Below are 144,179 nucleotides of genomic sequence, written 5' to 3' on the forward strand. Positions count from 1 at the left end.
GTCAGTAGAGAAACACTGCAGCAGTGTTCCCTGAGGGTACTCCGTTCATCATTTCAAACTAATGCTGCCATCTAGTGGATGCATTTAGATATTGAAATTACTATTGTAGCTGCAACACAATGCTTGGGATTATATTGCATTATATTTTCACATTTAGCATTGTCACCTGCTGCCTGATTTCTGTGTTTTCCTTTGCACAAATAAAGACATATCCAATATAAATTGGTGCATGATAATTTACCAGAATAAAAGAAAGTAAATGTCTGAGGTGGCTTTCTAATGGGCTGCTGTTTGTGATCAAAATGATATTGCTCAAAAAGTATATTCAAGGCAGACAATTAGCCTACATTTTAATGAATGGTGGACGGTAAGGGACCTGGATGATGTATAGGGCGGTGCCAGAGGGGAAATATAAGAATTAAAGAGATGCATAAAGAGTAAAGTAAAACATATGATGGGAATGATTGAGTAAAACAGACAGAACAGGAGAACACAGACATTAGTGCAGTACTGTAGTGCTGGGACGGTATTTACCATTCCCCCCAGTGTCAGTGAATGCAGCATGAGCCACCTTTTGACCAGCAGGTGGAGCAAGCTGCTAAACGTCCGTCTCCTGTCAATCATTTCACTTCAGAGCGGAACGTGAGCAGGGACAAGTTAACACTAACACTTTGTTCAGGAGCCAGAGAAGTGCACGCAATGGGGCTTGTCTGTCGAAAGTGACAGTTGGTACTTTCATGAAACTTTTGAAGTCTGTTGAGCCCCATTTTTTGCTTTTTTCCTCCCCACCGGTTATCTTATTCATATCAATATATCCTGAGAGGCGCGGCATAGCCTACCGCTGACTGGTTGCTGTCACGTTAGCGCGTAGGTTTATTTCCAGTTCAGACGAGTCCACAAGTGGAGGAAACGACGCAAGATGTACCATGAAGAAACCGCAACTCTACAAAAGCCACGCTATGGAAGTAAGATAAACGTTTGTTCTAACGGGGTTCTTCTCTCATAAGCACAGCGTTACATTTCTTGTTCTTTGCTTGGTTATGATACGTAAGATGTCTGATGAGCAACAGGTGGGTCAGTAGGATACCTGCAGGAGTGTCTCTGACAACATGGAGAGAAAGAAATGAAACGTGGTCTGAGGAGAACGAGAGTGATTAAATGTTCAATGGAAGGCGAGGGACTCACATCCTGGATGTCAGATGAACGTTAAAGCGACACTATTGATACATTCAGTGTCCAGGCGGTATGTTGGGGCTGAAAGGCTAAAAAGAAAAGAAAAGTGACCCAGGAACTTATTGAAATGTACTTTTTTTTTGTTCTTGCAAAGTGCACCACAGTGATTGTTGTGTATTTATTTAAGGTTAACCGCGGCAGCTAGCATATCAGCCTGTCTACACATGAGGCATTTTCTCATAGGTTAACCATTAACCTGGGATTTGGCTGCTGTTGAGACATTTATAACTGAGTCCATGAGCATGTGAAGAATGTAACTGAGCTTACTGAAATATAAAACAAACAACTTTAGTCTGCAAAGTGCTTAACCAAGTCAGAATACGTTGTGTCTTGTCTCTGACCAACATCTGTGGGCAAAGTGCAACTTTGAGAGAGATAACACCAATCAATTATGTCATCAGCACAATCTTTTTGCCTGTGACTTGTACCATTGAATTTCAATGACAGGACACCCTATCTAATGCAGTATATAGATGTTTAGCTACTGTGCATCCAGAAGAGGTGTGTGTCTCTAGAAATAGAGCACAAATAGTGAGTAGTTTGTTGTAAAAGGCTGTGTGATCTTAAATGTGTTGTCCTTGTCACTGTGTGAAACAAGGCAAATAACGGATCCCCTGCATGTGTATTACTAGCAAGTGGTGTTATGGGACCTATGCAAACCCAAAAGCTAAGTCGGTCTTGATTTGTAGTTCCCCCATGACACACAATCATGTAGCCCACAACTTAGGTCCGGTGATCCTGTGACACACAAAGGCAACAAACCCATCCTGAGGGTTAAATATAACGCTGAGTACTTCCAGGAAGTGTATGAGTGAGTGAGTCAGTCGAGGTAGTGTGTGTGTGTGTGTGTGTGTGTGTGTGTGTGTGTGTGTGTGTGTGTGTGTGTGTGTGTGTGTGTGTGTGTGTGTGTGTGTGTGTGTGTGTGTGTGTGTGTGTGTGTAATGGCTGCACTGGGGCTGCATCCACCTCTGACATGAGTGTTCATGCACATCCATGTCACACAGCTGCACAGCTGGGCCACTTGTCTATGGTTGGATGAACAGACACTGTGCTCATGACACTGCCGTTAGGGCATGAGACTGGACATCCCATTTATTTTGTGTGTGTGTGTGTGTGTGTGTGTGTGTGTGTGTATGCAAGTGTTTGTCTTGTTTGCCTTCCACATGCGAGTATGATGTGTCAAGCCTCTATTGAGACAGATTCAAGCTAGATTCAGTAGAATGTACTTTAATGTCCCTTAGGAAATTGTCTTTGATTCCACATTGCAGGTCCAAACTCAATAAATAAGATGTTTATTTATAGGCATAAAATGCTACAAAAGACATTCCAGCACTAAGTAAGAATTACAGATATCTGACTTAAATGTGGTTCAATATCATTAACGGCTGAATTCATTGACAGAGGACTGTGACTCATCTAGCGTGTGTGTTTTTCAGTCTCACTTGATGTCTTACACCCTAATACGCTCGCCTGTATCCAAAACCAGGACACAGTGCTTAGTCCGGTGGGAGAAGGCTCTGTTCTTAAACTGAGCCCCCGGGTGTGAGATTGTAGCTTCACTCAGCCAGAAATAAAGAGATTTGATTGGATTAGAGCGTTCGGGGGAGGAGATCTCATTAATTAAGCTGCAGGTAAAGGTCAACTCTCAGTGGAAGTCACTTGTCAGCCGGGCACCCCACTAAGGCCACTTTGATGTCTCATTTCACTTAATCAGGGGTTCATTGGGGCGTGGGATGTAGTACAGTTTCCAACAGGAACCCAAGATCCCAACAGTTAAAATAAACACACTTTAACTAAATTAAACCTCTCGGTCTTAGAAGCTATCACACTTTAAAATGCGCTTGCTGTGCAGTTTCTGCATCTGGTCACTACAGTTCCCTTGAAATGGGAACCAAGCATCAACAAAATAAATAACTTATTATTTGAGGTACCTCTGTACTGTACTCTTAATGTCAGTTTAATGAAATATTTCTATGGTGAGGACATTCTTCACTTACATGGTTGCTGATGAGGGAATGTTGGGTCTCTGTACATCTCTTGTATGACACTTCTCTGGAGATAACTTGTTATGCTTTTGATATAAAACAATTTAATTTACAATCAACAATGAAGAACTGTAGGCTATATCCATGTGGTTGTTTCTGCGGTGTAGTGTTTGAAATAGCCCATGGTGTAAATAAGCTGTCATGCATTTATGAATATGAAATCTACCCAAATAAATCTGAATGACTAAAGTTTTAGATACTGAGCTATAATTCAATCTAATCGACATTCTGTTTATGTTGTCCAGATAGATTAAGCAGGCTTTAATTAAAAACCACCAAAATATATTATTTTTTTTTCTTTTACACGTATAAAAGATTTGTTCTTACATGATAAATGACGGCGGTACATAGGTCATGTGATTTTTTTTTTACATTTGCCATAGTGTGACATAATCAATATCATGAAATCAACTTAATTAATATCATGATTATCATTTTGCCCAGCCCACTTTTACAGTAATCATGTGTATTTAAGGCCAAAAAGAAAGCACAACACACTAGTATGTTGAACAATGAAAAAGAAAACACACTGACATAATTTTGAATTTGCATATCCAGCCATTCAGGACGATGAGAGACTGTCTGCGGAGGAGATGGACGAGAGGAGACGACAGAACATCGCCTACGAGTACCTGTGTCACCTGGAGGAGGCCAAACGGTAAGGCGGGAAGGATGGAAGGGAGGAAGGGAGGAAGGGAAAAAACCTTGAAGATAAGAGGAGCTTAATGCTGACTACAAGCAACCACTTTTCTCTATAGTGTTTACTTTAACACTCAGAGGAATGACCTTGGGTGGAGCAGTAGGTCTGTTTAATGTTTGATCGGGTAGAACAGTTCTGTATTATAAGTCTGTGTGTTTAATGAACATCGTTACATATTAACAGCAGGGAGTGGTCGAGAAATGAACTGGTGGAGTGAAAGAGAGAGGAGTATGATAGATAAGGGAACAAAGCAGTGTGTAATTGAATCATTTTGGTAGTAGCATAGCGCGGAGTGTTGATGAGAGATACATCAACAGAATCAACAAGCAGCAGTCACGTGAGCTGATGACACGGAGCTGTACGCATTGAGAGCAACGTGTGTGATTCAGACATGGGGAGGTGCTGACTTAATGTGTCCTAAACCTCACTGATCGCTGAAATAATCAAATACAACACAGAATTCTTTTGAAGGTTTCTTGATCATTTCCTCAGTAGGTTTAGTAAATACTTTTGCAATGATTTCCACAAGAGTCTTTGAATAGCAGTATTTCTAAAGACGACATAAACCTGATGAAGACTATCTCTTGTGTCGTGCCTGAGCAAAACTAAACCACTTCCTGTCTTCTTCACAAGGGCATCCATCCAAGCAGAAATGAACAGGAAGTGTAATCATGCCTCTTTTTACACCCTGATTTTGTGACAACCCTACCAAGACTGAGAGAGATTGATTTTCAGGATTGATACTTGGTGTTTTAACCTACTGTAGCATTCTGTGGCCTAGGGCTGATTCAGCAATCAGCCTTTAACGAACTAACTAACTAACTTCCTGACAGATTATCGTTTGACAACTGAACTTGCACTTCATCTCAGTAAAGACTATTTGAATAGCCTACATTATCTGCTTATGTCACAGGATAATAAGGGTCTTTAAGATCCGGTTGGCTCGACTGAGCACAGAATCAGTCGTCATCAAAATGGGGCCACGCCTAGACACACACACATTTTTATTTTTAGTGAGCTGGAAAGTAGTGGAAGGCTAGCTCAGCCCCACTGCAGCAGTTTAAGGAACAGGTGTTTTAGTATCACTCCACAGCTAACTTCAAAAGGATCACTATTCACCTCTTACACACGCACACACACACGCACTTTCACTTTCTAGCTTCCTGTTATTGCGTCCCAGTGCTACTGACTTTTACACTCCCGTCAATTGTGCAACGAAATCTCTATTCTGGGAAAGCTGTCAAATTAGATTAGGATTAAGACGGCTGCTAATGAAGCCGTCGACCACAGAGAGCATGGGATTAGGTTCTCCTCTCTGGAGTCAGGAGTCAGCAGTGACTGAAACAAGCCAACCATAGTACTCCTGGTTTATGATCTTACAAGAGACATAGTTTCATTATACACCTATATTTTTCTCGACACTCGTAAAAATGTGTTTGTTTAATTAACTCCAGAACTCCAGAACTGGCCGATAAATGCTCTTTAGTGTTTTAAGAAGTGGGGAAAAAAAACACATCCTCTTCCTGCAACATGAATGAAGTGCAGCTACTTTTACATCCCTTGTTAACTGTAAGTCCCCGTCAAAGAGGTTGTATTGCTACGTTTATCCAATGCACTGTGGTGGAGCGGCATGAACAAATAAATAGCAACAAGCGTTTTCACTGAAAATATCCTCCCCAACGTCTTTGATTTAAAAAGACAGTTAGTTTGCTTCCAGTGCCTTACATGAGCTGCAGGATAGCAGTAATAGCACATTCAACGCTTTTATTGGTTAATTTGCGGATGGTTTATGTCACATATTTGCCCAGACCACAGTAGATTGCCCACATGCTTTGCTGTTCAAAGTCCCCTTAAGTGCACTAGGTAGAGTGCTGAGTTAGTCTTAAATTTTGTTGTTGTCAGTTGATAGACCCAGACACACACACAGACACAGCATACAGAGTAGTGTCTATAATGAGACTTTGTACCTTCAGCGGAGAGTAACCCGTCGATGGTTTAATCTCTAGTTCTTTTGGATGGGAAGCCTTTTGGTTTGCTTTGATACAGGTCCACTGCAGGATATCTAGATCATGTGTTTTTACAGTCAAGGATGTTATCCTAATTTTCAGACACACCCTGCCCTACCACATATGCTAAATTTCTCTCATTACACACACACACACACACACACACACACACACACACACACACACACACACACACACACACACACACACACACACACACACACACACACACACAGGCACCCACACAAGCACAAACTCATGACCAGCGTGACGCAAGCCTTCAGGAGACACTCTGGGGCGACTTCACAAAGAACGGATTGCGGACACTGATGGCACCATGAATTGTGCATCACTTGTAGCGGCTATTCATGTAGCATAGTATAAATGTTGTTACAGAGAAAAAGAAAAAATGTAACCTTCAGGCTGTACCTACAGGTCAAGTACAGCGACTTGGTGCAGAAACATTCCTCAAAAGAAGATTATAAATTAAAGTGGAGGACAACAGAAAAGATATCATCCAATGCTGCCGTCATCTCTGGAAAGTCTGGCCATGGCATACCTCCTATAGTGCTGTTCTTTGTGAATTGGACTGTTTTTGCAATGAGGCCCATTTGTGTAGAAATATGATATGTTACCCAATTTGAATACGTGCAAATAGCACAGAATCACTGAGAGGCTATTTTCACCCTTTGCGACTACTTTGAGCATTACACAGATATTATTTTTGGCTTACTTGTGCAGGTTTAGTGGCGGCAGAAGCCACACACTCGTTTTGGAGTCCAGATTTAAGTCCAAGAGTCCAGAAAGCGGTGTTTTGTTTTGCCCGGTGAGTTTCAGATTGGACAATGACAGGAAGGCCTGCTTTGGAGGGTTGTAAACAAGAGCCTGTCCAGCTTCAGGGGACGAGTCCTGCCGGCATTGTTTTAAGCACAGGAAGTGGAGTTTCACAGGAGAGCTCTGTTACCCACGCAGGATGTTCCTTTGACTATGTTTTTCATCCTCTGTTATCTTGAATGTTGTCGGCATTTGATCTCCTCCATTCATTTGTCTCTTTTATGGAGATATGAAAGTTAAAATATTCAACAATGTGTCTCTATTTTGCCCTGGTTGGTGTCAGTCTCTAAGCTATGTTGTGTCCACATGTCTGTGTGCCTGCATCAGTTTCATTGTCATGCAGTGTGACGTGTAGCGCCATGTGCCTGTTGAGGGTTAACCGTTATTGATGTAACAATAGCGTCTCCTTATTACACGGTTTTACAGGGAAGATGCATTGATTGTACTACTGTACTGTACTTTCCATTCTAAAAAACACTGAAGTATGGCAGACGTTTCTCTTTTTTGCATAATCTACAGCATCAGGAGACACCGTTGGTTACGAGGATGCTTTATTCCTCAAGGTGCCCGACCTACACTCTCCACTGGGTTTGTGCGTTGACGGTGCACGATGTGTTGTGGTTTTCCTCTAATGTGCTGACCAGGTGCTGACACATATTATGGCAGACTAGATCCTGTGAGCGCCCACACAGCCTTAATTAACCTAAACAAGGTGTCTGTGCGCATGCATGTGGGAGGAAGCACTTTCTTGCTTGTAGACGGAAAGGTAGAAGCTGCTGGTATGAATGAAGCATTGAACACTGCATAAAGGATACATTTAGTTGTATGATGATGAGCAAAAAGGTAAAACCCTAACATATAAACAGTTAGTTTTTTTTGGGGGGGTTGGGTTATGTATCACTTCCAGGCAGTAAGATGATGTGTAACAGATTTTCAGACCATGATGATTCACCATGCTCACAAATCATTCACTAGCTCTTTGGAATGGATTTTTTCCTAATATCTCTGGGAATAGTCTGGCAGAGACTGCTCTGAAGCCGCTCTTGAACCGTTTAAAGGAAAATCAGTTTGAAAGAAGGTCAACATTATTTTAAAACAAGCGGAGTATTGTCTATTCAAGTTTTAGCTTCTACCACATCTCTCACAAAAACACATGTTTGTCCTGCGGAAGTGAAACTCATAAACTCTTCACCAGTGATCAATTTAGGCTGAAATAGTATTTAGTGTTTACGTCTGTAACCTGACATTGTCCGTCTGACAAGTAAACTTAACCTTTACTGTAAGTCTGTCCACAGCCCCCTTCCTAAAGCATGCTGGGCTCAGTGTGGGTGCTGCTGTAACGATGCCCAGTTCTCACTGGACTACAGACTGCTTTGTTGATCCGTTTCACTGAAAACATTTCAGTTAATTATAGCAGCACTGACTTGATAAACTATCGTACACCTGGAGTTTGTGTTTAAATGAAGACATTAAAATGAACGCAAAGTGTTCATTTATTTATTATTGTGTTCAGGTTAAAACTGAAATGCTCTTGTTGTTGTTTACACAAACGTTTGCTCTTTATCTCATTCATACATTTTTTTTAGCCAGTGGACAAAATGTATCTAGATTTGAGTTGATCCGGTAGAAATTAATTTAAAGGTGTTATATTTACTAACTTTGAAATAAAATCATATTCCTACTGTCCCACCTCAGTATTATAGATCAAAGACAGCTTTGCATTATTGTCATTATGATCTAAATTGGTATGTTCTCGTTGGTTCATGCTCAGGGCAGCAGGTGTAGGAAAAGTTAATATTGACTTGCTCACTACATGCTGGCATTCAGCCACCTCATGAATTGCACTGCACTCCGTAGTACATCTCAGATGGCTGGGTAAATAGAGTGGATGATATTTGTTTAAGCGATTGTTTAAGATTATTCACTTCTCAACTTTATACCATTAACTTCTCAGCTTTGACTGTAATTATTCATGTTTTTAGATATTTGATAGTAAGTTGGTTGTTCGTAATTACCATCTCAAAAAGGGGTTTTCCACTGAGGTCAGTTTGGTTGCAAGAGAGAAAATTCCCTGCCTGCTCTGAGATCAGTATTTGTGTACTCAGGTGGATGGAGGCCTGCCTAGAGGAGGACTTGCCCCCGACCACAGAACTGGAGGAGGGACTGAGGAATGGTGTCTACCTTGGCAAGCTAGCCAACTTTTTTGCCCCCAAAATGGTGTCTGAGAAAAGGATCTACGACAGAGATCAGGCCCGCTATAAGGTACACCTTCCATTCTTTTATTTATATCCAGCAGTCTTCAGGTAAGGTCATAGTTGCACTACATTGTAATGTTTCACCAGTTTACATCATAGCAGACATGAAGAACTTCCTGACAGTTTTAAAAAGTTCCAAACAGGAAAGGGATAAAAGTAGCAGGTTGTTTAGACCTACTACAAAAGTGTCTGAGTGAGATCTTTAGCCTGACTTTGAGCTCGTTTCTTTTCTCTTTGACGAATGGCAAACACACTTTATCAGACTGTGAGATGCTAGATAAGTTAAGGAGTCAGCATGAGGTTTTTAGTTATCTGACCCGCTCGGCTGTTGTGCGTGTTTGAAGGCCATCGATGACGAGCTTGCTTTTCTATAGTGCAGCATTATTTGTGCATGCCATAACAACCTTTTTATCACCGTTTTTCAGATTGCAGCGGTAACGTTTTGAACAATTTCTCCGCACTTCCTCACATGGTTCCATTAATATGTCTGTGCTCCTGTTTTCATCTTCAGAGCAAAGGGCTGCACTTCAGACACACCGACAACACGGTGCAGTGGCTCAGAGCCATGGAGTCAGTAGGTCTCCCCAAGGTAAGCCATCGGTAACGCAGACACACGTGTTCAGTGTACAGACCCATTTCAGTCATTAGTTATCATCACACTGATAACTAATGACTCTGATTTGTAGATTAATTCAAGCATATATAAAACTGTTGATATTCTATAAGAGTCTTTGCTGACTCACTGATCACTTGAGCGTCTCTGTGAGATTCCATTCACGAATAACGAACCCGGTAAACAAGCTACTGAGAAAATGACATGACTCATGTTAATGCAAAAGTCCTCATCAGCACAACAGCAGGTGCTGTTTGAATGCTAATCAATTATATGTGTTCATGAAAGACATGAGTTGTGTTTAATGAAGGGAGACGCGACTTGTTTGTGTTTAGTTGTTGAGTGATTTATTTGCAGCAGATTGCATTTTTCAAACTTGGGGGACATTTGTTTTTGTACTAACTAGGAAGTTGTGTTTTTATCTGACAACATAGTGTCATTTAACCACGGTAACTGTATATTAAATGTCCTACAAACCCACCCTATAAACAAACAAACAAACGAAAAGCTAATAGGGAGATTTTGTGATGCTTTGCAACACAAACTTTTTGAATTGGCATTCCTTGACTTTTCTTTATGTGTTCATTGGCTCAGGCTTAATCGCTCATATTTGAGGTCAGAATCCTACAACTAGGGAGAGAATTTGCTACTGGAACTAACACAGAGTAGAATCTATCCGTCCATTCATCCAGTAGAATCCAAAACTAGGACAGGATATAATCTATTGGTTGCTAAATGAATTTCAGCCCGAAGAATCCATCCTAGGACGACGGTAAGACTGAGTCAAATACGGCTTTTAGTCATTTAAGGTAAAAAGCTGCAGAGAGTAAAGGGTGACACACAAATATTTCATCGGTTAACACAACCTGTTTTTACATGATTCTTCAGTTACAAAAGTTATAGTAAGCTCAGATTTTACTGGAAAATAGAAATAGTTTCATCTCTGTGACCTGATTCTATACACACTGCACTCACACATTTTGTTCATCATTGACAATGTAAACACTGACAGATGAAGTTGTATTGAGGGTGTGGCAGAGAGAACAGTAGTAACCACATTGCATCTTTTATGAGAAGACACAAAAGACTTCACTGAGGCAGATCTTTTCTCTGCGCTGCCCTTTGGATCCTTTTTAAAGTCATTTAATTAGCAGTTTTCATGAAGTCACTCTAATAACGTCGTCTTATTATCTGTAGCTTTTTTATTTCACTATTCATGTTTTTGAGCAAAATCATTATGTTGAGAGCATTACTCGGTTATGACTTAATGAAAGAAAGAATTGTATATGTGACATATTTGTTAGTAAAGGCTAGCCATGTTTTAGGCATTAAGTAAATATCTGTAAGATGCCTGTTTGTTTAATATGTACCATGAACCTAGAAAATACAATGCAGTCCAATGCAATAGCACTGCAACGAACCACGCCACCTCTGTGACGCTCATAACCATCAGTATTATAAATGATGCTGGTGGTGACGTTGAGCTCTGTGGTATTGAGAAGGATGTGCTTCACAAAGATAGCATTCATTGCAGTGAGATTGGATTATATTTTACAGGTGTTGCTATTATTATGTTCACCCCTTTTATCTTTTGATGCATCTACAGGTTAAAATGTGAAGACAGCATTGTTGTGGATATTGTGTCACTGATAGAAGAAGAGTGACTAATGTACATGGTGTCTGCTTTCAGATATTCTATCCTGAAACAACAGATGTGTACGATCGCAAAAACATGCCCAAAGTGGTATACTGCATTCACGCACTGAGGTGAGAATAAAAGAGTGATTTTTAACTTTACTGTCTTCATGCATTTCTCACTTCTGACACCAACATTGCTCACTCACTTCTACAGATTGTTTATGCAATTGCAAGTTCCCCAGTTGCTTTATTCCTGAAGATGCCACACTTGACTGTCATGTGTGATTTCACGTCTAAGAAAGAAATGTAAACCAGTGGACTAAACTATTTGTCGTAGCTGATCTAAAGGCCCACTGCTGGTGTCTGATAGTTGGAATTAAACTATGAGCCAACGGGCAGATTAGATTTAGCAAGAATGGCATTTGTCTGTATATATCATCCTCTTTGTCACTGACAGGTGGCTCACTGTCTAATTTGGGTTTATTCACTTTAAGTCGGTGGTTGTGGCCGACATTGTCATACGCTTTGGTTTGACTTTGACATGTTTGAGTAGTTATTTAGCTTTCTACACTGCAGTGTATCACAGCTACAGAAGTTAAGGACAGCTCATATGTAGGAGGACAAATGTCTTACACTGAACTATTTATATTACTCTGTGGGGTTCAGGCGTGACCTCTTTTTGGTTAAGTTCAACCTTTTAATTTGTATGTGAAGAACAGAAACGGTACTTAGTGAGTGAAATGAAACAGGAACTGGAACGTTGTTTCTACTCAGGTTAGGCAGAGACGGTTCTTGTCAAACACATACCTTTTTTTAGGATTTGTTTTAAGTAGGTCAAGGCTATATTATACACTACCATTCATTTGGCTGTAGGCAGCTGGTGCTGCATTGTTGCACATTCACATACATTCAGTCCCTAAATTGTCCAATTAAGTATTCAATTACTCTGAATAGTTTGTGTTTTAAACCCCTTTGATGAGCATAACCACACTCTGAACACTGTTTCTAATACATATATACAGCATTTACATCAAGAGCTTTCTGGTAATTTGAATGTTTCAGTGCTCAACTCTTTACTTGAAGTCTCACCACAAAGGGTCAATTATTTGTCATAGCTTCGGGTTTGTGAAACTACAAAAAAAAAGTTAATGACCTTACTGTAACTTGGGTGGCTGGAGAATTGCTTTTTCTATTGAGATGACTTTCAATGAACTGAAGGGTCAATGTTATCCATCTGACCCATCCAGTCAGCCACACACAGATTTAGGGAGTAGTTATGTCAGCTGCTTGGATTGTTTTTTCTGTTGTAGTGTTTCGCTCGGGTCCTGAGAGAATTGGTTTCCTTCCCTCTTTATGCACACACGTGCTCTTCCTTCCTGCGGGTCCAGCTTACGTCCCACAAGGACCCACTGAATACTCTGCTTCCCTGGGTACAAACGCATGGAGGCAAAGCAGCGGATGCTCCCGCTCATTCAGTGTGGTGGAAACTTGAAAGGGAACACAATGTAATGGGGAAAGAGCATAGTTTACAAGTAGATTTTAAAACGTAACGACAAAGTGGTAGAGTAGTTTGTTGTCTAAACGGAAGAGGAACACATGGAAATAAACAAGGAGGATCCACAGTCTGGAGATAGCTAGTCAGCTGATTGTCAGTAACCCCTGTGACTTGTAATCGGCCACGTTCATTAATCCTGGTCAGCTGTTACTGTTGTTGTATCTCAGACTGAATCAGCTTGTTAAAACATTACCCTTTGTTTAAGCAGAGTTTAGATAGTTGTCTGCAGCTCCCTGTGTCCCAAGGACAGAGTACATGTCCATGTTTACACACTCACTGTGACTTAAGGGCAGAATAACCAGCTACTACAACTGTTCCACTCAGAGCTGTGCTGATGCCAGACCTGCCTTAATTATCTATAATTCATTACCGCTTATCGGGTACCCGCGGGAAGATGAAAGTTTTATGAAGTTTCCAGCCACCTGCCTGTTGATTTCAATGCTCATTGGTGGACTGAGCCGGCTGGTTGCTGTCAGATGGTGCTTTTTGTAACGTGAGCCAACACCCCCCCCCTGTGGTGTACGTGTGACTGGCTGCAATTAAAGGCCATGAGGAGCAACAACCATGAAGGAAAAGGGTCCAAAACTAGTTTCAGTTTAATGGTGTCAGACTGTAGGAAATGGCAAATGTTCCAAACTTCTCTGTGCTTCCTTGTGTGTGTGTGTGTGTGTGTGTGTGTGTGTGTGTGTATGTAAATCTTATGGTCTAAATCTCATGGTTTATTTCAGCTTGTACCTTTACAAACTGGGCATTGCACCACAGATCCAGGACCTGCTGGGGAAAGTGGCCTTCACAGGTAACACCAGTGGAAATTTGCTTCTCCCAAAACTGAGCGAAATACAATAACATGCACCTCTTTAAACAATAGAAGAAACAATCATTGCATTATTAATTGCTTTTAGGATAAATGGATAAATGTTTCCTTAGGGCTTATAAAATACTGTTGTGTACACACCTAGTTGTGCATTCATATAACGAGAGTCCTCTTTGTGTGAGAGGTCATTTTATTAACTCGTCCTGTTGGAAAATAATTGAAAAACACAAAATAATGTTATCATGTTCTCTCAAGCATGAACCATTTTTTTATAAACATCTTGTCTGTAATTTAGATTTTTTAATTATCCAACATTTCAGTTTATCAAAATATCCCCTGCAGCCATTCAATAGGACACACACACTACCAAGCTTCAAAGCTCTTGACATTGGATTGTTTTTTCTTTGCAAACTAACTTTAATTAAACCTAGTGAAAAACGTGTTTGTGAGGATTTACATAGTGAGCACAGTTATGAACATGTTTGTCAGAAAAACTACATTTAGAATGAAAGTGTTTTGAGAATCATGATTTTCATTTGATGATTATTCCAAAGCAAAGAGAATATAAATTAAATTATATAATCAATGTATATTTTAGTTTTTACTATGCTTTGCTCTATAACACCACAATAACCCCTGGAATCGGTGTATATCTGTCTTCTAGAGGAAGAGATCAGTAACATGAGGAGTGAGCTGGACAAGTATGGCATTCAGATGCCAGCTTTCAGTAAGATTGGAGGAATCTTGGCCAATGAGCTCTCAGTGGATGAAGCTGCCTGTAAGTCCTCTGACGTAACTAATCTCTGAATCGTTTTGTTTGTGTTGTTTCCTAATATCTTTGTGGCCAGCACTGAACTGTTCACACACACTGTTGTTGTTAGTGCATGCTGCTGTGATTGCCATCAATGAAGCGGTTGACAGAGGTCAGACGTCTGTGACAATGGGAGCCCTGAATAATCCTAACGCAATGCTGAGGAATAACCAGGAAGCTCTGGCTCAAGACTACCAAGACACACTGAGCCAGGCCAAGGCTCGCAAGCGGGATCAGTCCTCAGGAAGGGTGAGAAGCCAGGGACCTCTTGTGTTTCACTGTCATCATTTATATAACCAATGTTTGGTTAATTATCTGCTTTCTTTGTATAGAAGGGTTGATTAGACTTTCACCGTCTTTGTAACAAAGTTTCTCTCTTGCTCAACAATTCCTCTCTCTTTCTATTCACTTGTTTTTTGGACTGGTCAGATATTCAGTTACATAAATGCCATTTAAACGACAGTAACATTAAATTAAATTGACATCACTATTAATAATGATGCACCTAAAAAAAGCTCCTCTCCACTAAAGCTCCTGTATGCATTGTCACGTCTGTATTCACCCCAGGGGGGGTAACAGGGTTTCAAAGCCTGGTCTAACTGTGGAGGATGATGCATTCAGGTTGACCACAAACTGTTTGTGTTTAGCCTTCCGTGTCAGTCGGAAAATGTTGTCACTGAACAGAAATTACAAAATCGAAGACTATTAAACATTGAGACCAAGTTTGAGTAATGCAAATAATTTAAACTGTTGCGCTGAGCCAATATTTCTGACCGCAGTGTCTACTACTGACAACTATAACAACCACACTGAGCTTTGAAAGGGGTTGCCTGCACTGACTCACTCTATAGGCCTTGCCAGCACATTCCAGTGGCTGCAGTGTCAGCTGTACTTCACCAAACACAAACCCTCCAGATCACCCGGCTTCTCGTCTTCCATTGTCTTTACAAATACTGTACGAACAGGAGCTTAATAGCTGAAATGTGAAGGCAGCAATTCAACTTCATCAGTATGAATGGGGAAACAATTCATGTGATCAGAGAAAAAATAAGTGCTATGTATATCCTAAATACATATTTATACATTTGTCCCCCTCAATTAGCGCTCATCGATTGCTACTGAAGAAAGAGATGTTTATGAGGAGCTGGTGACTCACCAGGAGATCCAGGGCTGCATTGACTTTGTCAACAGTAAGAACTTCCTTCCTGCATGACACTTGCATTCTTCTTTTAAAAAATTCTGTCAAGTAACATGAATGCATTTCTTTTTGCATGAAAGAAACTCTTTATACCGTGTGGGTGCATATGAACACAGGGCATCTGTGAACTCTGAACTGAATACACAGAAGCGAATCTGCAGTTAAAATCTATAAATTCCATAAGATTGGTTTGTTTCAGTTAAAGAAACAAATCACTAAATTACATCTGTCTTGTTTTTTCCTGTCTCTAGTCCAGGCAGCAGTAAGGCAGGTGAATCAAGCGGTGTCGACCCAGGACGAGACTGCTCTGTTGGCTGCACTTAGGCTTGAAGCTCTGGGCCTGCTGGGTGTTCAGGAGTCAAACAGTCGCTGGTACCTGGATCATTTTACCACCTACTGCCAACATAAATCCAAGGTATACTCTGGCTTCCAGTTGTTAAGTCCTGCTGTGAGCACATGGCACCTCATTGGCTGAAGAGATGTAGTGTAGACACTGATGAAGGACTGTAGCTGTTGCTGATATGCTGCTGTAACTACTCAGCGAGTGAAGACATTGTGCTTTTAAGAACAGTCCATCCACAACTTACAAAAGAGCTAATCAGCCACCATAACTTCATTTGGAATGGACACCACCAGACACTTATAACCACGGGATCTTGGTGGTATCTCTTTGTGTTGCAGGATGGAGGGAAGACTGTGATGGTGGACAAAGAGGAGATTCAGAGAGTTGTCAGCTCTTGTAATGACTTTGCTGAGGCAGAGAAACGAAGTAAGCTACTTTTGTTGCTGACCGTAGATGTCTCTTAACTCATATTTGCTGGTCAGTTGATAATCACATATGTACGCATTAGCAAGCTTCTCAAAGCACACGTGTGAAGACTATGTTCTATTGCACAGCACAGCTCATGATTCATCTTTAAAATTAGTAATTGTAAAGCCAGGAAGGAATGTAATTGTATTACTGACATGGGTTATCTGCAAGACATGACTACCTGTGATCATTTTCTTGAGCAGAACTCGAGGCAGTTGCAGTGATCAATACAGCCATTCGTCTTGGCAATGCAGTGGAGACGGTGGAGGAGCTGATGAACCCTGAGGCACAGCTGCCGATCGTCTACCAAAGTGCGGCCAACCTCTATCAGGCTGAGCTTTTTAGTTTACAGCTACAAGGGGGACGGGTGAGACATCATGTTTGCAATTTTGACTCTTTCATATGTGGACTCGCATGCTGAAACGGGTCAGTGCAATATGTATACTGTAGTTAAATGTCACTTCAGGCTTGTGATTCAGACCTTTTATGTTTGTTAGTCTGGCTTGAGCCACGAGGAGCTGAGTGTAGCGGTGGAGATGCTGTCAGCTGTAGCAGTGCTGAATGAGGTGCTGGACACCAAAGACCCCCAGGCTGTGATTGAGCAACTGACAGACTCTCCTCTGGGCTTCACCAACATGGATCAAGACAACCTGAACCGGTAAGATGGCCGAGTTGTTCTGTAACGTCAGACCTGTAACCGCCCTGCCTTCAGGTTTAATGATGCTGGTAGCGATCAAGTTCTCTTTCATGATTACCGTTTTGTTGTTCCTGCAACTGTGGCACTCACTGAAGTTCAATAATGGTGGTACAGGATGGTTTTAGGAGAATGAAATGAATTAGATTATAAAGTTACAGGCGTAATGTCTTCAGGTTGCTCATCACTTCACTCCAGTGTAGGTCTCTCTGTGCTGTAACTTTGCCAACATAAGGATGGGCTGATGTGTTGAACTTCTTCATGGACCTCTCCCTCAGGTATGCTGACACTCTGATCGAACTGCGAGGCGAGGCTCTTGCCAAGGGCCAGGAGTTTCTCACCTGGAATGATGTTCAGAAATGCATCGACACAGTCAACGTTCAAGTCCACGAGGAGCATGAACGTAAGAAAGTATTGCTGTTCAATGCTTATGTTTTAGGTGGTGTAGCTTGTGGACATTCAAGGACTTTTAAGGCAGCAGTTTCAAACCTTGGAAATTGTTTTATTTTATCTGTGATCCTACAATGATATTTATTTAAATACACACAATAAATGTAACCCATTGAATGATCAAATATCAAATGTATTGTTGTCTTGTACTTCCAGGCATCATAGCTTTAGCCGAGATCAATGAGGCACTTAACTCAGGTGATCATCATCAGACGCTTGCGGCGCTGCTCCTCCCTACAGCCAAGTTGACAGGGGTGAACCCAGTCACAGCCAAACACTACCACGATGTCCTTCAATATACCAAGCAGCTCCTCTGCCAGGTATTGTGACTCTATTTTTATAGCATTCATGCAAAAAGAAGGTGTTGTTCTTCCTCTTATATCCTCAAAGAGCAAAATATTTTTAAAAAAAGCCTTTATGGCTGGATAAACCAGTCTTGTCATTACATTTCATAACCTAATCTCATTCTAATCTTTAGTTTTGTTGGATGAAAAGATTATTGTTTACAATTGTGCGTCATCAAGCCAACAGTTTGACATTTTGCTGGGTTGACATGACAGGCTTGTATTGGATTCACAGTGAAAATCTTCCCTTCCTGATCCTAATATTCCTAAAACTTCACAAAGCTCGGTGTTGTTGTAGACCCAGCAGAGATCGCAGTATCGCCCTGTTGAATTCCCAGCGTCCAGTTTTAACTTCACCATCTTTGTTCCTGGGCTTGCGCTTCCCTGCTGGTTCCCAACAATGCTCCAGCAAGGAGAAGCTTTTTCTGTGCTCACACAGCCAGTCTCACGTCGTAACAGTCGGCCTCTGGGATATCCTGCGGAGGGAGATGAATTGTAGTTCTGAGGCTGCCATCTTGGAAATGAGCGTACACAGGAAGGGATCCAGACAACTGTGGAAGCAGCAGAGACACACCGCTACTCTGTAGTATCCGTACAGTCTGTCGTCCCCACTGGAAAACAGGCGGATGTAGTGGGTGATATGCAGGATGCCGCTAGGCAAGAAACACACCACAAAGATGATGAAAACTAGAGTGCTGACCCTGATGAACGGTTTCCAGTCACAGCGAGATTGCCCGAGGTGGTATACCACTGCCACATGGGCATAGATACAAATCAGAAAGGGCACTATAAAACCCAGACACACCAGCATCAGCCGGTATGGTACCAGCAAGGAGTGTGACGTTTCTTCTAGGGGAAGTACATCATGGCAGGTGGTTACCCCCAGCTGGATAACCTGGTAGCTCTGCCTGACCATGAGCTCGGGCACAATGGCAACCCCGAACAGGAACCATACAACCAAGCACGTCCACACTGCCAGGGTAGTCTTAGCCAGCCTTCTGTACAAAAACGGTCTGACCACAGCCAGGTAGCGCTTCAGACTGATGCATGCTATAGTTTGTGCTGAACTGTAAACATTGCCATAAAACAAGGCTGTGATAAGCCGGCAGGAGATTTCCCCAAATATCCAGTTGTTCCCGTTGAAGTGGTAGTGAACACGCAGCGCCAGGGACAGCAGCAGCAGCAGGTCCGACAGGGCCAGGTTCAGGTAGAGAAGTAATGTGGACAAGGACTTCGCTCTGAGTCTGAGGAAGGCCAGAATGTAGGCGTTGGAGGGGATACCCACCAGCATGGCCAGGATGTATGATGAAGGAATGACCCTGGTGCTGAGGACCCCTGTGGTATAGGCCGTCACTGGGTCCTCCGGGTTCACATGCAGTCGAGGGTTTGTGCTGGGATACAGCAGGGCTGGCAGGCGGTTGGTGTGGTTGCGTTTGTACAGCGTCCCCTTGAAGGTCTTCGGTATCGCACCAGGTGGAATACTGGTTTGGGTCCAGTTTCTATTTCCTATAAACGGATAGAAAAACAATGTGCATGGCTCCAAAGCAACTTAAATCTTAAAACTACAGTAAAACATAAATTCCAGTTAATCACGCTGTCTGTTGTTAATTTGAAGATTTTCTATTTATATCTATCATTTTTTGCAAAGAAAATAAACCTTTCCATTATAAAATATTGGAATGATTTAAATTTTGTATTGTATTGACTGTACTAAAATAGTTAAACAATATTTATTTTTTTTGTACCAAAAATATAATCTTTCAAGTATAAATATCAAATATTGGACCCAAGCTTAAAAATATATACACACATTCTTTTGTTAAACTCTTGAAGTGTTTTAATAAACTTACCATCATGCTGAATGGTTGGCACTGCCATTAAACAAATGAGTAGTCCTGGCACAAGGTCGGCCATCTCGCTCTCCCGTCTATATCCCAGAGACTTTAAGGTTTCTTGTCTTCACCACTCGTTGTTGCTTCTTTTCAGTAAATGTAGGAGTTCTCCACCGGTGAAATTTGCTGTTTTGCATCTCTGCAGCGCAACAGTAGAACTGATAACGGTGTGTACTCGAGTCTGGCTTCCTGCGAGTGCGCTGTATGTGGGGCGCTCGTCTGTTTTGCACGGTGCAGTGAGCACGTTTCCTGTCCAGGCTTGAAAACTGAATTCCCTTCTGCCTGCGTCAGTAACTGGCCACTGACTCACTGTGGGGGGAGGACAGTGCCTGATAGTTTCAACAGCTGTGATCCCAAAACAAATCCCACTGATTACAGTTACAATAAGTATTTTATTGTGGTTTAGGTTATTATGGGGTTTTGGTATTAAAGTTGATTTCGGCTTTTGCAGTCATTGAGATTGACTGTAGTGTTGGTCATCCTGGTTGTGTATTTGAGGAGTCACTACTGTAATAGTTTGTATATTGTAAGCTTCGGCATGAAAACATATGCTATTTATCCAACACTATTATGTTATAGCAACTATACCATGGATGTATTCTCTACTTTTTTTCCCCTGGGAACAATTTTGTTAGATGCAGATATAAACAAAAAAAGCTGCTTTTAGTCAGCTGTGTGTTTTAATGGTGACTTCCTTCCTGCTAGCCCTGTGGTCAGGGATACACCCCGGGCCCCACCAGAGCTCTCTAAAATTAGCCTGAGAACAAACACAAAAGTCACACTGAATAAACATTCTTTGTGGTTGTTGTGATGTTAGATTGTCACGGTCTGGGGAGGATATGTTTGTGGTGTAACTATTGTCAACAATCAACATTTTTTCCTTTTCCTTAGATCTTACCTCTGGACACAGAGGAAATGGTACTGTCTATTATTTGCCGATGCTTTAATAGCACCAGCTTGTGTTGTCAGTGTTGCTATGAAGTGCTACTGTCGTAGAGCAAAATCTCCACAATCCTAACTTGATGAAGTTGCATTATAGCTCCAATAATTTCTTACCCTGGACATCAAATGTTTTGACCAAAATTGTTTCAAAACAATTGTGATTTCATATCAAGTTAGTATTGTGCGCCTATGCCTTGTGAGTCTGAGCTGTAGTTGTGTCTCTTCCATCTGAAAAGAAGAGAAATGACCTTGTGTATTCTCCTGATTGTAGACTTCTGGAGATGAGTCTGCAGTGCTGTGGTTGGACCAAATCCAAGAGGCCATACACACAGCCAACCAGGGTGAAGAGGAGGCTGTCGCATGTATGTACCCAGAGTTTAAAGTCACTCATCCAAACAGTATCTGGTCCGGGTTCACATTGTGATTGTCCAGAGGACGTGCATTATTGTCAGATCACCACACAACTCTATGGTAGCGGGCTCATTATTGTTCTAAATGAATACTCATAGATTGTATCAGCTATTGGCTACAGTTGATAGTGCGCCAGCACGACATTCATTTAAAGACATTTCGATCACATGTAGGCATCCAACAGATTTGATCAGTATTGCCATGAATCACGGCTTCATCTTTTGTGATACATTGTTGATACGTTGATACCGGTATCGGGATGGTTTTGGTCTTTCTTTCCTTTCCTGCAGATGTTTTCTCTCCGTACTGCTCTGCCACATGTCGTGTCTCATTTATGGATGTTTGACATTAAAATGATGACTCACAATTTTATGTTGCTATGGCTCAAAGACTGTTCTTTGGTACACATTGTTTCATATTAATTCTTTCTAAATGATATAGATGACCTGTGTGTTGATACTGTCATTATTGTGGGCACAATACTGTGATTGTGATGTGTTTTTGCTTGTTTTAGACTATCCCTTACTCACTCACAACTTTTTACTTTGCAGTTGCTGTATTTTCATATTTGACTCAACAAGTTTTTTCGGATCAATCTTGTTTACGTTGTTAGTGGCTGGAGCAGTCGCTGATATTAACAGGACAGTGGCCGAGGGCGACTCTCAGAACACACTGCAGGCGTTGCAAGTTCCCAGTGCAGGACTGAGAGCGGTGCTCCCTGAATGTGCCGACGCATACCAGGCTGAACTGGCACAGAGACAAACGAGCAGTGCCACTGAAGGTAACTTGACTTACTGCACAAGAACCACAAGAAAGGAAGCTCAGTGTTTCAGAAATTGATGCCTACACAGTAAGAAGTCACCTGATTTTCAGATTTGGGTGTCAGTATGACATTCACTGGGTCTCAAGGTGCGCTCTCTGCTTCCCTTCAGGCAGCACGGATGGTGTGTGGGTGAAACATTGCATGAAGGACAGATATGACTACTACTATAACCTGGAGACGGGACAGGGCACCTGGGAGGAGCCTGAAGGATTTGAACCCAATAGTGGCCAGCTCAGTAAAGAGGAAATCCAGGTACCCCCTGCTGCACTGCATCGTTTCACTACTTAACACGCTTACATCCCAATGATGGGATATATTTCCTTCTTGGTTTAACAATGGATTCAGTCAATGGTTTAAAATTTACACTAATAATTTGATTAAACATTCACACTGTAGTTTTTAGAGTCAGTTCTTTTTCTGAAAATCTTCAAAACACGCCTTTTTTCCTTTTTAGAGTGTCGTCAGCTGTTTGACTGCAGAATACAACAGGGAGCAGTTATGGATGGCCAATGAAGCCTTGGTGACCCAGCTGCAGGCGAGGATCAGAGGTTACCTGGTCAGGAAAAAGCATGCCCAGAGAATGGAGTATCTACGCCAGCAGGAACCACACGTCGTCAAATTGCAGGTAGTGTGTGGCTCCACTATGATTGTTGTCAGAAAACCGATCAACTTCAGTGATTTCTGATGCAGCCGTGAGCTACTGGAGCAGTAATAAATCAATAGAGATGTCCATAAAAATAGATACAAATTTTGTCTAATTTGCAAACATTATACCGACGGTATATGTTTCTATGTTTGCATCATTGTGTATTGAAAATCCAAAACCAGATAAAGCACATAACATGTTTGTTGAGAGCAGTGACTCCTCAAAGACAACACCTGGAGGATTATCAACCACCCAGCTTTAATAATCCATGCTGTGATGTCACTGATGTAAAACTTACATTTTTAATAATGCCTTTTTCCTTTTCTTTTTTGCAGGCCTGCTGGAAAGGTTACAAACAAAGGAAAATGTACAAAGACAGGATGAATTTGCTTCAGAAAAATGTTTCTTCGATTGTCAAGGTGATACATTTTGTTCATTTTTTATAGAAGAATCTATTAAAAAGTATACTGATTGAATGACTAGACAACTCTAAAGCTGTGCACCCATTTCTTGTAAGTGAGAGCTTTATCACCAATCTCTGGAAATCCTCAGCCACAAACTGAAATAACCATCATAGCTGGATTAAATGAATTTGTACCATTTAATAACATGGCTGCCATATCAAATACCTGACATAAAACACTGATGCTTTTAGATCCAGGCTGTGGCAAAAATGTGGAAAGCCAAGCGTAACTACAATCAGAGGTTGCAGTATTTCAGAGATCATGTGAGTAACACCATGAATCAACATCATGACGAGCATTCTTTGGATTTGGGTTGTTTGTTCCATGTTGTGTAAGACTCATTGATCTGTGTGTTTAGGAAAAAGAAATTGTGAAAATCCAGGCTTTTCTGAAGGCCAACAAAGCAAGAGATGACTACAGAACCCTAAGTGAGTCCAAAAGGCCTTTTACACTCCTGCAGCTGAGCTTTACTGATATAATGTCAATATGTTGATGTGAGACTAGACATTGTCTGGCATTCTCATGAAGTGAATATTTCAATATTGGTTTTAATTAATGTTTTAAAATAGAAATCTACACTTGATAGGAAAATAAATGTCACGACATGTGTGTGAATGTAGCTTGCTTTCACTGACTTTCTGAAATGCTAAATCATAGCCGGGGCCAAGGACCCTCCTCTGTCAGTGGTGCGCAAGTTTGTCCACTTGTTGGAGCAGAGCGCCCTGGACCTGCAGGAAGAGCAGGAAGTGACACGGCTTAGGGAAGAAGTGGTCACCAATATTCGCTCCAACCAGCAGATGGAGAAAGACTTGAACCTGATGGACATAAAGATTGGACTTCTGGTGAAGAACAGGATCACTTTGCAGGTTGGCAACCATTGTTTTTATGTGCACAAGTAAAGGAAAGGTTTATTGTGATTTTTATGTTGAATGAAATGGTGTCCTGTCCAGATTTGCTGCTTAACTCATTTTGTGTTTATGTCTTTGAAAAAGGATGTTGTGTCCCATAATAAGAAAATGAAGAACAAAAAAAATAAAGAGAGTAAAGAGGACTTGACTACAGGAGACAGGCTGGGTATCAAGGGTCTAAGTAAAGGCAAAAGAAAGAAACTGGAGGCCTACCAACATCTCTTTTACCTGCTGCAGGTGATACACAAATATATCTTAACTCCAACTTTCATCTATTTACTCTGCTTTAAAGGTTTTATAAGATATTCATACTTGTACATACACATTTCCTTTCCTTCCCCTTTAGACCAATCCACACTACCTGGCCAAACTGATCTTCCAGATGCCCCAAAACAAATCCACTAAGTTTATGGACACGGTGGTCTTCACCTTGTACAATTACGCGTCTAACCAGAGAGAGGAATACTTGCTGCTCAAACTCTTCAAGACGGCTCTGGAAGAGGAAATCAAGTGAGAACTGCAGCTAATCTTAAGTCACTATTTTCCGATTGTATTACTGTAAAGGTTACAACATATTACGAATACATGAGGGACTATACGATCCTAAGAATTGTTTAGAATTCACAAAACGCATGTGCACCAAGTTTTGTTTGTTGTTTGGCGGACAGTACTGTACCATCCTCCATGTGTCTCAGTTCTAAGGTGGACCAGATCCAGGACATTGTGACTGGGAACCCAACGATCATCAAGATGGTAGTGAGCTTCAACAGAGGTGCCCGTGGCCACAACACGCTCAGGCAACTGCTGGCTCCAGTGGTCAAAGACATTATTGAGGACAAGAGTTTAGGCATCAACACCAACCCAGTGGATGTGTATAAAGCCTGGGTCAACCAGCTGGAGACGGCTACTGGAGAGGCCAGGTGGGTGGAAATACAGTGGGAGAACATATTGCTGACAGGGCGGTTTCCATCGGTATGTCCCAAGGTTTGCTATATATGGTCGTTTGGTGTGTATGATGTGCCCAGTAGTCAGTTTTGATGACCTTTGTCATGTTAATTGTTTGGGGTCATTTGTATTGTTTTTATTACAAAAAAATGATTCTCTGTTGAGGGCTTATGGGTAATTGTTCATGTTGTATCCCATTATCTACAACTATTGTATACATGGAGTCACTACTCATGTTCTCCAAAGCATTTATGTGTAAAGTTTAGTTCTCTTTTTTTACACAGTTGGTACATGACTGATACCAAAGATGCCTGGCATTAAACATACAGTAGCAAATCTATCTGTAAACAGTTTATGGTACGCTTTAGATATTACTTTGCAGTAATGTAAAAAAAAAAAAAGAAGCAGGATTTGTACCCAGTGCGTGAATATACACAAACGCCCATAATGAGCGTTACACGTGCCTAACTGTTGTGTTATTCCTTCAGCAAGCTGCCTTATGAAGTGACTCCCGAGCAGGCCGTGTCCCATGAGGAGGTGCGCAACAGGCTGGAAGCCTCCAGTCTGGCGCTGCGGTCTGCCACAGATAAGGTCCTGAACTCCATTGTGTCCTCACTGGATAATATCCCGTAAGTTTTAAGAGATGTTAAGTGTCAATGTCCGCCTCGCCTCTGTATTATCTGTGACAGTACTGCTCGAGCATATTGGTCAGCATGAGTTTGTTGAATCTTTAGGGGCTTTTTTTTTAGAGAGACGTTTGTCATTGAACGTGTTCTAACAAAGTTATCCAAGACTTGATGGAATTCAGTTTCTTTCTGTTAACAAGGTTGCATAACATGAAGGAGTTACAGTGTGATGCATTGTAACACAACACAAAGCAATTAAATAAATAATACCTTTTGTATAAATTACAAACTGTAATATGTTTTGAGACTGTGTAAGAGGTGTTTATTCCACTCTTGATGCTGTCATTTGTTATGGTGTTGTACTGGATGGTATTACATTTTAAGCTGCCGCTGTTATTTTGCCACAGTGTTGTTTCAACAGAAAATACCGTAAGTCAAGGTGCTTTCAAAGGGCAGTTGGATTCTTAAATCATATGTCAAGCTTAGGTGGTGGAAAGGATACAAAAACTAGTTATTTGTCTTCACATGATTTAAAATCTATTTTCATGCTGCTGTTGAGTCTTTTTCTCTTCAACAATACAATGAGAGCAATGTAACTAAAATAGGGCGAGACAGGATATGATAATATGCTTTGGTGTGTCATTTGCCACTCATTCTGGTTGTTAAGGTTTCAGCTGCATTTTGGGACATGGTCATTACTAGATAACCATTGCTTTGGAGCAAGCAGTCATCGGGTCAGTTGCTCAAACACAAAAATACAACTCTGCTTTGTGCTTCATTAGCCACACCAATTCTCATCTTTTCATTAGCTCTTTAATTTAAAAGAAATTAAAAAACAACTGAAGACCCTATATACCACTAGATGGTGCTATACATATATGTATACAAATATAGAACAACTGAAAGCCATCAATACTTGCCGTCATTAATGCAAATATCCCTGTCATGAGCTTTCTATACCATGTGTCCTATAGTATGTGAATGCATGTCGCTTTGTGTTTGATGTCCCATCAATGCTTTTTGTTTTGCATGTAGTTATGGCATGAGATACGTAGCAAAGGTTCTGAAGAACAGCCTCCATGAAAAGTTTCCAGATGCCTCAGAGGATGAGCTGATGAAGGTAGAAGCCCTCGGATGTATACGTATATATTTGTTTTTATATTTACAGCAGTTTGTTAGATTTCTGTCCACACAGTCCTCTCTGAATTCTTGATTATTGTGAGCATGCTGAGGTGAGTGCAATTTAATTTAGCAAAAGGTGTTAATGATGCCTTCTCTTCTTTCTATGACAGATTGTAGGAAACCTGCTTTACTACCGCTACATGAACCCAGCCATCGTGGCCCCGGATGGCTTCGACATCATCGACATGTCGGCGGGAGGGCAGCTCCACGTAGACCAGCGGCGTAACCTGGGATCTGTGGCAAAGATGCTGCAGCACGCTGCCGCCAACAAGCTGTTTGAGGGCGAGAATGCACATATGACTTCAATGAACAACTACATATCTCAGACATATGAGAAGTTTAGGTAAGAAAGGAGAGATTATGTCAGAAATAATTGTTCTTTAGGTGGCATGTTCTGAAGAAACTGATTTATCTGTCCTAATCTCTCACTGAACTTCAGTCAGACCTGTACAAACTCACGCATAAGAAGAGGGCAGTTATCTGCCTCAGATTGTGCTTTACTGGAAATCCTCATAAAGCGTAGTCACATTTTTGAGAAGTCAGTAATGCTGGCCTTTATCTCGGTCAGGGTTTGAGACTTATAACCACTAACTGCTGCTATTCCTCTCCTTTCAGGGTATTCTTCCAGTCAGCATGTGATGTCCCTGAACCTGAGGAGAAGTTTAATATTGATGAATACTCCGACATGGTGACTTTAAGCAAGCCTATCATCTACATCTCAATAGATGAGGTCATCAACACCCACTCGGTAAACCCAAGCAAAATGACTCTAACGACCAGATATGAACTTACCAAACATGCAGTGTTATAAAGTGCATACGTGCACTGGCTTATGATTCATCATCATTTTAAAAGATTCATTCTTTGTCAGTCAGTGTCACGTTTGTACAGTCGCTGTACAGAATCATTTTGTTTTTATCTCTCAACTTTCATTTACTTTTGTAATGTTGCAGTCAAATGCACAACGGGCTGTTTTAGTGATTATATTCCTTGTGCTAGTGCCGAGTACTGGTATTACATACGTTAGTATTGCTACCACTACCGTTACTAGCGTTACTACTAGGAATTCACTCTTTTCTCTCATCATACCACATTTTAAGAAAATTAAGAATTTGAATCAAATAGTTGAGTGTTTAAATATTCACGACATGTTTCTAAGTCTTAGTACGGTTCTTATTGTTAAACCAACAGCTCATACCAATCAGTAAAGTCAAAATACAACAAGACTTGAAATATTATTTCAGCACCCAGTTGATCGACATTTCCCACACTGCTAAAATCCCAACGATTGTGGCTCCATGTTGCCTCCTAGTATTAGCATGTATTGTTCTTCGACATCACTTCTCGCACAGCCACTTCATTTCTTATATTAATTTTTATATATATCTAAAAATTATATATATATATATATAAAAATATATAAAATAATATAGGTAAGGTATTGAATTTTTCAACATTTAGTCGGAGAAGGTAGAGGATTAACTTGTTTACATTTGCAACTCTCTCATACATGTGTTCTATTGTTTCTTTATGGATACATTTAAACAAGGTTCATTCATTAAGGAATACTATTTGTCTGTTATACAGTAAAAATTATTTATTTAGATATACAGGACTAATCACATCTGTATTTGTTCAGCTGCTTTTGGAACATCTGGAGGCCATCTCCCCTGACCACAATGACTTGCTGCATGAGCTGCTGCAGGACCTTGGAGATGTCCCTGATGTAGAGACATTGCTCGGTACTGTCATACATACATACATACATATATCATTTTGTACTTTTAATCACAAGTTGTCTTTAGTGTATTTACCAGTTTTACACGTTCTATTTCAGGTGAAGGAGCGGTAGACCCAAATGACCTGAACAGAGAGAGTGCTCTGAGCCAGTTGGCAAAGACCGAGATCTCCCTCACCCTAACCAGCAAGAACGAGCTGCTGGAAGGAGACGACAAAGACTTGAAGACTCTCATGACAAAGTATGTTTATTGTGAGAGGATGCCGAGACAAATTGCTTCATTCAAAGCCTGTGGTTAAGCTTGTCCAAAAGTGCAATTTGATGTTGCAATCATCTGAATTCTTATGTTATGCTAATCTATAAGAATCAGGTGCCATGATCCAGATTTTGATGTATATTTAAAACCATTACCCTGAATCACACACAGTACCTCAATGCAGAGTTGGGGATTACTAAGACTGTCTTGTGATGCACTGTACTCGACCCTTCTTGAGACCGTGTGTGTTTCTTTGTGGCTATCACTCAGTAGCGTGTCTTTGTTGTCTTTCCTGCTTTTCTATCCTTTCCTGTCAAAAAGGAAGAGGTTTGGTGGTCAGGGTTATCTTGCCTATAAACATGTATCCGTTTAGAAACAGAGAGTTGGTCTCTTTCTTCCTCTTTGGTATGACAGTTCACGGGGAATGACGGTTCAATTCTGCTGTGAAAACTGCTGCACTTTGTGGCATCAGGCATGTTGCATGTCTGGATACGAACAATCCTTTCCTCAACAGGTTTTCTCAAATCAAGTCAGTGAAATATAGTTTTTCCTGCCATCAGATGACAACAGCTTCATATATTGTTTGGTTTAGGTGACATTACGTACAACTGAAATGAAATAAACCCGTCCAGCTCTTCATGATTTTCTTATTCTCTCTGTGTGTGTGTGTGTGTGTGTGTGTGTGTGTGTGTGTGTGTGTGTGTGTGTGTGTGTGTGTGTGTGTGTGTGTGTGTGTGTGTCAGGACAAAAAAGCTTATCGTGGATGTGGTACGGATTCAACATGGAGAGACCTTGCCTCAAATTCTTGAGACCCCGGCTACTGTCTCACAGGTGATATTTTCTTCCATCTTGTTTTTCGTACCGTTTACCCAACAGCCATTTCTTGTGCAATGAATACATGCACTGATGTTTGTGTTAAGTTCTAACAGCTTGATGCACTTCTTTGCTCTTGAAGGAGTCGGAGCATACTAAGATTGTCGAGCGACGGGCAGTCCAGGACGCTCTGACACCAGAAGGTCTGAAGAGCAGCCCAGCAGTACTGGAGGACAGCCAGCTGCCTCTTGAGCAGAAGAAGAGGAAGATCCTGAGGAACCTCCGTAACCTGGAGCAGGCTGGCGTTCTCACCGTCCGTAACAAATACCAGGACCTCGTCAACGACATATCGAAGGTACATAAGCAGCTCTTCATTCACATAGGACGATGCCTGCCTCCAATGCTACATGTGTTGTTGGGCCCGTTCAGCTTCTGAGATTGTTAAGTGCATTGACAGGACATCCGCTACCAAAGACGCTACAGACAGAGAAGGAAGGCCGAGCTTGTGAAGCTCCAGCAGACACTGACGGCACTCAACTCAAAAATGGCCTTCTACCAGGACCAGATGAACTATTACGATACGTACATCAAGACCTGCCTGGACAACCTGAATCGGAAGTGAGTTGTACCTTTTAACTTTGCTTAAACCTTTTGTGGATGAAGAGGTTTATAATAAATAATAATCCTGCTTCCTTTGTGTCATGTGGATGGTTTGATATATGCGACGAGAGTTCTTGTGATTTTTACTGATGTGTCTTTTTGTTCGTCCAGGAATTCACGCAGATCTATAAAACTGGACGGCAAAGGAGAGAATAAGGGCAGTAAGAAGTGGAAGCCACAGTCTCTGAAGTACACTGCAGCAAGGCTGCATGAGAAAGGAGTGATCCTGGAAATAGAAGGACTTCAGACAAACCAGTGAGTTGAGCTGTGCACCACTTTTTGACGGCCGTCAAACGTTTACTCCACCTATAGTGACGTTTCTGTTGTTAGGCTGTGACGTAGAGAGACTCTTTGATTACAGTGTAGATGATCAAATCTATCACTGACCCAACCAACCTACCCGCCCGCCTCCATCAGTTTTAAATTAGCGTGTATAACCTTTCAGCTTTGCTCAAAAGGCTAAAGATTTTTCATATATTTTGTGTTTATACAAGAATCTGTTGTTTCCATTAGTTCAGTTGTATCCATCCTTAGAATATATTATTTTTTTCCAAGAAGAGAAAATGTCTGTTTAAAGTAAAAACAGGATGTCTGTTGTCACATTTGTTATTGGAGGTATTTGTTCAGTGAGATAACATCTTCGTCTTCAGGCTTCATCAGTTATTCTCAAAACCATTACCATGCTCTTTATTGTTCTTCTGAGATTAAATGTTGAACTGAATTCTAGAATATATGGATACAATGATAACATATGTAAAAAGAAAGGGACTAAAATGTAAATTGTTTTAAAAAAATGATTTACTACAAATGGACGTTTGAAGTCCATCCAAGCAAATTTAAGCTCCTATATTCCTTCTCTTACTACTATAATTTTGTATTACTGCAATAATAGGACACAAATAATGTTAAATGATTATTATGGTTTTGTGCTGTGTGTCACTCTTTGTCATTATTCTCATGTCATTGCCTCTTTCTCTTCTTTCAGGTTCAAAAATGTCATGTTTGACATTTCACCCACTGAGGAAGTTGGGGATTTTGAGGTGAAGGCAAAGTTTATGGGAGTTGAGATGGAAAAAGTCCAGCTTCATTTCCAGGTAAACATTTCCCAAGTGCGTCAGTAATTCATGATATAAAGCCGCTCGCTAGTCAACACTAAACCTTGATGACAGATGGTTAAATGTCCATTTCCACTCATCGGACTCCTAGCAGGAAATATCTCAGAAACAAAGCAAACATTTCCCGTTATAGACTACAGTAGTGGACACATTAGTTGTAATTAATTCTCTGTGTGTATTTTTGTATCGAGTATGAACAAATATTAGATATAGTTCATGAATAAAGGTGTGTATGGAGTAGACCAGGCTGTAAAGTAAGGGCCACGTGTTTGTAAAACAGTTACTGAAAATGTCTTTTAAAGCAGTTAATTATTTAATCTACCACCATGTAGAAATCTGCCAAATTAGCGCCTCATCTCTATGAATGAAACGTTTTTTGTGTGTTTGTTTCTAATTGCATCTATTTGTGTTTTGTGTCCAGGACCTCCTTCAGCTGCAGTATGAAGGCGTGTCTGTCATGAAGATGTTTGACAAAGCCAAAGTCAACGTCAATTTACTCATCTTCCTCCTAAACAAAAAATTCTATGGAAAGTGAAGAACAAGTGGGAGAAAGCAACAGGAGAGGGAGTGGAAAGAGATCGTGCCTTCTGACAGTACTGAGTTTGTTAAACAAAATTGCATTTAGTCAGCAAACATCAGATGGTGCAGGACGGGGTTGTTTCCTTTTATTATAATTTCATGGATCACACATAAATTAAATGTTGTTCATCTAAATTTTTCCGCCTTGTATTTTTCCATGTAGTAATTGTAAATGTTGTGTATTTTTAAGAATGAAATTAAAATAATTGTGTTTTGTATGTAAAAGCTAGGAAACCCACTATAAGTGTTACGTTGAACCAACTGTCTATTAGTTCAGAAATGGAGCTCGGGAGCAACCTTCCAGCCTGCATGGCTATATGAAATACTGTAGTTTACCAGTGCCTTTTAATTAGGAAACATGCTCTCATTAACAAAACATCTCAACATTTTAAAAGCTACAACTGATGTATTTTCAGTATACAAGTGATTAATAATGTGCATAATAAATTCCACATGTCTACAGTAATTTGTTGTTTCTTGTGTTGTTTCTTGTGTATTATCAGTATTATAATTTGTTTTCTCTTTCTCAGTTGTAATATCTGCCAGCCTTCCACTTCTTTGAAGACAAATGTTTTCATCTGAAGAACTGGTACACATTGTTTCACTGTAGTGGGGAGGAGATGTGCAGTGAGGGGAGGCGGAGTATCATCCACTCTGCAATAACATGTTGGATGCTGGCAGGAAAACACTTCAGTATCTCTTCAGACAAACGGATCATTTCAACCCACTTGTAGGTGTTAGATTTCTGGAGGATACACAGTGAAGCCATGGTTCACCTGTCGATAGCGTTGTTGGTATTGTTTTCCCTCCAGACATCAGCACTCTCCTCCCAAAATGGTAAGTAGCTTTCTAAACCATAAACTATTTAAAACTCTATGATAGTTCATAACTGATTATTGTACCATTGTGCATGACTGCAGGCTTGTACTCTGCCGGGTTTTACAAATGACGGTTAACATTTAGGCTAGTATATTTGTACCACTCTAATTGAAAGTAAATGTGGCAACTTGTTTAAACAGTTGCTTCATCTGAATGACACTGTCGCCCATAATTTCATAAGTCATATCTGCAGTAATTGCAGTGGCCACGAGTATCGGAAATTCTGTTTACGCAGGAATGACATTGCTCATGGACAGATTAGTGACGGAGACTGTAAGAACCCTAAAACATGATTTTAATTTTTAAGAACTATCGTCAAATTATTCGTAATTTGGTGAGTCTGGTAGTCGACACAGCAGGCCATGGACAGTGGTGGAAAATAACTCAAAAGGCCTATATTTTTAGTACTCCATTACATTTTTTTTTTATGTTGAAGTTACTGTTGCTGATGATACTTTATATAGTTTCACAAGTAGGCCAAATATTTTTGGGCAGGGCTTTTACTTGTAACGGAGTATTTTTACAATGCGGTTTTACATTTTTCACTGAAGGACATTATCTAAATAGTTCATCCAATACCACTGGTCGTGGAAAATTATGAACGGGTCACTAAAGAATCTTCTGGGCATCTCTCTTAAAATGAGATGATTAATACTGAACTCATTTCGACTCTGCTAATACTATCATGTTGAAGATGCGTAGTGCTGCATCATGTATTTGTGAAAGAGGTTATGAAAATATTCTTTCAAGAAACATGTTATCCAAATTATAAAAACAACAGTTTCTCTCTTATTTCTGGATTTATCAACAAACAAACGAAAAAAAAAAACTGTCTGTACTATAGATTATCGAGAGTAATGGAGACCTTTCACATTCAAAGACATACAAAAACACAAATCTGCATGCTAGATACCACTAGAGATAAGTGCAAGTAACCCTCTAAAAAGTGTGGGTAACGGTGCTGTATATTATTATATTCCATTTACACTTAAGTCAGAATGGACTATTGTGCAAAGAATGTGTCACAGAAGAAAGTTTGAACACTTCTGTTTCCTCGTGTCTCTTCTAAGGCTCAGCGCTCTTCCCGCGGACGTTCTCTGGTCACTTTGAAACGGTCACAGACGAGCCTGTGGACTACATCGACCTGTCCGTGTTGGACAGTTTGAGGGATGACGAGGGGTCCGGCTCCGGGTCGGAGCAGGAGCCGGTGAAAAGACACAGTCCCCACCGCCACCCCCAGAAGCACTATGTTGTCTCGGAGGAAACTAAAGGTTTCCTCCAGGGTCGCCTGACAACGAGCTTTGTTCCCACCATTTACACCCTCGTCTTCATCGTCAGTGTGCCCCTCAACCTTGTAGCCCTGGTGATGTTTATGCATCACGTCCGTCCCAGGAAACCGGCGGTGATTTACATGCTGAACCTGGCATGTGCTGACCTGCTGTTCGGCCTGCTCCTTCCCTTCAAGATCGCCTACCATTATAATGGCAACAACTGGATCTACGGCTCCTTCATGTGCAGAGTTGTCACAGCAGCTTTCTACTGCAACATGTATTGCTCAGTGCTGCTCATGACGTGTATCAGCATTGACCGTTTCCTGGCGGTGGTTTACCCCATGAACTCGCTGACGTGGCGCAGCCCTCAGACAGCTTCAGCTGTGTGCGCTGCCATGTGGCTGTTGGCCCTCGGGGGAGTATCCCCTCTCCTCATCTCTGGGCAAACCATGTATTTGTCAGACTTGGGCATCACCACTTGCCATGATGTGCAGGATGTGGAAAAACTACAAGCTTACTATCTTTACTTCTTCCCCGTCTACTCCTCCGTCTTCTTCTTCATCCCTCTTGTCTTCACTGCCGTTTGTTATGTCCGTATTATTCAGGCTCTGGCAGCAGCCAATGTGGTGAACCGCTTCAGGAAGACTCGAGCCGTGGTGATGGCTGCGGTCGTGCTGGTGGTGTTTGTGGTCTGCTTCACCCCCACCAACATCATCCTGATGGTTCACTACGTTCAGCTGTCCCACAAGTCCAGTGACAGCTCCTACCAAGCCTACCTGCTCTCCATGTGTGTAGGAAGCCTCAGCTGCTGCTTGGATCCAGTCCTGTATTACTTTGCCTCCTCTCAGTGCCAGAAGCAGGTGGCAGCACTGCTCAGATGTCGGCGACTGGCACAAGCGAAGAGCATCTCAGGAACACAGAGTACACGAACCAGCGAGCGGAGAGACAGCAGCAGGTCATGCAAGATGGAGAGCATTCAAACTGGCCAGGGGAGCCATTACAGCAGGCTGGAGGCTTAACTACATGGACATGGGATGCTTGCTTCTAAGACACTTTTCAAACCTGTACTTACAGTATAATATTTCAGAGTCCATGTATGTAAACAATGTAAATGCTTGGGTTGGATGACAAGAGTGTGTCCAGTGCCTGGTAGTGCTGGACATCTGTCCACTTAAATTAGCTTATTGGATAACCAATTAGCTTTTTGTTATTTTGCTATCACAAAATGTATCCACCGGTATGACAGTGTTTGATATGTTTGTTTCATTTCACAGAGAGAATATCACAACATGCAATTCTTTTCATATTTTTGTTTCATATTCTTGTTTTCAGTGAATCATAGGATATACACAGTTAATAATAATAGAGTTTTAATCTGAAACACATTACAAGTTATGCAGTAGCTGCATTAATGTTGGACAAAAATCTGCTATAGGTTTTGATAAGTATATATGTCAAATAAGTAATTAATTGAACTGCACTGGCATTCATTATATATATATATCAATCAAAACAAAACTACTACATTATACATATTTTGCTTAATACTTATGTTGCTGTATCTGCATCTTGTTTTATTGCTGCTCACTCTGTACTCTTGTCATCGGGGCAGAGCTCTGAAACAAAACATAAAAACAAAAACTTTAAGAGAAGAGAAGTGGGCAAACATTTCCTCAGCATCATGGAAAATGTTGGCAGCATTTCCATTTCTTCACCATGTGCATTGTACTTCATGCACTTCAAGTTTGCTGAACAAAAATAACTGTGTGTAATCATATCTACATTTTGTATTTTACAGTACAACATCTCCATCTTGTGGCAAGTTGTGTGTGAGTTGCATGTCCAGTTAAGCACAGTTTTGTTTTTAGCGACAGTCATTAAAGTTTACTGAAGACTCACTGACCTGTTTTACCATCGTAGCTGTAGAAGTTCTCTGGGAAGTTCAGACACCCGACTTGTTTCCTGAAAATTTCAACATCTTTGGGATCTTTTTTTCCAGTTCTCGCTGATAGAAAGGAGAGATTTTAAAAGGAGTTGCCACATTGGACACTCTGACCAACTGTATTTAAACCAATGAGGAACTTACTGAACTGCAGGATGTATCTACCGGTGGTTTCCCCATTTCGAAAGGTGTCTGTCCACAGCAGGCAGTCAGAGCACGTCTGTAGAATATGTCCTTTGTGGTCTGAAAGATTCTCTTTAAAAGGGGAAAACAGAGCGACTTATTATTCTGTAATATTTATATGGAGATAGTTGTGGTGGATATACTATGCTCGTATACATCCTGATAATATCATGCTATAGAAATAAGCTGCTTCATCTCATATGTTACTTACTACGAAATGTGGTGGCAATGCCTGCGACTGTTGCATTTACCTCCCCAGAGATACACCGATTGCTGAGAAACAAGAACATGCAGTGACAGAATTTAGCTTTTACAAGCTACTAATGTAACATGCCGTTTGAAAAGGTTACCCATTAGAATATTGTGCTAGAAACAATGTTAAAGGATGATTCTGCCCAACATGTTTAATGAACTAAATCACCAAACTTACAAGCAGTTGTCTCCCCAACGTAATGTCACAACTTGACTGTCTGAAGTGGGAGACAAGTCTATCCAGGAGCTTTTCAGAGACTCCAGTGCCTTGTGGTAGGGCTTGGGGTCACCAGCTCCCATCACATACACCCATTTTCCAAAAACCTTTACATAAAACGTCAAGATGCATGCAACTATATTAAACATAGGAGTGTACTTATTGGAGATATGCTTTTTAAAATAAAATCACATGTCTTTGGGATAAATAAGATGGAGAAAACCTACCAGTTTGGGGTCGTCTGGTATAAAAGGTTTGACCAGGTCCTTACAGTCAGGTGCAGATGCAGCACTGAGGGAAGTGAGAGCCAACAGAAACACAGCAGCAGGCAGAGCCATGATCAGACAGAGAGGAGGGTGAGATGCAAAGAGATGGGGGAGAGTCGGCAGCACTGCAGAGGATGTCGCTGAAGCTGCAACAGAAAACCTCTAACGCTGATTCATTTTCCCTCTGGGTTTTCAAACCAAAAAAAAAGTAATTGTGCAAGTGCTAATAATGGGGAGGAGGGGGTTTCCAGTAAAGGTAACGACCATGCAGATTTCTTTAGTTCAGCGTTGAATGGCCAGCTCAACAGTCCTCCGTTGCCCGTAGCGTTGCCCCTGAATGAACTCAGGCAGAGTGCCAAGACTTGTCTCTGACTGCTGAGACATTTAAAAAGGACCCGAGGCGGCTTTTCTTCAGTTGAATGAAGGTTATTTCTCTGTGGGTCTGAGTGGACTCCTTGTGGCGACAGTTTAAAAGTTTGACGTCGTATTTTTTCCCCCTCACAAAGACGTTACCCAGCAACAGTCTTTGTTGAAGTTTCTGGGAACGGTGGTGCATTTGGGAAGAGGTGTAGTAGTTTTGCTGGAGCGTTTATTCTTGATTCTATGGATTAATAGAGTCAATCTTCTATTTGGAAACGACCAAAGAAATGTTGGCGCTCAGAAGCCAAAGACTTTTCCTGAATAACGGTAGAAACAAATGACTAGAACGCAACACGGAGGGAGACGGGAAGCTGTTTTATTTTCTTCACACAAACAGTTGGAAATAGTTACTCAACTATTCACAGATTGTTAAATTCATTTGAAGGAGGCATTTAAGTGGATTTTTCAGCCATTACTGTGCCCGCCAGAATCTGCTTAACTATTCATATATCGCATTTCTTAAACTAAATGATGACCGGTTAAACAGCTTAGCAGGCAGAGACACAGTCATTAGACTACACATAGCACAGATCTAACATGACATGACACCACCAGGCCTTGAACTCATTGCTGCTGCTGCTGAAACCACCTGTAACAGGACTAATGAAAAAGTATTCCACAGCGCATGCAGATCACATTGCAACACTATAAAGTAATGTTAAACTGGATGCGTTTGGGTGGGTGCATGCTGTTCGATCTCTTTGCTCTGCTTTACTTTTCAGTAGGCTGAACATCGGTTTGATTATTCTCTGTATTCTCGGCAGCAGGTAAAGCAGGGGCCCTGTCATCTGGACACAGATCTGAAATAGGAGAACATCATTGATTGGGGGCATGAAGATAATGTGCTTTGAGGATTTTATTTGGTATGAAATACAGAGCACAATTGACAGCTGACCTGTTCCTCCAAAGTGGTACTCTGGGAGGAATTTAAGACACTCGGCCTGCTTCTTGAAGGTTTCTAACTCAGATGGCTCCAAAGTGCCGGTACGTGCTTTAAAAGAGAAGCCAGAGGAATAAAACAGGGAGGGTGAGGTGGTAGGAATAAAGAGAAGCCAGGGGAAAGAGGACAGAAATAAGAAACAAATGACCAAAATATAAAAATATTTTCATGTAAATATTTTTTCTAACATTCTTTTTAGGGGGAAAGATTGCCTTACTAAAGAGGAAAAGGTATCGTCCCTTTGCCTTGCCGTCGGGGAGGTGGGTGGTGTCTTCGGACAGGAGGCAGTCGGAGCAGGTCTCATAGTACTTCCCATCGTGATACGAAGTGTGACCATTGATATTAACTGTGACACATTAGAAAAACAAGGCTTTTCAAATCAATATACCCAAAATGCAAGATATTTAATATGAGGCTGTCTTTAATTTACATACATCTGTTTGAAATGTAGTCATCGTATACAAAGAATGTATGTGGAACCGTTTGTGACTATTTTCTTATGAATTCCACCTTTACCTCGGTAATGTTATATTTGGCTGCATGCTGCATCACCCGCATAAAATTGCACGGCATAGAAAGAGCAGTGATGAGTCAGGGTGTAGCAGAAAGATATTGATAGAGATAGTTACAAGTGGTGTGACTGGTCATCCCTGAGATGGTGGCATTGGCTATCCCCTGCAGGCATTTATCTTCATTTCTGTAATAATAAAAACAAAACAAGATAAAGTAACAATCCACATCTACCTTTTGAATATACACTCCGAGCCATTGCCATTTGTATGCGAGCACAAATGGAACATAATATGTGTGCAGTGTCCTTACAGGCGGTCGGACCAGTAGATGGACATGACTCCGATGTCTGAGGAAGCCGCCAGTTCCACCCAGGAGCTGTTCACCGTCTCCAGGTCGTTCTTCAGGCCAGGCTGGTCCCACGACCCCACATGGAGCACCCACTTCCCATAGATCTGACACAAACACAGAGGCAAGACATCCACACAACTCACATGAGTGAAAAGAAGAAAACAAGTTTTTGAAGAGAGAGAGAGAGAGATATCATTCCTTTATTTTGCCAGTTTATTTCTAGAGGGCGTCATATTGTTGAGATTGAAAGTTTACTCCCATGACAACTGGATTTGTTTGTCTGCAATATGAACAGAATCTCAAAACAACTTAATGGATCTTGTGGGGAGATTGTTTTATAAATTACTTCATATTGGTTTATTTCCTTGGATAAAAGACTTTCATTTCTCTGCTAAGAATTGCAATTGAATTAAAAATGGACATTTCTACTAAACATCTAAAGTTCTGTGCTTAAGACACATATCACAGTTCTTTTCCTGTTAAGAGTTACATAGCCTTGATAAACAAGACATATCAATATGCATGAGATATTGGATATACTTGAGCTTTACTAATGTAAAACGATAAACAAAGATAATATATAAAACAGATTGGCTTGTGCACAAGTACTTCTATGCTTAAGAGTGATACAATGAATGACCAATTGTGTTAAGAGCCTTAGTTCATTTTAAATACCATGTAGCACATTTTAATCTTTACACCAAAAGAAAAGCTATTCAAGTTATATGAACACACAGCGCTGTGCTACAAAGCCTCCTCACATATGACCTCAGCTCATAACAAATGATTGCAGATACTCACAGGGCTGTGGCTGTCCAGTACCAGAGGCTTAACCAGCTCATTGCAGTCCGGTTCAGATGCAGCAGCACCCAGGGAGGTGAGAGCCAGCAGCGCTATAACCAGCTGTGCATCCATGGCTCGAGACAGCAGGCAGCCAGAGAGCAACACTAATGTCAGGGATCCTGCCAGCTAGAGCCTCCTCAAAACAACCAGGGGAAGTGTTCTGAAACAGTGGGCTGGGCCCACACACACACTCACACACACACACACGCACACACATACACATACACATAAACGCACACACACACACCATCATTTTTCACATCCAGTCAGCAAGGGCTTGTCCTAGTTATCCCATTGCATAACAGCCAGCTGGCAGAGTCTGAATAGCAAGACCCCTGCATCTTTCAATATGTGAACACCCCCCAGCACAGAGTCACACACAGGCACAAAGGCAGAAACAACAAAACGAAAGACACACACACAGACACACATGTTGTAGAATGTTGAAATGTTGAAAACAAATACCTTCTAGAACTATACCTTTGTTTAATAAGTCTTTGATATCTAATAGCTTTTTGTTTCTTCTGGGAATGTGAGAGCTTACATAACATGTTGTTTTTTTTTGTAGATTAAAGAAATCATTACTAATAGTGATAAAAATAAGTCACAGTTTAACAAAATACTTAATGTGCTTCCTGTGAAACACCAGAGCCATTCAGGAACTTTTCACTTGTATAATATTTTGCTTGGCAAGCACAGTCTTTGCCAGATGTTGATCAGCTGGACAGCTCCATCTAAAAAAACATCCTTATCTAAGGTCGACACACAAAAAAACCTTTGAACTGTTTCGTGTTTGTTTGCAAAATGCCGTCGTGAATGTTGGGTAATAAATCACCAATTACAATTCATGGCCACATATTTAGAAGGTTTGATCTGTAAAACAGGGACAGTTCTGTCAAACTATGTGGAATGTGTTCTATGAGTTGGGTATGTGGGTATATTTGGGCTCTTTGGTAAAGATCGGCATTAAATCTTCAAAGATACAGTGAGATATTGTATTACAGGTTATGTAACACACACACATACAGTACTGTATATTCCATTATGTTATTACCATCTATCTCTTCCTCTTGGGAAAAAGCGCTGCAAAGGTTTCTCACAGCCATTAATCGTGTTGCTTTCCATCCTTCAAGGGGCTCTCCAACAAGTAGACAACAAGAAAAGACTAGTGTTGGGGTAGAACAAGAGTTGCATTAATGAGACAGTCAGCCTGTCCACAGCCCTGCTTAGTACTGCCATCTTTGACTCTTATAACAAGCATTTTATTTACAGTCTAACTGCTTTGAGTCATAAAAGCTCTCACTGGAGGCTAGCAGTGTTGGCCAGCCAAGAGCCAGAAAGTACAAACAGAGAGAAGCATACTGAGAGGTGTTCAGGGGATCATATAATCATATTTCATATGCTTTTGTATTTTTACAATTACATGTAGACTTTAGCTTTTATATACCTTTCATACGTTTGTGTAACTTTGGTACTATGTCTACATGTCTCACCTATGGAAGTATGCATATATGGGCAAGGAGGCTCCTTCTCTAACTGGAGCTGTCTTGTACCCTCGTCACTCTAAGCCTGAGACCAGCCCCCCCTACGGAGGAAGCTTATTTCGGCCGCTTGTATCCCCCATCGCTCTTAGTCTGGCCTGTCCCCTGAGACCACTTTGCCTTGGGAGACCTTACCAGGAGCTATTGCTCCCGACAACACAGCTCTCAGAATCACTGGGGCACACAGACCCCTCCACCACGTTAAGGTGGTTCATTGTTTTTCCGTGCAGCCATATTACATCATATGTGTTCGCAATGTTGCGGGGCAGACTGAGTTGTACCTTTGTCCTTCTTTAGAATTGACCAACGCGTTGGTCAACTATAAATGGACTTGTGCCCTTATTGATTTCTTTTTCAAAGATAATAGAATCTCTCTTTCACATGCAAACATGTTTTTTTTTATTGAGCTTTATATGCATGAAAGAAAATGGCATTCCAGTGGTATCCATCATGATTTATGATTCTGACATTCAGTGTGAATGGAAAACATGTGTTCACTTCACGTCTATCAAGACATCTATGATGCACACAAGTGTTTACACACATCTAGCATACTTGAGTTAAATTTGGCTCATGGAATAACTTCAGGTCTCTATTGTTCTTCCTCCTTTACATCCGTGGCAGCCGCATTCTCATAAGGACACATGTCTGAAACAAAGGGAGGGAATCAATTTCCTGAGTGCCTCAATAAATTATACATACAGTACTCCTTAGTGTTGTCTGTTTAGTTGTGAATCAGCATCTCACCTGTGGTTTCTCCATAGTGGAACTCTGATGGGAAGTTGAGGCACGCAGCCTGTTTCTTGAAAACCTCCAGATGAGGGTCATCCAATTTCCCAGTCCTTGCTGCAGGGCGGGGGGGAGGGGGGAATGTTAACACATTTGAAAATCTGAGATGAAAATTAGTTTTTACAGAAAAGCTGACAGTTACAGACAGCTGTGAACTCACTGAAGAGGTAGAGGTTTCTGCCATTGGTGGCTCCCGATTTAACCACGGTGTCTGTCCAGAGCATGCAGTCAGGGCAGGCCACCAGGTGCTTCCCAACATGCTCATGATCAGAGGCGTTAAAGTGAACTGTTAGACATAAACACAAGATTCAAATAGTGTTACGCATTTCTAGTAACTGTGGATTAAAGCATATATGTTAATACGTTTCAGCATTTACTTACATGTCACCTTGCTGGAGTTTCCAGTGAAGGTGACGTTAACGTGTCCGGTATGACATTTTCCATCCCTTGTAAGGAGAGGTAAACATAATAAAGATTTAAAACTGGAGTAAGTCTCACCAGCTATACCTTCTGCATTGATTGCCTTAAAAATATTAACATTCATTTTCAAAAGGTGATCAACAGTTACATTCTGTCTCCCCAGCGAAGGGTCATATCATCACAATCAGGTATGGGTGAGATTTCGACCCAGGAGCTGTTTATAGTTCTCAAATCCTTCAGGAGCTCTTCACTGTCTGATGTTCCTAAATGGAATATCCATTTTCCAGTAACCTAGACACAGATGTGCAGAAACAAATTAGCAAATTTGTACTCAAAGAAGAACTCTTAATTAAGATATTTTGGAGCTTTCAAACCCCAGATGTTCATGAACACATCACCAAAAAAAGGAAACAACAGTAATAATTTATAATTAGGTGAGGTTAAATCATGCAAAACCACCAGTGTAAACAAAGAAAACCCGAGTCTGCTGGATGTAAATGCTGAGGGCAGCGTACCTGGTTTTGATCCCTCAAAGGTTTAAGCAGCTCTTCACAGTCTGGATCAGATGCTGCAGTCAGATAGGAGAGAGCCAGCAAAGCTAAACCAAACTTAACAGACATGATTAGACGTCAAAATCACAGCCAACTGGACACCACAGCAGAAAAAGAACAACTGTTATCCTGCAGGAAGGCCACCCCGAAGACTAGCAAAGGGGAAGTTAAATATACATTGGGCTGCGGGGGTGTGCGTGGGATGAGACAATTTCCAACAGTAAACAGTGAGATTGTGTAATAAATAGTTCAAATGGATCTTTGAAGAGACCAAAGAGTAAATGCAATGTGCACTCCCTGGGTGCACACCTTACAATACTATTCAAGTACATAAAGGATAATAATAATAATAATAATAATAATAATAATAATAATAATAATAATAATAATAATAATAATAATAACTTTATTTTGTGCCATCCAACAGTTGATATCTCAAAATGATGCCAAACTGCTGTATTAGATAGATTGAACACGATTAGTGATAAAATAAGTGAAATATATAGTTATATAGTATATAAAAGTACAAACAAACGTCTGAAAGTACTGCTTCCAAAATCAGAATTGACCTCGGCTGACCTGTACAAAAACAGCGACATCTCTGGCCTGCTTCACTTTATCAAAGCCAATTTCTTTTTTAAAAGGACTGCTGACATGTTGTGATATGATTTGGGAGAGTTTAGGCCTTCGTCTGCATCATTTCAAATCAATAAAAGTGCTTTTTTTTCAGGCAAACCTGAAAATGTTCAATTTGAGCTGTGTGTTATATTCATTCAGCATTTACCAGTAACATATACACTGATATGTACACATATTGACAAACTATCACAAGTGTTAGTGTTATAATTCCATTGAAATTATTCAAATGTAGGTAAGAATAAAACCAGCTTATTGCAGCGTCCTTGATGCCAACCCATGTTTTAAAATGTCATGGTCTACTGTGTCAAAGGCTGCACTTGGGTCTAAAATAATTCAAAACGAGCTCTCCCCCCTGTCGGCTGCTAAAAGGAGATGATTGGATACCTTGAGGAGGGCGGTTTCTGTGCTATGTAAAGCTCTAAAACCTGACTTCCTTGTTTATAAAGTATATCATTGAAGGTTTTGTCGTATAGTATACTATATTAATGTTATTAAAGAGGCAAAGACTAGTATGCATTTAAAGTGTCAATAAAATGTTATAATATAGTGTTGCCAAAAAATAGCGTATGCTATAAAAATGGCATAATAAATTCTGATATAGTGTGCAAACAAAAATTAATAGTAGTACGTCGTAAAAAATGACGTAATCTATTTTGCCATAGAAATGTTAGAACAAAATCATAGTATGGTATCCCATTAACAGACCATAACACTGTCATAGTATAGTATGCCATAAATGTTACAAAAGGTCATAGTATAGTATGCTGTAAAAAATATAGTATAGTGCATCATAGAAAGGTTATAGTATAGTATGGCATATACAATCTCATTGCTAATGTCATAGTATAGTATGAAAAAATCAAACAGTATGCCATAAAATGTTGTATAAACTTTTAGTATATGATATGATAAAATGCCATTCAAAATCTCTTAGCATATAATGCAAAATATAATATAGTACCTCATAGAAAAATATAATTGTATAGTATTTTGTAAAAAATGTCATTGTATCATATGCAATATACAAATCACTGACTTTTTTACTTTTATCAACATACTATACGATTACTTTTTTAAATACTATAAGATGACTATTGTGATTTTTTTTTAAATACTAAACTGAGTTTTTTTCAGCATTTTGTAAGATTACTTTTTCATGATTTTTTTCATTATACTAGACTGAGATTTTTTGACTCACTTTATATAACTTTTTTCACTTTTATATAACTTTTTTTAGAAAAACTATACCGTCATATTTTTCTACACACTATATTTATATATTTATAATTGATCGATAATATACATATATATTTTATATATATATATATATATATATATATATATATATATATATATATATATATATATATATATATTATGGCATGCTTTATTGTTTTTTCCTTGGCAGACTGTACGATGACATTTTTATGGCATACTATATGATGACATTTTTTCATGTATTCCTATGACATTCTGGCTATGACTATGAATTTCCATGCTTTTTACGGTATGCTATATTATTATTGCCTATGGCATACTATACTGTGACATTTGACTTTGACTCTGTGGTAGAGCAGGCTCGTACTTCAATCACAGGATCGGTGGTTCGATCCCCGGCTCCGCTAGTCCTTTTTGAAATGTCCTCGTGCAACACACTCCCAAGTTGCTCCTGTAGCTGTGCCTATCTTGTGTGAATGTTGTATGAATGTTAGTTAGTCAGGTGACACCCTGCCATCAGTATATGAATGGGTGAATGATGACATCTAGTGTTAAAGCGCTTTGAGTGGTCGGAAGACTAGAAAAGCGCTAAACAAGTACAGTCCATTTGCCATTTACTACTACATTTTCAAAAGACTATTTAAGATAAACTTTACCATGACATTTATCAGGAAAAAGATATGACAAACTATACTGTGACATTCTGATGACATACTTTGTTTAACGACAAACTATACTACTTCATTTGGTATATTTACTTTGCATACTGTATACTACCTTACTATGACTATTTTATGCCAAACTATTATTATTTTACTATTATAACATACTATACTATGATATTTGTATGAAATACTAAACATTACTTTAACTTTAAAAAAACGTCATGGCATACGATACTATTCCATTTTGTATAACATTTTTGGGCTTACTATCTACGACTATACTATGACTTTCTATACTTTTCTATGGCATACTATACTAGGACATTTTCATGGCACACAATATGATGGAATTTAATGACTTTTTCATGACAAATTATTCTTACGACATTTTTCATGACTTTTCTAATGACATATTATACTATGACATTTTTTATGACATAGAGTAAAATATTTTTTTATGGCATTCAATGATATTTTGTGTTTCATTGTTATGGCATACTATAAACTACTGTACGGTGACTTTTATGTTTTCTTATGTCAGACTGTTTATTTTTTAAGGCATACTTTACTATGACATTTTTATGGCATTCTATATGATGACATTGTTTTTATGACATACTAGACTATTATTTTGTATGTCATATTTAACAATTACATTTTTAAAATCATTTTTTTAATGATATACTATACTATGACATTTTATAAAATGTTCACAACATTCTGTACTATGGCATTGTGTATGATTTTTTAATGATATACTATACCATGACATTCTGCTTCCTAATTCTAATGTCTATACTATACATACTATGACTTTTCTATGAAGTACTGTCCATTTACATTTTTTTTTGACATACTATACTACATCATTTTGTATGATGTTTTCTTGGCATTCTATATACTACTTTACTATGACTATTTTATAACAAAGTATATTCATACTTTTGTAACATTCTGTACAATGATCTTTTTACGACATACGTGTGGAATGCAATACTCTGCAGTTTTCGATGTCGTAAGACATATTATCCTATGACAAGACTTTTTTTATGTGATTTTTTCGGCACACTATACTAAGACATTTTTACTATACAATGACTTTTTCACTACGATTTTTTATTACATAGTATACTATTACATTTTAAGGCATTTTTATTGCATACTAAAGTATGATTTTGTCATGACTTCTATGACTAAAAAACTAAGGTTACTACAATAGCCACTACAACAACTAATACTGCTATAGTAACAATTACTTCTACTACTAGTACAACTAATACAACAACTACTTCTACTAGTTGATTTGATAGTTAATAAATGTGAGTTCCATGCGCTCCAATGCTATGATGAGTTTAATAAAAGACCAAACGGGGGGGGTTAATTAGCCACTGTAAAAACTATCAATATACATTCACAAATCTTCAAAAATCACTGCATAACCTGATATGCATTTATTAGCATATTCCCACCGCCTGAAATGAGATAACTGTTTACAAGAGCAACATTACAATACTGTATTTATCAAGTTGGTAATGTGAAGCAATGACAGAAATAGTAGACTGAGTTGATCAGTTGATCCACATCCATTTCTACATTTTACATTTTCAACAACTTCTTATTAATGTTAATATTCACTGATCTTAAGATTCTGTAGAAAATATTCTATTCAATAAATGTTTTTTATACCTCACTCTGTTCCGTATAGGTCCACGGCTTCTTGGACTAACTGATGTAGCAAACTGTTATAATGGAGGGATGGTTAAAGTGGCAGCACTGTGGTGTCAGGTGCAACTGTGTGGCATCGGCAAATGGTTTACATGGCTCGCAGGTCAGGTGGGAAGGCCCCTTGGCAGAATTTAGCTTAGGGCCCCAGGGAGGTCAGGGCGTGCCCTGGATGTTTACAAATAGTTACCAACGTAAAGTTACGTTAGCTATCTTAATATAGACATGTAAAACATCACTCACATTATTATTATTTCTTTTTAAATGTCTTTTGTCATTCTTCCGGTAGTTTGTGGGGGAGTTGGAAGGGCACTGGGAGCTGTTTCCGCGTCGTATAGTGTGTGCAGTCCCCACAATACAGACAGCAGCTTGAACTGTTCTCACAAATGAAAAGAGCGGACACTTTGACTAAGGGAAGAGAAGCTTTATACTAGCATATTCAAAACCCATGAAATACTTCTCTGTGTATTTACAAAAACATAATACAAGAATAAAAAAGAGAAAATTAACATCACAAATGGAGTCCCACATACTGCCACAAAACAGAAAACATGTTCCAATTTACAAATGCATTTTCTTGTACTCCCAATTATGGCTTCAATCTAACACAAGAACTAAATAAAATATCTCTGTTCAGCTGTGATGGTGCATCATCAGTCCATCTCACTCTTTGCAATAATTCTCTCCAGATTTTCTTTAAATAATAATAATATCAAATACACGTACAAGACAGGGGAGCTACATTTGTGAGCTGTACACTTTGCAGTAAGGAATAGGAGAGGAGAATGTTCACAGGCATATCAACCTTTTCTACATGATGATAAAACATCTTGGGCAGTGAAGAAAAATGTCAAACATTAATTAAAAAGAAGCATCTTTTTGCTTTCTGTACCAACCGACCTTTCACATCACAATGAGATCACAGTTTATCCGGATGGCAATTAAGTATGAGTGAGCAAAGTGACTTCATAAGTTTGTGTCTTATAGTTACCACTCTTACTGTTCATCGGTCTTTGTTCTCTCTCTCTCTCTCTCTCTCTCTCTCTCTCTCTCTCTCTCTCTCTCTCTCTCTCTCGGACATGTTATGTCCAGAGAATGTGGGCCGTTGTATCAATTTTGCAACTGTGACTCCAATATGTAAAATGATAAATCACTTTGACAAATGTTTAAATAACTAGAGATGAGAGAGGCCTCAGCAACAAAAACACAACATGCGCAGGTTCAGTGTCCCCTCTTGTTTGATAACATAAATCACATAAATACAAATCTTGTACAGTCAAAAGAATGTAAAATCCTCCATAATTAAGAGTAATTATGAAAAACTTTTGAAAGTCTGTTCTATGGGACCTTTGTGCAGATCCTCTTTCCCAGTGTTATCCTTACTGCTCTCCCAGCAGCCAGCAAAGGGACTGATTTAAAGTGAGACTATACAACTTTTGAAAGTTAAAACACATTCTTCCTCTCCAAAACAGTAAGTTAAATTCATAAGTGCTAAAACTCCCTATTGGTCAATTCAGCACACTGTACACTTTTTGTTTCTACGGCCTTAATACGACCAACAAAAGTTGCATAGTTTCGCTTTAAGCATTAAACAAACCTCTTTTTTTTTCTACCATTCAATGTGACTTTATTCAAACTGCAGATCAATATTTCAGGTTGTGTGGAGGCCTTTCTGCAAATCACCATTAAAGAGCTGCATTTGAAGACATATCATTTTCCGCATTTGTGGCTGAGTTTGGGAATTTAAAATAAAAAACAACCCATTGTATAAAACATAAAACACAATGTTAGCGGTTGGAAAGATTTAGAGGACACAAACGTTGAAAAGAACCTCCTGGTATGATTGTGATGTCCCTCCAAGTCTCTTTTCATAATTTCAAGAAAAGACAAAAGATGTAAAGATATTACATGTGACAACCAGTTAGATTAATATATATATATATATATATATATATGCAAAAGGCAGACACACTGTCTGTGACTGGAGCGGGTGCACAGTCCCATACACACTGTTTGCAAATATACAAAGAGTTCTCCTCCAGGTTGTTTCAATTTGGTTGCTTTGTACAGTCTCATAGTTGCAGAGGAAGAACTGATGAATGTAGCAGAGTCACCACTTTGAACGGGAGAACAAATAGGAGAGAAGAGACGTGGGCAGAAACAATGGAGGGGTGGGGTTGGGGGATAGTAAGAGGACAGGGCCTAGGGCAAATGTCCTAACTAGGCAGGTGGTGTTGGTGGTGGAGTCCCTGGCCTAGAAGACATCCCGTCCCGTCTCTCTGCTCTTTACTGATCCAGGTTACTGGACGACTGAACCAAACCTGCTTCCAGAGCCTTCACACGCTCATCGTCATGTTTGGAGAATACTGCAACGATAAGATGGGGAGAAATAACAATGTTTGAGTTTGTGTGTATGAGCCTTTTTCACCGTTTTACAGTATCCTTGATTAGAAATCTAATTAGAAAAAGGAAAAGAACATTATGTTAATAATGCTTTATTGATTTCTTTAACAGAGTTAGACTGGAAGATTCATACCACTCACCTGTCTGTACGGTAAATGAAGCAACAAGTAGCAGCCAATTAGCTTAGCTTCCGATCTTTATGCCAAGCGTATAATAAGTGTATTGGCTTAAATATAAAACTGCTCATTTAAAAGCATTAACATTTTGTGAACCCCTTTTTAACTTTACTTTAGGGTTAACTTAAAAGTCATGGTATTGAGTTTTGAGATCGGTCTAATCTTCACATATGATAGATGACAATTGACTTACACTTTCATTCTGAAAAGGGTTAAGGAAGTTTCCTCCCATCTCTCCATCCTCCCTGGGGGTCCCGGGCTGGTTACTCATACTTAGGTTACCAGGAGAGTTCTTTTAAAAAGTACGTAAAACAAAGCTTATTAGTGATTGTATGTTATTAAAGCTACACAAATCAGACATGCAGTGCGATTGCATACATTTTCAGGTAGATAAATATCTTCTTTTACCTTGGGGAGACTGTCCATATCACCTGACCCTGAGAGAGGTAACACAAGTATGAAAACAAGTAACCATTATCAAAAGAATGCTTGTTTTGATTAAAATGACTTGACAAATTAGGGGAAAATATAACCAGTGTCAATGTAGCACATACTGTACAAGCTACTTGTTCCTGTACCTAATGATCCATTCATGTGATGGGGCTCCATTCCAGCCATTCCCCCTAATGGACCGTCACCACCTGAACCCATAGGGAACTGAGGAGAACATACACAGCAGACAATGATATATCTAACATAACTAAAACAATGTTTTGATATCAAAGAACTATTACATCCACACATACTGTAAAGTCTACAACCGTGTGCACTTAAGTACACTCAGACACAATGATATACACACAGAGAGAGAAATGTCTCACATTTGGTCGGCTTCCACCTGGTGGGACTGTGTTTATCATTGTGTACATGTTGTCGCCAGAGTTGGTTGAATCTGACATAATAAACAGAGAAACAATTAGAGGACAAAAGAGCAAAAACATATGTACAAACAGACAGACACACATGGAGGACATAGCGCCAAGTACCTGCTGGACTTGGCATTATTGGGGTCCCAGGTGGCCCCCCTCCTCCTGGAGGTCCCTAAAATCACAGTTTGGGTTTCCATAAGATTCATTCATGAACTTATGAATTTCAGCCTGAACAGACAGTGAGCAGAAACAGCTTGAAACCAAAGATACATACCACATAACTTCCTGGAGATGCAGAAGAGTAGGGGGTCTGCAAAAATACAGAAGGAAATCATGAAAGTAATTTCTAATTCATTTAAGTTTCTGTTGGGTGTCTTTGTTAGAGCACTTACCGAATTGGAGTTTGGAGGATTCGGCCAGGGTCTACCCCCACCAGGTCCCCTGCAACACACACACAGTCATACACTTTAGTTTTCTGCTTTTGGCAGGCTTCTTTGTTTCTAATTTATTTGGGCAGAGTTGGCAACAACAAGCTCTTCTGTTGCCAGAGAGAGGTAAGGGGAACAACAAGTAATAAAGAAAAGGATAAAAAAAAAGACAAAATAGTGGAAAGCTGGCTCCTCGCTCCACTTACAGACCCAAGAACATACAGTAAAGTTGTAATTAAAGCCACAGAAAGGAAACAGCTGACTGCCTCTATTGTAGTGAGAAATTAAGGTTGTTTGCATTTAATGTTGTCCCTCTGAGTGAGAGAAATGTGGGGAAGTCATTCACACTGTGTGTGTGTGTGTGTAGATTGTATTATGTGGATATCACTCACATGTTCATACCCGGCATCCCGGGACCAACCAGGGCATTTAGTGGTGGTCTCATCCCACCTCCATAACCCTAAAAGAGAAGACACCAAATGTCCTCAGCTACGTCTACAAGAGAGTAAATATCAGAGCCAATGCTTTGTAAGTATTTCCACAAATCCTCTGGTCCCATACCTGGGGCCCTAGCGGTACCATGCCTCTGGGTGGAATCATCCGCTGCATTGGTCCCCCCATATTTGGATGTCCTGAAACAAAGAAGAACAGTCAAACTGCAACCAGCCATCAGTTTTTTCCAGAAATTCAGGTCAGACTGGGGTCAGTTTTGTTCATGTCTCCACCTATCATCTTACTTAAACTGGAAGATATGGAACGGTTATTTGATTACATTACCTTACATACTGTGAACTCTTGTCATTGTCTTCTGAACTCTCGTACAACAAGCATGTTCCCTTGGTGTACTTTATACTTTTGTCTGGACACTGTAGTGATGCAAAAACCTCAAGATGGACATCAATTTGATGTGTGTCTGGAGCAAACCATCATATAACATTTACAGTTTCAATTACTGTATCTTCTCATTATAATGTTGAGTTTAACAGTAAGAGCATTGTGACTCTTTTTACCTATAAGCAGAAGTTATGTCTGAAGGAGTGTGAATGGATACTAAAAGGATAAGAATAGAGGATTTTATTACTATCAACAATTCCCATGAAAAGGCTTAAGGGATGAGATACACTCGCCTTGTTCATCAGAATGAAGGAATATGTCACTCAATGCAACAGTTAAAAGTTTTTCGACAACAATTAAGATCTACGGCATGGAGGAATACGCTGTGTCAGTCTGTGGCTACAATGACAATTGCTAGAAGGATGAGTTCATTGGTAGTTAATTAAATCGAATCAAACAGGAACAGCAAACATACTATATAAAATATTCTCCAAGACCATAGTGCTCAATCTCCACTGTCGCTCTCCAGAGATAAAAAATCCAGTTTTTCCAAAAAGAATTAACTACAGCAAGTAATAATAAATAATAACTATCATAATGAATACATATGTCAGCCAGTGCAACAAGGTGGGTCTTCAACATGTTTTTAGGAATACACAGAGCCAATATCTTTTTTTATGCCTTTGTGTTTGTGCATACCAGTGTGTCTATGCGTACCTTGATGTCTTGTGGGGTCCATACCACTGGGTAACATAGGCTGGCTACCTGGGACTCCAAGTCCCTACAGAGGGAAGGAGGATACATCACCAGTATTATCATCACCGTCTCACAGACGCTGTCCATTTCTACTATTCACAGTACTGTCTGCTGCCTGCAGGTGTCAGTGTGGCTCTTACCTGATTGGGTAATCTGAGAGGTGGTCTGGGTCCTCCAGGGTATCGAGGTGACATAAACGGCTGGAAATAAAATCAGCATAAATGCAAATTGATTCACTCTGGGTTATAAATACTATGCACACAATCTCTCACATGCAAGACAAACACTCAGGGCTGCTGTATCACAAGACAGTAGTGCCGGATTGCCCATCGCAAGCAAGAAAGTGACAAAACACTACATAATTAAGACAGGAGATTTTAAAGAAAATGTATACAGTACCTACATCATCTTGTTAAATTAGTAAATTAAAAGAAATATACTGTTATACAAAATATACTGTCCTGGGTTGCCAAGTCAAATGAAATATGTCCTTTTTATAACCCCTTTCATAGAAACAACAGTGGTACAAACTGTATGGTGCACCACTATGGGAAGTTCTCTCCAAAAAAGGAAACCAACCACAGCTACTGCATATATCCTCTGTTGAGTTTTGGGCTGATTTGCCTTTACAACAGTTAGTCTCTGACAGCAGATTTAGGAGGCCGACCGCATTTTTATTAGGTTGGATTTATGGAAAAATAAGGAGAGAAGAAAAGATGAGGTTGGTTAATAATGATGTCAGTGTATTTCTTAACTGTGTGCAGTTTGGCAGCATGTGCAAGAAGCACTTTTGCAGCTGTGAGTGTTTTTTTTTACTTGTCCTCACACAGACAGTAGCAATGCTGTTGCTATGTCTGCTGAATTGATGCCACTGCGGTCAGAAAACTCAGTCTGCAGTGTAGCAGAAGTAATACAATAACTTGCCACCAGAGAGCAATAGTCCACCTGTCTTGATCAGGGTCTTTTCTCTGATTACTCCCGATTCTCATTTTACAGCCGTGTTGAAGGTCCATCACAGAAGAACAGCAACATTATTTTAAGTCTTTTGAAGTTTTATAAGAGTTTACAATCTCGTTTTCAGACAAGCATTAACATATAAATGCAAATAATTGAACACAGAAGGTTACTAAATGAATAAACTGAATGAATGAATAAATAAATGACGATGAAAGATAGATATGTGGAAACATCTTTGCATGCATGGCTGTGAATTGTTTGTGATCTGCAATTACTTTGCCAATAAAAATCAGTTAATCACAAAATTCATCTTTGCATGCTGTGCTATTTACTGATTTAGTCCATATGGAAATAATGTAAATAAATGAAGAACTGGCAAGCTGGTAGTTTTCTCTAACCAATAGATCTTGACAAGACCTTGTCTTCAAAGAGCAATTGATCTTCAGAAGGAGATGGAAAAGGATGTTTGGAGTATTTTGAAAGTGGAGATGAGAAATGCCCATGAAGGATATTGATCGGTGTGTCAGATGCGAGCGCCTAAGTTTGACTGATAACGACGGTTAATCAATGTACAGCTGGCAAAATCCTTCTGATGGAGATCAGAGATGATCTGGGGTGAAGCTGCGGATTACTTTTTATTTGCGAGACGTTTATTTCTGCTGTCAAACAGTGGTGCCCCCACACACGGATTAATGCAAATTATACACAAAGGTACTGTCTAGTAAGTGAGTTATTTGAGGAACAACTTCATGATTTAAATACTAATATTATTCAATACTGTACCTGTCAGTGGCCTAAAGACCCATATAATTCTCTTTCCTCTCTCACACTTTCTGTATGTGTGTGTGTGTGTGTGTGTGTGTGTGTGTGTATGTGTAAGCATCATATACCTGAAAGAATCCTGGAGGGACTGGCCCCACCGGCATGCCCTCTCCTGGGGGAAGGTTCCCGAGCACGGGGCTGGGAGCTGCTGCAGCACTCTGAAAGATGAAAGCACACACACAAAGAAACAGAGTAAAACTCACAACTCAAACCAGTCTGCAGAAACCCAGCACCTCTTTGCTTAGCAGTGTTGGGAAGTAACTAAGTTACATTTAGTCAAGTATCAAAGCATATCTATACTAGACACAGTTGAACTTTCGGAATTTGAAGTACTGTATTTTTACTTGTGATACTTAAAGTGCATACATTCTCAACTACTGTTGCTTCAGTTAGTTGATGATAAGTTAATACAGCACCTCTCCTACCAATGAAACAATACAAGGATCATAAAAACGAAACAAAAGAAATCAATCAAAGGGTCTTCCCCGGGTCTCACTTGCAGTCTCTCCTTCAGTGGGATATTTCCTGTTTCTGCAGACACCCTGCCATGCCGGCTCAGGTTTATTTTTATACCTTGTGTTTTTTGTTGTGCTTGTCCCAGACGGGTGGCGCTGGCACATTTCAGCACAGCCCCCATTTGCTTCCTGTGGCATTGTACTACTAACTAAAGAGTTACCGGCCTCTTCCTCATCAAGTCTATAGACCAGACAGCATGTAGTGTGGAAGAGTGTACATCCATATGATAATATGTGAACAGTGAGTACATGAAGTCAGCATGCCTGTGTCTGAAATCAAAAAAATACACAGTTTCTGCCCACTGTCTGTCCTATTTCTCTGATCCTCTCTCTCTCTCTCTCTCTCTTTCCCTCAGTCTCTGAAGGCATTGGCTGGATATAAAGAGCTCCAGTGAAATTCACCCACAGTCTCTGAAGTTTCCGCCAGCTGACTTTTTAGGTCAGACAGGAACAAGGTTTAATCAGAGCTGAGATAAAAGCGGACTGACGACACTCCTGTATCCTCCGCTGCTCCGCTCCACCACCCTCGCTATTCCCTCGTCCTCCTTCATATCTCCCAATTGTTAATGTTCGGCAACAGGGAACAAAATGCCGGGCAGCTTTTTGATTCCATATTCTGCTGCGAGCAGAGCTTGTATTTGTCTCAGCAGATTATTGTACAGATGGACACAGATGAATATTGTATCTCTATGGTTCAGCGGTGGGAGACGGGGTTTGTTTGTTTGTGTGAGTGTACAACATCCTGCACAGTATCAAGTGTTAGTTGTGATTTTGTGAGAGTCCCCCCCCCCCCCCCCCCCCCTTTCTTTCCTTCTTCCTTCTCGCACCCTGGATTACCCAGAATGCCTTTACTCCCTAGCAGCCTGGAGGTCTGCTGAGTTAGCCTTCATGCACAGAGAGAGAGAGAGGGAGTGAAAGAGGAGAAAAGAGGACAAAGCAGAGATTATGAGTGTGTGTGTGTGTGTGTGTGTGTGTGTGTGTGTGTGTGTGTGTGTGTGTGTGTGTGTGTGTGTGTGTGTGTGTGTGTGCATGCATGCGTGTCTGTGGCAGTCATTGTGTGAGTGCACTTAATGTTTGTTTGTGCGGGAAAAGGAGAACCGGGGGAGGGAAAAAAAATCTACCTGAATTGCTGACAAAGCAGCATTTTTCCAAATACAGCAACAAGAAGAAAAAAAAACTAAAAAAAAACACAGCAGGATATATCTGCCCTAAAACCAGCACCACCCTCCATCTACGGAAAAGAAAAAAACAACACTGGCAACAACACTAACCCCTCCGGTACCAACAGTCTCTCTTGATTATGACAAGTGAGATTGACTCAAATGACAGTGAGGTGTAAGAATGACACTTTATGCGGTAACAGAGAGTTTATTTGCCGGATTATTTCTTGGCCGTTACTTCTCAGAGTCTCGAGTCAGAGCTATGTGAGCTGCTTCAATGTTCTCATCTAACTCTTGGCAATAAAGAGAATAAGCATATTTCCCAAAATGTCAAGCTATTCCTTTAAGTCTGCACTGTTTCCATAAGAATTTGACAATAACATTAATAGAAACTATTTGCATATAAAGGTTGCCTACTCTACGTAATACTAATAAAACGTGCTACAAAGCTTTTAGGGTGCAGACAATTTAAAACAAATTTGAATTAGATTTTAACCGTGGCCTGTTTAGCTTTGGAAACATTAATTTATTGCCGATATATTGGTATTTGCATATATGTTGGTTGATCAGTTACAAGAAATTGCAGTGCAGATGTGCCATTATAATGTATGAGGTATATTATATATTATTGCAGTTACACAGTTTGTACGGTGAGTGCACGTCAAATTTCAGGGATTATGAATGTTTGTCCACCTTTTAAGTTTATGTAAATATGATGTAAGAAATGCATTAACCATTGAGATATAATAAAAATCACTGAACATGTGGAACCACACACCCAACACATGGGGCCTGAACGCACTGAGGAAATAATCTATAAAGTCAGTTCAATATGACTGATGGGCATGGAAATAATATGAGCCACATTCAAAGCGTTGTTGACAAACAGTCCATAAAGCTTCAGGATTTGTAGACTCATAAAACCTGGTATCTTTTCAGATTGGGAAGAGTTGGTGTTTATTTCTAAATTCAATAAAAATGCTTATATTTCTCTCGGTTATAGGAATTACCTTTATCTGCTGACTTGTGGATGGTGCTAGATCATTAAGCATAAACATTAAGCAACATTTAATGTTTATTCTTTTGGTAACGACTTAGTGTTACAGTTGATAACAGTTAGATTAAACAAGCTGATGTGCTGAGACCTTTACTGTACCTCCCCCACTCTAACACAAAGGCGCTTGATAATTGCGTAAGATTGCAGGGCTTCACCTGATGGATTGTGACATCGGAGCGGTGCAATTAGCCGGAGTTAACAGCGTAGTGACCAGCAGGTTAATATTTACCGTCAGCTGTCATTATTACACTACTGTCGATTACTCTGAATTAGACTCACTGCATTCCTGTTAGCCAGTTCTGTATAAATACTGATTCACAGCCAAGCTCAACATATTCAAGCACTTAACCTTCGCACACATCAAATGCGCACACACTGTGGCACCCTGTTAATGAGTCCATCATTTACACTTCTCACACATCCGTGTTTACACTTTTCTGACAAGGCCGTGTGAGAGGGACAATGAGATATTGAGCTGGTGGCTTTACACATTAACGCATCATATCATAGTACACGCTGTTGTGTAAGTGGAACTCTTACAGTCTTTCTACATTTTTGACTGATCTTATACAGAGTCCATATTCATTGCACTTGACCTAATGGAGTCGATTGCCGATTCAGTTTTAGAAGAGATCGTAAGACCCAGTATAAGACACAGACGATCTCACAGATTAACACATTTGTAACTGGTAAGATAACTTGTGTTGTGGTACTGTATTACCTTTGATGAAAATATGTTATTTTATTTTAAAACATGTTAATGACTGTCCAATCTAAACCTCTTCAAATGTATTTATGTCTTTATACCAGCTCAACTCTCTTCTGCTTGTCTGTTTCAGTGTGCTGCTCCCTCTCCCTGTGTCTCAGTCTTATTCACTGTCTCTTCTGCCTGTCCTCTCTTGGTTTACAGAGATCTCAGAAAGATTTCAGTGTTAAGAATCTGAAAACAAGACAATGTCCATTCATTAAATCGTTCAGTGATCTGCTCTTCGCGGCTTGTTGTGTACTATGATCCCTACGTTCATAGTCACAGGTGTTGTAAGCAAAACGTGTTTGTCATGAAACCTGAGGCTGTGGAACAACCCCCCCCCCCCCCCCCCCCCATGCCCTCAGATGAACACCTGCATCTCCTAGCAAACTCATTTGTTGCATAAATTATTCAAACCACCGCCCCTCCAGGAGAACGCTACAGTATACCAGACATACACAACAAGACATTCAGCACAGTGGACATCACCGGATGTGCACTGCCCTGCACTGGAAGACGAAATGTCGAAAAAAATGTAGCAAAAGGAGATCAGTGCCTAAAGGTACGTGCCAAAATATATTCTGATGTCCAGGTTAAAAACCTTTTCCTCAGGTGGTAAAGAATCACAAAGATAAACTATAGACACAACACAATACCTTGACATTACTGATTGGTTTGTGGACTACGGTTTTGAAGCCTTGAGTTCAGCATTTTGGCTGTCGCCATCTTGGTTTTTGCAACCAGAAGTGACATAAGAGGGTGGAGCTAAGTTACACCAAACGCTGAAACAATTGGACTTCCTTTTGCAACCAGTGGAGTCGCCCCCTGATGGACAGTAATGCAAAAATAAAGTTTAAAATAACTTTAAGGCAGACACATTGGCCTCCCTTTTCAGAACCTGAGGTTGTTGCTTGAGAAATATATACAAACACCAACAAAAAACATACAAAGAAAGAAGAAATTTGCGATAAATGTTTCACATGTGAATATCAAAAGAACTTTGCATGAGGTTTAGATCGAGTTGTCCAAGCAGGTTCACATGTGTGAGGACAGAAACAAAGAGCTGTAACAGTGCTACACTTTCTCCATCCGAAATGACGCACTTTACTGATACCACATTGCTTTTATCTTATCAAGCATCCTTTGCATATTGGACTTTGGAATAAGTGCTGAAATGAGAGTCGAGTTATTATGTACAAAACAAAGAAAACAGAGATTGTAGATAGAAATCATTTTATATAAAGTGATGAAAAATTGTGCTTTCCTCTAGAAAATACAGAAACAGTTGAAAAAACTGCAGCCATTGAAATGTAGTGCAATTACACACACTTTGCTACTTTACAACCTAATCAGACTTTCTTAATCCCATCAGACTGAAGGGCTCAGTAATACTTAATGAGGTAACTTGCAAACTCTTTCATCCTTATATGTTTACTGATTGTGTTTCTCATTAATGTCTGCACCTAATGCATGCATGCATACTGTGTGTGTGTGTGTGTGTGTGTGTGTGTGTGAAGGTGGGGAGTCATTTTCATTCAATACTTCAGAGACCGAGAGACACTCAGAGATGCGTGAGTGGAATCTCAAAAGGCTGTCTGTGTCTATCTTCTCTCTCTCTCTCTCCTTCTCTCTCTCTCACTGTCTCAACCTGCATAGGCCCGTGTCTGCTTTCTCCACTTCTCTGTCTCTCACAGGCACACTTTGTTTGAACAACAAATCAGCTCTGGCTCATCTTTTTTTTTTTTATTCATTTACCACCCCATAACAATTTGTTTACGTCAAGGATCGGGCTGGTAATATTTTTCTTGTCGACAAATCCCAATGATGCCTCCTTATGCCATTGTTGTCCAAAACACTATTAGATGCACACAAATTAGTAACATTGTTGCACTGGCTGACGAGGGGCACTGCAGTTTATTTTGAATTAATCCCCACAATCAGGAAATTACACACACATATGTACACATCTATATTCAGTTACAAACCTTTATTTGAGTGGCAACAATTTTCATTGTCAATAACATTGTCAATTTTCTCAATTAATTGATTGTTTGCTCTAAAAAATGTCAAAAAAAATCCCCACAATGTTGGGGTGTGGAAGGGTTACCACTGAGTCTCAAGGCCACACGCAGTACAACAGGATCTACATATGACACACCACACAGGAAGGAACCCCGTCCCTCCTCCCTCTTCCCCTCTTTCACACTCCCTCCATCCTCTCAAATGCCATTAGTCCACTTCCTGAACAAGGGAGGGGGGAATGGAAAGAAGAGATGCTACCAGTCTGCATGACACACACACACACACACACACACACACACACACACACACACACACACACACACACACACACACACACAGTCACGAGCAGATACACATTCACATACTCACATTAAAGTGTGAGAGCGGAAACACAATAAGCAGATTGATTTCTGCATTAGTGTATATGCACAGAAAATAACTTTGTAGTCTGTCAGTCACTGTCAAAAGCATAACGAGAGTATTTCTAGTAAGAGAAGTAAGAGAGACAGAGACGAGAGATAGAAGAAGTGTTTTTTGCAGCGTACAGTAGAGAAGAGAGCGAGCGTGCTCTGCTTTTAACCATGTATTATTCACAGTCTCCTGTGGCGACCAGACACAGATCAACACGCTCCACTGTCCAATCCTGAGCCAAACTCACTTTTCAATTTCAATGCAGATAGGCTTAAAATCACCCTCTGGCATTCAAAGCTCCCTTTCTGAACCAAAACATGCCATATGTTACACCAGTAAAACACAGCAGCGAGTGGGAAAAAAACCTTCTCTCTGTGTACTTTATCCCAGATCTCTGCTGGTTAGAAAGAATATCTGGCTGCGTGCAAGCTGCCAAGAAAAAGAATACAATGAGAAAGTATGTCCATGTGTTGGTCAGTTGCATATTAACATGGGACAAACCCAGGTTGCTTTGGCTGACATGCCAATTTCATACCGCCTGGGATTTGACTTTGATATAGCTTCTTATTCTTTAGCGCTCATCGGTTTATAGTAGTTTATTTTGAGGCAGACATTTCCCTGCTGCCGTCAATGCTCACTTGAGCGTTAAATGTGTATATATCTTTGGCTGTCTCCAACTAATGCGCTTTTTACCGCTGTTTGAGTCATGTTTGCTAAAAACTATGATGCCCAGCTGTTTAGGAGCTTTTTAAAAAAAGCCGTTAAAAAAAGAATTTTAGATTTAGGTCTTTAGTGGGAACCATGGCGTGGGGCTGAGTGCCACAGTCAGGCTTGGAAAGTCTCACGGGAGAGTTCACAAGAAATTTGCAGCTGAGTGCAATTTGCCCTTTTTTTGAGTCTGATTGCAATTCTCCATGTGGCAAAGTATAAATGTTGCCTCTGCGCCAAGAACAAAGCAGGCGGAACAATGGTAGAGAGAAAAATAAAAAATATATTTTCAGACCACAAGCTACAGGTCCTGACTGACGAGGTGCAGAGGCATTCCTCAAAACTTCCCCAAAGTGAGTCAGTATATGAATGCGCTTCAGTTACCACAAACTCTTTGAAGACGCTAACAATTTCAATATAACTGAAGATGGCCAAAACAACGAAAAAATAAATAAACGTTGCAACTCAACCTGGATTTTCCTTTAACGAGAAGAAGAATGTTCACCCTCACATTATCCTGCACAACAGCATTTCCACTCCCAGCAGGCCGTCTCTAGTAAAACATTACAGGTGATTACCAAAATGGCAGGACAACAGTAATCTACTTGTTCCGACTGGGTGATTACAGGTTGGGTGATATCAGCTGCACAGTGGGTGACAGTGGCCGTGTTCATTTATCACTGATGTCACGATTGACCCTTGTAAACATCTCTGAGGCTGCGAGGAGCTGCATAATATGTGAGGTGGAGCCGTGGGCTGATGCACTGTCAGATACACATACAGAGCTGAAAATGATAGTCACTAGGGAGCCACACTTCTCCCACCACTATCTCACGACATGGGGGAGATAAGAGAGATGGACTGAACACATCGGAGAGCGTAGAGAGACACAGAGGAAGATTTAACGACTTGAGATGAAGAGGAGACTATGTCATACTCTTTTCTATCTGGCAGATCGATGCAAAGACGGAACAGTGAATCACCTGAAATCCACAGATTGTGTGTAGTCCTTAACACTGAATTGATCCAGTTCTTTTAAAAATACATCAGTGCAATTGCGTAGATTGGAAATAGAAAACTGGCAGGCTTGTTGATCCACCCATCAGTCCAATCCACAGGAAGAAACTAATGAGAAGTCACTTTCTGTGTCTTACCTTGCAGTCCTTGTAGTGCTAGAGGGGCAGACACAAGAGACAGCACGAGATAACAATATGGGTGTCTACAACAGCAAAAAAAGAAACAGGGGTTAGTTGGGGTCAAAAAGATAATGTGCTGGTCTGATCGTGTCAGCGTTCTTGTTTTGCCCTCCTGCTCTCCCTCTGTAGTCCTGCTGCAACTTCTACAGCTCAGTCTCTGGATCACTCACTATAATCCCGTTCACACACTGTGTTAACCATTACAGGGAAGTCAGGGAAGACCTGATGTTAAACTATACTGAAATATTTCATCTTAAAGATTTTAGAAGTTTGAATTTCACAGGAATATTCTTGAAGCTCGCCATGTGAAGCTGCATGTGTGGAGGCTCAGATAGCACTGTATCACCTTTCCTCAGACTGCTGCAGACACACAGCATATGCTCCAGACTAAGCCCCTTATTTTCATAATCAATAATAATAACTGCAGTCAAACTAGAAACTACTCATCCGTAGCCCACAGCTCTGTTAGAGCTTGTTCTCATTCTTACACCTTCTTGTCTTCCCCTGTCCCCAGTTAACCTCTCCCCTCCTCTCCGCTCCATGCCCTCGTCTTTGCCCCCCCGCCTGCTGCAGAGCAGCAAGGCGTGCATATGTCAACATCACATTAACACTCCACCTCGTTCATGTCCAAACACGCATGTGACATGACTCAGCGTAACACGGTGGCGGAAAACACGCTCCTCTGAGACCAGAGGGCTGCGCGCAACAGGCCAGCGAAAGAGGAAGGAAGATGATAAGAGAACAGGGGAGAAATGCAGAAGGACAGAGAACGGGGACAGAGATCGGCAGAGGGGGAATAAGAAGAGGGAGAAAAACTGCTGATGTAAAGGAGAGAGGATGCAGCAGAGTAGAGAGAGTGAGAGGGACAAGCAGGGGAGAGAAAAATGGAAGAAACAGAGCGAGAGATTGTAATGTTTCCTAAAGAAATACAGAAAAGTATCACACAAGCATAAAGTCTCTTTTTTTTTTTATTTATTCAAACTGTAGATCGTGACAACCATTTCACTATCTGCTCAACCTATGGAGAGTCACCTTCATCTTCTCCCTTCACTCGGCTCATTCTGCATTGCCATGGCAATGATGTTACAGTGAGTCACCTCCACATCTCCCTCCTCCTCAACACTGCCGAGAACGAACATGGGAGCATGTGAGAGGGGGGTGGGGGGGGGCAGAGGAGGCGAAAGGGCTCTGTTTCCCTGGAAACAGACTGGGGGTCTCCCTAGCCCCCATTGGTTCTCAACTGGTTGCTGGTTACCCACCATGCTTAAAGCCAACATAGTCTGTTTCTAGGTCTACATCTCTTCATATGCATGCGCAGGAAACACACAGGTTCCCGGGAATGCGAGTTTGCATTTCATGCCGCTGATTCAAGCCGTTCATTGCCAGGTTTGCTTTATGCTAATCCATAATCGGATCATAAAACATCCGTCCCCAACAGGATCTTACCTTGTTTTGTTTTGTAATTATTGCAGTCAGCAATGACTGAATTTGAAGCTGCTTTTCTGAACAGATGTGACGTTTTGTAATATTTCCTGATAAATTACAGTAATGTAAAAAATTCCAAGACCACGGGAAATTGTGAAATAGTTTAAGGAACTAACTAACAATCAGTTTATAATTTGTTCCAGCAAGAGGTCAAATTATCTTCAAAAGGTTTGATGCAGCTGGTGGTAAGTGCAACAACATGCAACAAAAGGCTTGGAAAACAAGTAAAAGATGCTTCAGTTCAGAAAGGTTTCGCTAAAAATTGAATTGGTGAAGCTTGTTGGGAGCTCTTTCTGAGCAGACAACTTCAGGGGAAAGAAATTCCCACAGTCAATAACATAGCTGGAAGTTGGATTGTTGTGGTGGAATATTCATTTTATGTCCTGGGCTCCTAGAGTGGCTCTGAGCGGGATTTTATTTAGGAAATAACAGTGATTCGAAACATTTTCAAGCATTTATTCAATTTGACCATTTCTTGTGGAAGTGTTTTGAGACAGAAAACATGTTGATTAGACCCCTTGTATGATTAGATAATTACAACATAATCTTGTGTCCAAAGTGGACTGTTGGTGGCAGAACAGAAAAACCCCTGAAGTTTCCAAAATGAAGAGGATTTATCCTCTAGGAAGCTTGAATGTGCTTAGTGATTTACAAAGCAATCTGATCATTATATTCTGAGATTTCCTGGGTACAAGTGGGCATTTAGTCAAAACATGTTGGCTCATATTGCCATCCTTGCAGTGCTAGAGAGAAATTAGACATTAATGACTTAACATTACAGCATTTTCTGTTGCAAGTTTTTGGGAACGACTGTGTGTTTCTGGGTTATGAAGGTTGCAGAACATCAGTACATGAATAAGGGGTAAAGACCCTGAAATAAAGCTTCAACCAAGACGACAACTGAAAGCAGAAAACATGTCCTTGAGTGTGTGTACACAGTATGAGTGTCCTTCTATGTAACAGCACACATGTACATACTGTACAGTGCATCCATCTCATTGCAGGCAGGAGATGTTTTCAGCTAAATTCCCTGCAGTTGCCTGTGCTCCAGTCACACACACACACACACACACGCACGCACACGCACACGCACACACACAAAGCGCACTACAGTACTTATGTGCTTGTTTTCCCAGAGTGCATCAGAATGTAGATGAATTACACAGTCATGTCTGGTACTACATATTTACAAATGTGTGTATCCTTAAGCTGTACAATCAAGACAGAATATGTGTGCTGCGGTTAAATTGAGCGGAGTGAATACATTTACATGCATGAATGTAAGATCTGGCAGCGTGAGACAGAGTATTTTTATCAAAGGGGGGTTGCTGATGGCGCTGCCTCTTGATCTCTTCTTCCCCTCTAACTGGTGTGTGCCTGCTATCTCCCACAGCGATGTCACACAATGATACCAGGCTCTCCTTGCTTTGAATGCTCGCCTGTAACACTGCTGGCTAAAGTCAGCGGGGTGCAGTGACACTAACTTTTATTGCAGTTTTAACGATTTTTAACAACCTGTCAGTGGGGGGCCCCCAAAATGTCTCCGTTAAGGGGTCACGACAGTGTTAAAGAAATAAAACGGATATATAAACAAAAACTCCTCACAGCTTACAGTATGCCCACAACATGGCCAAAACATTTGGTACAGCAGAAACGATTTGTTCATCAATCCATTAGTCGATCGACAGAAAATGTATCCACAACTATTTTGATAATCGATTATTCGCTACAGTAGTTTTTCAAGCATATACGTCATACACTCCTTATTTTCAGTTTCTTAGCTACTTTCTTGTATGTCCGAGTACATTCTGTATTTGGGAGGTTTGGACTGTTTGTCAGACAAATCAAGATATTTGAAGGCATCAGTTTGTGAAAGGCATTGTTCTACTGTGGCTGAGAGAGCTTAATAACTTCAGAAAACACACGTCTGTTGCTTTTCACTTTATTCTGACATTTTTTTAATCAAATGATTAATCAACAAATTATAATCTGCAGATTAATAGATAAGGAAAACAATTGTTAGTAGTTAAAGTAAAAACATCACTGTGCTAAAAATTAGCAGTAAAAACTTGATTTTCATTGGGTTAAATGAAATTGCCTGATCCCACTGGCATATTTAAATGTACTAGGAGAACATACAATTGAAAACTCAAAATACGATAAGAAAGTGCATGTTTTTGCATAATGTTTCAGCACATTGCTCAACATTTTGTGGGATTTTTATGGCTAGAAATATTCACCAGCTAGTCTGTCTCTCTGTCTCTGCTTTCTACTTTTGTAAATTGAATGGCCATGGTCGTCTGTTACCCTGTGAGGCTGCATGCCCGGCTGATTCTGCACATGTGGCCTGGTTCCCTAATATGTGTCTACTTGTCTTCTAGTTGACTGAATATCATCGATACTCTTGTTTTTTTGTTTTTTTTTCATTTATATTTATGAGACAAACCTGAAGCTAAAACTCCAAACAGTGTGATAATGGTAACGGTATTACAAAAGACTGACCACCTGCAAATTTCAGTTAACCGCATATTTTCATCACAATAATCCCCCCCCCCTTTTTTTTTAACAAAAACCCACGATTCATCCGGGAGGACTCATTTTTCAACCGACTTGCTTCAGTTAATAAGCACATTCTTATCTGGAGGCTGCACAGCACAGCCAGTACGTGTTGGACACTGATAATCTCCTGAAATAAGGAGTGAGATATAGAGTGGTTTTTTTCATCCGTTCTTCCAAACCCACATTTTTCTAACTCATCAGCCCTTCTACAACCAGTCTGCTTCGCTAACCTCTAGACTGTCTCTTCCAGAGTTATAAGAATAATCCACTGAGGAAAATTCAATAGTTTAACTGTATAATTATTCTGCAAACTCAAAGCGCCACACACAATCACGCACCAATGCACTGAACACATATTATATGGAGACGTTTGTAATTAATTTTTCAGTACAGCAAACATTTTAAAGGGTCTAAATGTCATAATGTCGTAAAAGAAATTATGCTTATGTGCTCAATATTGTTTCCACAGGTCTTACAAGCAATTTAAAGCTAACGCAATTCTTTCTCGTTCCGCTTTAATTTGCCCACATTATGTTAAAGTTCACAGCAATTAGATGGGATAAAAGTTTGGTGTCAGTAGTGAAAGCATTCATTTCTAATAACCAGCAAGGGGCGACTGCTCTGGTTGCGAAAAGAAGTCTGATTGTATAGAAGTCTATGAGAAAATGACTCACTCTCACTTGATTTATTACCTCAGAAAACACGTCGACATGAGTTGATGGTCTCAATCGCTAGTCTTCTTCAATACATCATGATGTTTATTTAGTAAGTAATGATCCCATGTACAATAAAATAGACTATAAAGCAGGGCATGCTTTAGGGCGGGGCTACCTTGTGATTGACAGGTTGCTACCACGGCATTGTCCGTTCTGGGAGTTGTTTTATTCTTAAAACTTTCACAGTGTGCTTTTATGTCATGAAAGTTTATTGTAACCTTTTTGGTTGCCTGAAAATGTCTTATTCAGCGTTTGGTTGTACTTAGCTCCAACCTCCAACTCGTGTCACTTTTGGTTGCAAAAAGCCAAGCTGGCGACGACCAAAATGGCAAACTCAAGATTTTCAACCGGCAGTCCACAAACCCAATGATCGACGTCATGCTGACTACGTACACTTCTTGCATACAGTCTATGATTCATGCTCGTGTATATGCCATATACAATGTTACAGCTACGTGACAGCTGTCAACTTTCAAACCCTCAACAAGAAAGCAAAAGATAGAAGCCTGAAATGACCCGCATGGATTGATGTCTTATTCTTCAGAGACAGAAAAGCAACAGCAACTGACTTTTGTCTCTAATAAGGCAATTTCCGGGCCAAGCATACAAATTTAAAAATAACTTGTTTTTATGACTTCATGGCCCCTTGCAAATGGAAACAGCTCATTTAGTGTCAAGAACACAATTTACAAAGCACTTAACAGAACTCTAAACAGCCTTTCTGATGCCTGAAAAGCCTCGTCTGAGGATGGAAATCAATAACATTGCATCTCTCTTCACTTTGTTCATCAGTCTTTTCTTTCTTTCCCTTTTAACATTCGATCACTAGATTAATGTCCTGAAAGACCATCCTCACACACTCACATCTGGTGATATGATAGGTGATATATACTGTACAGTACACAACCACATGCAAAACGTCAGGCACATGTAAAGACAGTTTCTTTAAATCAGATCTACCCAAAGCCAATTGTATCTACAGTAGGTAGTTCAAACTGGGATAATTGTGCAAATCAAGTCAAAAGCCTTGTCACAATCCCATCAATTATCAAAGGGAAGGGACCCAAAGATGATGTGAATGAGCTCCTACATCACCCCAGCATTAATTAGGACTTCACTCAGTAATTAGCTATCTGAAAATAATTACCATCAAAATGTCTGATTATAATCTGTCAGTCTCAAAGTCAGGAGACTGAAAGAGAGACACCAGCATCAAATTAAGGTGAGCTACTTTTTTCCAGTGACGGCCACCGCGGTTGTCCCCTCATTTGGTTTTAATTGAGCGGCAGATATGTGGGTAGTACCGCTGATTGGATCTGAGAATCAACGCAGCATTGAAGCAGTTGATTGAAAGTGACCTTGGTCTAATTACAATTGGTCTAATTATAATTCGCTGATTACAACCCTGCAGGAAATGTAAGAATAAGATGGCCTGTGCTATTAACGTTAAGATTCTCAACGATTCCTGAATTTGACTGATTCTCATCAGATAAGAAACAACAACAAACTGTTTCTGTCATTTTGAATTAGATCACAATTACTTTAAATGAATTAATTCATCTAAAAAAAAGAAAAAAAAAAAAAAAAGAAGAAGTGTCTGTCTTTTGTCCCTCTTTTTGACTCATTCTCGCTCCCTAACTATTTCATGTTTCCCTGTTTTTCTCCTCTCTGGCTGTCTCCGAGGGCTGAGGTCGTGCTGCCCTCCAGCTCCCGTCCTCGCAGCCAGGATGACATCATCACATAGCTGCCTCGTCCTTGGAGTGCCTATTCATCATCCTGATCATCATCGCCAGCATCAGCAGCATCACCTGCGTATGAGATCATATTTACACAAGCACATGCACCTACTGCGAGAAGATAAAAGAGAAGAGAGCCCCCACCGGTTCCGCAGGATTGCAAGACTAAAGGAAAGACGGAGACAACCACAGAGAGGGAGAGGACGGACGATCCTGCTGGGGTAGGCAGAAACCCCTGACCTGTGCACTTCCAACAATACATCTCAATAAACCACAGTACAGACACATCTGATGAGTCAGACTTCAGGCTACAGAGGGAAAACAACAACATAAAAAGAAGGAGCGAGAAGACCCCTCCACTCCTTCATCTTGCAACTTCCCGCGAGGAGAGACCGCACTTCCTCTCTCTTAGTCACCAGCAAATCTAAAACTTCAGGAGCTCTGGCACTGCTCACTGTATTCCGGTTACTGTATTCTGCATGACGGAATAAACCAATGCCGTGATGTGCGGGAATTACGGCAGTGAAGTGGAGCCACACTGAGAAAACACAGCAATAAACAATGTTTCCAACGCACGGGCCACTGTCTGCCTGCCCAGTCTGCTCTTCAGCGTAAAGTGCTCACAATACTTTAGCCGGATATGTGTGTTTGTGCGTGTGCAACGTAGAGCTGCTGTGCTCTGGTAGATTACAGCAGGTACTACAAAACTTTAAGCAGTATGCTCTCAACAATCATTTATCACTTTCAACATCACAACAAGCATCTAATTAAACACCACTTCAGATGAAAGAGTCCCAGCGAAAGACAAACATTTTCCGAGGTTGTGAAGACAAGTTGCAGCCATATGCTATCCAAACTGATGAAGGTTGGTGAATCCTCACTCTCAACCTTATAATTGCCCCAACATTAGAACATTCACCTTTGACACCAGCTCTAAATCCTCAGCTGGTTTTTTTTGCACTTGTCGACATATTATCGGAATAAAAAACCAAAAAAAGCAGCAGCAAGCCACTCGTTAACATTGCCATCATCCATAATATCTTTTGCATGATCTACAGTGGTAAGCCATAATATTTCCAAGTGTGAAAAAAACCCACTAGGAAGTAGGAAGAGACACTGGAGTAAGGTGTTAAGCATATTAACACAAATTTGAACACAACTCTTCATTAATTTTAACGATAATATCAAAAAGTAAGAAATGATGACTATATGCAGACAAAATATGGAATTGTGAAATAATTGTAGTTTCTGTCCTATTATTTATCCTGCTTATAATCACAATGACTGCAGGTGATATTTATTTCAGCTTTTATATCAGAATGTAATTTACAATTTCCCGATGCAATTTTCCCCAAAGAACATCTTTTCTCATACTGCTTCTTATTATCACAAAGTCTTATGGATTATTCATAACGTGTCTTATTTATGTGCTGTATTTCCTAATATTTGAGACTTTGGGTTTCAATATACTACGCATCTCTCATCATAGATTCCTGCATTAATCAGAGAGGGCCATTGAGCCAGGAAGGAGCAAGGAAACCTAAATCAGCGCAGACTCACATAGTCATGGAAGGCCTTGGCCTCACTGGAGTGTTCACATGATTCTCTTCTCTCTGGAGCCGCACAGTACAGGTCCCAGAAGACACTGCAACACACAGAGAGGCATGATAAGAAAACAGAAACATTAAAGCTTGACAGATAAAATAATAGTGCATTTTAGAGGCAGGTAATCCAGCATCGAGGCAATAAGTGCGACTCTATTATCGTCATCGGAATAGACAACTTTAGGCGAGTGCATTACAATTTGAAAACAACAACTTGAAGAAGAGCTTTTGGGGACAATTAATGAGATGAAGATGAATTAAAATGGGAGGAGAAGGAGGGCGAATGATCATTTTTTTTAATTAATAATGTGATGGAATGAAGAAAAACAGCGTGAAGAGGAATGTAACTTGAATCATTAGACATAAAAACACTCACCACCACCATGAGTGGAGGAACCCCGGAGGTTCTCCTAATGTGATGTTCTTCTCCCATCGGATCTAGACAGACAGAGAGAGAATGAGATGCTTCAGAAACATATTAAGTAGAAAAACATGCCCAACATCTGAATTACCTGTTTTACAAGGTTATAGAGGGTGCAACAAGGGAATTCTTATAACACATGCCATTATGTAATTATATTAGGATTCTCATGCCATGAAATCATAAGTGGATAAGTGAGTCTATCTGTGCCTGAAAGCCCATATATTCACAAGTACGTGAAAATGTGTGTGTGTGTGTGTGTGTGTGTGTTTATACTGAGAAAAGGGATGTGCAGACTCTGAGGTCAGAAATATGTACCAGCCTGAGGAGCCCAATCAAACCTTTGTATAACCCACACATCCTCCTTCTTATTGTCTTTCCTTATAACTGCTTCTTTTTTATGCATTCCTTTTTCCCTTTTTCTTCCTCCATTCCCTCATTTCCATCTTACTTTCTTCTTGCTGTGTGTCCAAGTCACCCCCTCGATAGTGGGGTAAAAGCATAAGGGTGCATCGGTGAGGACAATCTTTGGAGCTAAACTCAGTCAATTTCGTAGTGTCCACTCACTCATATTATTGACTCATTTAATCTGAGAAATATTTGATTGACACAAGTTGTATTCAGTGGTTATAGGGGAGAAGGGAGGACCTACTAACTTTGATGTCATCATGATTGACATTGAAGAGGCAACTTGTGTATTTGGTTGTATAACTGCACTCTTTGCAGGTTGCGATAGTCTACTTATCTAACATTTTATCTTTGGTTATTTGATGCAGATATGAAGCTTTGTATGTTTATGATGTGTTTTTCCACTGCGCATGTAATGGATTTTAGATTTTTACACGACTTTCTGGCAAGACTATGACTCTGGCTGTTTTTATTGAATCGAGCGGGATTTTAATTGTGATTGGCTGATAATCTGATCTGGCAACACTGATCAGAGTTTAGGGTAACAATAGCAGCTCTGTTTACAAGTTAAAGGGAAATACAAACAGTAAAGCATTCATCTAACCTCTGTCTTGCTTTAGTGCTGTATTTAAGCTAATCAGCTAGGATATGAGACCAACTCGGGAAGCTAACGTTAGCTTAATAAGCTAACTAGCTATCGCTGAAAGAATCTGCTAGCGACAATTGACATATCAGTTGGCGAAATTAAATGACTGCTGGCTAGAAATGAGAAGCTACTTTTGCCTTTCAGACATACAAAGCAAAAGAACAAACAAGTGTCTTCTGTCACTACAGTTAAATAATAATTTAAATACCAAAATAAGGTAGTATGGAAACCTACGGAAATCTGTCTGAAATCAAGGGCCCATTGCAGCAAACATTAGGCTATTATGAATTTCGAGTGGTAAATCTGCCACGATTACGATATGCAAAACAAAAAGTTTGACAGATGTAGCAACAGTAATTTAGGGGATGGGGCTTGGCAAATTGTTAAAATCCCAACACAGAGTACCAATAAAAAGTGTGGGGGAAGAAACACTTGAATCATTTTGACACCTTAACACCTCGGTCAAGGTTAGTGACTAACATGAGCGCTGACATCACCCACAGAAGGGCTGATTTATGTGAGCAGACAATGTCAACTGATGTGGAGATACAATAGAAACACACACACACACACACACACACACACACACACACACACACACACACACACACACACACACACACACACACACACACACACACACACACACACACACACACACACACACACACACACACACACACACACACACACAGAACAGCAGCTGTGGGCTGCAGTCAGGCTTCTCCTATCAGACTATGACACTATTATTTAGTCTGCCTCTCCCCTCTATAAACAGCCTTACATTACTCTGACTTTTAAAGAGATCTCAAGATCCTCTTTTTAATTTCCTATTGTACCACCTGCTCTACGAACAAATGCAAAAAAACAAAACAGGAACAGCTGAATCCCTTTTAATCAGACCGTCCTGACCTCAGCTGCAGATCAGACACAGTGACTTTTAGAAGGAATGCCTTGCTTTGAGGTTTTCTTTTGGGGGGGCGGGGGTCAGGAACTGCCTCTGTGTTTATCCCACATGCTTCGAAGTTAGCAGTTCTTGTTAAGACACCGGTTAACTTGCGACATTATAGGCAGCCAGTGGTTTCCATATGACAAATGCAGAATGGGCATGCCATCCTTCATTTCTCACATTTAAATGGCTGTATCTCAGCCCAAACACGGTTGCAGACAGTTCAGGTCAGGACACTTTTTAGCCCGTTTCTTTTATTCCCCCTTTCATCTGGAAAGCATAGAAGAAAATAGAATTGACTGCGCCCGCATATCCTGTCTTCTTGTGGTCTGCACTCCTGGGAGGTTCGTTCATTTACCTTCCCCGTGCTAGAGTGACATGCCTTTTAGCGTGATTACTGGCAGATGTCGGCTGTGTGTTGCAGGGGCTGCTCTTATTGCACTGAGAACTGAGATTTAGGAAAGCCATAGCTTTACAGTTTACCTTTTTACCTAGATAAATAAGCTTCAAATATATTTTACTGGTTTTTCCTCCTCATGTATTGTGTTATAGTTAAAGTGTATTTTTGTTGAGCGGTCAGTTTAGCTTGACAGGGTTGCATCGTTTCTTGTTGCCTGTTCTTCTTCGTATTTACGTTCAGGTATTCGTCTTCATCTTTCTGGGCTCTTGTTTCCTGAGCCTGAGGATATATTGTAAACAGATGTGGATAACAGGCCCTTAAAACCATGGTTTACTCCACCAAGAGCTACATTATGGGGTAATGTTTACGCTATGTGTGCTTGCGTGCTCATGAATGCACACCCATGTTGTACTGTATACAAGAGGGTGTGTTTATACTTGTTGCACTCTTAGCTAATGCGTTCCTACACTTGAATGCGACACCGCTTTCATCTGCCGCTTCTGCCAAAGAAAGAGAGGAAAGGGTGTCGGAGAGGCAGAGCGCTGTGTATGCACATGTGCGCCAACACACACCAAGTCAGATTGATGAGAATTGGTGCCAGCTGATGATGTAACCTTTCCCATCCCCCTCTCTTTGTTCTCCTCTTCCTCTGGCCGCTGTACAACCAGCCTCCAGCCTCTGTCTCCTACATTGTAATTTACCGTCATTTACAGCGAAGCACCAGAATCAGACGACCTCATTTTCACCCCAGCACCATTTTACCTCTGCAGAATTAAAGTGAGGACAAGCTCTCTTCTCAGGAAGAGTAGTGGAGGGATAGATCGAGTAGAGAGCAGAGAGAGAGAGAGAGAGAGAGATCACAACGAGAAAGTGGAGGAATCAGAGAGGACGAGAATGAGATAGTAAGAGATTGACTGAGACGGAGCTGCTGAGCGGATCAGTGAATGATGTCAGTCGAAGACGTCAGCTCCAGGCTGAGCATCGTAACTCTCCCTGTACTCCGGCTCCAGTCCTACTAAATGCAACACTAATGTTAAAAAGCCTGTCTGCTGCTACTAACCTGTGTGCTCAGCACTGTAAGGCCAGACTAATTCAATTTGCCGCTACACTTACTGGACGCATTGTATTAGGGCAGGACCACATATCAGAGTGAACACATAAAGTACATGGGCTGTACTCTCTCCGACAGACACAAATACATACAGCATCTTTGTGACTCACCTCTGAGAGAAAGGTCTGTGCTGACTTCTGTGCTCCTACATGCAGCAGGTACTCGTACACGTACAGAGCTAACCTGCGCATAAAGGAAAAGAACACAGTGGGAGGAAATGGGTCAGTTTCTTCATCAAGATCCAAACAGTCAACGTGTGATGTTATGTGAATAAAAAGCAGGCAAAACATATGAGAAAATTCAACAGTATAAGGAGTGAGGGCAAACAAATGTACAGTAGAGTAAGAAAGTTAAGACTGAGAAAAACTAAGCATTTGAAATCCGCCAAGGATTAACTTTACGTATCCCTAATTTTGAGCTTTTATAAGTTTCAAGTTCCAACTTTGGGGTCAGAAAACAACTGCTGCTTTGACAAATAAACTTCCCACTCCATATTTAAGATGAATCCCGATTTAAGAGGGAGTTTCTCACAGGATTCTCTTAAAATAAAGATGAAGGAGCCTACGCATGGATACGAATTGCAAAGCAGCTCCAAGAAACCATGTGCAGTGATGTGTGAGGGCGTCACGGTCCGTTACAAATCTCATGAGAAACAGAAAGACACACACACCAGCTTAGGAGCACTAATCATCTCCCAAATGCCATGCAACAGTCAGGACAACCTTTTAAAGACATTTGAAATTCACCCAACGTTATGCTAAGTCTAAAACCCACCTGTTTGAAGAAGAAACAGCGTGGGGATAAGAGCACACTTGGTGGGATCGCACCGTAAAACACCTCACCCTCGTGCCTCAGGCTCTCCACAGACTTCCTCCCATGGCTTTGATCACAGTAAGAATTAATTACAGGCTTGATTTGTTAATCAATTCTCCTCCTAGTGTGTCTGTGCTGGTACTAACAGGAACTTAGAGAAGAGGGGAGAGAGATGTTCTACTGGGTCAATAAATACAAGATAAATATTGATCCATAGGAGATCAATAGCAGATCACATTGACTCCTAACAGCACCCTGTAGATTTGGACAGCAGTCTGGTGCAACAACATTCAGTCACTTTGTATGAATCATAAGCTGTTTGTAATCAATTTATCCAAGGCGGCACATTTGTGCTTGATGCTCACATTTCCTCTAAAATCAATATTAACCAGGTAAGGGGCAGATTTGTGTGATTAGTAATTGCTTTCATATTCCCGAGATGTACTGCATATATATATATTAGAAAAATACATGCTCAGTTAGAAGATGGTGCACGGACGTAAAACGGGACCTCGGTGTGTTAACTAAGCACATTTTTGATAATATTTGGTCATAAGGGGCTTCAATTTTGGATTATTTTCATTACTGATTAATCTGCCAATTAATCAATCAATTTATCATTGTCTTTAAATGTCAGAAAACTCTAAAAGTCTAAAACCCAAAGATTCAAAGTTCACTATTACAGATGAAGAGAAGTATCAAATTCTCACATTGAAGACGCGGCAACTAACGGATGTTTGGCATTCATGCACGAACAATGACAACAAAAATTGCAGAGGAATTTCCTTTTAATTGACTAATTGATTACTTGACAAATCGTTTCACCTTGTGCACATAACACAAAACTAAGGTTAAAGCATGCCACAGCACAAGCTGAGCTTGGTGTGTCTGTGTGTGATGATGTGTACATGTGTATGATTGTGTATTGTCATGCGTGAAACACGGTCACAGCGGGACAGCAGCTGTCCTATAGCCTCCGCTCCTGGCTGCTGTAGCCGATCCACACTCCTCTTATATCGAGGTAAAAATAAACTCCCCAGACAGCCCTGTCTGCCTGTCTGGAGATGATGGACTACTGCACACCTTTCTGCTCTGCACACAGGTACTCTGTCTCCTCCCCTCCTTCCTCCTCCATCCCTCTCCTCCATTTTCATCTCTTTGCTTCACCACTTTCATCCTCATTCTCCCCTCTTCTTCCTCCTCCTCCTCTCTCGCTGTGCCTGTTCTGTCTTGATGGCGCTGCTTTCTTCTTGCACTCTTTTTGGTAAGAGGCCATGTTTGTTTAATGATGAAAGGATGAAGGGAAGCAGCAGAGGCTCTTCCTCTCAATCCTTTCCTTCCTCTTTCATACCTTCCTCCCTCTCTGTGCCCCCCCGTGGCCTGGCAGTAATGTTTAACCAAAGAGATAGAGACAGAACGTTTCACAGGGACAAGGTTAACAGAACTGTGAGAAGCTTGACAAAACTCTTGACACCTCGACAACAGAACATGAATAAAAGATGGGGCCTTTTTTTCAATGTACAACTGAACATTTCTAGGTACAAACTCGCTCAGTCGCTCTGTTCTGCATCGTTTTCCTGTCAACCTGTCTAAATCTGTCACTCTCCCCTGTGAACCCTAACACCAGGTACAACAGCGTCACGACAGAACTTTTTATTAATACTGAAAGATCTCATGTATCTGCAATGAATACATTCACAGCGATGACGACGAGCCTGACGGACTGCACAAATGAATTCCTCAGTGGGAATAAAGAAACGAAAGCTCGTCCTCAGCATGCATTGGCCTGTATCCAGTCAGCTGTGTATTACCACATAAACACACAGCCTCGCTCAGTATCTGAAAGGTTTGACCTATGATGGATTTCACAGGAGCTGTAAGATGTGACCTCTGGCCCTGATATGGTGAAGAAAGTGAGGAAACACAGTAAAGTGGAAGCATGAGGGCAGCAGTGGAGAGAAAGGTGAATCAATGAAAGAAAGATAAACATTTCAGGGTATCAAAGGTAAGCAGGCTAATGCATGTTTTGGAGAAAAGATAAAAGGAAGGGAAAAATGAAGGAGCTAATTAATTGACTGCTCCTGACCTTAAGCACAATGGTTTGAATGCACTGAAGCTTGCAATAATACATACATCAGACTTAAACCACTCCTCCCCCTCTCTCTATCTTTTATTTATTTAACACACACCATAATAAAGCAGAGCTGAAACAGGACTGATAAGCAGACAGCGAAGCAGCAGAAAAAGGCACTTTGTTAGCGTTCGATATCTATTGAACTTTAACTCAAAACTACTAATGTCCTCAAAGAGGAATAATACACTTTGAAAAAACAAAACCCGTCACGCTGCTCCCTTATTGTTCAGTTACCACTTGTTCAGCTAAGCCTCCCGCTGATAAAAAACAAACAAAAAAACACCCAACTATGTGAAACTCCACTGACTGAGTCAAAATATAAGCGTAGATAAGGTTTGAGGATTAGAGCACGGGGGACTACTCAAGGTTAAGAATCCTTTAAGTTTGACAGCATTACAAAGGCTCTCTTGTCATTAAATAAACTGTCACTTTAAATAATCTTTGCCATAGGATTTGAGGTAAAAGTGCTCAATCTCAGGCAGCCAATGCATTTCTAATGCTTTTTTGCTCCATATTAAGTCTCCTCACATTAAAGCTCTTTTGGTGTTTGCCCTTGCGGTCGGACGTACAGCAGAAGACATTTTTTATTTCCTTCCCATCTGCCATGGCAATTTGTGTTGTAAAAAAGAACCACTTTACATTAATCACAACTGCAACCAGGATGATTGAAAAGATCAGGTGCCACCCACTTTACTTCCTCCCCCCATGCGCGGTGTGTGTGTGGCGTACAGATGCATGTGTGTGTGTGTGAGGCAGGGGTAGTAAATGGAGAAGTGGAGAAGGTGGGGCAACTTCTAGATCCACACCTGACCTTTTTCTCCTTCAAACTCAAGTGGCTTTGTCTGTGAGTCACATTTAATTAAATTCATATTTGCAAGCGACCCCCCATCCTCACTGCTCCTGTAAGTCTGTCTGCACACGCCGGGGAGCTTCAACAGTCAGAGGCCGAGCTTAGCTTAATGAAGGCAGCAGGCAGAAACAGCGACCAGCGTCTATATGTTGCTTTGATACTGATCCATACACAGAGGAGAGCAGGGAGATGAGAGTAGGAACTCAACCACAACCTCAGCTTTAAAGCAAAGACATGAACTGATTTCCCAAGTACAGCATTTATGAGGGACCAGTAGATCATTGCTAATCAATTTACTGTCATGAAAATCAAAATCTGGCAGGGCTTCAAATGATGACAAGACAATGGCTTCACTGATTGGATTTGCCTGTTATAGATTAGCTCTAGATTATTTCACCCTTGTTAAAGATGAAATGGAAAAGTGATTATACTTATGATCTGAATCGGCACGTTAATTGACATATTGACAAGACTTGCTACTTCTATGCTGACATAAGTCTAATAACACATATTTGAAAAGTAATAAAATCCTGTAAATGCTATGCAACATGCTATTCTCACAAGCTATATATATATATATATATATATATATATATATACTATAAACCAGTAATACCTTGTTCCCACAGTACTTTAATATATAGCATTTCCCTATGCTGTATATTGGTAAAACCGTCTGCTGCAAGTCACAGTTTTCTTTTGTAGCAGCACATATTTTTCAATAGCGTCTCACCCCCTCTAAGTAGAATTCTCTAAATCTGCCTTCTTTGCCCTAATTAAACTCTGGTGTTGGGTGTGGGCAATGGCAAGAACTTGTCTCTACCCACAGGAAGTAATCAATACAAACTGCCTTCTTAGTTAGAGAGTGATCCAGTCAGAAAAAGATGTCTTGTCCCATGTAATTATCACACACTGTAAACTGTACAAGAGTGTGCTTAGCGCTGGTAAATGGTGCATGTCAAATTACATGACTTCTGGATACTTAAACCTACAATAATTGATTTTCTGGCCATTTGGAGGCAGTGTAACAAGCTGTAAACACAACATTGACACTTTATAAAGTTAAGGCAAACTTAGCAAACACTGGCTTATTTACAAAACTGGCAGACATAAATTAACATTAACATTCACTTGTTTCTTGGCATTTTATGAATTAACTTTAGCTCTGTTTTGCTCTCCATCAACCCCTGAGAGAAATATATGTCTCTAAAGCAGGCTGAAAGTGCCACTTTCTTTACCAGCTAGTCACTGACTTTGTCTGTCTGTTGTTTGGTGCTGAGCAGGTAGCGTATACTGGGTTTTCTGAGCTTTCTTTCACTAAAAACAATTGCTTGCAAATGACAAGAGAGGTGAGACTGAACTAAAACTGTCAAGTTAGAGGCTGAAAACCCAAAACAAGAGTTACACATTCATTGCTAATTTAAAACTATTCATTATAGCAGCTTCAAGTCCAATTTTAGAGCAGTTATCTGCTGCTACTTACCAACATGTAGAGGTCATATTACTATACAGATATAGATATGATTATGTGACTTTACTTTCTGAGTACCTGATATGGAAATCTTCCATTAAAATATACTTAAACGCACCGTTGACACTTGAATGGATCAACGTGTTATTACTGTGTTACTCTGGTGATCTGGCATTATTACTATAGGGATGGGAATATTGTTAAATGTTAATGACGTGAAATGTATGTAACCAACTACACAAGTTGTATAAAGAATAGAGAGTCTTCCCGGTCGGTCAGTTGTATATAGTAGTTGCAGACTAAAGTCTCTGGATGATGTCAACCAGTAATCTTGCAATGTCCTGTATTAAACAATAGCGCAAGACATATTTCATTCTCCTATTTTGTTCAAATTTGACAAGCGATCTGAGGTATAACAAACACCCAGAGAGTGAAACATACCTCCTCTTCATGGAGCAAAATTACAGAAAGAAAGAGAAACGGAGGGAAAGATAGTCCAGGGGTGACGGGAGCGGAGATAGCAGAGGGAGAGATGAAAGGTTCTGGTGAAGGGAAGAGAGAGAAGGAGGAGGATTAGAGAGACAGAAAAAAAAGGCAGATGGGGAGGATGGAGGTGATGGGTGCTAGCGGATGAGCCCCAAGATGAATACTCGTGAGATCTGTAAACTTTCATATTCTAATGTTGAGGATTCTCACCGAGCGGAGTCTCAGTTAGCCAAGCACCCTGCTGTGACCTCCTTCTGCAAATTAACACAAAACCCTACAACGTAAACAGCCAGACCAAAGTAGACCTGATTCCTTCCATTCTCTAAGAGAAAAAGCAAATGATTACACGCTGCGCTGAAAACATAACATACAGAAAAGATGAAAGACACATTGGCATTATACACTGCAGAGTATGCACTGGATTGCATTATATTTGTATAAATGAATTTCAATGGTTTCTGTGTGGGAGGTAATAACAATGGAAAAGTAATCCTGGATTGAACTAAGTCACAGTCATGAAGTTGAAATACTGGAATCAATTCCTGGATACGCTTACCTACTACAGAAGATCAAACTGCTGTCTTAAATCTCTGCTGTGTGTGTTCACAGCAAAGAATAATGTTAGTAAAAGTGACACTGTGAAGTATCCACCAAGAGCTTGAGTGTCTTTGAAGCACTTTGCTTTCAAGCGAATGGAACACTTTACAGAATAATAAAGCAATAAGGGGAAATCAAGTGACTCCTTTAAATTCCCTATGGATGAAATATCAGAAACACTTATAATAAATTAGACCTGCGGTATACTCCAGTTTGGAAAAGCTGATGACGTTTTTTTTTATCATTTTTTATGTATTTTGTGTAAATCAAATATCCATTATGTGTCTTTCATTCAAGTGTCGGTGAGAATCTGCCTCTGCCTCTTTGCCAATGTTGTTTGTTTGGCATATGTTGTCATGATTTTTATATGTTGTCATGATTTTTATATGTTGTCATGATTTTTCGACTTGCCATGTTGCATAACTTTGTAGCATGTATGACTGCTGCAATAAAGGCAGTGACAGCAGGAAAACTGAGTCAAGTTGAATGCCACTTAGCAACACGCATCAGCTTTATTAGGCTATTCAGCTTAAAACAAGTCACTTTTAAATACTTCAAATGTAGGTACAAAAAACACAGATGGTCATCACCAAAACTTGATTTTTGATTCTCTATTTTACAATTTAAAAAAAATTCAGATAACAATATACATCCGATAGTTAGTTTAACATAAATGCATAATGTAAATGAACAATCTTGCTGCCCCTAGATTTGTTTTTGTTTTTTATTAAAGAATACACAAAGTTTTAGTGTAAAAATCTACTTTTCAGTGCTCTCTGCGGGACAAACTACGTAATGGTGTTTCTAAATGACCTCAAACGTAGTTTGATATTGCTGTACTGCAAATTCTTGTTAATTAATGTCCGACACATAGACCCACACCGATACAGATTCATCAGCAACGAGCTAATACCGGCTGCTATTGGCCTGGGCGATTTACTGCCTGAGCAACTGTTTTCTATTCCCTTTATAGTAATCGCATGATGAGACTGGATGCCCTTGCGTGAGCAGCGGTAAACACTGTTTACAGTGGTTTACTCATTTTAGTATCCTTGCCCACTAACAGCACAGTCACAGTGTGATTCCACACCTCAACAGGCCACAAGAGCAACACAAATCCCAGACACCTGTCTTTGACTCAGATGTAGGATCATCAACATTATCATCATCATCATCACGCCCAGTCCACAGCGAAGCCAAGCGGACTCTCGCTCTGCAATCAGGCCTCCGAAAGCCCACCATCAAACAGATGCCACCTGTGGATGAGAAGAGCGTTGGCAGCTCGGACTCCAGACAGCTCTGGCAAGAAAAGAGAGGGACTCCGCCATAAAAGAGAGCATAGTGATCAGGCTGCTGCCCCTGCTGAGGACAGCCCTGTGTGTGACAGCCAAACACTTTCCCTGATTAATCAAGCCTAGCAGCGGGGCTTTATGTGCCATTAAGAGCCTTGCTAAATGACTTTACTTCATTCATTAAAGTGGAGGATCCTCTGTGGGTATAGACGGGGCTATGCTTGGCAGACAGACAGAAAGACGGACAGACAGACGAGTGGAAGCTGGGAGAGAGACGGTGGGAGGGCAGCGATGAGGGTGGCGGGGGCACTGAGGTAAGATAAACAACGACAAATATAGACCCATTACAATGCTGAATAATTCATCCTATACATAGGGCTTCAGAAAAACAACAGAGAAGAAAAATAAAAAAGCCCAAACAACCATGGGGATTATGGAGCCTTCATACAGTGAGGACCATCTTCAAAACAGGGCTGTTTATGCATACACGTTGTCTGGGAAAGGATCATGGCCAAATCATTTTATGTGAAAAATGAGGTCCCAGTGAACTAATCCATGAGGAATTTTCATTAAGCACAAAAGAAAGTTTTAATAAATCTGTGCAGGGGAGTTGGAAAGCTAGGTGCGAGTGGATTAATTGTTTGAAAGTGCCGTAAACTGCACACGGTAGACGTTTTGTTTGAGCTTTGCTTTTAACTCTTCTGCACACAATACGCACACAAGCAAGGATACGTGCAGTGAAACTTATACACACGCTTTGAACGAGAAAAAGAGTAGGATTTTATAATGCACACTCCGAGTGTTGAGGAAAGGACAAAGAAAGGTAGTTTACCAGTCAACATAGAGATAAAGATGTCGCGATGGACAGAAAGATAAATAGATAAAGATTATCAGCAGCAAGAGGACTAGAGGGTTGAGAGGAAGAGAGAAGAAGAGGCAGACAGAAAGAGATAGATAGAGACGGAGAGGAGGAGGAGAGTAAATGATTAATGAAAGGAGCTGGGAAGCGCAGCGAGGTGAGGTCAGGACGGAGTAATGCTGCAGCCTGTGAGCCAAACTGAAAAGGACAACAATATGAACATGCCTGCTGCTGTCACACACACCTTCATCAGGGAGGGTCTCTGAGAGAGACTGAGCCGGCTTTAGGGTGAGGCGTGCCTTTAACGCTAGATTTGCACAAGTGGAACTGAACGCACCTTCGGAGGATGGGAGGCTGAATTGCAATCAGTGAACGAGACAATTTCCCTCATAGTTGTCACTATGCCTTCGAGAGGCGTTGTTATGTATCCAATAAAGTGAGACGATCGCAGAATACAACAAGTTTGTCTCATCATACAGAAGAAAACAACTGTAAACATTGAGATTTATTATTTAAGTGTGACATGACTGCACAAAGACTTCCATTAGACTCCTTCAACTATCTCAGTCAAACACATGCCTTCAATCAATCCCTAAACTGTCAGTGTGCTGTGGCTCTATCGCTGGCTGCTTGCTGATGCATTTCTAATTGGTATTTTTGCTGATGGTCACAAGTTCAATCTATATTCTCCATTACCCTTCCGCAGCATCCCCCGGGGTATCTCTAATGGCCCCTGCTAAAGGCAGAGCACTTGAATGGAGATATTCATATAAAGTGTGTTCTCTCTGACGCTGACTGGCCTCTGCGTACAGACTTCAGCCGCAGGTTCGGTGCCCACTTGAGAGTTGGGAGGAGCAGTGAAAAGTTCACTCCAGCTTTGAAGATTAACAAAACACGCGTCATAATCCCGCATTGGAAGCAGAGTGAGGAGAGACACTCGTACTCAAATAAACTGTGCTTTATCTGCTTGTGTTCCCTGTTTTGTCTCCGCCGAGATGGTCTCGCATGCTGCTTTGCCGAGCAAATGTTTGTCGTAGCCTTCATCCCTCTCACTTCCACAACACATAGTAAAGCCCTTAGTGGAGCATTGGCTGGGTGACAGGCCCGAATGCTTCAACACCGGCTTGGCAAAGATCGCCGTAGCCTGACTGAACGGAGCTGGCTGACTTCAGAACAGTGCGAGAGGTTGACCAGCCACACAAATCAAAAAAATCTCTACGACATTATGCAGACGGCCGACGAATGCTGAATTAGCCGAACTTGAGGGATAATGATGTTGAAATGCGATCAGCTGACGTTAAGACAAAATGTTAATAATGCAAAATCATACATGTGGCTGTAGCTTTCAGGGGAAATGTTCCCCCTGCAAAGAAAGGAATGTGCCAGTAGAAGGATGAAATGCGTATAAGTATGAGTCAAAAGAATGAAGCTCATATCCTGCAGGAGACGGAGACTCCTGCATTCTTTGGCTCACCTCAGGGTAAACCTTGTGTTTACCTTTCATTAACTAGGGATCCCAGAATCCTCTCCTCCCCCTCCCCCACCCATGGGACACTCCAATACAAGGTGAACATAAATGCTGTAAAACACACACTTGAAAGACAAATATTGAAGCAACAAAGATTATAATGTTTGAGTTATGAATTGTTTAATAGCTATGCAGGAACAAAAATGCTCAGTTTATGTTTATTTATATGTACATTCTCTAGCAAACTCTGGAATACATGTTTTATAATGGCAAATACCAAATGCAACATTTTCACTTGATTTCTGATGACTTATCGATCATGTTCACATTAAAAACTACTTTTTTGAGCCTTCATGAGAGAGAATAATGCAGTACGTGAGAATAATGTCAGCTCATGCAGTAACCAGCATCATGGCGAGGAGGGCGCAGACTGATAACAGCCAACTTATCAAGATACTGTGACCACAAGTCCAACTGTCGTTGCAAACCACCTCCACCCTGCGTCGTGAGGACAGCACAGACTCCAAACGACTACACGCAAACCTGGTTATCAGCGAATAGGTTGTTAACAGATAGAACACAAAGTCTAAAGGAGACAACACAGTAAATGAAACATAAATGATGTGTAGACCACATTGAGCTAAACTGCTGAAATTGTGGAGGCAGTTTAAATAAATATTTTTTAGAATACGTAGCACAATAAAGAAAGCACAGAACTTCAGTATCACATGGTTACTGTCATGACTGAACCTGTGAATTGAGACGCACCAATCCGATACACGGGGCGGGAGACTCTGATGAAGACGCATCTGGCGTCCAAATGTTAGTCAACTAACAAAGTTTGTTGCCTTAAATCCGTGTCTTGACACTGGTGTCCGTCAGACCAAGCCTCATTAAATGTTGGTGTATGAATGTCTCCAATTGTAATACAAAATGTACATATAATAATGTAATTATAGTAACCTCATGTTACATAAAATATTAACACCTGGATAGGTGTTAATATTTTGAGTTTAGGTATTGAAATCAGTATTGTGAGAAAAAAGGGGGATCTCAAAGCAGCTGCTGATCAGCTTTGGATATTTATATTCAGAATTGATTAATCTGTTCTGTTATTTTCTAGTCTATAACATCAAAGAAAATAGTGAAAAAACGCTGATCACAATTTCCAAAAGCCCAACGTATGTCATCATATTGCTGGTTTTGTCCAACTCACAACACAGCCTGAAAACATTCAGCTCACTATCACATACGACAGAGACTATTAAGCTGCTGGAACTAGATGTTTGGTATTTCTGATTGAAAGATCACTAATTCTTATTCATTCTACTCTGTTTAGATTCCTGCTTCATGTCAGTGGAACCGATCTAGTAAAATCAAACTAAACTGAACGCCTTGATGACGCCGTAAGAATATTGATAAATTCATAATTTTGCTCCGTGTCGGTATGTCGGGTTTGTTCAGGGAAGTGTACCAGACTATGCTGACTGACTGGTGGCAGCTTTGGCAGGATACAAATTAGTGCAGCTGCAACTAGAGAGACTTGAAAAGACAATACAATAAAAAGGAAGCATCCCCCCCCCCCCACCCGATATAGGCACAATCACACAAAGTGAAACAGTTCTTGTTCTGTCAGCATCGCAGAGACTCTGTCTCACAGAGCAGACAACAATGCCCAGGGCTGAGATAACAGGAAATGCCAGCTTATCAGAGAGAGGGAGAAACAGAGCGATAGCGTGATGGGTAGCTCACTGTTTACTAACACACTAATTGAGCAAAAAATCCAGTTGTGCCCTTAGTATAAAAAATCTGTCATTTACACATTTTTACACAGCAGCATTTATCTACAAGTGGAATTTGTTTGCAGAACATGTAAAGTGGACAAATCAAATAAAAGCGGAGGTAAATCCATCACTTTCTTAATTCGAGTTCCATTTCATTGGCTTTGATTTGTTTAGATTGAGTCACCTCTCATGGGGAGTTTGTTTAATTTCACAGTTGAAAGAACACCAATGATTTTTAGGAGTGTTTTCCTTGTTCAACTTTCTCGACATGCTATTACAGTAAATCTTCAATACAACACAGCCATAAAGCCCAGAATATTAAACTGCTGTTTACAGAGAGAACTTAAGAGTTTCATGACAACACTTAGTGATCATACGAGGTTAATTATTGTATTCATTTAAAGTCTATTTCCAGCGTTTCACACAGGAGTTAAATGGATTGTGAGTGTAGAGGCAGCCGTACATGTAGCGAAAAAATCCCCCGCTCTGTATACAAAATGTCCAAAACACTGGTATGTATGAGGCTGGACGACGATTTAATATCATATAAAGTAAAGTGCAGCAATCCCTCATATTTGAGAGGCTTGACCCCATGAAAAATATAGCACTAAACTGCTTGATGAATGACTCAATCAAATTAATTTTCAAAATAGTTGCAGATTAATTGGCAGTAATCGACTAATTGATGTAGAGCACTACAAACTAGACTTAAACGAAAGAGCACTTAAATACAGTGCTATATCAAAGACGACCAAGAAGACATTGAAACATGAGCATTGTAACCTTCATGCAGGTAATGCAGCGCTGTTGTATTAGACTGCGTTAGTTTAAAGCTGGGAGTGCCTAATAAACTGAGTGAATGAGCTCTATAAAAGAAAATCATCGACACAAACAACTGACCATTCGTGAAGCCCGGCCCTTGATATCTAGCTGCCTGTTGATTTTGCCGGCTGAAAAGGCGCGAGCAGATCTCATCATTCGTACCTATAGTTCTCATGTTAGCTACATGAGTTGGTTTAATGTTACAGCTCGTGCCGTGGAAAGCTAGGTAGTCCTAGTGTTATGAATATGATAAGGGACGATGTAGGATCAGACTGTTGTTTTGCCCTTTGATTGGACAATCGCTGTTCAGGGAAGGGATTACTTCACACACTCATGGCTCTGTGCACATGTTAGATTAAGTCGTTTTACTTTAAGATCATCTTTCTTTTTCACTTACACACACCTCTCTTTATTTTACTCTCACTTGTGTTCTCTTTACACACCCACACACACACACACACACACACACACACACACACACACACACGCAAGGCTGAGGGGTTTCCTAGCTGCATACACTTATGAACCTGTCCAATGCCTGCCTGTCCCTGTACAGTAGTATGTACAGTAGACCTGGGATGTGACAGCCCTGCACGCTCTCGTGTCCTGCCTGCTCCACAGACCATCCAGCGACATACTGTCATTGTTCAGCTCACACAATGCAACATTCCACAATCAGCAGCAACTCCAGCGAGAAGGAGACGACTGGGAGGACTGCAATGCTCTAATCTTATAGGATTAGAATTCCTTTCTACGGGCTCTAATGGGCCTCTATTCTTTTGAACAACAGAGCTCTGAGATGAGATAAAAGAAACTGATACAGATGAAGGCAATCTAGAGCAATTTAGGGAAGAATGTGAGGCTATTAAGGCCTGCGCAGACGCTCAAGAGGAAGTATAAATAAATTACTAACCATTCAGCGAAATACATCATGCTGCAACATGAGGTTGGATAAATTAGCAGTTAAATGCATGCACTGGGATGTCTGTAAATTAATAATACTATTTAATAACAAGAACAAAAAACATCATAGTACTAGTTGTCTTCATTCCCAGTTCGTTAGCTTCAAACACTGAAGGTATCCTGATGAACAGTCCCACTGTTGCCCTGCTCTGCCCCTTGTGTTAGTCATTCATCCTTCCTGCTTCTCTACGGTTGAGAAATGGTATTTAGTGGACCTTAAAAAGTCAAGAACTCAATGTCAGAGATTTAAATCCTAAGCGAGAGGATATACTGCCTAGCATTCAGAGGGGAGGAAATGTCATGAAGGACTTTATAGGGATCAGTGGACAGGTATGTTGGTAATGTAAGGACGGTACATTTATGGAGAAATAAAGTGAAGAAATATGTGGCTTAACTTCACAACACAGACAAGGGACAATTGAGGCCAAGACATAGAAGAGCTGAGGACTTTGCAGAGAGAAGGCACAGTAACAGAATATGTGTGTGTGTGTGTGTGTGTGTGCAGGAGAGAGTGTGTCTGAAGCAGATCCTAAGCCTGGCCGTCACGCATGCTTAACCTTGCGCTAGCGCCTGTGCGATGCAGCTTGCATATCAATGATGGAGGAATATCAGCAGAGAGGCCGCCAACCAACCTCCACTACGCTCGGCAGGCAGGAGAGGCACAACAGCATCTGCAGTCACACTATATGGCACTTACAACAGCAATGCCAGTTAAACCACTCCGGTGAGCACAAGGCCAGTTGTCATACAGTAAGAGTGAGTGTGACACGGCTGACTTGCGTTGATAAAAATAGAGGAAAAGATGACTATTATACATGAATACTATTATACTGAACAGGTAAAGTAAATAAATGAGGATGCTAAAACAATCTATGTTTTAGAAACCAGAAGAATAAAAGCAGTAAGCAGGGCTTTTCTCAACGGAGCCTGTAGACAGTAAGAGCCGTTTCCACCGACAGCATTTACTGTTGGCTGGAACTCTCAGGTTACAGGAAGTGCTCTGAGGGAGCGTCCCTACCGTGCTGTGGTTTGGAGCAAAGCTGTGCATATTTGGTGTCACAGCGGGCAACAACAAAAAAAAGTCCTCCTAACAAAACCACAAGTGCTACCACTAACAAAATGAACAAAGCCTGACAGCATGGATCCCAGTTTACAGTCATGGTCAGCAAAGCATACGATGAAATGCCTCCCTTCTCTGCTTCTCTCTCACTCATCCACAGTGCGCTCATCTGAATCCTCCTCTCCCCAAAAAATGTCAATATCTCTATCCCACAGATTAACCTGATTCACTGTAACTATTGCAGAGAGGAGGAGTGGGGTCCAAGAAGAGAAGACAACTTAATAAAAAGGAAAAATATGATGTGATGGGTGTGTTTCTAATTGAGACAGAAGCATTCGGGGACACCCATGAGGTCTTGAGGAACCAACACCGGGTGAGAAATTCACTCATCCATACCCTTTTAAGAAGGGAGCGATAACAGACTTTCAGGATGCTGTGCCCTATCCTCCTCTCCTCCTCTCCTTCCCCACATATCTGATGTCGGCGGAGGCCCTTTGTCACGTCGATCCCTCTCAAGGACCCTAAGGCGTCCTGTGAGAATGCCTTCCACAGGGTCCTCTCTGTTGATTGACACGTCACAACCTTTTTTATGCCTGCGTCGATCAGAGGCTGTCTCCCCCCCTGCCTCACACAGCTCAATAAGAGGCCGCTGCTTTGATAGCAGTTCTGTTGCAAGTAACATCTCTGGCAGCGAGGATAAGAGAGAGACTAGGAGGGATGCCAGCAGATAAAAGAGGACTTTTAACAGCCTCTATGTGTTCAGCAGGTTAAAAAGTGTTTTCTATCAGGGCCTTGTCAAACTGTCATCATCACTCTCGTTTGAAGAGAGCTCTGGATACCCAGAGAGAAAAAAAGAAAACATATCAGCTCCATTTCTTCTCTGGTTTTCTTGTAATCCCCGACTGATGCTAATCTAAAACGCTGTGCGGATTAAATACATCGGCAGCAGTTTTAAGTCGATATCTTTCCCTGACCGTCAATGTTGCTGAGGGACAGCGACAGAGAGCGGTGACAGTTCTCTGTGTTCCCGCAGTAGTTCACAAGTATCCCATGAGAGTTGGAGAGGCTATTAGCTGTGTAATGATCACTGGATGTTGTAGTTCGCATTCACACAGGCAGCGTGACAGACAGATGGAGGTTGATTTTGAGGGATGAAACATATGGGGAAAGGGCTGTAAGGAGACAGCTCAGATGGGCTTACAGACTTACACATTGCAGCATGCCCCAAAGCAGCAAAGAGCACACATCATCACACACTTTTATATTGTCCTCTGTCAACTTAGCTAAAGCTGTGGCCCACCATGTGGCTCTTATGTTTGGGTTAAGGGGCTTTTTACTCCGTCACTGGACTTAGGCCAACAGAACCAGGTGTGGCCACTTACCAATGTAAGTGATCCACAGAGAGAGTGAGATGCGTGTAGAGTGCAGAGGTCTGACACAGAGCCATTATGGAGCATTAGACCATGAGGTCCTGCAGGATATCACCTGACCTCGTCTGACCTGGACACAAAAACTCTCTCTTTCCATAGGTCTTTCTTTCATTCAGTCCTTCTTTCTATAACCTCTCAACTGTTGAATTTTAAATTTGTTCGTTACATTTTTCCACACTCAGCCTCTCATTTCACCAAGCTGTCCAGCAACACGTTTGTCCCCTGGCTACATTCTTTTGTTCATGCTCTAACAAATGATCTGGCTCTCTCTTCCCTCTAATGAGTGTGCTTCTATCATTCCTCAAGGACACTGAGATATAGTAAACAAACACAAAACTCATCAATTACATAAGGTGGCAGCTGGCACTGACAAAATACGATTCCCTGCACCGTCGATGCAAGGCATTGTGAGCATACACTATATGTGTGCGTGTGTGTGTGTGTGTGTGTGTGTGTGTGTGTGTGTGTGTGTGAGATACTGCTCTATTTTTGTTGTAGTTCTCCTGTAACGCGACTCACTGTCAGAGCCAGAGTGGCAGCCTGAATTGCTTCTGTCGGATAAACACTCCCAGCATGCACTGCTTTGCCTCAGTCTGCGCAATGCTGCATTGGCAGCTTCCTGGCAGGATTCTGAGGTGTCTCAGTTCAGAAGAAGCTGTGTGTGTGTGTGTGTGTGTATGTATATATATATATATATATATATATATATATATATATATATATATATATATATGTGTGGGGGTGTGTGTGTGTGTGTGTGTGTGTGTGTGTGTGTGCAGAATGATGATCCTTACAGCACTACAAATGATTAAGTCTGCACCAGGTTTATGGTTGAATAGACTGAACAACAGCAGCACTTATGATAGTTGGACTTTTCACATTTGAGAGTTTACAGTTTGTGCTTATTAATCTGATAAAAAAACAAATAAAACACAAGTAGTACGTTCTCGGGAAAGATCCACTAAACCAGTTACGTGCTGTATAAGTCTGTAAGAGAAGACTTGCAAGCCTGTGTGTGTGTTTTAAGCAGCGTTTGTTCCATGATTCATTACATTCACAGAAAAGAGAAAAAGGAATGTGTACTATGTGCTGCAATGCAACACAGGACCACAGTCCCAGAACTATGTGGAATGTGTCCTCTAACTGCCTGTGACTGAAACCTACACTCGTTGAACAACTGCAGTACACAGTCAGTGGTCGTGTACCGTCACTCCGAATCAAGTTGAAGTGCAGACCGCAGCACAGGTCCAGCCAGAGAGAGGAGAGGTGAACAACGTTAGCCTCAGAACCAGAGAGTGTTCACGAAAGGCTTTTATCCCTGTTGTCTTTAAGCTTAAAGGATTAAACAAATCATAAAATACATATTTGTGGTGGTATGGTATCTAGCTGTGCAGACAGTTTGGGTAGTATTTGCAGATGTCTCTGTTACTCATTATAATCGCTACTGCTTGTGGCTGGAACCACTTTCTAGTGTAGAAATGGTCCTAATTAAAACTACTGGTGGCTTGGTCGTGCACATCGTTTGTTGAGTTTTAATAGCTTTGAAAAACACAAACAAACCTCCGTTCACCTGTGTTGAACTGAAATGCTACTGCACTTTTCAGAAGCAGACATCTCACAACTGTGGCACATCCAACCTGAACTATGTCTGTGGCATGATAACACACGTGAAACAATTTGTCTGCATTTATTCATATGTTTTTATCATTTGAGTAAACTGATCATTTAAAACATCATTTTCTTACTCATCTGCTTCTCTTTGTTTGCACATGCGCTTCGGTAAAGGATACAGATTAAATAAAGGAAAGCAATAAGCGATAAGAGCTTTAGTGTACTTCATTAAATGTGTGTGTACTATTTTGTGCAGTCAGTGTTTTCTTATCAAATAATTTATGCAGTAAAGGATATACAATCTGGAGAAATGGCAGTTACATGGGCTTAACTGTAACAATTTAAGGCAAATCATTTTCTCTTCGGGGCCAATTCCCTTCTGTGACATTTTTCAATAAAAAGGAGAAAAAAAAGAGTACATTTATAAAACAGTCGTGGACAATGCTGATTTATCACATTGTTAGTAGAATTTTCAGCTGTTCATGCAGAATACCTTATATTTCTGAAATAATTTCATATCAACAACACAGAGGCTAACTGACATGCAAAGAAAATAGACAGAGTGACACCGAAAGTGTCTACGCAATTTCTAAAGAGAGAGACAATGAAGCTTCCTTTATATCGTAACCTCAGGCAGATTCTACATGTATGTAAATCTACACCTTTATACAGTGTTGAATGTAGGCCCTAATAAAAAGTGCTACATTTTGTGAATCTCCTGAAGCGAGATCTTGATCCCGCTATAATACCTTTTTATCTCCAAGTATGCAAACTGCAAGCCCACCAGATAAACCAAAATCATCTGTAGCAAGAACGCACTGTTCAAATCAGAGTCTTATCAGTGAGGAGTTTCAGAGGTCAGATGCATTTTGAGCTCCTTTACATCTACATGGGCGAGATGCCAGAGCCATGTGTCTGCGGGGGACCATCCTGAGGTCAATACTACAACACAGTAAACTAATGATCAGGCAAATTCCCTCAGTCCTGCTCTGCCCCCCTCCCACGTCTTTCCCTCAATCGGTTGTTGCCCTCCGTCTCTCTGATCCCCCGCTGCGCTGCAGAAATGAGAAAACAACTGAAGACTCGGCGGCGTTGGGCCTCTCTCTGCTTCTCTGATAGATACACACCACTGACAAACAAGGCTGCTTGTTAAGAGACTAATGAAACTCTGCCTCGCCTGACTTTGGCCTTTCCCGGCCTTTTCATCTGGTGTTTTCTTGTCACCCGGTCCTTTCTTTTGTTGTGGCCTTGGCATTAACGCCCAACGGAATATCAACTCTCGCCTGGAAATGTAAACGCAGATAACGAAAATGATTCGCAACAACACAGAAGTCTGAATTAAATGTGATGCCAGACAGTGAGATAGACAAAAGTTTACTAGCCTGTCTACGTATCTAAGACTAATCTCCAAAATAATCAGAACACTCTGTCGTTGTTGATCGTTAATTTACAATATACACACATACTGTATTTGCGGCTGAAATGTTAAGACTCAAGCTCAATAACACAAAGGTATTTCAGTCAAAGCCAGGTATCCATGAATGTTAAACCTCAAAGTAACTCCATGTAAGATCATGTCTGTCACATCTTTGAACAAAGTGCAGGTAGACGTTTCCTTTAAAGACAGCAGGTAACCCACTTAGAGAGCATGTTAACACAGCATGTCTGAAAATGTGAACTGAAGTCTCTTGATCATAGATGAACTGAGCGGCTCTGCAAACTGTCAGGGGACTCCGGAGTAACACTTCTACAAAATAAATATCTGCTGTGTTTTCACAGCAGAAAAGCTTATCACATACGGTAGCCTTCATGCTTACATACACACACACACACACACACACATGCGCATGCTTACATGTGTTCACACAGAGTGTCTTCCAGGCCTGGAGGAAGCTTTCAATCTCTGCGTCTGTCAGTGCTCAGCGCATGCATCCAATAAGTCAGCGATAGAGCCACACTGTCCCATCCTTTTCATATTGATTGGGGGATAAAGAATGGGGCTCAAGGGATGGAGCTAAACACTCAATCACACTGTTGACAAACATGAGGGAACTGGATTCAAAAGACAGAACAAGCAGTATAGCTGCAGTAGAGGTGAGGCGATTAATCTGGTCTTTTATGGACATATTACCAGGACAAATAACCCCAAAGGACTCTCACAGGGAACTGAAAAATACAAGTTTAATGCAGTTTATCGTTGTATAGTTATATCATACTATAACTCTTTCCCTCTCCGAATCTCTTATCAGTCAGTCGAAGGCATGTCATCAATAACTACTTCCTCCTTCCCAGTGGGTTCTGATATGATTCCTGCTCACTGACCATGAGCAAACAAAAGAGAACTAAACAGCCATGCCTGGTTGAATGCAACTCAACAGCCTTCACCTTCACGGGCTCTCAAACAGGATCTGTTATTCTCTGTGCATCTAGTTTTCACATTGCATGCATTGCATCTGATAATAAGCACCATTTAAAAGTAGGCTATAGCTCAAACAGATGGTGTGCCAAATTGCATATACAGGTGGTACATTATTTTTTATAAATGTAGGTATTTTTAACAACCTGATAATTCTATTAACACTATATTGTACTGTCACTGACCTGTCCACCTCCAAACTGGCTTAATTCTACAATTTAAAAGCTAAAGGAAAAAGCCTAATTAGTTCCACTATTGGGTCAAACTCCGTTCTCGGTCTGTGAACACTGTCAATGGACAGAAAGCACAGCCATGACAAGCATTTCCATTAAAATAACGCTTTTCTTTGCTTGCGTGTGTAGCCTATAGACAGACATGTGTTTATACCCTCTTCTATATGAACTATTTATAATAAAAAATAAAATAAACCGGATCGACTGTGTTTGTCTCGTTAAATGTGGCGAAAACATGATCGTCTGTCTCATCTACTGTGGACTGGACTCGAGGAGCGTGGCATTAAGCGCGAGACAGCTCTCTTTGAGAAGCGACACCTCAAATACGAGGACCGAGTTGCCGCTTCCACCGCCGACTAGACGGTCGCGAAGGTCTAGTTTCGTCTCGCCTTAAACACAACTGGTTATTGGTTATTTTATCGGAATGGGTAAACACGTGTGTATAAAACACACGTAGGTCCAAGCAAACGCAAAACTACCAATGAATGTTAAAAAAATGAAGTAGCCCGGAATAAAAACAGAAAACAAGCACAGACATGTCCAGACATCACAAGAGACGAACAAATGAAACAGTGAAGCAGGAACTGCATATTACATTCTAACCCATTTTGTCTAATGAAAGTAAAACCCCGGCAACAAAATGTCCATCTTTCTTCCAATAAAATGAAGCAACTTTCCCAGCCTCGCAGAGCGCAGAGCTCCACGCCGCTGAGTGGAGCTCCGTGCGCGCCCTCCTCCCCTCCCGCAGCTCCGTGTGTGACTCTGCCCCTGGCCGCTCATGAACTTCCCTCACCGCGGCGGTTTCCTCCCCCATAAATAAAACTTACTTTTCTCTGGCTTGGCTGTCGGACGGCACGTTGCTACTCTTGCCTTTGGCGTACATGCTTGCAGAGAGCTCCGATTGTCACGCACCTGTCAACCCATCACAACCTCCCCGGGCACAGCCCCGTCACCATGGTGACACAAGCAGCGTCGTCTCCCATTGGATGTCCCGCTGTTCGGGACCGCCCGCTCACCATGGCAACCGCCAGTGAGTGGCAGCTGCATAACCACGCCCTCGTTCAAATAGCTCCACCCCTCGCCTCTCTCTCTCGCTCTCTCTCTCTCTCTGCTCCACTCTGTTCCCCTCTGCTTTCCCAGTCTGTCTGTCTGCCTGCCTGTCTGATGTCTGCCTGTCTGTCAGTCAGTGTCTCTCCCATCCCTTCCCTGATTGGAAAGGCTCTCCTGACATGCAGACAGACTGACACGCACACACACACACACACACACACACACACACACACACACACACACACACACACACACACACACACACACACACACATCCGCACCCCCTCCCTCTATTCTCCTCTCACAGTGCAAGGGGGGGATTTGAAACCGTCCAACTAGGATTTTAAACAACTGGCTTTGGCTGTTCCTTTTATAGACAATCACACCCTCTACAGACGCACACACAGCGCACTGCGCAAACAACTCTCGCAAACACAAACTGCATTTGCATTGGTGTTTATTTACAAAGGTGTGAAGATATCCAAACATGTGTGGAGCAGAGCATGGTGGGAACAGACAAGCACTACTGAGAGCCTGTAAACAACACGCCCAGCATGCACAGGGAGGGTGCACTGTGGGAAGATGTGAGAGGCCATCCTGTTCATGCTTGAAGCACTGCCACTGTGCAGCTGCTCCACCACCAAGAGGAAATTGTTGGCAAATCCAGTGATACTTCTGCAGTGCTGGATAAATGCAGTAGGACACTGATGATGATCAGCTTTAAAGCGTAAATGATGATACATGTGAGTTTGAGTAGCTGAAACCCTCTGAAGGCCGCACACTGTACGGATGTATCCTTAACAAGTGATATAAAGTTCTGATGATCATGGAGATTAATGCAGGTTCGGTACATTTCCACAACAAACGATGACTGCAGAAACACAGCCTTCTTCACAGAACACTGTGTGTACATGTGTTTGGATATGCAGCAGGCAAGAAGTCCTACGTCATGCTGCTGTCCAGTCTGGCAGCTCACAGAGACGGGTTCACTCCGCTGTCACGATGTACTTATCGCCAATCCACTGAGAGAGAAAGAGCACAAGGGAATAGAGATGGACCACAGCTTGGTGCTATTCGGTACCCGAAAAAACACTACAGACTGTCGCACAGAACGCTTGATTCCCAGACGGTAGTAAGACACAGTGTGTGTGTAAATGTGTGTGTGTGTGGGCGTGTGTGTCTGTGTGCTTAGGGCATAGCACAGGGGCAGCAGTGTTTATGCTTACGCAATGCTCCCGTGATGTGACCCAGTTGGAATGGATGCACTGCCTCATTCTCTCTCTCTCTCTCTCTCTCTCTCTCTCTCTCTCTCTCCCCCCTCTCTCTCTCTCTCCCTCCCTCCCTTCCCATGTACCAAATGTACCCCTTCCCCCTGGAGAGAGGCGGAGGTTCTATTTCAGACAAGCAGAACTTTGGGTTTTGGGATGAGTCCCCCGGGGTCGATCACCATGACAACCGCTAGCAGGCGATAACCATGTGTTCCAAAGGATTGAGGAGGTGGAGGGAAGGAAGGAGGAAGGAGGCGAGGAAGAGAGAGGAAAAGGGGGAGAGAATGTAAAGGTTAACAGGTCACGTTATGTAAAATAGTCTAATCAGATCAGACATGGTCTGACTGGGTCACCTGTTTGTTGTTATGCTCAGATGGTTCAGATAATATATGGTATCATCATATTCATATGAGCATGGAGTCAATGATCAGTCATCCTCCGTATTGCCACCACAGAGAGCGAAGCGCGGCTCAACATGACAGAGGCTGTGATCAGAGGGAGAGAGACACGGAGTGACACTGATAAAGAAAGATAGATGGATAGATGGATGGATGGATATATGGATAGAAGGAGGTCCAGAGGACGTGGAGGAGGTAAAGATCCTTGGCCAGCACACTCTCTATGCTGAGTTGACCCCTGTTAACAACATGGTGCTCTACTCTTTACTGAAGTAATGAACAGTTAGCCTCTCCTGAGTTTGGAGATTAACTTCCCTTCCACCTTTGTTCCTGCATCATTCTTCCCCCTCTCCCTTCGCTCCCTCTCTCTTTTTCTTTCTACCCTCTTACCCCCTTATCCCCTTATTAGCTGTCTGCACATTTGTGATTAAAATGAAATGTTATCATGCTTCTTTGGCATGACAAGACAGACCTGTTATTCAGATTACAAAGCACTACCAGTTTGGAGAAGAAATACTCTAAAATCAATGAACAAGCTGAAATCATTAGTACTTTGTTGATGGACAGAAATGGTATCAACACTAATTTTGAAAATGGATTAATTATCATTCATCAAGCAAATATGCTGAATCTTTTTCTCTGCATGTCAACTTTGGGCATTGTTTTCAAATTGATTAATCAAAAAGTCAATTAACAAGGTAAATAATAGTTACTGGCAGTTGGAAAGATAAATCATACCAGCAATATCAATGAACACTGAATGATTTAGCGAGATTAAAATTCATTAAGTTGCTCCATTTAGCTAAATATATGTGTGTACTGTGTAAAATACACTGTACAGTGTATTTCTACAGTATATACTGAGATATTATATAAAACACAGTATCTTATGCTTCACTTCAGTGTTATTCATTCATCATGCGTTTCTAGTACATCCTCTCTTTTCTCTTCTCAACTTCCTGTCTCCTTCAGGAAGCCTCAGGTGGGAACATGATGTGACAGCCTCTGTTGTGCTACAAGGGGCCACAGTCTGATCACAGTAGATCACCTTAACTCCCCAAAAGATAGGAAGTAGTATAGAAGTAGAGTTAGGGCCGTGAAACCTGTCTTACTGACTGATAAAATTGGCCGCATTTTGGCTGACTGCTTGACGGGTTGTCTCTTTGACTAACTGACTGACTGACTTGACTGACACGCAAGTTTCCTAACTGGCTGGAAGCCCAGAAGGCAGGCTGGCTGAAGGCTGTAGATGTACTCCATCATAGGGTACTTAGCTCTTTCCCATTGACTGTGGCCCCATGTAAGCTGTGGGCCTGTGGTGACAATCAAAACTAAGCCCCAGCATGTTACACTCCATCACTGAAAAGCACAACTTCAGTCGGGAGGGCAGACGATCTGATCCAGAGAGAGAGAGAGAGAGAGAGAGAGAGAGAGAGAGAGAGAGAGAGAGAGGTGAGGATAAGACATAAGACACATAACATCCCAGTTATAAGTCTTGTTTCAGTCTTGTTACAGAATTAGTCCTGCCACCCCACTGTCTACCCTCCAGCTCCTCCTGTGTATACAACACTGTGTATGCTATGTTTCTGTTAATCATCTTATGACATGGAAAAAGTTCTGGCTATTGCAGCTTTTTTTATAAGTTTAAAAGATTCTATCATATCCAATGGTGTAGAAGTACTAGGAACGTTTACTACAGAAAAGGTACTACAATGTAAAAACACTCCATTACAAGTAAAAGTCCTGGATTAAAATCTAAAAGCAAACTATATTTAAAGTATTAAAGGTAAAATTGCTTCTATTGCAGAAAAAAATGCCATTATAATACGGTTGCATCAATACGTAAACAGCATTTTACTGATGGATTTCTTTTCAATTACTTCACAGACAGTTAGGTAGTTTACTACAATGAGGTTGAGAGAGGATTAATGGGAGAGAAAGAATAGAAAACATTTCAGTTAATTTTTTGCACTATTTACTAATGTCAGCTTTTTATGTGAAATATTTGGACCGTTCTACCTCTTTTAGCCTTGAGCAGTTATTTTAATGAAACCAGAGAAGGTTAATGGTAATAATGTTTCTGGTGAATTTGCTAACAACTCATTGACATCTGAAATGTAAGAGTCCCCAACTAGGGAAGCATGTCAAAAAGTTGTGGGAACTACTGGTTTAATAATCTAAAATGCTCTGTATTTTAAAAGATTATCACATATTTTTTTTTACATAAAATGTCAATCTGAAAAGTGTCTATAGCTGCCAAATAAATGTAGTGGAGTAAAAAGCACAACATTTCCCTCTGAAATAGTATTGGTAGTAGTTCACTGGAAGAATATAGTAGATAAAGTACAAGTGGCTCAAAATTGTACTTAAATACCACACTTGAGTAAATGTACCTATTTACTTTCCACCACTGGTAATAAAAACAACAAAGCTGCATCTGTCACATCACATCACTCTTCCTCCATCTACTTGTTCTCTCTCCTCCTCTCAGTCCACCCACCACTCTTGGTTTTGCAGCGCCAAGCCATCTGTCTGAGGTCACCTGTTCCAGGCTGTCTACACCACAGACTCACAGCACTGTCACTTACAAAAACACAAAACATGTTCACTGGAATCAAGTTAACACGCAATCACTGTGAGGCACAGAGTGAAATCAAAATGCACCACACAATCACATTTGTCTCCTTTATTTTACTACCTTTCTCTCCTGTGTCTCACTTTAGCTGTTTTCTTCTGTCACTCATTCACACATAAATGTTTGCAGACTTACATACAGTAGGCTGCGCACACACTCACACACACACACACCCACACACACACACACAAATGATAGATTAGCCTCTCTCCAGTTTTACAACAACTGCTTTGGCAGTTTGGCAAACAGCCTTTGTTTACTGAGCCTGTCGATGGGCTATGTAATCGTATATTTCCACTGAGAGTGTCTGTTAGCAAGGACGCTAATTAGCAAACGATTAAGCTCTCACACAAAAGAGGTTCTTGAGATTAATTGGCGCTGAAGTTTACAAAAGCTTGTGGCTCAGTAAATAATTTAGCATGAACAATAGTACACCTTGTCACACTGTGTTTCTGTTTTCAGATGAGTAATTGCCGGTGTCAGCACTATACGGATATATCACTGTTCAAACACGGCTCTCTCCAGTGGACAGGGTTATACATGATGACAGCATGGGGACCAAGTCTGTGTCCCGCATTTCATTTTTCAGTATTAGCATAAGGCAAATCCTAAATAGGCTTCATGCAGGGTGAAATATGGAAAATACTCCTCTGTTATTCTACTTCACACAGCCCATGTAGCTACAGCATCCTGTTCATCTGTGAGATCTTTACACCACCTCACCGTCAACACCGCCTTGATCTGCCCTAAAATGAACCATGTCTGTTCCCCCTTGACGGAAAGGCTCTCCCTTTAAAAACTGTAAGAAGCTGCTTTACAGTCGTGTCAGCCCCGCAAGTGCCAGCCACACACTATATACATGGGTACACGCACAACCCTAACGCAGATAGATCACATGCTTGTGCAATACAGATAGTCAAGGGGGAATCGCATTGACACATATACAACAGAAACACATACATAATACGCAGGAGAAAAGATATAAAGCTCTTTGGTCCCAGTCTCCTCTGGTCCAGGGGCGTCTTGAAACTGCCTGCTCCAAACAACATTTGCTGTTCCCTCCTCCCCCTCCTCTCTGCTGATGAAGAGGGTGTCCCAACTAGGGGTTTTGTAAATGGTGGAAAAAGTTACAAATCCCACTCTACGACTGGCTACAAAACTTAGAAGTTGCTTTCATAAGCACAATGGCATTTACAATATGGTCTACACAAGCAACTTGCCTCTGGATCTAATTGGATCAGCAGTGTAAACAAGACGCAACCTACAAACTGGTTATATAGTTTATCTAACACGACATCAACATGGAAATACTGCAGCCCCAAGATCATCCAGGTTAAGGCTGCGAAATAAATTTCAAAGAAAAAAAAAATGTTTGCTTTCAACTGCTGATGCAACAGGAAAGCAAGAGATGAAAACATCCTAATAAGCATGTCTATAACGTTCTATGTTTCGATGCGTTTACAGACATCTAAAGTTAAGCGGTCCTGAAAATGGTGGCCCTGCTGTGCCGACTCTTCTTTCCTGACGCAAGCTGACTCCAAGGATTAATGCTTGTTTGCAAAATAGCCTGTCGGTTCTTTGCAGGGAATCCACCAACCATATTGTGTTAACTTAAACGTGAACTGCGATTCAAGAAGGTATTTATTGGAGATGCAATGATGTGTGCCGTATGAGTTTTTCAGTGGTTATTCTATGCTAGCCTATATTGATCACATTTTAAAGGGGTTTCCGACCACCAACACATATTAAATGACACAAATATTGACACAGTAGCAGTGTCTGTGGTGTTGGAAGTTCATAGTAGGAAGGGACAGACATTTTTGGCATCGAGCTAAAATGTGTACAAATATTACCATCTGCGCATGTGGCTCTGTTACAATTTGTTTCTAATTTGGCCAAAAGATGCAGCTTCTTACATATTAGAACTAGAAAAAAGGTTGCAGGTTGCGTGCAGGCATTCCGCTAATCTAACAGACAGGGGCATGAGAAACCTCTCCATAAGAGAGAAGAGCATATACTCTTTATTTGTTAGACTGCTTTACAGACTACGATGCTGATTCATACAGCAATTAGGCAGCTGTTAAATGGTATATTACTAAAAGGGCCTCTGGCACTCAACAGATGTTCAGAAATCATACAGATGATATCACTTTATTTTGATGACTGAGTTATGTGCAGTGATCCCACTAACAATTTTACAAGATATGGTGTTAATGGTTATGATGCAGATGCAAATATAAACTCAAAAAAGCCCAATAGCTGTTGTAATCATCACTAATTAGTCACAATTTGTCATGATAATTGAAATATACCTAAGGGGCAGAAAATCAAACCAGCCTGATTTTACTTTTCTTATGTATTGTATATATAATTGCTATGGTTAATTATAGTGGGGAGATGAAACAGCATTTCCTCCTGGGACTAAGCAGAGAAAAAAGGCAGAAGAGCCGGGGTGGAAATACTCCATCACAATTAAATGTATGCACAGCCTTTTTCTAAATTCTGGGCAGGTTTTCCATCGGTAAAATTCCTGATGATCTGAGCTGGTTGAGCGTGCGCTGGGTGCTGATGTGACGAACAGAACACTCCAGCAGCGGAGCGCCGGTTGGGCTGCTGCAGAGGACTCTGGGTAATAAGGCTGCAGATGAGTGAAACCAAAAAAACGAAATGGGAGAGTGGGGATTGGATCAAATTTGTGAGTGCGTGTGTGTGTGTGTGTGTTCATATGGGGGTAAATGAAACGTATTTTGCCACCAGACTTTTCCAAAAAACAACAGGCAGTAGAGTGGGCATTCTTCAGGTGGTAGACACACACAGAACCAGGCAAAATGAGTTGCCTAATGTGTGATGTGTCTAATCATTTTTTTAAATGCATGACTATGGATAAAAAATAAAGTAACAAAACATGCACTTGCTGTAGTATTGTCTGAATTTACACTTAAAGTGTCAGTTTCAGCATTACTGGAGATGTATTTCATTATTACATCACTGTGTATTTGCTTTTATCATGCAATATATTGTCTCCTAACATCTTGTTAGTATTAACTGCAGTTCCATGCAACAGTACGGAGATTTTCCACATCTTTCAGCTCATTGTTTTGGTTTTCTGGCCCCCAATCTTACTGTTTTGGTTCACTCTCATCGTTCTCATCAGTGTTGTGTCCAGACACAGTAGGCAGCCATTTCAATGAAAAAACACTGAAAGCCGACTGTACACTGCCTGCCAACGCCAGTGCATAATTGTTGTTTTCTATTCTACTCCTTGGGGGAACTACAGTCCCAAATCTTCACAGTCTAAGAATGGGGGCATTGACACGAAACCGATAGTAACATTTATAGCTTTGAGTGCATTGATATCCTTGGACTGACACATTTTTGCTGACCATGTGACACGTTTGATGAAACTGACTACTAAATGCTGTATCTTTAATTTTGCAATATGCATGTAAGTGTGTCATAATTGACCGTACGTCCCGCCGCTAGAACGCAGACTGGCCAATCAACTGGCCAGCGTTGCTTCAGCCAGCTCCGTCCAGGGTCTGACAACTATCAGGCTCTGCTCCATACAGTGTGGGCTCCACGATTGCTCTGACAGTTTGAATGTGTTGATGAATTTTCAACCCAGTTGCCAGAAAAAAAAGGTTGACATTGTACAGTTCTGCAAATCCACGGGATACTTTGAATGTGGATGTTTCTGAACCAAAACTACGTTTCATAAATACGTTTTATGTCAGCCTTGTATCACGGCTGCAGAAACACACAATGCCACGAAGTGAACGTTCTAAAACGATTGGTTAGGTTTAGCTAATAAAAACTAGTTTGGATAAGGTTAAAACGTGTTAAAATAATAACGTAACAACATAACGTAACAACCGTAACTGGCGTAAATAAATAACAACCGCCTACAGCGGACTTTCTTACGTCAATGTGTTCATATTTTTAAAGGGATTTCATGATCACAACAGAAGCAATGTTGTGTCTTTTCTCGCACAAATTCTCCCTAATTCTTACTCAGGAGGGTCAGAGCAGAAGCTGTGTACTGGCTGGGACGAAGAGGTTCTAACCTGGGTTAAAGTGTCCTCCATCTGGATACACCTCTCAACCTCATCCCTTCTCTAAGCCTAGATGATGGATGGTCCTGCAACAAGGTCAGGACAGGGGTTGTGTACCCATATTAACTACCCTCTTCCACTGATAAACTGTCAGACCCTTTGTGTCTAGGACCCTCCCATTGGCCCTGATGTAAACAAATGCAGCAACAGTGGCGGTGTGGTGACAGACAGGACATGAGAACGGTCCCAAACATACATCATGTGGGCAAAATATATATCACAGGTATAGTTTCCTGGAAAAAGGGAATTTTCATTTTTTACTACAACCTTTCTTTTATGGTGTTTCAGTCTCTCATAATGCGATCAGGCTGCATTCCCCTTAAACAGGAAATGAGAATTAGTTGAGTAAGATTCAGGACTACAGTTGTTTAAGGAGTGGCATCTCTTTCTTCACTGAGTCATAAAGTGGAGTTTAGAGAGGAGATCAACTGGATTTGATTTCAAGGATCTCTGTCAGGCTGGAAGAATTGTTTTGAAACAGCAGGACAGCTCAAGGCAAATATTTGACCCAGCTTTGACAGACAACTCTCTAATTCTGCAGTAGCATGCTTCAAGTGGTGATGGATGTGAGCTTAGCTTAGCAAGGTGTGCATGATTTTTGGATTTGCATTTTTGTATATATGCACACATTCAGTGCAGTCTAGGGAATCCTGCTGCCACGTAAAGTTAATGTCGTGTTAATGAAAATGATTTAATAAATCTTTACTTTATACTTTTTCTAACATCTCACATTAAATGTAATGGTTGAATAATTGTGAACAATGCACATACACATTTTACATCTGTAGGGTTAATAGGCTAAGAGTAATAACTATCTGGGGAAAATAAATGTATTTTTAGCCATGCTTATGGCATGGCTGGCAACGTTAGTCTGTCTGTTGGTCAGTCGGTCCACCGCTTTGGTCCAGACTAAAATACCTCAACAACTATTGGATGGATGACCATGAAAGAGATTCTTGGTCCCCAGAAGATGAATCTGGATGACTTGCATTTTCCTCCACGAACACAGGTTTTAAGTGAATTGTCTTTATCTATGATCTGGATTGCCATGAAATCTGGTACAGATATTCACGGTTCCAAGACAATGAACCCTAATGACTTTACCTCACGGTGGTTGACTTTTGTCCAATACGTCAGTTTATGGCCCAATACCTGCAAAACTAATGACAAGATTTTCCCCTTCAGCCTCAGCCTCACTTTGTGTTTAGTGCTAGTAGCATGCTAACAGGTGAGCCTGGTAAACATTACCTTCTAAACTATATGGACAAAAATACCCACTACAGACACCAACAGAGTAATTTTGTTCAAAGCTTACAGTATAGTCAGCTGAAAAAGAAGAGTGATCTTGCTTTTCCTTTAGAGCGCCTGTGTCTTCATGCTCCACTGCCTGCCTTAAAAGAGAGTGTTGCTCTGTTCCTCGCCGAGGTCTTTGGAAGGTGAACGGTAATTGCTGAGGGAGGATTTAGCCTGACGATGGAACAAAGCACCTCTTTTGTTTTACTAAGGTAACTCTTACACTCTGAGATGGAGCTCTGCTTTAGACATGAATATAGCATGTGGGTTGGCGTTTCCATTTTGTGCTATGTCTGGGTGTTTGTGTGTTAACCACAGGGGGAGAGACAGACTGACGGACAGAGACTGATTTGTAGACTACATTACAAGACTCCATGCTGTTCCTGACTCATTAGCTGTAGTATTGGCCCTGTGGTAATGACATCATGGTGGCAGTATTAGCTTTTAAAGTCTGACCGCAGGGTGAGCGAACTGTGCTGCTCTTTTGAAAAAGGATTCTTTCGCTCTGACTTCATCGTGTGGTAAACTTTTCAGGAAACCCCAAACAGGTCTTCTCCTATTGTTTGACTCATATATCAGTTATTGCATGGACGGACTGTTAACTGAATTCGCATTCAGACTTGGATTCAGACAAATAGAGGCTCTTCCTCGCACACACAACAGAATGACATGCAGAAAGAGGACAATTAAAGTTCTTATAAGATTCTGGACAGCTAGCATGTGCGTTGGAAAGACAATAGTTTTACATACTTTAAGTGAAAAGGAAAGAAGCAGAGAAAGACAGGAGTATGTGAAAACACTGGGAGGCATGACCGTTTTGAAGTGACTAAAATCTTTTCCTGGTACAAGATGAACATGTCTGAGTGTTAATCAGTCAGAGGGTGACAAAGATCTTGGCTCTGCCAGGTTGTCGGGTCTTTCGACACCCCTCTAGAGCCCCCTCAGCTCTGACCGGCATTGTTTGTGGAGAAGAAAGCTATCAGAGGATCTGCACAAGATTAGGGTAGCCAACTCTTCCATCTCCTGCTTCCTGTTTGGCTGCAGGAATTCTTTTAGTGGGTGAAAAAAAAAAAGCACATAACTGCATAAATCTGACATAGTTAACCCTTTCCTCTGAACATACTTCTCATTGAAAGATCCACATATATTCAAACACATTTGTATAGTGTTTTAGTTTGCGTTGCCCTCAAGGGATGCTTCATTCTTTATTATCTTCACCAGGAGGATCATGCGATTAGTCGTGTGTGTGTGTGCCTGCTTGAGTGCGTGCGTCTGTGAGTGAGTGTGCACCTCTGTGTCTGTCCACAGCTGATCTTGCATTTTGCTACAGCAAACTGCATTATATTTTGGGTAGCCAGTTATGGCTGCATGCTCAAGGACCTACCGTGATTGTGGTGACTCGCACTTTATCAAAACACCTTTTAGTGCCTGTTTTATATACTGTCATTGATTGCATGCTGACTCTTCACCCACTAACAGGCCCCCGGCCGGTATGGGCTTCTAGTGATAACACACTTGAGTGCGCTCACTCTTAGTGTTTTGGACGGCATGTTTGGCTAACAGCTACCGGAACTCCCAGTACACACACTGCAGTGTACATTGCGCCACTCAGCCGCTGCTACGCGGGCAGACAGCTTGTTGAGTTTCATTTGGTTTTTTGCTAAATTGTATGATGTGTCTGATACGTCTTCGAGCCGTTTGCCTGCATACATCACCTCTTGTTTTTTTAGTTTGAATGAAGTGTGTTTTTACGACGCCTAACAGCTCTACTGTCTAGACGGGGGTCTAGCCAATTGTGGGTTGTACTCATTCAATCACACAATACAGCAGTGGTCGTTGCAGACACACCTGGCATAGATATTCACTGAGTGCACATTTTTACATGTTTCCATCACTGAGACATTAAGGTTCCTGCATATCTTGCTTAAAGAGGTAGTTCAATATTCTGGAAAATGTACTTTAGCCTATTCTTTTACTTGTCGAGGAAACATGAAACTACCACCAATAGCCAATTGGATTAGTTTAGCGTGAAGACTGGAAAAAGGGGGAAACAGCTTGCCTGGTTCTGTCTGAAGGTTACAAAATCCCCCTCCCCGCCCTCTAAAGCGCACTAATGAGTATACATTTTTTGTGAAAAATCTGAAAATAGGAAGGTTTTGTATGGAATAGACAAATGATGTATGACGTTTTATTATTGAGCTTAAGCTAGCCAGATCATTTTTGTTTTGGACAGAGCCGGCTGTTTCCCCATTTCCAGTCACTATGCAAAGCTAAGCTAATAAGCTGATGGCGGTAACTTCATATTTAACGGACGGATATGAGAGAGAGGTATCAATCTTTTCATCAATCTCTTGGCAATAAAGCAAATAAGCTTAATTTCTAAAATGTCTAACTATTCCATGGATTAAGCGAAAGTTGCCATATTTTCATTGTGAGTATTTATTGTGTGAGAGATGGCATAACCCAATCAGCAGAATCCTTCTGTCATTTAAATACACCTACTCTGTTTTCTATGTTTCCCTTTCCAAAACCATTTCCCTGCAGTGCACCTATCCTCTCAGTGTCTCTCTTTCCTCTATCATCTCTTTTACCCCCTTTCCCTGTCACTTTTTTTCAGCTCTCCTGTTCCTCCCCCATCCCCCCCCCATACACCTCCTCTTCCTCTTCTATTTCCCTCTATCTAAATTGCAAATGGTAGCAGTGCCGACTGCCAGAGGAGCTCCTCAATGTCATTAGAGCTGACCCTGTGGATTAACGAGAGGAGAGAGGCGATGTGTAGAAACTACAGATCAATAACGCGGCTTATCCTCTGGGTTCTTTTACTTCACTTTGAATTTAGATCTGATAAGCTGAAATGTCTACTCTGCTCCTGTACAACAAACAATAGGGTCATAGTGAAAATAGCAATTGCTACGAAAACATTGAAGAGTAATTAATTCCAAGAAATTACTCTGTTTGAGCTCGTACGAAGAACTGACAGGTATATGAAAACATTAACGACAAGAGATACATGTTGCACACACCGGCTGCCTCATTATGGAAGGGAATGTCAAAGGGAATCAGATAATAAGAGGAAATATTATGTTTCCAAATCTGTTCGGGTATATTTGGGAAAAAGTGCGAACAACATGAAGAAGAAATTAACCAAGACAAGCAAAAATAAATGTGTCATCTTGATGAATCTCAGTACTGATATCTATGAGATAAAGAGATGGATGGAAGAGATGTGTGCATGTGTGTGTGTGTGTGTGTGTGTGAGTGTGTGTGTGTGTGTGTGTGTGTGTGCAGCCCTCATACTGCGTGTGGTTGGTTTACCGAGTTGGCAGGCAAAGTCAAGTCACCGTGAGCTGCACTAAACCTGATAGGTGCCCATATCAGAGACAGCTGAAGCCAAAGCCGGTTACAAATGATTGTGTGTGTGAGTCCAATATGTCCAACATCCCCATCAAAAGATCATGTTGCTAAGACTCATTTACCTGAAAGCAGAATGTGCCAAACACTCATCTACATCAGACTTCCACGTTTACAGCAACCAACCTTTCACACAACCATAACCACACGTTACCTCTCAGGAGCCAGGGTTCTCACTGCACAGATATTGACTCAAAGATCTGTTATTATAAACCTGCCACAGAGGCATGTATTATTTGTCAAATGTTTCTTGTTCATTACTCTGCCCTTTTTGATTAATAGGCTTGAATAAACACAAGAGAAGTTATGCAACAGTTTATGAATAAGATAAACTTTCCAGGAGTGTCACGAGTAATCCTTAACAACATCAAAGAAATACAGATGGGATTTTGATTTCATGGGAATGCCACTATCTGGGTCTCCATTTACCAACGTAACAAAACAGTCTTTCCACTGTTTATAAGACTTAATGTTGAGTCTGTGAGTATAGCTAATGGACAGTTACTCAATACCAGATGATGATGATTAAAGTTTGTTGATTGGAGCGACCTCTGCTTTTGAGCTGTTCCTGTTTCAAAATGCAGTTGAAGAGCTACCGCAAGATTGTGATCTAAATATCACAAACTGTCTTGTCAAACATTCAACTTGATAAAGTTAAATACAAACCACATATAAACACTTTGCAAATTGAAAATGAACCATCAAAAAAGGCACGGAGGTTTTGCCAACTTTGTACTAGACGTGTGGTGGAATGGAGATCCTATATGTACTGTGCGTTTCAACATACAGTAGAGCCACGCTGCCAAAGGGTGATGCACGACTTCCCCCTCTCAAATGGAGCTAGAAAGCAGGTAAGAAAAGAGACGTGGTCAAATTAACTTCTGCGGGTAGTTTTTTTATGCCTTTTGCTGTCTGTTTTAATGGCTCTTTATCTGCATTTTATGGCTGTATTGTGTACCATAAACCTATCAAAGGGCAATTAAACCACTTGTTATTAAAGCATTACAAAACATTATGTTTAAAATGCCACTGTGAAGCTCATAGTTCTGAAATAATTGATGTATCTCAATGAAACATGACGTGGGTTTATAATGACAAGTTACGTTGTCAGTAAGTCTTTATAGTTATGGTTTATACAGTCTGAAGCATAATGAGCATCAGAATAAAGTATTTAGTGCCATCTAGTGGTTGAATAACTACAGGGTCAGTTCACCCAAATTACAAAAATCATACTGATATCAAGGAATGCTGATAGCTTTTATTGAGTTTTCACACTTTGAAATTGTTGCTACAAAATAAATAGTTTCTATGGAAATGCATGTCAGGATGTTATGTGGATTATCCAGTAACAGGGATATTCATTTGGAAAGAGATGTTACAAACAAAACCAAAACTACCACAAACTATACCTCTAGAGGTAAGTGTAGAGGTAAGATATATATTTTGTGTGACTCAAGTGAACAAACCCAACACTCCATTATTAATCCACAATAACACTGCAGAACAACCTGGATGATAATTCTTCAGTATTCACACAGAATCCCGACGCTTTTACAGCAGTATCGTCGTTTGAGCAAAATCTTGAAGTGGTTGTTTCAGAAAGCCTCCAGCATGATGTGCTTTGAGAGTTTACTGTCAGACCTACATTCTATCATTTAGAGCCACACCTTCCGTTTGAGTTAAAAAAAACCCCACACACATCCTGGACACATGGGGCTTTGGCTCCGCCCAAAGTCAGGGCTGGGCCTCCAGTATGTTGTGCGCATGCGCAATTTGTTCAGTCCAATGTTTTGTTGTTGTAAACTGTCAAGAGTTTTAGTTTGTTACCAATGTAATACTTTATTGGTGATTGCGTGCACATAACAATCGATCTATTTACTGTAGGGGAACTATTTAGACTTGTTGTTATCTTCAGACTGCTTCTTTTTATAAATTGTTTTCTTAACTCGTGTTTAAAAAATGTTCGAGCAGACGATAAAGAACTTCAACATCAATTTCAACGTCTTGAATGAGAACAGTAGTTTCTCCAGTGGCGACCTGATGACGGGACACGTCTCCTTCGACCTCACGAAGGAGACGAAGATCACTTCAATATCGATGGTACTGACAGGAAGGGCGGACGTCCACTGGTCCACGGGCGGAGGAGGTGGGAGAAAAGGACGAAGAAATCGGAGACATTTCACGGCAAAACTGGTCTTCTTTAACTTCAACGGCGTCATCGTGCAAGAAAACAGCGGTAAGCGCGCATTGAGGTTGTGTGGTTGCGTTGCAAACAGCAAGTCGTTGTTCAGTAAAGTCACTCAGTTTGTCTTCCCCCTGCAGCTACTGGTGGGACACGCCTACAGCCTGGCAGGCACATGTACCCATTTACATGTCAGCTCCCGCACGGGTGTGTATCAGACCTCTCCATATGGGGTTTTGTCATCTTTGTTTTTCTTGTTTCTGTTACAGAGACTCTTTGGGGAGGGGGACATGGTACTTTAGATACAGACATATTGATGGCCAGTCATCATCATAAACATTAACCTTTATTTAGAAGCAACCCAAAGTCCATCAATATTGTTTTTCTTCAGTCGCTGAGGTCTTTAGATACTTTAAGATAGTTCACTATAATATCTGAGATTTTTCTTCATCTTAATTCCTGCAAAGACTTGTGTGTATTTATTGCCAGGTGATGTCAGTATCTCACTATTTCCGTTTCTTTTTTTTTTTTAAATCAATGCAGAGACTTCCCGTCTACCTTCCGTGGAGTTTTTGGAAAGATAGTGTACTCCTTGACAGTGGGCATCCACAGACCCTGGCATATGGCCAAAGACTTTGTGACAGAGTTGAACTTTGTCAACCGCATCGATACCAACCAGCCAGTGTTGCACGTAAGTAATGACCGTGTTAACCCACCAGGGTCTTCCCACTCTCTGTGTAACATGTACAGTTTATCCTTACTGAAATATTAAGGAGGGCTTGTTGGAGGGTCATTTGATTGACCACAATTTATCAGGAACTACATAATACTACTAAAATAATAAAGGTCTGAAAACCAATGGTGAAGAAGTATTCAGATCATTTACTTGCATAAAAGTATCAATTCCACACTGTGCACATACTCCGCTACATGTAAAAGCCTTGCATTTAAACCTCACTTAAGTAAAATGATGTAGGCTATGTATTCTCAGCAGAAATAGTTTAAAATATATATTTTATATTTTAAGAACTAGGAGAATGTTCTCAACACACAAAGGAGCACTTCATAATCAGTTTATCAGAAAAAACGTCACCACATTTGGAGATGAGTAATCTGTAGAGTAACTAAAGTTGTCAGATAAATATAGTGGCGTAAAAGGTACAACATTTCCCTCTGAGATGTGATGGAGTAGAAGTATAAATGTGTGACACTATTGTCCCACAATGCAATGCGCAATGTAAATCAAAGTGGCACTCTCAGATAAATCAATCTTTATCTCATCAATCTTTCTGATCTCAAAAACCTCATAAAACCTAAAATTGAATATTAAATATTTTGAAAATCAGTAGCATTCTAATGGTGCAGTTTGATGGAGGTCCATTGGCGTATCATTTCCTGTTAGTATATTGGGTATTTAGTTAAGTATGCAGGTCACTGCTCAGGTTGACTTATTTTACCCCGTACAGTAATATTCATGAGTTTCATGAGATATATGTATACACAGATCCAATTCAACAATTCCTCACATACATTTATTAAATGTCCATTGCCCAAATGTTCTCCTGTTTCTCTGCAGGCTCCTCTCTCGGGCTCCAACAGCATGAAACTGTGCGGCCTGTGGTGTGCCTCTGGTCCTATCACCATGACAGTCCTTGTCGAGAAGAAAGCCTTCATGCCTGGTACTGTTTCCATCCACTCATCAATCCATCTGCATGGCGAAATAATCCTTTGACAGTGAAGCTTGAAACATTTGCTCACAATAACCCCGTCTGTTCTTCCTCCAGGTGAAACTGTGAAAATCTTTTGTCAGTTCAGTAATGCTTCAACTCGAACGGTTACTCCAAAGGTGGCACTGCAACAGCAACAGGTTTTCTACACCGCCAACAAGAACAACAAGAGGATGGTTACGAAAAACCTGGCGTCGGTGACCGGAAAGCCCGTCACCGCTCACAGCCCTGACGCTCACGCCGTGATCACGCTCGCTATTCCCACGTTGGCATCGCTCACCGTCTCTAACTGCAGCATCATAGTTGTGGATTACGTCATTGAGGTGAAGCTAGAAGATGCTAAAAGAAAATAATTGAATTTTATCCATTTTGTCTCTTTCATTTGCTACTTTAAATGCATCTAAACCTGATGTTAGCTATTGTATGTGTTTCCAGTCTGTTTATGTTGTTTTCTTGTGTCTCCTGTAGGTCAGACTCTGCGCAAGAGTGGCATCCGACCTCACGGTGCTGTTTCCCATCATTCTGTGTGACACCCCTGTTAACGTTAATTTGTGAGTTTTCAATGTATCTAATATTACACGATGGAGCCTTATTTCTCAGGTTTTTATTCACCTTTTATTATTTTTGTATAACTTTTTCATCATGGAGAGATCGCCACTGAGTATTTTTCTGTTTCTCTGTTTCTGCTCATTTTGATACTATTCAGCTGCTACCTGTAGTCTTCCTACAGTCAACGTCTGTGTGTGTTTACTGTCTTGTTTACTACTTGATGTTTTTGTCTCTGTGTGTTTTTAATATTTCCAGTACACGTATTAATCTCTCTCTCCCTGTTACATTTCATTATTGTACACTTAATAGTGTAAATTTCAGTACTGTAACTGAAAGTTGCCGTTCTGTTAAACATTGTGTAGCATCATACTGCCTTCAGTCAGTGTTCAGAGTTTTAGTTTTATCTATGCACTGTTCACTGTGGATTCATTTAAACATAGGAAGTCTATGCGGTTTCAGCCTATTGAGTAGTTTGAAGCATTGGGGAAAAGATCTGTTACAGTTTGAATAATATTACCACTTGTTTCATACCGAATATTTTAATATTATATACACATGTTCAATGTTATCATTCAGATCATATTCTCCTGTTCTTGTCGGAATGGAAAATTCGTTACTGTGTCAGAAGTCGAATCCAAATCTTGGATTGTCCCAGATACTATATTATTTTAAATACTAGTACTAAGTTAAGTTTTTATTTATTGTTTCATCTCAACTTGTACCATGTCTTTTAACATATTAACTGTCATTCAGTACACTATATAGACATATTTTACTCTATAATCTGACTATATTAGAAGTTAAGCCAAAGTAAGGGGAAATGTGCTCTTTGATGATGATGATGATGAAGACCCCTCCATGCAAGCAGCTGAATGCTCTGCTGAACTGATTAAATACAATGAACCAAATTACTTTTTGCTCCCTTCAGCAGAGAAAAGACTGCAAGTACCGCGTAAAACTAAATTCGCTCTTTTTAGCCTAATTATGTGTCATTGCGAACCCAATCAGCTTAATTTCCTGGAGGAAAGCCGTCTCCTCTTTGCTATTCAGCTAACGCTCCCTCTAAGCGAGCCAGTATGTTAATATTCACTAACTTTAGGTGGCTGGCTAATGCGGGTTCACATCATCTCAGGCTGCTCCTTGCATATTGCAACTGTGTGAAAATTACATTTTTAATGCATTTAAAAAAATATATATATGAAACTAATCTACGGTATTGGAAGTGATCTCCGATTCAGAATGAGTCCACAGCTGGACAGCCACAGTTGGTGAGCATACTGACTAGCGTCAGCTGTTGCTAAGCTTGAATCTCACTGCCTCCTGTTTTGGGCAATTAACTGCATGTAAAATTTTTTTTGCTGCAAGTACATCCAAAACTAATTCTACATAGATTGTCCCAAAATGTATATTTGTGCCATGTATTGTTGCTCCATCAGTGTGTGGTTTGACTCATTGTCATCTGTGTGCCTAAAAAGCTGGTTTAAGTCAGTTTGATAATGAAAACATTATCAAAGGTGAATGTGTCCCAACTCACCCCCAAAGACCGATGTCACCAAATGATCCATCAGGTCTTGGGTGTGTCGTATGATAATGCAAAGAGACTCGTTGTCAATAAAGACAGATTTTAAAGAGTTTTCAACATTGCAGTATAAATATATAATGTTTAGATGAACTGAAATAAAAATGTGATGTCAGTATGTTTTGCACCAAGATGATTTTTGTATTCGTCTTTAGTTTGTCCAATCGTTTTTATCGCTTTTGCAACTGTGTCTCGGTTACCAATATGGTGCAGGTCACCTGGGCTCCTGTAGGGGGCAGTACCGCGCAGACTCACGGTGTGAGGAGCAACTACACTTTGAGGCTTTACTCCTCATGCTTGCTCTGCACAAAATGCTTACTACTACTACTCACTACCACACATATCTTCACATAGCTGTTTCTATTATGACTTTAACCAAAGCCAATAGCAGGCACTAAATAAATCACAAGTCAGTGGTGATGAAATCATTAACAGTTGTGCAAGATGACTCAACAACAACCCATCTGCTGTTTTCAGGACAGCCTAATATCCCCTGGCTGTGTAGGCTTTCACAGTAGATTATTTGTTGTACTATAACAGGTCATATACACACTGACACAACATGGCAAAAACATTTTGTTGTAATTATTTATTCACCTTCAAAGCTTTTATTGTCTTATTTGTATAAGGGTGGAGCACTTTGTAACCCTGTTTTTAAAAGTGCTATGTTAATAAGACGTTTGAAATGATTGCTCTGGAGAATAACATTTAGAGACGATTTGGCATTCTTACACACATTTCTATAAATATTGATTTTTGCTAACATTAAGCTGTTTTAAAACTTTTAGACACACGCCATGTGTACTGATGCACTTTGCCTGGATTCCATTATTAGTCATTATTTCCAGTAACGTGATTAGCTCACATGATCCCTGCTTGTGATTTGATTTAGACACACCCACAAAAGGAGAGCCAGCAGCAACCTGAATTAGCATATGCTGTCAGCACTAGTAAGAATGAACTTTGATTGATTTATGCAAAAAACACAAGTCTTTCCCTAAAGTAACATTTTATATTCTAGAGCCAATAATTCTTAGTTTAGCAGCCACCAATCTAGTTCTAACGTGTCGGCAAGATTTATTGAAGTATTGCGGTTTAATTATTACCAAATCAGAGAGTCTATTTGCATGAGGAGACACGCCTCACAACATGCATATTCTCTGTCTCACTGTCTCACCTTTCATGCTTTACAGCTCTGCTTGGCAGTCACACAGTATGCAAAATGGCAAATAGTGTTAAGAGCTTTTCAGTGGGATATAATCCCATAAACGAAAGTGATATTTTCACCAGTGGTGACACTATTTCAGGACAAATTACACTAGAGCTGTCAAAAAACTGCAAAATAGATTCACTCAGTGTAAAGCTGAAGGGAAAAGCAAAAGTCAAATGGACAGAAATGTACGGACGGACAATTGTAACATACCATAACAAAGAGAAGTACTTCAGTATGAAGCAAGTTATCATTCAGGAGGGCCGAGGTGAGTGAGCTGCTTATCACATGTAATGTAGTATAATCAGATTATTCCATTCTATGTATATTTGATTAATGTGGCACTCTTTAAAAAGACCATACACACATGCTGTGACAAATTGTTACAGAATTTATTTAAAATCACTCAACAGTACTGTTGCATCTCTTTTTTTCTGTGTTTATCGCTGTCATATTACTTCTGTACCATCATTTTCTATTAGCATTGTTTAAATAGAAATGCCATTTATTCTGTATTAACTGTATTTGCACGTACAACATGACACACACCATGGTATCCATGATATCTATTTTTACCCATGAGATTTAAGGACTTACAAGACATTAAATAAATCCTATTATTTAAACAAATATAAATTTGAGTGACTTACACATATAACAACATGATTCATGCAAGAGTTTACATTGAGTTTTTGACCCATTTTCAATGATTTCATAATCATTCAGGGCGTTTAATAAACAGTTTTTCGATTCAAAGTGGTCAACCTTGCTGACAAGAGTATAGTCTAAGTGCTGCATTTATTAGTTTATGTTCTGATTAATAACCCTTGTATAATCAGGGACGGGAGTCACATTAACTAACTTTATTGCCTTTCAGGTAATAATGTTGTTGGCCAGGGCTCCCATGTCTTCCCATTCACCTTTCAGATACCAGCACAGTGAGTTGTAAAAAAAAAAAAAGACTACTCAACAATTGTGTTTTTTTAGCAGTTATTTAAAACATGTTTAAGTTTGTTGTTTCTTCATTAGAGCATCTACTACAATCTAAACAATCTTTAATTTCCACTGGACATGAGTAGCTACATAATGTAGTTCCTCAACCTACTATTACTGCCACTCAGTCAGTCTGTTTTGTACGTTGTGTTGTCACATCATGCAGAGACCTGCCATCCTCCTTCAAAGGCTCATTTGGAAAGATCCAGTACACACTGGAGGCAAATCTGAGCAGGGCGATGAGAGTAGACACCAAAGCTAAGGCGAAGTTCACTCTCATCTGCAAAAGAAACCTAAACAGTGATCCGTCGTTGATGGTACCCACCTCACAGCACACACACTCACAAATGCACGTTTATTGTGTTATTGACACTGCTGCAGTAATGAGAAATAACACTGCCAACATATTTGTCATTTTCCTGTCAGACTCCACAGCACAGTATCACCAATAAGAAAATGAAGCTCTTGACATCGGGAACAGTTGGCATGGATGTGAATATTGCACGAACAGGCTTCCATCAAGGTAATTTTAGACCATGTGTGATCGAAAATGATTAGATTATATATTCACTAACAGATTAAAAGTGATGTGCAGTAAAAAATAATTACCTCTTCACAGTTTAACCATGTAGCTCAAAGTCCCTTCACTAATAAAACTTGTTCATTGGTCTGAAGATAAGACAACAACAATATGGCATGTACTGATAGTAATGGCAGAGATATGATCCAAACATGTTCTGCAGTTTGGAGGTTGCTCCTTCAAAACAAGTGAATTGGCTTTACATTTAAAGCTATTCATTTTGATATAATTAATAGCACTTTCATTCTCTGAAAATGTAAAAGTTTCCGAATTAAAATGCAACTAACACTCGATTTGCTCGATTTGCTGCGACAGCTTTAATTGTTCTGGTATGACCTGTAGCCTACAGTGACTAATGTTAGCAAACTTAGATAGCTGTTGTAACACATTGCTGAGTCAGTATGCAGACTTTGTAACCCTTTACTGCTTGTGCTATGCGGCTACATTTTAGCATTTGTCATTATTCTGTATTGCTTGTAGATGAAGAGACGGCTGTTCATCAAAATGTACAAAGACTAGCTTTAAAGTGATTATTAACTAAATGAAATAATTATCTTTAAAATCCAGGTTTATAATGTTGGTGCATTTGTGGATGTAGATCCAGTTACAGAATGAGAATTCATGTTGTATACTGTAACAATATGAGAGACGATGCCAGTACATTGCATTCTGTCACAGCATTCAGATAATATATTGGCTTTCATTTGTCATGTGTCTACAAACTAATGCAGGTGTAAACAGCATTACAAACAAAGTGTGTAGGAGTCAACCAGAGATTAAGAGGAATAATTAAATGTATGAGAGCCGGTTTTGAGATTACAACCCTTGTATATTAAGTGCTACTCTGTTTCGCAGGAGAAGGCATAAAGGTCGTGGCTTGTATACAGAACTCATCATCCCGTGAAATTAAGCCCAAGTACTGTTTGTATAAGAAGTACAGTTACTTTGCAAAGCGGAAGAGGAAACTCGAAACCAAAGTCATCCTGAAAGAGGAGGGTGATGCCATCCCACATTCTGCAGGTCAGACTGTCACCAGGATCATCACCATCCCTCCCGCCACGTGTGCGTCCATCTTGAACTGCAATATCATCAAAGCAGAGTACAGGCTCAAGGTGTGTATTTCTCTTCTCAAAACTGTTCTCAAACTGTCTGTAGGTCCTTATGCCAACTGGGCTGCACGATTGTCTTGATAAGCGCTGGCTTTTTGTCCACCACAGGTCTATCTGGATGTCAAGTTTGCTTCAGACCCCGAGATCAAGTTCCCCATAGTCGTCCTGCCCGCTCTACCGGATCCCAATGATGGGGAGCATGCTCACACCTTTTCCGTTTTCACTTAAACCCCGTGGCAAGCATGATGTTATTGTACTTGTCTGTTTATTTAGGATAATGATAAGAATATGAAGAGTAGGAAATTATGTCATACAGAATAATTATTTGCTTCTTTTGAATGAACAATGAATACATACTAAAGGCTCTTATTCCAGAGACCACAAAGTACCACATAGAGAAAAAATGCAGATTTAATTATTTTCAATTTTATCTTTTATCAGTCTGACAACAGAACACTTTCATGACCAATACCTTTGAAAAATATGATAACTTTTGAATGGATTCATGAAAATGGAATTGAATTATTTCACCACCAGTATTCACTATCATTTTGCATGAAAGATGAATTGGAGTAATGCACATCAAGGTTTTGACAATTGATATAGCTACAGCCTCACCCCTTGTATTTAATTGCAACAGTTCGATAAATCCTACCATTACAAATCTTATAATGTTAACACAATGTTGTTTTACTTTTGGTTTTTCTAATAATTTGTCCATGCCCACTGACGTGAATATAGCCTGAAATCATCGTAAAATAAATGCTGTGATCAAGTCTTAATATCTGCTTTACAAGCAAACGACGCGTAACCTTATAGTTATGAATACATTATAGTAAATAAAAACAATATTATACTAGAAGATTAAAAAACAATCCTCCAGCAAAGTAAAACGGATAGACACTTACATGTCAGTAGAAACGGAATATTACATAATGAAAGACCTTACTACAGAAAGCATAAAGATAAATAATAGGCTATTATACAGTAAAAGCTAAGTAATACCAGCAAACCTGCTGTTTTTCAGCCTGTGTGCTGCAGGTCCTCAGGCTTGAAACCTTGTGTGTACAGCAGGATATCTGTTTGTGAGTCAAGAACGTGGTACCTGACACTTTGCCATGGATTTAAGTTTTAAGTTTGTTTTGAACCTGCCACAGTTGTCTTTATTGTCACGTATATCACGTTGCATGTCTGTTTTGAGTTACGCAGCCCGAGGCAACACAGCCGTGCTTCAGGAGCCAAATCGTTTCATTGTATTCAAAAAATAAAATCACCCACGGTGTTGTTTGTACTCTTTGTTTGTGTTATAAGTCATTTGATGGTCGTTTGTGTGCTCGGGTCCCTCCTCTGGACTATGACACACCCATCGCGGAAGTTAGATGTGGTCTTAATTTACTCCAGGTGGCACTTTGCCTCATTTGATATCGGGGATTTTCCGTGTAGAACACGCAACATGCCGTCCACCGTAAAGAGCCTCAAAGTCACCTATAACCCCGTTAATGAGAAAAACACTTTTACCAATGGTGACTGCGTTTCAGGTGAGGTGACGCTGGAGTTGGACAAAGAGTGCACAATGGACTCCCTGTTGATCAAATTCAAGGGGAAAGCAGAAGTCTTGTGGACCGAGAGGTACGGTCAAACTACTGTGGTTTACCACTCCAAGGACAAGTACTTCAGCATCAAACATTACTTCGTTCGAGACAAAGATGTCAAAGGTAAGTGCGTGATTAAATAACAATAGTTTAACATTGGCTGCTTTGCAGAAGCTTCAACTGAAAGCTCGAGATCGTTCCCAAACTGAGAGCACAGACCCCCGTCTGTGCCTTGAACTTCATTTCATTCAAGGCACACCCTGTTTGCACATTTTTAACTTGAAGAGAACCTTCTTTATCCTGACATGTAAACTATGGCACGCTATATGGACGATGAGATGCACGCACAGAAGTAATGGTGGTATGTGTGCAGAATTGCATACAAAACAGATCAATTCGCAGTGTTCCAGCTGTGTTCCATTGTTTCATATTACATAAGAAAAAAACCTTCACACGCACATTAAGGCAAACACCGTTGCTCATTCATTTCGACACCAAAATGGTGTAAAATGCTAACACAATATAATAATAATAATAACAATAATAATAATAATAATAACTTTATTTATATAATACCTTTTAAAAACGGTTCACAAAGTGCTTTGACAGACAAACCAGCAAAAACAACAACAATAGAAAGCTCAGTGAGACAGTTGGATACCTTAAAATTAAACTACGAAATAAAATAATAAAAGATAAAAATAATACAAAAGAAAAAAAAAAAAAATATATATATATATATATATATATATATATATATATATATATATATATATATATATATATATATATATATATATATACATATATACACACATATCAATATGATGATATTGTCAAATAAAATTAGTCAGTAGACAAGAAATTATTCAGCAACTGTTTTCATAATTGTTGTTTAGGTCATTTATGTGCCCTAAAAGGATTTTTGTTTATTTGTCTAATGTGATCATAAACTGAACTTGGATGTCTCCTTGGGTTTACAGAAATTGTGATAGATATTTTCTGACTTTTCTTTAGAACAAATATATCATAGCTTGGGTAATGAATGTTTATTGCTGTTAATTCATTATGATTATTTTCTTCAGGAGATGACAACCAAACACTACTGCTAAACAATGGAGAAGCATGTACGTATTTCACAGTTGAGCTGAGGCTCCTATCCCCAGGGGGTAGTTCAAACTTGAACATTTGGAAGGATGTTTGGAGTGAACATGTTCTTTTACGGGTTCTAACCCCGGTTTGTTATTTTTATTATGATATTATAGCTCATCACAAAAGTAGACCAAAGTCAAAAACTGAATATTTCAATTAAATCGACCACTCCAATTAGTCCAAAACTTGCAGGATAGGTTTCATAATATAGATAGATAGATAGATAGATAGATAGATAGATAGATAGATAGATAGATAGATAGATAGATAGATAAATACTTTATTATTTAATGTTAAACCACATTTGTAAAACTATTCTCAAACCACCCAATTTGTGGCACCACCAGTATCAATACTTTCCATCTTTCCGATTGGGGCTCAGCGGTAGAGCTTGGCGTCCTGCAATAGGAAGATCAGCAGTTCGCTTCCCGGCTGTGAGTGGGTGTGACTAGAGATTGATAGTGTTCAAGTGGGTTGAGTGCTCGGACGACCGGTAAGGTGTGACACAAGTCCATTTACCATGGTCCTAGTCACTGAACAGTGTGATTGATCTTTCTTTAGACAGAATTAAAACCGACAACGGTGATTTTTGCTCATCTTTGTAAAGCCCAAAACTGCACTTTTGTCAGTTGAGCTGCTTCCTTCTGTAGGGCGTGAAACGGGTGAGAACCTGTAATTGCCGCTTGCAGCTATATTTTACAATGTCTTGTTGCTTTTCAGACAGAAATGTTGTTGCCGCAGGATGTCATGTTTACCCATTCACCTTTCAGATCCCTTTCCAGTAAGTAATCATTCTTAAAGTGTTTCTCTCATGAGTTAGACACACACTTATTCTCTCCACACTTGATTTTTTTAAACAATGAAAATATGGTACTTGCAAAATAATCTTCTGAAAAACATCTACATAGATCAACCTCAGGTCTTGCAGGTAGTTTATTTTTTAAAGGTTTAATGAAATCATTTAGAAAAGTCAAAGGTTGTATTCTTTTTTTAGACCTATACTGTCTCGTATGTGCAATTCATTAAACTATGTCCAGTCATTTCTCATGGCCTTCTGCTCTTGTGCTTTAGGAATATGCCCTCCTCCTTTCATGGCTGTGTTGGTAAAATCGTGTACTCTCTAGAAGCCAAGCTGAGCAGATCAATGAGGATTCCCACTAAAGACTCAACAAAGATCACCTTTGTGTCGAAGGAAGACCTGACCAGTGACCCTGAGCTCATGGTATGTGCTTAGATACATCTGCATTCATGCCATTCCAAATCTGCATGCATCGGTGAAAGCAGTTGAATGACTCAAATCCAGCCTTTCTTTACCTGCAAGGAGGTTTATTTAGCAATGTGCTTGAACCTCAACTGTCTTTGCATTCAGCCAACCAATACTACCTAAACAAAGCTTTAAAAAGGCACACAACATACCCAGTGTTGCTGGTGAATTATCACTTCTAGGTTATGTTCTGAAATGTAGATATTTTTTGTGTCACTGGTCGAGATGATATCTAGTTGTTCACCGGTTGAATCAACTCTATTGGCACTGCTTTTGCTTGTTTGGCTGGCAGCCACTGGAGGTGGACATTTGAGACACCTGAATAAAAGACAATAGGTTAAGTGGGCTTCTCTTTCTCTCGCTCTCTCGGTTGTTGTTTAGGTGTATTAATAAATCTTGTCCTCTTTCAGACACCCCAGCACGAGTCTAAGGATAAGAAACTGAAAGTTTTCAACTCAGGAATGGTAGCCATGGATGTGAATCTTGAAAAAACAGGATTCTTCCAAGGTGACTGCTCTAAAAGTGATATTGACACTTGTTAGTGTCATGCCAAGGATTGTTTTGACGTTTCTGGTCTGTTTTACAGGAGAGGGATTAAAAGTTGTGGCCTGCATTCAGAACAACTCGTCTCGCAAGATCACGCCCAAGTACTGTGTGTACAGAAAGCACATCTTCTTAGCACGAGGGAAAAGAAGAGTCAGTACTAAAGACCTCATTAAAGAGGTGGGAGAGCCCATCCTTCCGTCTGCTAACGAAAAGTTCACAAGAGTCATCACCATCCCATTTGATGCGGAGCCCTCCATCCTCAACTGCAGCATCATCAAAGCAGAGTACAGACTCAGGGTAAAGCCAACTTCACACTACTCGCCTACTCGTCGCCAGGTTGCTGCTCACACTACACAACTTGCTGTCTTGTAACTGGGAGTCTTGAAGTTGTAGTTTTCACACTACATGACTGACCAGCATCAAGGGGTCACAGGGAATTTAAGAGGGTAGATAATGTAACTCATCAAAAATTATACTTTGTAATAATTCGTTGACCAAATGTCATCAGAAAAAGTAAGCACACTGTGTAATAACTGTTTCAAACTATATAATCTTTGAATTATGTAGCAGCAAGATGTGTCCCCTACAGCTGCACTTGGCAGACTCTCTAGGGCTGCCCCCTCTTAGTCAATTAGTTAACTAATCTGTCATTTTGGTTTCCTTCGACCAAGATTTCTTTTGTCGACTAGTCATTTTTAATTATGAGCACATCTCTGGTAAACACAAGGATTAAAGTGGTACTTTTGTGTGATTCTTTGTGGAGAAACTCCACAGATTTGTCGATTTTAAATGTACAAATTTAATTTTTTTTTTTATGCACACAGGATGTAAATAATCGTGAATGCACAAAATACATTATGATTATTCTGGTTATTAAACCAAATCCAACCATCTGACATCAACCATATTTTCTACAGGTCTACCTCGATGTCAAATATGCCTCAGACCCAGAAATCAAATTTCCCATAGTTATCCTGCCGGCCCCTCAGGTTCCTGCTGTGCTGGCACCACCACCTGCTGCTTCTGGCTTTGGATTCGAACCATTTGGGAGCACAAACCCACCAGCCTGGGGCATTGTACCACCACAACCACCAGCAGCATTCGGACCTTTGGATCCCCCACCTCCCTATGGAGCATATGGAATGTATCCTCCTCTGACGGATTTTGGAAATAAATGACGGGACTATGAAGACACTTTGACATTTTAAAGGAATGACATAAAGAGATATAAATGACAGTGTACGTTAATTTGTTCATTCATTAGCGTTGCATGTTGTTATAATATATTCACTGCTCTTACAACTATCAAAAGGACTATTATGCATTTGTTTTCTTAAAGAGAGATTTTTCTTTCCAGACTTTCTGGTCTGAGTGGTCTGGTAGAATCCGCCGCTATCCGCTGCAATGAAGTGTAGCTCTATTTACCTCCATACAGGGGAGTGTTATGTATTGGAAAGTAGTGGAATAATATTGATAGTAGCACCAATACTGATATCATATATCTGTCTGATACTGACTTACAGCCTGGATCTGGTATCTGATACCATTATTGAATAACTGTTGAGCAAAGATTAGGCCGTACTTGATTCTGGCCCCCAGCTACAAAGAGGAAATGTTGACCCCACCTGAGCCAGCTCGCAGCCTCAGGTGGGGCTATTCTGGCTGTTCCAAATTCGAGGCTCAAAAAGGGTGATAAACTTGCTTTAAACATGAACTGTTTTGGAAATGAACCATTTTCTCGAAACAATGTCACAGCCTTTAATTAATATCTGCCTCTGGGTCTAATGATGCCAGCCAAATACAATAAAACAATTGGGATTTTATTTGTGGTGCCCAAAATATTGAAGATGACATCTTTAAAAAAAATCAGCAGCATTACATCCTTCCAGAGATTTCTGTGAGATAATGGACACCACTTTAATATTTTTTTAATTAACCTACGCAAAATGTTTGAGGTTTGTGGATTATCAGTAACCACAACATAGTTTGTGTAGAGAGTCACAGACACTGACTAAATGAAGCTGATCCTCCGAAAGCTGGTTAAAAAACAAAGTACAGTATACAATTTCTCTTGGTCCATTGTGAATATTTCAGGTCATTTAACTGCAATTTCCTTTGGACTTTGGTCAAATAGCAAGTGCAATATGTACAGTAATGGAAATTAGTTTGATGTGAATGGAAAATATGTCATGTGACACGTTGAGAAAGCGTAGCATGTGAGTCATAAACACAGGTATCACTCTCCACCCACTGAGGTGGTGATTAAGAGAGCAGTGTGATTGAATGCTCTGACTATCTCATTACAGTTGTTTAAACTTTTTAAGTAAACTGGTGAGTTTGCAGAGCTGAATGTTCCCAGTCATTGTGTGCGCATGTGTGTCTTCTCACCTCTGGGCACAGAAGAGAAAAACAGGTTTGACAAGATTTGCATTCCTGAGATCAGATATAAACAGTGTGCAGCAGCTGGTCGGGGTTTACAAGCCTTGACTCTCCTTTTTGGAGATTTTGATTTTCCACTGTGTATTTCTTTGTGGAAAATGACCATCAAAAACTTCTCAATTGAATATGATGCCATCAACAGCAAAAGCACCTTCACAAATGGAGATACCGTCAATGGGAGAATCATCGTAGAGGCTTCTAAGGAAACCAGAATCCAATCGCTTGTTTTTACAGCAAAAGGAGAAGCTCGGGTCAGATGGAGTGAACATTATGGACAATATCAACATCATGTGTACTGGGCCAATGAGAAATATTACGATGTCAAACATCATATCTTGAGAGAGGCAAGACAAGATGGTAAAGTGTCAAATTAATACAATTATTAACTTTAGACAATGATTCATTAATAATATACAGTTTAAGGACTTATAATATGTATTCGGTTCCAGGCACTGAGGTCATTGGTAAAGGAAGACATGTATTTCCTTTTTCCTTCAAGATTCCGGACAGGTACCAGTTCTTTACTTTATCTTTATTTTAAACTGATGTTTTACTTCCTTTTAAATTATTTAAATTATTCTATATGTGTACTTCACAGGAAAATCCCATCATCTTTCAAAACCAGCATAGGCAGAATTGTTCATAAATTGAAGGCAGAGCTTAAACAATCAATGAAGCTGACAAAAGAGGTGAAAACCTACTTCACATTTGTGTCCAAAGCAGACATGGATATTCCCGGACTTATGGTAAGAAATAATTCATCTTCAAAACTGGAACGATTTCATGATAAATGTTGTCTAAGCAGAAGAGACTGTTCTGATCTGTGGTGGGGGTCTGTTCTCATAGGATCCTCAGTATGGGTGTAAGGATAAATCTGTCAAGGTTTTTGGCTCTGGAAACATTTCAATGGATGTTCACACTCAGCGGATGGGATACAAGCAAGGTAATAATTAATCCCTCATCTGATGAATTTAGATTCACAAGCCTTTCCTTGTTCGGTAACTCGACACACAGAGCAGCTATTTGCTGAAGAATGTTTACCACTATCTACATGCTTCATCACGGAAACACGGGTTACAAAGTCTTGTTTGGTAACAACCCACTCCTCCCTAGACTGTCAGGAACTGAGTGACACGTCAAACTGTTTTTGTTTAGTCATGAGAATCAACGACTTGATGCTGGCAGAAAAGAGCCTCGTTTATTGAGCCTGCAGCAGTTCCATTCTTCAAAACGCAATCTCATTTTCCTGTGCCGCTCTCTCCACTTGAGTACTTGGGCTGAATGTAAACTATGATAGGAATATAACATTGCATCTACAGCCGTTATTCCTCCATATTTTTTCGAGAGAAACAGCTAGATTACGTACCTGTGTGCTCTGGACATGCTGGGAACACAAGGGCAGAAGGCTACACATCCCTACACGGAAGGTGAAAGGTGTGGGGGAGGTGCAATGTAGGTCCAACAAGTTTTACCTGTGGTGCAAGTGGTGCACTTTAAACTAACAGGTCAATTCAGAGCAAAGTTGTATCAGCACCAGCTAGTTAGTCTCCATAAACGACCGAATAGGCAGAAAGAAAATCTTGTTAAGGGGCATCATATGAGACTGAAAGTTTATGGTCTTAATGATTGTTTTGAACTTATATTCTAAGGTTTTATCAGATACAATAAGATAACTTTACTATTGCCATACTTGATGGCTGTTTTATGAAAGCAATAGCTCACTTCAGTCTGTCATATGTTATGATTATATAATGCTAAGGTCTCTTGTCATGTGATCAACCTATTGTCTATCATAAAGAAACACTGCGTGGGCATACACATTATCCTAATGCAGAATTGCAACTGCTATCAAATACTGTTTGTATTTTTTTTTTTACAGGCGAGGCTCTCCAAGTCACAGTTGAAATCAACAACAAGTCAACCCGTTCAGTGAAGCCCAAATTCATCCTGTATGAGAAGAAGAGTTTCTTCGCACAGGGTCGCAGGAGAGTTTCCACAAATGAAATCCTGAAGGAGAAGATTGAGTCGATTGTATCTTCTGGAAAACAGACCGTGACTAAGGTGATCACCATCCCCAGGGAACTACCATCCTCCATCTTGAACTGCTCCATCATCAAGCAGGAGTACAGGCTGAAGGTAAACTTCATTATATTGTGGTCAAAAGCTGTGGAAGGTAATCCTGCATTTCCTCTTTCTGAGCCATTCAGCCATTCTGTTCATTTATTAATAACTGTTTTGTTAGAATAGCGATGGGAAGCTTGTGGGCATTTCCATGTTCCTGTTTTCATTGTTTTAATGTCTTATTTGTACTTTTAGTTAGTGAATGAGGTTTAATTTTTCTACTACAGGTGACGTAAAAATAAAAAAGTGATATAGTGATATTATAAACAAATGCTTTCGAGGAAAAAACATATTACTTATGCCATGATATGAAATATACAACATTACAAAGGGACCATTTTATTCACTGACTGTTTGTAAAATGACCAAGCAAATACTAAAAGTAACTTGTAAAAATTTAGAGCACTTAATGAATTCCACAAACACCAGAGAGAGAAAGCCTACAGCACAGAAAACAAAACAAAACTGTAAGAAACGAAAGAAAGACACAATAATTAAACCATATTGACACAGAAAGTATCCAATTATGTAATCCAACAAAAACATTCTGAATATTAACATTTACAGACTTTTAACCCATCCCTCATTCATTGTTCATAGTGTTTGTCAAATGAGTCCATTATGCACACAGTATGTAATACTGTACGCTATTCTGGTGATATAAAAAAAGATCCAACATTATAACATCAGCAATGTTTCTCACAGATCCATCTAGATATCAAATATGCTCCGGACTCAGAGATCAAGCTTCCTATAGTCATCCTACCTTCCTTTGAGGTGCCTGCTGTAATACAACCACCTGGTGCTGCTGGTTTTGGATTTGAAGCGTTTGGAAACCAGGACCAAGTACCCTGGAGCATGAAGCCTCAACCCCAAGCAGCACCCTATGCTGCGGAGCCCCCACCTCCCTATGGAGCTCATGCAATGTACCCTTCTGTCAACTATAAGAGTGCACTGTAAATACGCCACAGATATGGCTTTGCACTCATTTAACATGGGTCCACTCATGATGGGCTGTTCCTCTTTCTTTTTCTCAAAATCTGGCGTCTATTACCCACAATGCAACTCAAGCGCCAACACTTTGTTTGGAGGTTGCGTTGTGTTTTACCATGCTCATGTTTGTTTGTAACTTAAGATGCTTTAAATCATATATTTTTCTTCTTTTGTGATAACACGGCTGGTTCTAACAATAGTGACCATATCTTTTTTTTTTGTTTCCAGTCATGCTGGTGCCAAAATTGTGTTTTTTTATTTAATTGTGAATTGATGTGTTGTGTGTATACTAACTAGATTTTCATCAGCCGTCTAAAATGAAGGACAAAGTTGAAGATAATTACAGTTGACTAAACATATAGTAACACTGTACATGTTACACTGTACATGAATATGTATTGAAGATGTTTCCTTTATAAATTATAAATCATTTTTTAGTGATAGTTATTTGCTACTATATTTTCTTAATCAATTAATACAAAAGTGAGGTGGCTATATTTTCATACCTGTATATGTTTTCATTTGACCAGTAAAGATGGCTAAACTGTATCTTACGTTTCAACTCGTGATTTTATTGATGTCAGTGTGTATAAACCCAAATGTTTTAACTAACTTTAATTATATTACCACTTACAACTATATATGTCAATATTATGAATGAATTCCATTTGTAAAAGGGTTTGCGCCGTCTCGCAGCAAACAGAGAGTGACTATGCAGATTGCCACCCCTAGAAAACAACTGCCCTCCATCTTGAACTGCTCCATCATCCAGCTATGGCAAGTTTAAGGTAAACAGCATTATCTTAGGTCAATAGAAAGGTTGAGGAACTTGTACTGACTTTGAATCTGTTAGCACTATAGGCCACCTTTTTAGCAGATGCAATTTATTTTTACTTTGACACCAAGTTCTCGATGTTTCTTTGGTCAAATCTCTCAATTTATTTGGCCTAATTTAGCCTGCAAGGCTGCCGGCTAGAGTTACCTGCGTGAAAGTGACACCTGCAGCTCTTGATCACATGGTGTGACACAGATACAGCTTGTGGAGAAGTCCACTGCCACAGTACATAAGTCAGCCTTGCCTGATCCATGCTCATCGACGAAAGGCTCCACTTCAATACCACCGTAGATCAAGTCAAACCTGCTTCCGGTAAATGAATCGGAATTATTTAGCACAAAAGGAGGATCGTAGAGTTTTCGCTTCATTATTTTTGGTACGGTTATTTGATGAAGACTCATCATGACTGTTAAGCATCTCTTGGTGGATTACAACAAGGTGAATGAACGAGGCACCTTCTCTCCCGGTGACACCCTCTCTGGCAGGGTGACAGTGGTGAGCAGCGGGGAAACCAAAGTGCAGTGTTTTTTGGTCAAAGCCAAAGGAAAAGCTAAAGTAACATGGCACGAAAAAGAAGGACAAGCCACGGGGACGCACAGGGACAAGAAGAAATACTTTTATTTTGAGCACATTGTTATTCAGGATAAAAACAAAGGAGATGGTTAGTATTGTCACACTGTCTTCTAAAAATTTTTTTTTTTTATAGTCTACAAATTGGTGAATGTGCATTTAACAAAAATATTTCTTTACATAAGGTTCAGAAATCATCCGCTCTGGGAAAAATGTGTATCCATTCACCTTTGTGATTCCAAATACGTGAGTACGTGAGACTATATTTATAATAAACGCATGTCCTTTCCAGCTGGTGGAATAATAATCATCTTTATTATGTATTGGGAATATTTGCTTACAGAGATATGCCTTCATCTTACGAGGGGAAATGGGGCAAAATAACATATAGTGTGCGAGCACAGCTGACTCAGTCGATCTGGCTGGTCCACAAAACCAAGACTGAGTTCCCTTTTCTGACCAAGTCTGAGTTCCCCTTTGCCTCCAGATCAGAAATGATAATCATCGGGCTAAAGGTATGGAATAGATTTGCCTTTGTACTTGAATCCGTTTGTGCTTTTCCCATGTATGTGTTTAAAGATTTGGCTTCTTGATGGCGTATGTTTCTATTTGGTAGGAAAAACAATATGCAACCAGGATTTCATTTCATGGCTCGGCAAAGGTTGCTATGAATGCTACCTCTGAAAAACTGGGAGTAAAGCAAGGTAAACAGATTTCCTTAAGAATATATATAGATTTTTTCTTTTTCTGAATGGCCTGAATCCTTAATGGTGTTATTTTCTTCCTAAATGTAAATAGGTGAAGCAATGGCAGTCTCTGTGGAGGTACTCAATGACTCTGCACGCACAGTAACACCCAAATTCTACCTGTGTGAAAAGCAGACCTTTGTTGCTCAGTCAAAGAGGATTGTACACACAAGTGAAACCCTCTTTGGGACAAGTGACCCTATTGCAGCTGAGACCAGTCAGTCCATAACCAAAGTTCTGAGTATCCCGACACAACTCCACCCAACCTTCTTCAACTGCTGCATGATGAAGCTCGAGTACAGACTCAAGGTATTTATACGTATTTTGCCACGCATGATAACAACAGCACCACCACTTGGCTGTATGAGGGGGTGGGAGAAAGAGAGAGAGAGAGAGGGAGAAAGAGGGAGAAGGGTTAAAGGGGACAGCCCTCGTGGCTTGTGATGGTTACATGTTGGACAAAGTGTCATATTACAGCCTGACCTGTTCAGTCTTGTTCTCCTGTTCCCAACCTTCTCTCTATGAGCCAGAGCGAAGCGATCGTACTGCACTATGATAAGTGGATACAGTACAGAACCGTATTATAAGTTGTGTTTCTTTGGTTGCAGGTCAGTCTTGATGTCCCAAGAGACTCAGAAATCAAACTTCCTCTGGTCATTCTGCTGGGCTCGCCTAAACCGCGTCAACAAAACCCAAAGAGATCCATCTGGTTTCAAAACCTTCCTGGTTAAACATATTCAATGGATCAAGACACGGAGCAACAGGACTCAAAATAACTACACAGAATTTTAAAGTTTAATTAGTTCAAACTACCTCAAGTGCTCTGGTCAGAGCACTGTGTGCTCTCTTGTCCACTAGATGGAGATGTGTGTCACGAAGTAGCCTACCAGTAATACTTGATTCATTTGAGTGTTTGGACTTAAAACCAAGTACTCAGATCCTTTACTTAAGTAAAAGTTCTAATACCACAACGTTAAAAAATACTCCATTACAGTCACACCTAATGACGTATTACCACCTTTGACATTATAAGATTAATATTGATGCATCTATGCATATGACATTTTCCTTTTGTAGGTTGAGGTTGAGCTAGTTTAATACTTTATACACAGTAAGGTAGTTTAGTTTCATGGGTAAGAAAGATGAATGAAATGTGAACGTTAGGGGAAGAAGTCCTTTAATAAGATAAACTATAGTAAAGGTGAAGACAGGCTTCTTCTGTATGAGGTACTAATTAATTTGAGCAGATATGAATAATTTACAAGTGATTTGTCGTCACAATCGTGACTGTTGGGAATGAAGCACAGAGACGAACAATGACTCAGTAAGAGAGGATTAGATGTTGGGGGTTTCTCACGCTCATCTTTGTCCATGGACTCATTTTGCAACAGAGTAAAAGTATTGAACAAAGGCACATTCACGATTCTAACAGTACATGTGTTACCCAAGCAGCAGTTCTTAAGTGAAACCAGGCCCATGTTCTTGACAGAGACTCAGAGATCTGTCCCTGCCCAGGAGGGGAAACATGTTGAGAGCTGAGCATTTTATGGTTGGGATCCATCCTGGAAACATTAGATCTGGCTATTGTGACACCACATAGCCCACAGCACGCCCACCTACCCAGAGAGAGAGGGGGAGAGAGAGAGCGAGAGAGCGAGAGAGCAAGAGAGAGAGAGAGAGAGAGAGAGAGAGAGAGAACAGTGTTTGGTTCTGACGCACAAATAAGTCTTCACGATTTCACGTTCAGCCCACAAAACAGAGATTACTCACTACATTAATAATACAAACGCACAGGAGTAACCAACAAACACAGGCTTCACATCTTGCTGTTCAGGTGTACATGTACTCTGCACTGCTGTTGTGGGAATTGAAAAATGTTGCTCATATTTTAACTCACCTTTGCTGCAGTGTTACTTGAGCCTGTTAGAAAATGTATAAATATTTGAGTGGAAACATAAAATGTAATTCAAATTGTATGTCAAACAGCTTTTATGTATCACTTATTGTAAGCATCGGTAATAACTGTGGTGGTATAATGACTATGTGGGTGAGGAGGACTGACTGACAGCCAATGAAATAACTCAGCAAATGTTGGAAAAATGGAAAGTACAGGGTCTAAAAGCTGTTTGATTAAACAGCACATCATTTGGTTTTAAGTAGCACAGTATACAGAGCAGATCATTTAAAAAAAGCAAATTCTGCCTCCTACACCTGAGAAGATATCTGCAAAGCAGCAGGGTGGTTCTTAACAAATAGAAGAGTGACTTTCAGTGGGATTCGGTTTGACGCTGAACACAGTGAGACAGATTCCTCTAAAGCCTGAATCCTACACCTGCATGAAGACATCTCCAGAGCAGCAGTTTCATGTCATTCTGTTCATTTTTGGCAGCAGCCATGGTGTCGGCTGTGCTGTAGCAGAGAGCCTGCCTGGTAACCAGTCTGGCTCTGTGTACAGTGTGCAGGCTGTCAGCCAGCCAGCCAGCCAGCTCCCTCCCTACACACACACACACACACACACACACACACACACACACACACACACACACACACACACACACACACACACACACACACACACACACACGCGCACACACACACCATGCTTGGTTTTGGAGAAGGGGTAGGGAGGTGTGGCCTTTGGCACCTCCCACCTCCGTAGCCAGAGCTAGCACCATGACAACCATGCGGGCCTGCTGGCGACTCCCTGTCTTCATCGGCCACGGTTGCCATGGTAACTCCCCAAAGGGGCTCCCGCAGATCAGCGGGATGGCCGTCCAGTTGACTAACCCTCTCCCAGCTGGAGAACGGCTGAGAGAGCCAGCAAGAGAGCGGAGTGAAGGGGAAGGGAGGGTACGTGGGTATGTGTGTGTGTGAGCGTGTGTGTGTGTGTGTGTGTGAGTGAATGTGTAGGATGGCAGCGCAGAGCCTGAGGAGGGAGAGAGAGAGGGAGAGAGAGAGGAAGAAGAGAGACCTCAGAAAGAGACACAGGAGACGGCTAGTCGAAGCTGCTGAAGCGGCCTCTCTCTGCTTACTACCGCCTGATAACAGAGGAGAGAGGCGCTTTGATGAAAAGACACGTTATGCTTAACGCTCGTCACAAATAATTCTTAATTCAATTAATTGTTAATAACTCTTCTCTCGGGATAGCATGGAAAGCTTTGATCCAACACCCTCCTTTAACTCATTGTGTACATGCTGATGATTCAAATGAATGTCCTCCTCACCCTTTTGTCTTTCTCTCACCACTTAAGACATAAAGATCCTTCTACCAGAAACTGGGGTTTCTATCATCTTTCTTCCATTTTTCAAGTCAAGTCAGTGACAAGTATCACGTTCTGAGTTTGGACCCAGTAGAGTGGGGCCACAGATGGCTCCGTGTAAGTGGTGCGGTTGGAGAAAGAAATGGCATTACTGGGTCCGTTGGCTGGAGAGTACTGAGGGGCTTTCTCTACTCTCTAATTGCTCCAAGCTGTGTCCCCTTGAAGGCCCAGAGACACACAGATTTCGATGTGTGTGAAGGACCAGGAGCAACTTAAGCTGAGCCTCATTTAAACCAGTGTCAATTCATTTAATGCTGAGATTTTATCATCATATTCACATTGTTTTCCCTCTTTGATAGTAACTATGGTGATGTTATCCATGCTTCATACCGCACACAACAACAAAAAACAGGTGATTCAGTTAAGTACATCATGATGAATATTTTATTTTGGAAAAGGAGAGAGATAAACTTCCCATAGTAAACATTTTCTGATCTATTGTAAGTGCAGAAAAGTTTGATTTCTTCTTTTTCATATAAAATCCTTCTCATTATTTTAAACGTATAAAAAAGTGACACAAGGCAATTCTGTCAGTGTTACAGAAGGCAAGTTGCCAAAACATTCTATACTAATTCAAATAATCTACAGTTTCTCAGTTTATTTTCTCTATTATACGTGCAATAATACTTCTATCCTAAAACTAGTTCTACATAACGTCTGTGACTATATTGTGCACTTGTAGTGGTAACCTTTGGAATTACAAATTGTTTTAACCGTTTTTAAAAAAAATCCCTTGACACAAGTTGTTTGATTACAGAAAGGATATAAAAACAAAAAGCAGTTCAATGTTATTTATGAAACTCAGAGAAGCACCCTCCCCTGCATAGGTGGACATTGCATATCTTGCAGCCGAAAACACTTTCATGACGCAGTCCCTTGTTGGTGCAGTTCCTGCAGCGGCGAGAGCGCTCCGACATGCGCTCCAGGCGGTGTCCGTACTCTATGGGTGAATCTGCGTGTCTCTTGCGTGCGGCCCGCTCCATGCCCCTTGCCCCCTGGTAGTCACCAATCAGCTGCTGCGCCAGGCGCACCCGGAAGTGGCGCTGAGTGAACTGCTTGCCGTTGAAGCCCGCCGGCGGCGTGCCCCCTCTGCTCTCCCGCAGGATGATGTAGGCGTTGACGATGCACAGATTGACGTAGAACCACAGGAAGTAGCGCCACCACTTCTTGCATGGCCTGCCGACCTGGTAGCACTCTCTCAGCTGGTCACACAGGTCAACGCCCCTCATGTTCTCCTGGTACAACAGCAGGGGCAGAGGTCGAGGTACACCGAACGACAAACCTGAGCAGTTCATGCTGTCGCTCTCACCCTCCCCGTCTGCCTCCAGCTGCTGCCGACCCGGACTGATGCCCACAATCCCGGGAGCGGAGTTGGTGGAGAGGCAGCTGACCACCTTGACATCCCGTGTCACAGTGGCAACCAGGCTGCCCCGTTGACACTGGTAGAACTCACCCTGGGACAGCTTTCCGACATTGCGGGGGCGCAGGACCTCTGGGTAACCTTTGCGCCCCGGCTGGGTGGGCCCGCAGGCGTACAGTCCATCCCTCAGCAGCCGCTGGAGGAGGGGCACTGAGGTGAAGAAGCTGTCCATGAAGAGATGGTGGTACTGACGCTCCAGGCCACGCACTAGGGAGGTCACTACCCTGTAGCCCAGGGAGGCCGCTGCCTCGTCTTCACTGGGCTTGCCTACGTAGATCGTGGCCCGGTGGCAGTAGCCAGTGCGCGAGTCACACAGCATCCACACTGTCAGCCCTTTCCTCAGGGGCTTGGAGGGCATGTACTGGGTGGGGGAGAAACGTCCCTTCATGACAATGGCACACTTGTCTACGGTCAAACAGCGGTTGGGCGTGTACGCGTCCCACATGGTGTTCTCCACCACATCAAGGAGAGGCCTGACTTTGAAGAGGGCGTCATACCCACGCTCTCCACGCACGGGCTCAGTTTCACGGTCACACAGCTGGAGATACTGGGTGAGCTTTTCAAAGCGCCTGGCTGTCATTGTTTTTTTAAAGCCCGCGTTGCCTATGAAAATGTCACTGGCCCAGTACATGCCAGTGTCTGGAAGCTGATTGATGCCCATGAGAATGTTCAAACCGACATAAGCTTCCATCTCCCTGACATCAGTGGGGTGCCAGTGGGGGTCTGATTTTCCACTCCTCCTTTGCCGATAGAGGGCGTATTTGTTTGTTTGTTCTACCATGTGTTCAAAAAGAGAATCTGGGAAGAGTATCCGGAAATAGTCACGGGTGTCAGCATCGTCCCCCAGCGAGTGCTGAGGGCCGCTGACAGCGGAGAAAGGTTCGATTGAAATGACCTGATCAGGTTCACCCCAGAAGTCGGCAGAAGTGCAGTCCTCGTCCGAGTCCTCTTCAAAGCTGAAAAAACTCCTGCGCTCCTCCTCCTCCAAATCGGAGAAATCAATATCCGAATCGTTCGAGGTGGTATCAGAGCAGTTAGTGGAGGTAGAATAATAACAGTCCTCCGCGTACTCCTCCTCGTCGTGCTCGATCCCATTACTACCAGTGACCAAAATTATGTTGCAGCCTCCTCCCGCGATGAAGCTGGCCGCGTCTGCAGTCTCCGCCGCCGCCGCCGCCGCGGCTGCTGCTGTGCTCGTGAAGCCATTCTCCCCCTCGCCGTCCTCCTCCTCCCGCACTTCGTCTTCCTCGTCCGAGTCTGGCTTTCTGTAAGGAATTTCAAACCACTTCACATCGGCCGAAAGATTAAGCGGAGAGTCTTGGCTGTCGCACACCGTGGTACTTTCTGTGTCCGCGCTAGTTTCCAAAATAGTAAAAAGCTCTCTCCCTTTTCTTGCCGTCGCCATGTCGGGGTATTAAAGTGCCCCTGCATGAGTCTTTTTATGTATATTTTTTCAACATGGAAAAATAATCGCACAAACCGGTCATCCGAAATGAACTGATGTGCACTTAACGGAAGGCTCTTCTCAAAAACTTGCTGTTCGTGGACCTATGCGGCGTTTATAAGCGTGATTCTCATTGTTTCCGCTCCTGGTTTTTCTGGGCTTTGTAGCGCAGTGTGGCCGCAGACGTCAGAAGCTGCATGCATGTCCTGCTTTGTAGGGCGTTTTGCGACTGCAGCTGGTGGGGTTGCTAGTTCGCTAGGCTGGCAGATGGCCGCTTGCTGTTCTAATGCCCGCTGGCATTCACCACTATCAATAATCTGGATACCCATCTCTGAGGCCGTGAAGATACAGAAACCACTGCGTACAATTCAAAAATTCAAACATCCAAATCATATGCTGTCAATCAGCTGTCTAACCCACTAACAGTTGGAAGTGTGGAAACTTTCTAATAGCTACTGTAGGCTACACAGCTCACAGACTGGAGCCCCAAATGGGATCGTTTCACCCAAACCTCTGTTGTTTTAAAGTGTATTAAGGCATTTGTGTATGCATCCTAAATAAGGAAATGCAACATGATTAAAATGCAATGATGGATGTTTCCACATCACACAGGACTCCTTATTCACCCGTTTGCAAAACAGACTACACACTGAACTCAGGCAGAGAAGCAGCTTGTTCATTCATAAACATGCTTCTTCCCTCTGACAGGTTCCTACATGAATCTGAAGCCCTATAGGCTATTGTGGAATTAGGGACCTCCCTCTATTTTATGAATGTGGGCAGATACTCTTGTGTTTTACTCCAGGGCTGAGGATGAAGAGCTTCCCCTGATGAGATTGATTGATCCTCTGCCCGGGCATTTTAATGGTCATTTTCTGTGTAAATATGTACACCAAAAAGTCCATTACATGATGCACATTTCAATGCAACAATTCAGTTCTGCTTCTGACCTGTAGTCATACCTGTTCTTATTAATTGACAGCAGTGGTCTCCCTCAGGTGCAACCCCCCTGTGATGAACAGAGGGAGCTCTAGTGTTTCCGATATTCTCCCACCACCATAATGTTATTGTACAATGAGGTTTATTTTGTCTGTTGATTGATGCAGAATTATTAACCACACATAAAGCCCATATTCAATCACTTGCATTAAAAGCGGGGCAGGAAAAGGTAAAACAAGACATTTGGGTTTGACCTCAAAACAACAAAACTCTGGTCGTGGATTCCTTGGGAGGAGACTGGTTAAGTCATGTCTTCACTTATGGGGGATGGGCTGCAGGAAGGGTCCTTCCCAAATTCTTTTAGCTGTGGCCTGAGTCTACATGGCTGGCTGAGCACTGGGTTGCTGCCCCTGGGCCCTGCAGCAGAGGCACAATTTATGTGTCCTTCCTCACTAGCTTATTGCACAGATTCTTGTTGTCTCAGTGGTATCATATTGCCTGCCTGAGCTACGGGCCTCACTGCTGTTTGTATCTGCAGAGCAGGCACTGAAGCTGTACAAGCAGCGTACACTGGGAACCAGTACGTTGGAAAACAGTGGAAAATAAGGGAGGCTGTGGACCTCCGATATCCAGCCCAAAAATAGAAGTAAGGGAAAAAAAAACCTCACTCCAGCGTTTCCAGGCCCCTGGAGCAGAGCAGTACTGCAGCAGACCCCTCAGAGACTCTCGCGGTGGGGTGGAGAGACGCCGACCAATGGGGGCTCAGGCGTTCAGTGTGTGTGTATCCATGTGAGTGTGTGTGTGTGCGGCTAACTCAGCTCCTCCACAGCTCAGATCCTTCTCTCATGGATGAGTTCAGAGATGGTTTCTTTGTGTGTGTGTGTGTGTGTGTGTGTGTGTGTGTGTGCGTGTGTGTGCATGTGTGCCAGCATGTGAGAAAATGGTGCAACCACTGCAGCCCCTGCTGAAGACAGAACAACCCTTCGCTCATCTTTGTCATTCCCTGACACAGTGTACGCTGTGTTTATGTGTGTGTGTGTGTGTGTGTGTGTGTGTGTGTGTGTGTGTGTGTGAGGCTTATTAATAGTGATCTCTTCTGCCTATGGCATCTTTAGTCTTAGCTGATGTGATTGGAATTGAGAAAGCAAATCACAAGCAATGTAGTGGGTTTGCTAGTAACATCAACTTGTTTAAACAGAAGGCTGATGATAATCTGTCACATAACTGGTCAAACTGACTCTGACAATAGAGTATTTTCTAAGTAATATATGTGTTTTTGGGACAACCATGACATGGATTTCTTACATTTAGAGAACACCATTACCTGCCCACATTATCAACGTGATACTGTAGTACTGACCTTGAAAAACACTCACCTGGTTGCCCCCTCCCTTTGGGCAACAATGTCACACTGCCCTCTGGTGGTAGTTGGAGTGAAGTAACTATTCAACAGCACTTTTGGAGGAAAGAAGGAAAGTGTTTCAAGGTGTGTTTTATTCTCATTGTCAAAGTGTAAGTCTGATACTTTGGTATGTTCAATGACAACAAAGAAGACAATTATTTAGATAATCTATGCCGTAAAGCAAAGATGCTGTACTTACATACAAATGTAGATGCTGTAAAAATGTAGTGTGTACAGAGGCCACCAATCTGCTCACCAGTGTTCGTTAGTATTAATCATACTAATATCCCAAAATGATCATAATGACAATGAACAGTCATGACACAAGAATAGAGAACAGACTGTTTGTTCAAAGGCAATCAGGCCTTCTTCACTGTTTATCTGCTGCATGTAAAAATCAACAACAAATGCTAAAAGCAAACAACCAAATAACATCTGTACTCTGTATTAGATATGAAGAAATACTTTGGTGGTCGGCAACAGGTTATACAGAGCAAATATGTATTCACCTATAACCACTAGATGGAGGTATAACACAGAATACAGAGGGAGGACGGAAGAGTCTTCACTCTACTGAATATTATGTTTTATGCTTTTTATGTGCACACAGTTCTCTAGACAGAGCAGTGGGTTCAAACGCTTTAATTAAAGTCTAACTCTCCGCCTCTCACACACCAACCTGACTTGACTATTGGTTGTCAGAGCACATGCTCCTCATAATGCCTGTAGTGCTGGACCAGGACCGACAGACCTTGTCAGTGAGACTCTGGTCTTGGCACACGAGCAGGGCCTCTGCTGGTTCTTGTCTAGGCCAAATTCAACATGTGACGTAGCGTAATTTTACAGTAATTCATCTTTTCAATCATCCCAATTTTCATGTTAGTTTATCATTGCGATGATTGAAAGTATACAAGACAACAAAGTTAAACATGCTCCATGTTTGAACTGCTCATGCTCAGCAGATGTCTGTCTTCACTGACGTTACCCTCCGTTAATGAAGGTTAGAGAGCTGGTTTAAAGCCTTCAATATTAATAGAGGAATTCTAATGTTTTTAAAGATACTTGAGACCATTTTGCTTGGTGTCCTTTAATAGATACTTATCGTATCAATACGACAGAAAATGAAGAGCCTGCTGACTTCAGTGAGGGAAACTGTTCAATGTGAACTTCCCAGCTGATAATTATTGGTTTATGAGTTATGAAATATTGTCCGTTGAGATGTCTCCCTCGAACTGTTTCCCTATGCAGGACACTTTTAACGCCCCAATTTCCAAGAAGTGCTGTGTTACTTAGGGAATCACATTTTGCCATCTACCTCTTGCTCAGCACATGAGTGGTGTTGTTGTTGTTGTCATGTGACATGAAACCCAGGGACTGATTTCCATAATGACGCATCAAAGACCACAAAATATGACACATTTGGGGATTGTGCAAAAGTGTTTTGTCTGCAGCATACAGAGAAGGACCGGAACCCTTTTCAGACGGTAATAAACAAATACAACAATTGTCTTAAAGAATGTGTCACTAATCCTCTAACATATATTCGTAATTCACACCACCCTCTGTATGGATGGGAAACTGTGCATATTGGTTTGAAACATAATGAATGCTATGTATGTAGCATTGGCTCATCCCCTACAGTTTAATGTGCTGCTGTGTTTTTATTATTAACAATAAATCACCCGTCGGAGTCTCCCTGATTACAAAAAACTGTTTACATGTTGCGTTTAATTACTTCCAAATGGCCTGGATGGGAAAAATATCAACAAATGGATTGTGGGTGTTGCGCACAGTTATTTATGAGTACTTTAAGTAACAAACAATGCCTTTATTTTGCTGGCAGACGTTGGCAACTCACACGGACGATCCACAGTGTGTTGCACTAACATGGCATCCACGGATCATTCACAGTAGTTATTTTACAACACTTCGAAACAACACAAAAACAAAGCTATAAGAAGTATCTGTAAGAGCAATGGCCTGATCCTTAATAGAGTTATCATTTGTGTTGTGCCTAAACTCCATGGGTCCATTGGATGGATTCCCTCTTGCAGGTCCTGTATTTCAGCATCGAGTGTGGACATGTGCAGTGCTTCATCAACAGATAACATGATACCTGGGAAATATATTTCCCACAAACTTCTAAGGTAGCACATTCATGACAAATTCATTTATAACCACTGAGCCCACATGGTGCAATCAATATGCTGTGAGTCTTACTGTAGTTTAAAATCTGTAGGCGCAGTCATTCCTTTGATATTTGAAATGCTGCCTGTAGCCAAAATCTGACTTGTGGGAGTTTAACTGCGCCCATATGAGATTCTGCAACAGGCACGGTTTGGCGCTGTACTGACAGGAACAAGTTTATCCACAGCTATTCAAAATACTGTATAAGAAACGGTATTTTCCTTTAATCAAATAGTCCTTTACAGTTGCATCTTTGTTGGGTTTCTCTGTTTTGCTCTGTTAGTTTACCAGACTGGATTTGGAATCTATCTCACCAAATGCCAATGCCCAATTACATGATCTATGATGGGAAGCAAAACGCTTCATGCACATCCCAGTTATTGTTTGCAAATCTCTCTTTGTGTCTTTCCTGTTCCTCTTGAGAGTCATCTGTAGTCCTGTTAATAATGCCCCCTCATGTTAGAGCAGTGGAGGGAGGAAGTGACCACATATGGACCTTGTTACCATCCCTTGATGCACACTCCAGGTCACAGAACAAAGGTATGTGTGGGGTGGTGCATGTGTGTGTGCGTGTGAGAGGGACACTCTACAAATGTCTTTAATCTTGTTGCGCAACTTCTAAAGTATCTTATAGGTACTTACCACTGTAATGTGTTCCTCTAATTGGTATTGGCCAATATTTTAAAGATGAAGCGAACCCTGTCCTTTAAATGGAAACGACTAACTGACTTGTGATACTGAACCTAAACATCCTCTCGACTTCAGCAAACAAAAAAGAAAAGGTAAACATTTCAAAGTGTTTGGGTTGAACACAGACTATTTCCTGAGCTCTCTATAAACCATTGGTGACTATTTTCACCAGTTAGAGCAGTTAGAGGTTCAGGGTCTCGCTCAGGGACACTTCGAAGCAGGACACGTAGCAGCCACGGTTGCGGTTACCGGACGACCCTCTCTGCCCAGTCAGCCACGGTCGCCCCATCATGAGTGCAAGGTTTCTAGTGTGAGCAGTTAGGAGAGTGAATAAAACATCTAAATGTGGAACCGTTTGTTTCAAGCTGTCAAGCAACACTCCACAATATGGGAGAGTCTTTCATGTATGTTTTTCAAACTTGGCTTTTTCAGGTTGATGGGTTATGAAGTAGTTGATCTTTTAGCATTTTTCTTTTTTCCTACAACAGGGCTATAACGCGCAGTTGGTATCTGAAACTAGAGACAAAGATATGAGAGGTGTCTTAGTCTTTCGACATATATGACTGAGGTAAAGACACATTTGTTCTCTACTGTTGCTGTTGTGGCATCACAGCGGAGAGCAGAGAGACATCATCTCCCTGTCTCAGCCTGAGTCATGTCTGAGACACCAGGAGGGGACAGAGGAACCATTGTAGCACTCTCAGTTCCAGTGGCGGGCCGCCGTGCACTTTGTACCTGGGCCTTCACTGCTGTCCTGCAGCTGAAACACAGCTACGGTTATTATTTGTTTTGTGTCAAAATATAGCCAACACCTATAGATAGAGTGCGTCTCCTCTCTGCTCTGACTGCAGCGCGAGGCGCCTGTGTGTGCTTTGGGGCGGCGGAGGGGCTCACGGCAGCTCCCGCTGCTCGTTCACAACAGAGCAGAACGTACATGCTTTAACGTCAGAGTCACCACAAAAGTCTCCAATAACACCAGAAAAAGTCGCTAGATTTGTCACTAGTAGCTTTTGACAAAAAAAAGTCGCCATGAGGGTTTGGAAAGTCGCCAGATTTAGCGAGAGAGTCGCCAAGTTGGCAACACAGGCACCGGCTAAATATGTCCCCAGAGCAACATTGGACGTAACAATGGTTCCTATCACATATTAAATCAAACAAAAATCCATCTTCATAAAATTAATAATATATAAACAAGCATATTAAAGCTACTGCAGATGTAAAAACAAACACATTTAACTTACCAGAGCTGCTGTTCACTCTTTAGCTGCTGTTCCTCCTTTCTTTGTTAACAAAAGAGTTTAATCTCACAGTTGTTCAGTACATCCGTGCGTTTTAGTTCCAGTTAGAAGTCCTTCTCGATTCATGGACACCAGTGAAGACAGTTGAGCCTCCCCAGTTGTATTTCTTGAATACGTTT

General features: G+C 40.9%; 10 protein-coding genes and 1 long non-coding RNA gene across 12 annotated transcripts; 6 read left to right on the plus strand and 5 right to left on the minus strand.

Moving 5' to 3' along the window:
• Nucleotides 1-766: 766 nt before the first annotated feature.
• Nucleotides 767-32,467, plus strand: iqgap2 (IQ motif containing GTPase activating protein 2). The gene is made up of 38 exons (XM_079160617.1): nt 767-965; nt 3,837-3,936; nt 8,924-9,080; nt 9,585-9,662; nt 11,377-11,453; nt 13,608-13,675; nt 14,358-14,471; nt 14,575-14,753; nt 15,607-15,694; nt 15,954-16,117; nt 16,384-16,471; nt 16,717-16,880; nt 17,011-17,171; nt 17,486-17,610; nt 17,814-17,977; nt 21,107-21,197; nt 21,860-22,027; nt 22,179-22,321; nt 22,524-22,694; nt 23,051-23,134; nt 23,371-23,442; nt 23,538-23,607; nt 23,837-24,045; nt 24,172-24,324; nt 24,434-24,597; nt 24,783-25,007; nt 25,521-25,661; nt 26,694-26,778; nt 26,951-27,183; nt 27,456-27,588; nt 28,480-28,582; nt 28,678-28,819; nt 29,578-29,665; nt 29,790-30,002; nt 30,105-30,265; nt 30,419-30,562; nt 31,293-31,401; nt 31,844-32,467. Exons 1-38 carry the CDS (start codon nt 920-922, stop codon nt 31,955-31,957), a joined length of 4,989 nt encoding a protein of 1,662 aa, XP_079016743.1. The 5' UTR covers nt 767-919; the 3' UTR covers nt 31,958-32,467.
• f2rl2 (coagulation factor II (thrombin) receptor-like 2) lies at nt 17,989-20,096 on the minus strand. The gene is made up of 2 exons (XM_079160616.1): nt 19,852-20,096; nt 17,989-19,507 (listed from the first exon to the last, which is right to left on the minus strand). Exons 1-2 carry the CDS (start codon nt 19,913-19,915, stop codon nt 18,447-18,449), a joined length of 1,125 nt encoding a protein of 374 aa, XP_079016742.1. The 5' UTR covers nt 19,916-20,096; the 3' UTR covers nt 17,989-18,446.
• Nucleotides 32,468-32,718: 251 nt separating the features above from the next.
• Nucleotides 32,719-36,049, plus strand: f2r (coagulation factor II (thrombin) receptor). Its single transcript, XM_079161769.1, has 2 exons — nt 32,719-32,838; nt 33,951-36,049. The coding sequence occupies exons 1-2, from the start codon at nt 32,769-32,771 to the stop codon at nt 35,168-35,170; spliced, it is 1,290 nt and encodes a 429-aa protein (XP_079017895.1). The 5' UTR covers nt 32,719-32,768; the 3' UTR covers nt 35,171-36,049.
• LOC306697738 lies at nt 35,634-36,263 on the minus strand. The gene is made up of 3 exons (XR_013767134.1): nt 36,238-36,263; nt 36,055-36,156; nt 35,634-35,767 (listed from the first exon to the last, which is right to left on the minus strand). It is a non-coding gene; the product is annotated as an uncharacterized lncRNA (long non-coding RNA).
• Nucleotides 36,264-37,822: 1,559 nt separating this feature from the next.
• LOC306696993 (saxitoxin and tetrodotoxin-binding protein 2-like) lies at nt 37,823-40,147 on the minus strand (the record flags this gene model as incomplete). Its single annotated transcript, XM_079160730.1, has 6 exons — nt 37,823-38,231; nt 38,327-38,422; nt 38,589-38,717; nt 39,001-39,068; nt 39,194-39,336; nt 40,034-40,147. 6 exons carry the CDS (start codon nt 40,145-40,147, stop codon nt 38,143-38,145), a joined length of 639 nt encoding a protein of 212 aa, XP_079016856.1. The 3' UTR covers nt 37,823-38,142.
• Nucleotides 40,148-42,050: 1,903 nt separating this feature from the next.
• On the minus strand, nt 42,051-43,503 carry LOC306697756 (uncharacterized protein). Its single transcript, XM_079161788.1, has 6 exons — nt 43,341-43,503; nt 42,974-43,116; nt 42,787-42,851; nt 42,566-42,691; nt 42,364-42,462; nt 42,051-42,264 (listed from the first exon to the last, which is right to left on the minus strand). The coding sequence occupies exons 1-6, from the start codon at nt 43,443-43,445 to the stop codon at nt 42,209-42,211; spliced, it is 594 nt and encodes a 197-aa protein (XP_079017914.1). The 5' UTR covers nt 43,446-43,503; the 3' UTR covers nt 42,051-42,208.
• A 4,154-nt stretch (nt 43,504-47,657) lies between these two features.
• LOC306697519 (single-stranded DNA-binding protein 2) lies at nt 47,658-95,931 on the minus strand. The gene is made up of 17 exons (XM_079161482.1): nt 95,834-95,931; nt 74,828-74,900; nt 71,159-71,220; nt 70,739-70,823; nt 54,934-55,023; nt 53,227-53,286; nt 53,048-53,111; nt 52,058-52,128; nt 51,889-51,956; nt 51,461-51,509; nt 51,343-51,378; nt 51,186-51,240; nt 51,021-51,091; nt 50,778-50,856; nt 50,608-50,636; nt 50,393-50,491; nt 47,658-49,986 (listed from the first exon to the last, which is right to left on the minus strand). Exons 1-17 carry the CDS (start codon nt 95,887-95,889, stop codon nt 49,957-49,959), a joined length of 1,077 nt encoding a protein of 358 aa, XP_079017608.1. The 5' UTR covers nt 95,890-95,931; the 3' UTR covers nt 47,658-49,956.
• Nucleotides 95,932-110,964: 15,033 nt separating this feature from the next.
• On the plus strand, nt 110,965-115,328 carry LOC306696795 (arrestin domain-containing protein 3-like). 2 transcript variants are annotated; one of them, XM_079160496.1, is made up of 6 exons: nt 110,965-111,409; nt 111,496-111,562; nt 111,899-112,046; nt 112,932-113,034; nt 113,140-113,405; nt 113,551-115,328. In XM_079160496.1, the coding sequence occupies exons 1-6, from the start codon at nt 111,133-111,135 to the stop codon at nt 113,635-113,637; spliced, it is 948 nt and encodes a 315-aa protein (XP_079016622.1). In that variant the 5' UTR covers nt 110,965-111,132; the 3' UTR covers nt 113,638-115,328. The 2 variants fall into 2 exon arrangements, with proteins under 2 accessions (XP_079016622.1, XP_079016623.1); XM_079160497.1 differs by having other exon boundaries at nt 113,556-115,328.
• Nucleotides 115,329-116,403: 1,075 nt separating this feature from the next.
• LOC306696994 (uncharacterized protein) lies at nt 116,404-125,998 on the plus strand. Its single transcript, XM_079160731.1, has 13 exons — nt 116,404-116,688; nt 117,298-117,358; nt 117,580-117,730; nt 117,840-117,936; nt 118,849-119,105; nt 119,211-119,299; nt 120,504-120,817; nt 121,780-121,821; nt 122,567-122,627; nt 122,918-123,068; nt 123,521-123,617; nt 123,697-123,953; nt 124,574-125,998. The coding sequence occupies exons 1-13, from the start codon at nt 116,433-116,435 to the stop codon at nt 124,832-124,834; spliced, it is 2,094 nt and encodes a 697-aa protein (XP_079016857.1). The 5' UTR covers nt 116,404-116,432; the 3' UTR covers nt 124,835-125,998.
• A 26-nt stretch (nt 125,999-126,024) lies between these two features.
• On the plus strand, nt 126,025-129,752 carry LOC306696937 (arrestin domain-containing protein 3-like). The gene is made up of 6 exons (XM_079160664.1): nt 126,025-126,452; nt 126,545-126,605; nt 126,694-126,841; nt 126,942-127,038; nt 127,975-128,231; nt 128,922-129,752. The coding sequence occupies exons 1-6, from the start codon at nt 126,029-126,031 to the stop codon at nt 129,174-129,176; spliced, it is 1,242 nt and encodes a 413-aa protein (XP_079016790.1). The 5' UTR covers nt 126,025-126,028; the 3' UTR covers nt 129,177-129,752.
• A 694-nt stretch (nt 129,753-130,446) lies between these two features.
• Nucleotides 130,447-132,091, plus strand: LOC306697149 (arrestin domain-containing protein 3-like; the record flags this gene model as incomplete). Its single annotated transcript, XM_079160909.1, has 6 exons — nt 130,447-130,705; nt 130,800-130,860; nt 130,958-131,129; nt 131,231-131,318; nt 131,413-131,669; nt 131,969-132,091. The coding sequence occupies 6 exons, from the start codon at nt 130,447-130,449 to the stop codon at nt 132,089-132,091; spliced, it is 960 nt and encodes a 319-aa protein (XP_079017035.1).
• Between the last annotated feature and the right edge of the window lie 12,088 nt (nt 132,092-144,179).

This window comes from Pholis gunnellus (assembly GCF_910591455.1).
Source record: "Pholis gunnellus genome assembly, chromosome: 6".
NCBI lineage: Eukaryota > Metazoa > Chordata > Actinopteri > Perciformes > Pholidae > Pholis > Pholis gunnellus.

Coding starts and splice junctions, on each gene's coding strand:
- f2rl2 (XM_079160616.1), bottom strand. CDS start 19,915: ATGGCCGACCTTGTGCCAGGACTACTCATTTGTTTAATGGCAGTGCCA. Junction 19,508..19,851: donor GCCAACCATTCAGCATGATG/GTAAGTTTATTA, acceptor ATCCGTTTATAG/GAAATAGAAACTGGACCCAA.
- LOC306696994 (XM_079160731.1), top strand. CDS start 116,433: ATGGCAAATAGTGTTAAGAGCTTTTCAGTGGGATATAATCCCATAAAC. Junction 122,628..122,917: donor ACCTTTCAGATCCCTTTCCA/GTAAGTAATCAT, acceptor CTTGTGCTTTAG/GAATATGCCCTCCTCCTTTC. Junction 123,954..124,573: donor AAGCAGAGTACAGACTCAGG/GTAAAGCCAACT, acceptor TATTTTCTACAG/GTCTACCTCGATGTCAAATA.
- LOC306697519 (XM_079161482.1), bottom strand. CDS start 95,889: ATGTACGCCAAAGGCAAGAGTAGCAACGTGCCGTCCGACAGCCAAGCC. Junction 51,379..51,460: donor ATCCTCCAAACTCCAATTCG/GTAAGTGCTCTA, acceptor GTATTTTTGCAG/ACCCCCTACTCTTCTGCATC. Junction 50,492..50,607: donor ATATGGACAGTCTCCCCAAG/GTAAAAGAAGAT, acceptor ACTTTTTAAAAG/AACTCTCCTGGTAACCTAAG.
- f2r (XM_079161769.1), top strand. CDS start 32,769: ATGGTTCACCTGTCGATAGCGTTGTTGGTATTGTTTTCCCTCCAGACA. Junction 32,839..33,950: donor AGCACTCTCCTCCCAAAATG/GTAAGTAGCTTT, acceptor GTCTCTTCTAAG/GCTCAGCGCTCTTCCCGCGG.
- iqgap2 (XM_079160617.1), top strand. CDS start 920: ATGTACCATGAAGAAACCGCAACTCTACAAAAGCCACGCTATGGAA. Junction 13,676..14,357: donor GGGGAAAGTGGCCTTCACAG/GTAACACCAGTG, acceptor TCTGTCTTCTAG/AGGAAGAGATCAGTAACATG. Junction 16,118..16,383: donor ACTGCCAACATAAATCCAAG/GTATACTCTGGC, acceptor TTTGTGTTGCAG/GATGGAGGGAAGACTGTGAT.
- LOC306696795 (XM_079160496.1), top strand. CDS start 111,133: ATGTTCGAGCAGACGATAAAGAACTTCAACATCAATTTCAACGTCTTG. Junction 112,047..112,931: donor CCAACCAGCCAGTGTTGCAC/GTAAGTAATGAC, acceptor GTTTCTCTGCAG/GCTCCTCTCTCGGGCTCCAA. Junction 113,035..113,139: donor GAAGAAAGCCTTCATGCCTG/GTACTGTTTCCA, acceptor TTCTTCCTCCAG/GTGAAACTGTGAAAATCTTT.
- LOC306696937 (XM_079160664.1), top strand. CDS start 126,029: ATGTGTGTCTTCTCACCTCTGGGCACAGAAGAGAAAAACAGGTTTGAC. Junction 126,606..126,693: donor TCCTTCAAGATTCCGGACAG/GTACCAGTTCTT, acceptor TGTACTTCACAG/GAAAATCCCATCATCTTTCA. Junction 127,039..127,974: donor GCGGATGGGATACAAGCAAG/GTAATAATTAAT, acceptor TTTTTTTTACAG/GCGAGGCTCTCCAAGTCACA.
- LOC306697756 (XM_079161788.1), bottom strand. CDS start 43,445: ATGTCTGTTAAGTTTGGTTTAGCTTTGCTGGCTCTCTCCTATCTGACT. Junction 43,117..43,340: donor CTTTGAGGGATCAAAACCAG/GTACGCTGCCCT, acceptor ATCTGTGTCTAG/GTTACTGGAAAATGGATATT. Junction 42,692..42,786: donor AAACTCCAGCAAGGTGACAT/GTAAGTAAATGC, acceptor TATGTCTAACAG/TTCACTTTAACGCCTCTGAT.